Consider the following 132,091-nt stretch of genomic DNA (forward strand, 5'->3'; position numbering starts at 1 on the left):
ATTATTCCATTTCAACCAACAGAATTCTACAACACCAACAACTGAGCAACATAATTCTACAATGGGATCAACAAATGAAACAAGAAATTCTACAATACGACCAACAACTGACCAAATAAATTCTACAGTACGACCAACAACTGACCAAAAAAATTCTACAATACGACCAACAACTGACCCAAAAAATTCTACAATTGGACAAACAACTGACCTAAAGAATTCTACAATTGGACCAACAACTGCAGAAACAAAAGCCACATGGCCAACCACTCTCACCACACCAGCAGGGGGCAGCCGTGTCTTCAGTTACTCCCTGACTCTACTGTTTGGTTCGACAGCCACTCTGATCCTTCGTTCACTATGGCAATGATCGCCACCTAGACGGCAAGAGTCACATTGACCGCACCATCCTGAGAGCGTGTTGGAAACTGAATGAAGAGCACAGGAGAATGAGCTGTACAGCTTTCTCTTTTCTCTGACAATGTGTTTTTACAATGACCTTGCGGTTTGTGTGTCCTCTGTGTATTTCAAGATGCATAATTAACATACTCTGATTGACAGGGTATATTGCAATGCCTAAAATATATGAATGTTTTGTAATCATTCAAGCTGTGAGTTACTTTGAACAAAATAGCTTTCCAAATTGTGAATGATTTATTTTCTCATAGTACAAATGTTGACCAGTAACCAAATAAAAATCTAATTGCTATGTGACCCAGTTAAATATTTACATATTAATGTATCATGTATTTTATTAAAGGTATTATCTTTTATCACAGTAAATAGGTTTATCTGAATTGGTCTTGCTATTAATCTTAATATCAGTTCCATTGTTGAGCTTTGTAGGGCACTTTAAGGTCAATGTATAAAAAGTTCCTTCAAAGGAAAAATAAATATATTCTAATCTAATTTAAGATAAAGTGATGAATTAACCATGTAAGTATTATCAAAATCTATCACATACAGTGTGACTACACATATCAATTCAGATACAAAAAGGAGCTAAACTAACTATAAAAAGGTGTATCATCTTTAACTATGATAAGGCTTATCATCTTACCAGGCTTTATACCCCAGTGTACAAACATTAGGAACACCTGCTCTTTCCATGATCTACACTACCGGTCAAAAGTTTGAGAACACCTACTCAAGGGTTTTTCTTCATTTTTACAATTTTCTACATTGTGGAATAATAGTGAAGACATCAAAATGGTGAAATAACACATATGGAATCGTGTAGTAGCCAAAAAAGTGATAAACAAATCAAAATATATTTTATATTTGAGAATCTTCAAAGTAGCCAACCTTTCCTGGATGACATCCGTCCAACTTGACACAACTGTGGGCCAGCGTTCCTGTGGAAAGCTTAGGGGATCTTGTCCATGCCCTGACGAATTGTCTGTTCTGAAGGCAAAAGCAGATGCAACTCAATTTTGTACACACAGTGTATTTGTTAATCTACTTCTGCATGGTGTAATAAAGAAATAAGGAAATAGGGTGCATTGAGTTCCACATTGAGTTCTAAAGAGAGAAACAAAAGAGGGGGTAAGTGGGTGGTACGCTCCACATTGAGTTCTAAAGAGAGAAACAAAAGAGGGGGTAAGTGGGTGGTACGCTCCACATTGAGTTCTAAAGAGAGAAACAAAAGAGGGGGTAAGTGGGTGGTACGCTCCACATTGAGTTCTAAAGAGAGAAACAAAAGAGGGGGTAAGTGGGTGGTACGCTCCACATTGAGTTCTAAAGAGAGAAACAAAAGAGGGGGTAAGTGGGTGGTACTCTTCATTTCCACAGAAAATATACACTACAACGACAATGCTGTCTTGTTGTTGTGCATTGTCACGGAGTACACTTTCCAAAAGACAATTAGTAAACTGTATCTACTTCCCCATTACTGGTAAATGTCTTCTCACTTCAATATAACACATCAAACAATAGCATACTACAGCATACAGCCGTACTTATTCATTCCTCAAAAGAAAAACCTCAACCAATTTCTAAAGACTGTTGACATCTAGTGGACGCCATAGGAACTGCAACCAGGGACCAAATAAATCAGGATTCCCAATGAAACCTAGTGGAAAACACAATGAGCTCAAAAAAACGTTTCCCTGGATGGATTGTGCTTGGGGTTTCGTCTGCCAAATCAGTTCCGTTACACTCACAGACATTATTCTAACAGTTTTAGAAACTTCAGAGTGTTTTCTATCCACATCTACTAATTATATACATATCCTAGCTTCTGGGCCTGAGAAACAGGCAATTTACTTTGGGCACGCTTTTCATCCGGACGAGAAAATACCGCCCCCTATCCCAAAGAAGTTGTAACTTGGGTCAAACATTTCAGGTAGCCTTCCACAAGCTTCCCACAATATGTTGGGTCAATTTTGGCCCATTCCTCCTGACAGAGCTGGTGTAACTGAGTCAGGTTTGTAGACCTCCTAGCTCCAACATGCTGTTTCAGTTCTGCCCACACATATTCTATAGGTTTGAGGTCAGGGCTTTGTGATGGCCACTCCAATACTTTGACTTTGTTGTCCTTAAGCCATTTTGCCACAACTTTGGAAGTACGCTTGGGATCATTGCCCATTTGGAAGACACATTTACGACCAAGCTTTAACTTCCTGACTGATGTCTTGAGATGTTGCTTCAAAATATTCACATAATTTTCCTCCCTCATGATGCCATCTATTTTGTGAAGTCCCCCCGTCCCTCCTGCAGCAAAGCACCCCCACAACATGATGCTGCCACCCCCATGCTTCACAGGTTGGGATGGTGTTCTTTAGATTGCAAGCCTCCCAATTTTTCCTCCAAACATAACAATGATCATTTTGGACAAACAGTTCTATTTTTGTTTCATCAGACCAGAGGACATTTCTCCAAAATGTACGATCTTTGTTACCCATGTGCAGTTGCAAACCGTAGTCAGGCTTTTTTATGGCGGTTTTGGTAAAGTGGCTTCTTCCTTGCTGAGCGGCCTTTCAGGTTATGTCGATATTGGACTTGTTTTACTGTGGATATAGATAGTTTTGTACTTGTTTCCTCCAGCATCTTCACAAGGTCCTTTGCTGTTGTTCTGGGATTGAGTCGCATTTTTTGCTATAAGTACGTTCATCTCTAGGAGACAGAATGCGTCTCCTTCCTGAGCGGTATGATGGCTGCGTGGTCCCATGGTGTTTATACTTGCGTACTATTGTTTGTACAAATGAACGTGGTACCTTCAGGCTTTTGGAAATTGTTCCCAAGGATGAACCAGACTTTTGATTTTCCCATGATGTCAAGCAGAGGCACTGAGTTTGAAGGTAGGCCTTGAAATACATCCACAGGTACACCTCCATTTGACTCAAATTATGTCAATTAGCCTTCTAAAGCCATGACATCCTTTTCTGGAATTTTCCAAGCTGTTTAAAGGCACAGTCAACTTAGTGTATGTAAACTTCTGACCCACTGGAATTGTGATACAGTGAATTATAAGTGAAATAATCTGTCTGTAGGCAATTGTTGGAAAAATGACTTGTGTCATGCACAAAGTAGATGTCCTAACCGACTTGCCAAACTTATAGTTTGTGAACAAGAAATTTGTGGAGTGGTTGAAAAACAAATCTTAATGACTTCAACCTAAGTGTATGTAAACTTCTGACTTCAACTGGTATATGGGACTGCTTTAAAAAGTGATTTGGTATCTGGCAATTTCTGTAATAAAAATAGACCTTGTAATCAAAGAATGATTTCCCAAATTACAAGTAATTTGTGTGAAATGGTGCTAAGGAATTTGCTAAGCAACATCATTGCCCCTGGACTGTGTTTGTTATAGCAACTATCAGTATGATATTTATTTATACACTTACCCAAATTAAGATTTTCCATCAACAAAAACAGTAGAGTAAATAGTTATGGAAAGGTGGTGTAAAACACTCAAAGTGATAAGTGTTGAACCTTGACGCTGCTGTTTTGTACACTGACAGGATATGTCAGACTAAACTGCCAGGAAAAAAAACCCAATCACACGTGCACATACACACATACACACACACACACAATCTTCCTGGAACCAGAGGAACGTGGTGTGTTCAGGACATAAACTCTACAGCACTCGATACACTGAGGACCATCTCTGGATACATAGACAAATCAATTCAAATTTTATTGGTCTCACGCACATGGTTAGCAGATGTTAATGCGAGTGTAGCGAAATGCTTGTGCTTCTAGTTCCGCCCATGCAGTAATATCTAACAAGTAATCTAACAATTTCACAACTACCTTATACACACAAGTGTAAAGGAATGAATAAGAATATGTACATATGAATACATGGATGAGCGATGGCCGAAGGGCATAGGCAAGATGCAGTAGATGGTATAGAGTACAGTATATACATATGAGATGAGTAATGTAGGGTATGTAAACATAAAATAAAGTGGCATTGTTTATAGTGGCTGGTGATGAATTCATTACATCCAATTTTTAATTATTAAAGTGGCTAGAGATTAGTCAGTATGTTGGTAGCAGCCACTCAATGTTTGTGATGGCTGTTTAACAAGCAGTGGCTCAGGTGGTGGTTGTCCTTGATGATCTTTTTGGCCTTCCTGTGACATCGGGTGGTGTAGGTGTCCTGGAGGGCAGGTAGTTTGCCCCCGGTGATGCGTTATGCAGACCTCACTACCCTCTGGAGAGCCTTGCGGTTGTGGGCGGAGCAGTTGCCGGGGGCGCAATCTGTAACGCTTCAGCGATCCAGATTGAATAGAGCCCTAAACTCATGAGGCCTTTATAAGTTATTTTCTTCAAGAATCAATGGGTACATATCATCCATTAATAAGTCCAAAAATGGATCGAGCAGCTAAGGATTAAAGCCTTTAAGGGACATTGCACTTTATAATAAAAGTTTGTTAGACTTTTTCTGACCTCTAAAGGAGTCAAGACGAAACTATGTCCAATGACATTGGTTGTGTAGATCCAGCTCTGCGCCTACATTTCAAATGAATGGAAAAGATGAGCACCGAATAAAACCAGGAAATCTAGGAAATTAGACAGTGCTAATCCATTAATTTGGGATTGAGGCCTACAGCCAGATCCACACAATCAATGTTTCATCTTGACAAGAGTCTACTTTTGAGGTCTGAAAACATCTGACAAATCTTCATTTATGAGTGAAATGTCCCTTTAAGAATGCTTTGCAGTCCACATTGACTCAATTGTTTCTTCTATCACACACAATCTTCCTGGAACCAGAGGAACGTGGTGTGTTCAGGACATAGACTCTACATTCTCTATCATATTATATATATTCTCTTTCATTCTCTGTATTCAGGATACTAATGAACCGCTACTCCCGCAACGGCTGCTCCCACAATGGCTGCTCCCACAATGGCTGCTCTAACAACGGCTGCTACAACAACGGCTGCTCCAACAACGGCTGCTCCAACAACGGCTGCTCCAACAACGGCTGCTCCAACAACGGCTGCTCCAGCAACGGCTGCTCCAACAACGGCTGCTCCAACAACGGCTGCTCCAACAACGGCTGCTCCAGCAACGGCTGCTCCTGCAACGGCTGCTCCAACAACGGCTGCTCCAACAACGGCTGCTCCTACAACCGCAGCTCCTGCTCCTACAACCACTGCTCCTGCTCCTACTACAACTGCTGCTCCTGCTCCTACTGCAACTGCTGCTCCTGCTCCTACTACAACCACTGCTCCTGCTCCTACTACAACCACTGCTCCTGCTCCTACTACAACCACTGCTCCTGCTCCTACTACAGCCGCTGCTCCTGCTCCTACTACAACCACTGCTCCTACTATAACCGCTGCTTCTACTACAACCACTGCTCCTGCTCCTACTACAACTGCTGCTCCTGCTCCTACAACCGCGGCTCCTACTACAACCACTGCTCCTGCTCGTACTACAACCGCTGCTCCTGCTCCTACTACAACCGCTGCTCCTGCTCTTACTACAACGCTGCTCCTACTACAACCACTGCTCCTGCTCCTACTACAACCACTGCTCCTGCTCCTACTACAACCACTGCTCCTGCTCCTACTACAGCCACTGCTCCTGCTCCTACTACAACCACTGCTCCTACTACAACCGCTGCTCCTACTACAGCCACTGCTCCTGCTCTTACTACAACCACTGCTCCTGCTCCTACTACAACCGCTGCTCCTGCTCCTACTACAACCGCTGCTCCTGCTCCTACTACAACCGCTGCTCCTGCTCCTACTACAACCGCTGCTCCTGCTCCTACTACAACCGCTGCTCCTGCTCCTACTACAACGCTGCTCCTGCTCCTACTACAACCACTGCTCCTGCTCCTACTTCAACCACTGCTCCTGCTCCTACTACAACCACTGCTCCTACTACAACCGCTGCTCCTACTACAGCCACTGCTCCTGCTCCTACTACAACCACTGCTCCTGCTCCTACTACAACCGCTGCTCCTGCTCCTACTACAACCGCTGCTCCTGCTCCTACTACAACCGCTGCTCCTGCTCCTACTACAACGCTGCTCCTGCTCCTACTACAACCACTGCTCCTGCTCCTACTACAACCACTGCCCCTGCTCCTACTACAACCGCTGCTCCTGCTCCTACTACAGCCGCTGCTCCTGCTCCTACAACCACTGCTCCTGCTCCTACTACAACCTCTGCTCCTGCTCCTACTACAACTGCTGCTCCTGCTCCTACTACAATGCTGCTCCTGCTCCTACTACAACCGCTGCTCCTGCTCCTACTACAACCGCTGCTCCTGCTCCTACTACAACGCTGCTCCTGCTCCTACTACAACCACTGCTCCTGCTCCTACTATAACCGCTGCTCCTGCTCCTACTACAGCCGCTGCTCCTGCTCCTACAACCACTGCTCCTGCTCCTACTACAACCTCTGCTCCTGCTCCTACTACAACCGCTGCTCCTGCTCCTACTACAACCACTGCTCCTGCTCCTTCTACAACCGCTGCTCCTGCTCCTACTACTGCCGCTGCTCCTACAACCACTGCTCCTGCTCCTACTACAACCACTGCTCCTGCTCCTACTACAACCACTGCTCCTGCTCCTACTACAACCACTGCTCCTGCTCCTACTACAACCACTGCTCCTGCTCCTACTACAACCGCTGCTCCTGCTCCTACTACAGCCGCTGCTCCTGCTCCTACCGCTGCTCCTACTACAACCGCTGCTCCTACTACAACCACTGCTCCTACAACAGCAGCACATGTCCCACCCACCACACCAAGTGGCAGACGAGCAACCAGAGCATCTCTGTTGTGTTCTGTGGTGCCTCCTCTGCTCTATACCTCGGGGTTCTAAGCGGTGCAACCCCCCTGGCCTGGAGCTTGTATTGCTCAGGCTAAATAGACTGACTGGCTATGAATGAAACCAAAGCTAATGAGCAAAGCAAATATGTATCTGGAAGTGTGGATTTTTCTCTACTGGAACTCCAGTCATTGACATTTTATGTTAGAGGTTAAACTTTGCATATGGACATATTAGGAGAGAAGCAAGTTGTTCTTAAACTTGAATTTGTTGTAAACAGTCACCAAAGGGTCAAATTCTTTGCGCAGATATTTGTTGCCGGTTTTAGGAACTTGCCTCCACTGCCCTTTTAGACCATTTTTGTGTGCTTGTTTTTTAAATGCACTGGTTAGAAGGAATGAACGTTGTAGAAAATATGCTTCATTGTAATCCAATTTTTATTTTCATAAAAGTATGTATGGAAGTACACTTCAAATGAAAGTACACTTGAAGGTGTGACTTTACTGTGACATTAGGCATTATGAGCATTAGCAATAGGACAAAGTTAGATTTTCTTGCATTACCGTGCAGGAATGACACATAGAGCAATACAGATGTAGGATCTTAATTCGATCCCCGTGTTGAAGGAGAACTTTCCTGCAATTGCAGGGAATGTAATGTTTAAAAAGACTCCTGAAGTTTGTAATTTTCACTTGATTTCAGACTTGATTTTTCCTCACGAAAATGTATCAACCGCTACAATATTTGGTATTAATTATAATCCACATAACAATTCACATATCCAGTTGCTGCAGGATTATTTTCCTGCTGTAGCAAACTGGCTCAAATTAAGATCCTACATCTGTCTACTGTAAATACTCAAATGTGAATAGTAATGTGTAGGCTGAGCTAATGTGAAATTGTACACAAAACTCATTCCTTTAGTCTTCAGATCGACAGATAGCCAGCAGTGCTTGTAGGTGATCACCTTTGAATTGTTTCTGTTGAAAAACCATGGAACATAAAAAAAAAAAAAAAGTCATTATTTTTATTGAAAGACTGTGCTGCTTGGTTGAGATACTGTAAATAGGTACTTTCATTGACATGCCTTTCTACTGTATTTGTTACAGGAAATAAATACATAGATTTTGTTTTTCATTCCTCAAACAGGTGTGCTACTGGCATGCAGATAAGTGTGTGTACATGTGGGAGTCTAAATGTGCATTACATCTGGTGGGTACACACAGTGGTGTAGTGGTGCCTGGAGAAGTGGGCATACTCTATTTCTGCCCAAAATTTCCCAAATGGCCAGCCCGGTGAAGGAAAGGCACCCTGTGTGAGAAAAATATATACTTTGTCCTAAATTTCTTTCAGGTTTTCACTCTCACAAATTGGATGTTAAGAGACTGGTAGACCATCCTTGCACGGTCATCACTAGTTAACACAGCCACAAAGTCATGATTACTATTTTCAAACTATATATGCCCATATTGAACTTACTTTCTAATTATTCTAATTTCTAATTCTAATGCTTTTCTTTCAAAAACAAGGACATTTCTAAGTGACTCCAAACTTTTGAACGGTAGCGTATATCAGACATGATTTATGACAACAACATTTCTCTTGCCATTAAGCTGAACATATTTCAGATGGATCTTAAAGAAATAAAAATCAGTTCCAAATTACTTGACACACTTTCCATCTACACTTCACTGCCTGATGATTGCATTACAATCGACTGTGATTTTGTGGACTGATTTATCAGCCTCGTCCTGGAGAACAACACATGGTCCACAGAAGGCTCTGATGAACGACCAGGTGCAGCAATTAGTTGAGGAAGACATTAAAGAACACAAAAATGCATATACAACAAGAAATGAAGACAAGTATAAATAAACAGAAATGATCAAATATGTTATGAGGAAAACTAAATAAAAGACCTAGTTAATATAACCTATAATAAATGACAATGTCTGTTTAGATTTGCTCTGGGATGCAATAGGGATGCTAGGATGCTCTAGCGCAGGGCTGTCCATCCCTGTTCCTGGAGAGCTACCCTCCTGTAGGTTTTCACTCCAACCCCAGTTGTAACTAACCTGATTCAGCTTCTCAACCAGCTAATTATTAGAATCAGGTAATCTAGATGAGGGATGGAGTGAAAACCTACAGGATGGTAGCTCTCCAGGAACAGGGATGGACAGCCCTGCTCTAGCGTGATGACGTCATTGGAGAAGTTTGCGTCAGCAAAGGGAGTGCAACTGGGGAGGAAATTGAGGTGAAGCGTCGTTCTTCGGCTGGAGGCACAGCAGCCGTGTGGATCTGTGCCAAACTGCTACAGTAAGTGAATCTTTTTAAAATGTGAAATCACATTTCTCTCTGATATGAAAGATAAGAGGCATATCAGCATATGTTTTTAAAAAAATGGTTTGAAAGCAATGATTATTGACGTTTCTAAACGTAATACACAGCGTCGGGATTGTACAGATGTAGGATCTTAATTGGAGCTAGTTTACTTCAGCAGGAAAATAATCCTGCAGCAACAGGAAATGTGAATTATTATGTGGATTATAATTAATGGTTATTTTTGTAGGGGTCTGAATTTCCAAAATGGTATTTAAAAACTTTAGAAGCCTTTTTAAAACATCAAAATGAGTGATCAAATCAAATCACAAAGTAAGCTCCTACATCTGTAGTTCACATGAAGTCAATAGTGGGTGATGTAAGACGGAGAAGAAGGGTTTGAGAGCTGCATTTGTGTAGGCTTCTTTATGCATGATTTCTCTATTTGTTCTACATAATATTTTTTTGGATTGAACCTTTATTTTATCAGGGAGTCATATTGAGACCAAGATCTCTTTCGCAGATGAGTCCTGAACTACAGAAAATACACACATCAAAATACAGATACAAAATGCAAGCAGGAAGAAGAAGAACGTTCATTCATCAGTAATAACATCCTCAATCAGCTTTCTGAAATGCCCTCTAGGCACCAGAACCTCACATTTAAGAACATGTGAAGATTGTTCCACAAATAAGGTGCAAGAAAACTAAAAGCTGATTTAACTCAGTAGAGACCAAATAGATTTCCAGAGTTAACCATCCCCGAGACCGGGGGTGGTAACTCAGATGTCTAAAGTTTAGTATTGCTGTTAGGTACAGTGGGAAAACACAGCAATGTATTAACCTATGTGACATCAAAGAGGGCCAACCAATGTTCTGGTAGAGAATGCATTGATGAGCACTAAAATTGTCTCCCGTAATATAATATATGATACGGCGTATACCTCTACTACAATACTTTGATTCGTATCAGTGGGGATGAAGACGTGAGTATTGGCAATGACCATTTTTTTTAAAAGTGGGTATACCTGCCTGTAGACCCCACTACACCACTGGGTACACATACAGTGTACATATGATTGTATATGTGTGTGTGTGTCCATGCGTATGTGTGTGCCTGACCTGTAGGGCTGTATAGAGTGAGGTGCCCGTCTGTCTGAGATAAGCCACTCTCACACACAGCAGATCCTCCTCACTGTGGGACACCATCACCCCCTGGACTATGGCTGCCTGGAGGGTACAAACAGAGTTTAACCAACCAAACACCCCCAAAGACAAGACGGACGGACAGACGGACTCATGTGTTCGGAACACGTTTACCTTCATGGTCTCCAGTCTCTGAGCCAGGTAGAGGTTTGGGCTCTGTATGCAACGCACTGTTATCAGAGAGAAAGGTTAGTGATCCTTTGTGTGTGAGTCCCTGCCCATATTCACATACCTCTACTGTATGTACAGTGCACTCTGTGCTCTGCTGCTTGAGGGCACGTTTTCACCAGACATCCATTTCATTAGTAATGATGTAAGCATATGATGTAAGATAGATGTACACATGAAACACATGACACACACACACACACACACACACACGCACACACACATACACACACACACACACACACACACACACACACACACACACACACACACACACACACACACAGGGATGCATACCCACACACATGCACACACATTCCAGTGTTTTACCCAATGTTTTCAGCCCAAGTCTCACATCTCCACTGAATGCTTTCTCTATTGCTTTATCCACTGTCTCTTGCTTCTCACTCTCCAAATTGACGAACACTGCACGCACAACACAACAGTGTTACATAAAGTTCAATCTAAAAAAGGCCCACACACATGCATACACAGTAAAACCACACACACACACCTTTGTTAAGATGTTCAGAGTCTCTGGTAGTCAGAATGGTGATCCATGGTCCAGGATCTGCCTTCGCCTGATTGATAGCTTCAGCGAGAGCCTGCTCAGTCACAAGCACATACGATTAAACACACACACACACCACTCAAAAATACATGGTGTAGTACACTCGTGCTTTACACACTGTACGTACCTCTGTGTCTCTTTGCACCATTCCTACTACCTTTTTCTTCTATTGAGTGTGAAGCAGTAGAGGAATAGAGAGGAAGAGAGTGGGATCAAGATCAGTATTTCTAAACATTTTTAATTATATTATTTGCTTAATTAACCCTTGTGTTGTCTTAACTTCTTATGGCTGCAGGGGCAATATTGAGTAGCTTGGATGAAAGGTGCCCAGAGTAAACGGCCTGCTCCTCAGTCCCAGTTGCTAATACACCATATGCATAGTATTATTAGTATTGAATAGAAAACACTCTGACGTTTCTAAAACTGTTTGAATGATGTCTGCGAGTATAACAGAACTCATATGGCAGGCAAAAACCTGAGAAGAAATCCAAACAGGAAGTGGGAAATCTGAGGTTGGTCGATTTTCAACACAGTTTGCACAGTATCCCACTGTGAATACACAGTGGGATATGGATAAAGTTGCACTTCCTAGGGCTTCCATTAGATGTCCACCGTCTTTAGAAACTTGAATGAAGCTTATATTGTGTTGTAGAGCCCGGATGGAAGCTCTTTGAGTCAGTGGTCTGGCAGAGAGCCAGTTCCTGGTCACGCGCATTTCACATGATAGCGATGGCTTCTCTACAGACATAGGAATTCTCCGGTTGGAACTTTATTGAAGATTTAATATAACAACATCCTAAATATTGATTCTATGCTTAGTTTGACAAGTTTCTTTGACCTGTAATATAACTTTTCGTCCGACGTTCGTATGGACCTGCACGAGCGTTTGGATTTGTGTACTAAACGCCCTAACAAAAGTAGCTACTTGGACATAAATAATGGACATTATCGAACAAATCAAGCAATTGTTGTGGAACTGCGATTCCTGGGAGTGCATTCTGATGAAGATCGTCAAAGGTAAGGGAATATTTATAATGTGATTTCTGATTTCTGTTGACTCCAACATGGCGGATAATTTTATTTATTTTGTGAGTGCCGTCTCAGATTATTGCATGGTTTGCATTTTCCGTAAAGTTTTTTTGAAATCTGACACAGCAGTTGCATTAAGGAGAGGTATATCTATATGTCCATGTCTAACAATTGTATTTATCAACATTTATAATGAGTATTTCTGTAAAATGATGTGGCTCTCTGCAATATCACCGGATGTTTTTGGAACTCGTGAACGTAACGCGCCAATTTATACTTAAAAAAATATATAAATATGAACTTTATCAAACAAAACATACATGTGTTTTGTAACATGAAGTCCTTTGAGTGTCATCTGATGAAGATCATCAAAGGTTAGTGATTCATTTTATCTCTATGTGTGCTTTTTGTGACTGCTCTCTATGGCTGGAAAAATGGCAGGGTTTTTCTGAGGCTTGGCTCTGACCTAACAATCGTTTGTGGTGCTTTCGCTGTAAAGCCTGTTTGAAATCGGACACTGTAGTGGGATTAACAACAAGATTACCTTTAAAACGGTATAAGATACATGTATGTTTGAGGAATTTTAATTATGAGATTTCTGTTGTTTTGAATTTGGCGCCCTGCATTTTCACTGGCTGTTGTCATATCGATCCCGTTAACGGGATTGCAGCCCTAAGAAGATTTATGGGTCAAAAATGACCAGCCACTATGTTTAAAAGCAGAGAAAACCCCCTAAATGATATTTTTCAACTTGAAATTTGATTGCTTTTCCTTGAGTGACCCCAACATTAAAAAAATGTGAAACATTGCCTTTGTTCTTATTTCCATGAAAGCTGTACACCACCAGGGTACAAAGATTGTCTTAGGGTCATTTCTGTCCCGGCAGTTATAAAATCATTTGCACACCATAAAAACACACAAAAAACAAAATGCACACAACCAGCAGCTCCTGAAGAGGAAGATCACCATGGTTGGCACAGTACTAAAAAACAAACTTGAGCTCCCACCTGCACTCCTTGCAACAAGGGGGAGAGGCTTTCTCATCAAAGTTTGCCTTCACCCCCACCACCACTCTAGTATCTTAACGCCCTAAAAAGAAAAAGGAATGTGGTCGTCCACTGCACAAAACGGCTGAGATCAGTGATTGTGAGAAGAGGAAGCCAGACATCATCCTGGCCTACAACCACAACAAAGGAGGTGTGGACAACCTGGACAAGATGATTGGAACTTACAGCTGAAGGACTGCCCGCTGGCCCCTGGTGGTCATCTTCCATTATATCATTGATGTGTCCTCATGCAATGCCTTCATGATATGGAACAATATCAACCCTACCTGGATGCCTGATAAGTGGAACAAGTGGAGGGTGTTCCTGAAGCAGCTGGGACAGGTACTTATAACCCCACACATTCAAAGAAGGGAGCACCTCCCCCGCAGAGCATCCTCTGCAGCGCTTGTGAAAGCTGTTCAGGGGGCTGAATCTTGTCCTTATCCACCTGAGGCTGCAGCTGGGGCAGGCAAGAGGAGGAGATGCCAATTCTGTCCCCCAAAGAAGGACTGTAAAACAAATACTATGTGCTGCACATGTGAGAAATACATCTGCAAAGTCCATGCACACACACTTGCATATTGTCCTACATGTGCTAATTAGAGTTGATTGATTAATGTTCTTCACATTTTTGTTTTGTATCTATTATTTTATTCTTATTTATTGTTGTTGTTTATACACCTTGTGGGTGGGGGCAATGGTTAAAAAAATGGGAGTTGAATTCCTCATTGTACAGTATATAAGAATATATCACTATGTTGCCAAAAACGTTCAAGACTGTTATTGTTTCCCTTCAATAAAATGCATTCAAAACTACTTTCTGCACATTTCTGCTATTTTCTTAGGCTGAATATGTGCTATATCTTGCTAAAAATGTATGTTTACACCTATGCAGTACCTTTAGCAATAATAATAAACCTCTACTTTAGTAAAGAAAACAATTGTGACAGGTGTGTTGTAATAAAAAGTGGTGTCCACTGATTAAATTCAGTCTTTCTGCATTGTGAAGAGGTAAAACCCAGATATTCACAAAGTTTGTGATGAATGACCGGTTGTTTCTTCATGCAAAATAGATTTGGGGTTTAAAATTCAATTAAGCTGCTTTATTTTAGGGGTTTATTGAAGGCGGGTATTTATTTTTTACCCTTAGGACAAGGGGAGTATACAGAGTGCTAAGACTACACAAGGGTTAAATTGTACATGTACAATTTAGTCATTTATCAGACAATCTTTCAGAGGATCTTGTTGGTGTCTTATAACAATGCTTCAGTGAAGAGGATTTCTGTCTGGGAGAGGAGAGGGACAAAGGTTTACCTTGAGTAAGGCCAGGACGAGTTTGGCAAAGTCCCCACTGGTCTCACCCTTCAGGTCCGTCTCTAGATCCTTATCATACTCTAAACACACACAAGTTATGGGGACATTATTTGGCCTCTGAATACTTTGGTGATGATCTCATTAGAACATATCACAGTAGAACTGTATTGATGGAAGAGCAATTCTGCCATTGCGGTGTTATGAAGGGATTGCAGCGATATAGATAATGGTGTCTTTTATAATATCCTTGAAGTGTTGTAACTTACGCTCCTTGTAGGTGGAGGTGATGTTGGCAAGCGCCTTGGGTGACCTAGTGCACAGAATCTCTAGCAAACCCTCCTCATCTGTCCCAATGCCCTGGATATAATAAAAATACACTTTCTCATTTCAATTACTGTACATTGCTCATCTGCACATTTACAGTATGTCTGATCAATGTTCCATGCACCTGCCCTCCCTCACAGACTTCACTAGGATGTATGATCAGGATCTTGGACTCATTTCTATTGATGAAGATAAAACTTTTGAAAGTGTGGCATGCCTATCTGTTTAGGAACATGAAAGCATTTGGCCTGGGTAGTGGGTTTAGATCATTGTCCTCTGGGGCTTCAGTTATGGTAAATGTGGGGGGTGGGCTGAGCCGGCCATTCCCAGTTAGAAGAGGGATTATACAGGTGTGTCCACTCTCGAGTCAGCTCTCCTGTCTAGCTATATAACCACTGCTGTGTAGGCTGAGGGAGAGGCTGTAGGGGATGCCAGTTCCGGGGACAGTAGGTAGGGTTCAGTTAAGTGCTGGCTTATGCTGATGATGTGGCAGTGTTTGTCAAGAGGGAGGGAGATGTGGAGGAGGTTAGCATGGCTTTTCTATTGTTTGAGGTGAACTGGGAGAAGAGGGAAGGGTTGGTTATGAGGAGATGGGCCAGAGCAGGATGTCCTAGACTTACTTGGGGGCAACTGTGGGCCAGAGCAAGATGTCCTAGACTTACTGGGGGGCCACAGTGGGCCAGAGCAGGATGTCCTAGACTTACTGGGTGGCTACAGTGGGCCAGAGCAGGATGTACTAGACTTACTGGGTGGCTACAGTGGGGCAGAGCAGGATGTCCTAGACTTACTGGGGGGCTACAGTGGGGCAGAGCAGGATGTCCTAGACTTACTGGGTGGCTACAGTGGGGCAGAGCAGGATGTCCTAGACTTACTGGGTGGCTACAGTGGGGCAGAGCAGGATGTCCTAGACTTACTGGGGGGCTACAGTGGGCCAGAGCAGGATGTCCTAGACTTACTGGGGGGCTACAGTGGGGCAGAGCAGGATGTCCTAGACTTACTGGGTGGCTACAGTGGGCAAGAGCAGGATGTCCTAGACTTACTGGGGGGCTACAGTGGGCCAGTGCAGGATGTCCTAGACTTACTGGGGGGCTACAGTGGGCCAGAGCAAGATGTCCTAGACTTACTGGGGGGCAACAGTGGGCCAGTGCAGGATGTCCTAGACTTACTGGGGGGCAACAGTGGGCCAGTGCAGGATGTCCTAGACTTACTCGGGGGCTACAGTGGGCCAGTGCAGGATGTCCTAGACTTACTCGGGGGCTACAGTGGGCCAGTGGAAGATGTCCTAGACTTACTCGGGGGCTACAGTGGGCCAGAGCAGGATGTCCTAGACTTACTGGTGGGCTACAGTGGGCCAGAGCAGGATGTCCTAGACTTACTGGGTGGCTACAGTGGGCCAGAGCAGAATGACCTAGACTTACTGGGGGGCTACAGTGGGCCAGAGCAGGATGCCCTAGACTTACTGGGGGGCAACAGTGGCCCAGAGCAGGATGCCCTTTTTCCCACTGGGGGTCTACAGTGGGCCAGAGCAGGATGCCCTAGACTTACTGGGGGGGCTACAGTGGGCCAGAGCAGGATGTCCTAGACTTACTGGGTGGCTACAGTGGGCCAGAGCAGGATGCCCTAGACTTACTGGGGGGCTACAGTGGGCCAGAGCAGGATGTCCTAGACTTACTGGGGGGCTACAGTGGGGCAGATCAGGATGTCCTAGACTTACTGGGGGGCAACAGTGGGCCAGAGCAGGATGTCCTAGACGTACTGGGGGGCTACAGTGGGCCAGAGCAGGATGTCCTAGACTTACTGGGGGGCTACAGTGGGGCAGATCAGGATGTCCTAGACTTACTGGGGGGCAACAGTAGGCCATAGCAGGATGTCCTAGACTTACTGGGGGGCTACAGTGGGCCAGAGCAGGATGTCCTAGACTTACTGGGGGGCTTACAGTGGGCCAGAGCAGGATGTCCTAGACTTACTGGGTGGCAACAGTGGGGCAGAGCAGGATGTCCTAGACTTACTGGGTGGTACAGTGGGCCAGAGCAGGATGTCCTAGACTTACCGGGTGGCTACAGTGGGGCAAAGCAGGATGTCCTAGACTTACTGGGTGGCTACAGTGGGGCAGAGCAGGATGTCCTAGACTTACTGGGTGGCTACAGTGGGGCAGAGCAGGATGTCCTAGACTTACTGGGTGGCTACAGTGGGGCAGAGCAGGATGTCCTAGACTTACTGGGGGGCTACAGTAGGGCAGAGCAGGATGTCCTAGACTTACTGGGTGGCTACAGTGGGCCAGAGCAGGTTGTCCTAGACTTACTGGGGGGCTACAGTGGGCCAGTGCAGGATGTCCTAGACTTACTCGGGGGCTACAGTGGGCCAGTGCAGGATGTCCTAGAGTTACTCGGGGGCTACAGTGGGCCAGAGCAAGATGTCCTAGACTTACTGGGGGGCTACAGTGGGGCAGAGCAAGATATCCTCGACTTACTGGGGGGTTACAGTGGGCAAGAGCAGGATGTCCTAGACTTACTGTGTGGCTACAGTGGGCCAGAGCAGGATGTCCTAGACTTACTGGGTGGCTACAGTGGGCCAGAGCAGGATGCCCTAGACTTACTGGGGGGCTACAGTGGGCCAGAGCAGGATGTCCTAGACTTACTGGGGGGCTACAGTGGGGCAGAGTAGGATGTCCTATACTTACTGGGGGACAACAGTGGGGCAGAGCAGGATGTCCTATACTTACTGGTGGGGTTACAGTGGGGCAGAGCAGGATGTCCTAGACTTACTGGGGGGCAACAGTGGGCCAGAGCAGGATGTCCTTTTTCCCACTGGGGGGCTTCAGTGGGCCAGAGCAGGATGTCCTAGACTTACTGGGTGGCTACAGTGGGGCAGAGCAGGATGTCCTATACTTACTGGGGGGCAACAGTGGGCCAGAGCAGGATGTCCTTTTTCCCACTGGGGGGCTTCAGTGGGCCAGAGCAGGATGTCCTAGACTTACTGGGGGGCTACAGTGAGGCAGAGCAGGATGTCCTAGACTTACTGGGGGGATACAGTGGGGCAGAGCAGGATGTCCTAGACTTACTGGGGGGATACAGTGGGGCAGAGCAGGATGTCCTAGACTTACTGGGGGGATACAGTGGGGCAGAGCAGGGATGTCCTAGTTAAAAATGGCAGTGTTGAAGACCAGAAAGTATGATATGCAGCGGGTGGGATGTAAGGATCACAGAGTTCGGCTGACACTGGATAATGCTTACTGTGGTGAACCATCTGGGGGACCTTGTAGAGGTGTGGGGTTCTATGTACAGTGGACGACGAGGAGTGGCTTGGTTTGAACTGTTTATTACTGTTACAATGTAGTAAAGAGTGTACTAAAGTGATGTAAATTATTGGACCAATAAAGGTATTTGTTTTATTTAAAAAGTCTCTCTCTCTATCTATCTCTCCCTTCCACCCTCTTTCTCCTGTCTCCATCTGTCCAACCATCCCTCACCTCCATGGATTGTCTCAGACGATAGGCCTCAAACTGCAGTGGGGTCATCAGCAAGGCCAACAGCAAATTCTCCAACTCCCCAGACAGGGCCTTCTTCAGCCCAGAGGACAGCTCCTGGTTCAGGGGGACAACACATAGTCAGTGTGTCTGAACTATGGTCAGTTTGGAATTTTTAGCTGTAATGGCTGAGTTTAGGATTTGAAGTGGGTAACCATGTCCCAGTATTGTAGTTACTAGTTACCTTCTCGGTGATGGTTTTGAAGATCTGAGCGATGATTTGTCTTTGAGCATTGCTGCGGTTGGTCAGGATTTTTATCAGAGTAGGTGCATCTGTAATCAGACCGGAAAGGAGATCTTGTTAAGAATTTTTTAAATAAAATAATGCAAATAATTTCTAATACCCAAGGGTAGAACAAAACGAGCCTTGAAGCCCATATACTTTATAATCATTATGAGTTATGATGACTGAGGCTGTACCTTTCTGTTCCAGAGCAGCCTGAATGTTCAGAGCATCTCTCTTAGCATGGAAGTTAAGGAAGGGCCTTATAGTACCCAAGGTACCCCAGGACATCTCCTAGGAGAGGACCAGCGAAATAATGAGTGAGAGAGGAAGGGCAAGGCCAATGGAGGAGAGGATAGAGGGCGACGATAGGGGAAATAGACAGATAGAGGGGAAGGGGAAGACAGAGAAAAGGCATTGGAAAGGGGACAAAATGGAAGAGGGTGAAGAAAATAGTTAAGTGGAAGGACAAGGAGTCAGATGAGGAGGGGGGGTGAGAAAGGGGAGTGAGAAAGTGGAGTGAGAGAGAGCTCAGCCAAACAGTGACAAGATGAGGACTGTGAGGGAGAGAGAGGGGAGTGAAACCGGCAAATGTGCATTTTGCCTGGGCGGACATTATCCTGAAGGTTTCACACGCTTCCATTTCACAATGGAGGATAGTAAGAATTCTAAACCTACAATCGTCAACCATCGTGCAGGAAAAAGAGGCGGTAGGACAGGTAAGACGAATGAAAAAGTGACGAAACTAAGATGCAGAGATGTCGACAGATAAAGAAGAGATGAAAGATGGATAGACAAAGGGGACAGAGATTCCTAACACTCACGTAGGATGGCAAGTACTCCATGTCCATGTCTGAATTTCACCTACGAAAGAGGAAACGAGAGAGACCATTTAATACAACTACACCACTGTTTCACGCATGAATGCAGACATGTGAGGAATGAGGGAACGTGTCATTGCTGAAAACTCAGATTTGATCACCGAAGCAGTCATGAGCCATCATAAGTCAAATGAAATGCATTTGTTAAGTGTTGTTAAATGCATTGATAGCCTTTATAGAAGTGTGTTTTACACAATCACCACCTGTAATTAAGGTTTATTAAGTCTAAAAATTATTTATAGTGTAGAAGACACTATAAATGCATTAAATATGCCTTATATACAGATGGTTCATAGAAAGTGTAACCAATGTCCTCTTTCTTATTTCTTGGCTTTTCTTTATATATATTTGTATTTGTTATACTATTTTGATATTGATTACTGCACTGTTTGATAGAGCTTGCATTTCACTATACTTGTGTATGTGGCAATAAAACTTGAACTTAGCCCACATCATAAAAGTCTGAAATTCATAAAGGATGCCTGCCCAAAAAACAGAAACCACTCTAAAGTCACTCACATTTTTGTAATTTGGCAATATGGTCACTAATATACACACTCAGACAAATAATAATAGTACTAGTTCCTACCTGTGACAAAGACAACCAGTAGTCAGAACGAAAGGTGAGCAAGTAGCTAAACTGCCCTTACAACAACAAAACTGCCCTTACTGCACCCGCCTCCTTCTCTTCCACTCAAATTCCTCTTGCAAAAATCCTATTTTTGAACCAATGAGAGCTCAGGACCCACACGCAGGTCATTGCCATTGGTCCGTCAGATATCTATGGCAACTCGCGTAGATAACTAGGAAATGTCTAACATTCCTAGCTGAGGAGATATCTGGGCTATCTGGTTAAGGCCAAGAGACCCTTGAACATCTGCTGATGTCAAAAGGGCTTTAAAAATACATTTGACTTGACAAAGTTGACCATAAAAATGATAACTAATAACGGTCCATAATAGTAATAGTAATAGTAATAGGAGGGTATCTTTAAGCAGGGAATACTTTGATTGGGGTAAAGGAAGATGTCATGAATGGCATTATGAACAGCTGAGTTTAATCGAAGAATCTACAAGATAAGCCACAAGATAACTAACCTCACCATTCAACATACCAAACCAGCTCACAATCTAGGAGTCTATTCCAGAGTTTCCCAAACTCCATCCTCGGGACACACAGATGACCCAAGCTTGATGATGAGTTGACTATGTGAATCAGCTGTGTAGTGCCAGAGCTAAAACCAAAACGTGCACCAAGTATGGGAAACCCTGGCCTATTCAATCAGATCTGTTATCCGGGTGTCCGGGGTAAGTTCCTTCTTGCAAAGGTAAACGCCGCCTTTGAACGCTTATGAGGGTGAGGTTTTGTGCAGGGCAAGGAAGTTTTCCTCAACCTTTACCACAGAAACGAAATGTCCGGTTTTGACTGAATCGAATCAAAAGACTTTCCTTTGTGAGAGAATTGTAAAGAAGAAAGAACATGTATCAAATTCTGACCACAATCCAGGTAAAACAAAGCCCAAATACATTTCAGGTGAATTCAGGACAATACTAAAACAGAAAACATCTGATTTGACCCTTCTGTCCAATATGTTTATTAACTTAACTTGTAGCACCTGAATCTTGGCGTTTCCTCTTAATTTAAACAAGAGGGACTGAAACCTTCATGTTTAGAATGGACAGAGTCCAACAAAGAAGCCATGCAACACCCAGGACTGTGAAACCCCCTAAGATCAGATATCCATTCAACAGCCTTGTTCCTCCCGTTTAACATTACAGAGAGCGAGAGAGACAACATTCTACTTCTCTCTGTATTTCCACGTGACTCAGTCAAAGATTATTGGACTTGAAATGAGAGAGGGAGACAGAGGGAGAGAGCGACACAGAGGGGATGGTGTGTTGGCGGCGGCGCCAATGTAAAGAGACGCATATTTACAGCCACATGAAACAAGCTGGTGATTTACAATGACATTTACACATCATTACTGATAAGTACATTTACACATTATTACTGATAAGTACATTTACACATTATTACTGATACATACATTTACACATCATTACTGATACATACATTTACACATCATTACTGATAAGTACATTTACACATTATTACTGATACATACATTTACACATCATTACTGATACATACATTTACACATCATTACTGATAAGTACATTTACACATTATTACTGATAAGTACATTTACACATTATTACTGATACATACATTTACACATTATTACTGATAAGTACATTTACACATTATTACTGATAAGTACATTTACACATTATTACTGATAAGTACATTTACACATTATTACAGGGTAGCCTAGTGGTTAGAGCGTTGGACTAGTAACCGGAAGCTTGCGAGTTCAAACCCCCGAACTGACAAGGTACAAATCTGTCGTTCTGCCCCTGAACAGGCAGTTAACCCACTGTTCCCAGGCCGTCATTGAAAATAAGAATTTGTTCTTAACTGACTTGCCTGGTTAAATAAAGGTAAAAAATATATTTTTTTAAATTACTAATACATACATTTACACATTATTACTGATACGTACATTTACACATTATTAATGATAAGTACATTTACACATTATTACTGATAAGTACATTTACACATTATTACTGATAAGTACATTTACTAGACAAAGAGGCAGCTGGGTTTCCATTACAAATACAGTGCTTACCTGGTTTGGTGAGGAACTTGGAAAGTTCCACTCTCTTCCTTACTGTGTCCACCTAGTGCCTAGGATATTGTCTGTACTCTGTTCCTGGAGCAGAGTGAAATGAGATATGTGGGTTTTACTGTGTGTGTCCACTGTCAACAATGGGACGTATTCGGTGTGTATCGGTTGGACGGATATGATGCACGATTGTTCCACTTTAGCTTGCCGGATATGAAAGTCACCATTTTAAAATGTATCCAGTATCATTATGTCTTACCTTTATTGCCATTTAGTTCATTGTACTGTATGTATAAATGCAGGCTTGAGATGTGCCATTCTGTGAAGGATTAGACTACTAATAAATCCTTATGCATTTAACCTGGATCTACAAAGTATGTACTTATGCATAGTATGTTCTGTACAGAGTAGGGTCACATACTATACTATCAGTTGACTTGTCTCGCTCTTAACAGTCCTGTATCTTGTACGCACATCACCATGGTATTCAGGACAGCTTGCTCAGTCTTTCTAGATTATGTCTGTGTGGATCCTGATAGCCAATCTAGATGATGGTCAGACACAGTACCACTGCTCACCTCTGACCGGTCTGTATTATAATAACATGTGAAAGCATTGGATGACACAGAATACATGACAGCATCTATAATTGAAGATCTACGAAAGAACAAGACACATTTCAGGTGAACAGCACTTCAACAATTGATATGTTTTATTTCTTATTTAAACTTGATATTTTAAAAACACGTTTATTTCCATTCACATATTTTTGGTATAAAAGATTGCACAGAGAAGCAAGGCATTTGGTGTTATATAACAAATAGAGCAACCTGTATGTTGACAGTGAATGGCAATGTATGATTAATATCTATGCAAATACAGACGTAATACCATAGTGGAATAGAAACACCAACTTGATGAACATACTTGTAGCATTAGAGAAGAACTGCATAAAAGCCCACAGGGTCATTATACTGCATCATACATTATTATATGTATTGTGTATGTATTATACTGCATCACGAATACACTTCCCATCCAATGTTTTCCCAAAACGTAGTACACTGCATAGTCAAACAAAATACAAAAAAAAAATCTTAAGTCAATTCAGAAAATAATGTGCATAGATGTGGCTTCCTTTATGAATCCACCTTTAATATACTGCATATAGCCACAGATAATGTACCATCTGGTAGATGTAACTTGGACCTTCCCAATAATCATTGGTGAGTTCAAGTGAATGGTTAAGTCCACTACTGTGTGTGGGTAAGCCGGGTCATACCATCCAAGTCAAGGAAGAATCTGATAGGGTTGAATGTCTGTAAATAGAATAATCCAAATATACATATTTAAGGAGGAGGAGGGGGGGGGAGCATTATCCTTCCCATCCTCTCCAGTCGATTCAAAAGGCGCTGGTTGTTTATTGTCGAGTCGTTCGTATGCTGCGGCCCTCGCGTCGAGGCAAAAAATGATCATCCTCGTAGGATTTTTCACGGAATGAAAGAAAATCCCTTTAACTACAATGAAGACGTTCTCAGATCATCTTGAAGTTGCCTGGTGATGACAAGGCTAAACGTCTGTGGTGCTTCCTAATGTCCATCTCCACAGACTGAAGAGCAGGAGTTCTGAGGGCTTGGTGATATTGCAATGTATTGTATTGGAGGAGCGGGTGAAGGGTGTGGGTTGAGGGAAGGTTATTGGAAGGTTATAGCAGCTCCAACTCCCACTGTTGGCAAGGCCTCTCCTCACTCTCTGGTAAAATCACCACATGGTCTCTGTCGTACTGCTTGCCACCTGAGAGATACAATTATATCATTCATTTATAGCATGCTTATCAATAAGTGATGTGATTATTTCTTGAATCAACAATGCCTATTTAATACATCTATATCTTATCAGTAGCCTTTACGTCCTATATATGTGCCCATCACATCCCATAAATACGGGGGCAGCAATGTTCCCTCTAAGCTGCCGTCCACTTCCTCCAGAAGAAAGGCCAGGCCGTGCAGAGACGCAAGAGATTGAACTTTACTGAGTTCACCCCATTAGTTTACGCGATATAAATCAATGTTTTTTTCCGTGATTGAATCAACATTATATCAGTCCCTTTTCAATGCAACAAGAGTAGAATTCTATTGGCGTGGGGAGCCCACGAGCAGTCTTTCAATCACCTGCTAGTGAATGTGCTGTTCAGATCAGTGCGCGTGTACATTTGTTGATACTCTATGCTAGCTAGCGAGTTATTAGCCCAGTTATATACACTGAACTAAAAAAAATAAAAAAATAAAATATTGTGGACATTTCTGCCAATTGCACACTCCCTCAAAACTTGAGACATCTGTGGCATTGTGTTGTGTGACAATACTGCACCAGGTGCACCTGTGTAATGATCATGCTGTTTAATCAGCTGCTTGATAGCCCACAACTGTCAGGTGGATGGATTATCTTGGCAAAGTAGAAATGCTCACTAACAGGGATGTAAACAAATTTGTTCACAATATTTGAGAGAAATAAGCTTTTGAGCTTTTGGAAAAATTCTGGTATCTTTTATTTCAGCTCGTGAAACCAAAACTTTATATGTTGCATTTATATTTTTGTTCAGTGCAGTCGGGGAAGTATTCCCTTGACTATTTCCACATTTTGTTATATTACAGCCTTATTCTAAAATTGATTAAATCGTTTTTGTTTCCTCATGGTCTGAGAGGCCTTTAGGTGCCTTTTGGCAATCTCCAATCAGGCTGTCATGTGCCTTTTCCTGTGGACTGGCTTCTGTCTGGCCACTCTACCATAAAAGCCTGATTGGTGGAGTGCTGCAGAGATGGGAGCACCTTCCAGAAGGACAACCATCTCCACACAGGAACTCTGGAGCTCTGTCAGAGTGACCATCAGGTTCTTGGTCACCTTCCTGACTAAGGCCCTCCTCCCCGGTTTGCACAGTTTGGCCGGGCGGGCCAGCCCTAGGAAGAGTTTTGGTGGTTCGAAACCTCTTCCATTTAAGAATGATGGAGGCCACTGTGTTCTTGCAGACATTTATTTATTTTGGCTACCATGGCTATGTATAGGATGACAATGCCCCCATCCACAGGGCACAAGTGGTCAATGGTTGAATGGTTTGATGAGGATGAAAATGATGTAAACCATATGCCAAAGGGGCCGCGTTTGTGTTTTTCACGCAGAAAAGGCAACGCAGGTCTAAAATGCTTTTTATTGTAAATTCTGCTCAGCTTTAGTCAGGGTACTCTCTAAATCATGAATGGAAAAGGTCTAATTTTGTTCAGTATAGATAAGTATAGGTCAGCAATGGGGAGTTACTGCTTTCCTACAAGAGCACAAAATGTGTAGGCTACAGTTCAAGCTGTCTTTGAAAAGCTAGTCATGTAATGCATGTATTGCATGAAAGCACAAATCATGTGTGTAGTTCCTATCATTTCCCTCCTAAGAAGACAGTAGTGTCTCACCCTTGATGTCCAACACCATACCAGGGAAGGTAAGGCTGGGGATGGTGCCTCTCATCTGGGCTGACCAGGTCTGGACAGGCTGCCGGGCCTCTGACCACAGCACCACCTTCGCCCCCGCCTCCACATTCCCCATCACCTGCAGGCTCATAGTAGGAGCCAACTAGAGATAGACGGACATAAGAGAATGTAGAACTCTGGTCAACTCTCTTTGTTTTCAGTAGAAAGACACAATAAGCTTCCATATTTATTTGGATTACTATAGGACTAGCAGATTGTTCAACAGTCAATGTATAAGTGAATCTAAGACCAGGGCTGGGAAACTCCGGTCCTCAAGGGCTACAGTGTATGCCAGTGCTCATCTTTGCCTTTTAATCAAAGACGAATGTCTACCTGGACAAACAGGTGTGAGCCCTCTATGGTCAATCAATCAATAATTGTGATTGATAAATGTATCAATCAAGTGCCAGGATGGTATCAAATCACATTTATTAAAACATTTTAAACAGCAAAAATGCATTTCTTCAGAACTGTAATCCGGGAACCCATGGGGTTGCGCGAGGGAGTCCCAGGGGTTCCTCAGTAAAGGTGAAAGAAAATTAAATTTAAAAAAAGTTCAGGTACTTTATTCCTTGCAAAGTAATACCTTGTTCTTGATGAGGCCCTCCTGGTAGAACCAGATGTCGCTCATGCCCTCCACCTGCTCGATCACCACCACGCGTCCAGACTTCATTTCCTCCACGCCGCCCTGGATGGACAGGAAGTGACCTCGCTCTTTGCTCTTGATGCGGAAGAAGCGCCGCTTCTGCAGGGAATGGAAACAGTCACATGTCAAAGCAAATAGAAGTGGCGTAAAGGATTCATAACTTTGTATAAGAATGCATGAGATTTTATAATGTCTTATTATAAGGCTTATAATAAATTAGGTCCCTACGTAGAAAACGTTCAACTGACTCACAATGGCAGTGATTTAGTCAGGATCACTATTCTAAGCAAAACATTTTTTTTCTTACAGTGTATATTATAACCAGAATGAAGTAAAGAAGTAGAGTGAGATACGAACCTGTAGTACTGGGTACATTGAGCCAATGGTGAGGAGCTGACTGAACTTGGGCCAGTTGGTGATTTCAATGGGTTCTAATAGGAACTGGCGCCCCCTGTAGTTACTGTGCTCACACAGCACCCAGCTGCAAAGAGCGCAAGTGAGGTATAGGGTGAGAGAGTTAAACAAGATCACAGAATATCAACACTCAGAATAACACACACACACACACACACGCGCGCAACACTCACCAGCCTCGGTTGACTCTGACAGAGAGTAGATGGTTGTTGTAGCCCTCCTCCAGCATATTGACCACCTCTGTGTCCACTGTGATCTCCCTGCCCTCCAAACACTCCAGACCAAACAGAGAGATGGAGGGCACTGAGAATACCTGGGGAAACAAGGGGATTAAGATATACAGTGTTAAGATAGACTTTAGTAGTCCACACGGGATGTCTTCTGCTCCCCCCCCCCCAACCCCTCCGATATACATTAGGTTGAATAGCCTGGAGCAGTGTTACAGTGGGTCAGGCTATGGGGTTGAGAGGAGTAATGGTATGGGGAAGAGGAGGGGGAGAGAGAAGGCTGGGAGCATTAAGCCAAACATACCGAAATACTATAATGGACAAATTGATTCATTAAGTGATTGAAAATAAAATGGTGCGAGACAGACAGACAAAGTGAAATGTGATGGTGAGAGGGAGGTGAAAAGGCCAGTCTATATACGAGTGGGACGAGTATATGAGGATTGTTCTTACCAGTGGGACAGTCTTCAGCGAGCGTATGACACAGTTCGGAGGACAGCCCATGCTGGTGAAGTTGGGGTAGTCTCCTTCCGACAGGATGTACAGGTTCCCTGAATACTCACGGCCCTCGTACACCACCCAACTGGGACACAGAGGTGCACACAAAACCCATTCAAAACCCATTTACTAACCCCACATGCTCATCAGTACAGTTATGATAATGTGCTGGCTCATCTCTAGGCCCTTCATCACTCCATACCATCCTCTACATCTCCTCTAAGCCTGTGTATCCTCCCATCGCTCCTAATCCTACATTTGTCCCTCTCAGACCTTTGTCAACTACACTTGGTGTGTGTGTCTGCATGCATGCATGTGTTGGTTCTGTCCCACCTTCCTCCCACCAGTTTACTTGTTGATAAACTTGTCAGAGTCATAATTCCATGATGGCTCATCTCTTTTAAGTCCTCCATCCCACTGTTTCTCAACTCTGGTCATCGAGTACCCCCAAGAGTACACATTTTTGTTGTGACAGCCGACGAAGCACACCGGATTCTACTCGCCAACTAATCATCAAGCCCATGACAAGATGAATGAGGTGTTTATCCGGGGCAACAACAACAAGATGAATCTCCACACTCTTAGAAAAAAGGGTTACTAAAGGATTCTGCGGCTGTCCCCATTGGAGAACTCTTTAGTTCTAGGTGGAACCCTTTTTGCTTCCAGGTAGAACTCTTTTGGGATCCATGTATAACCCTCTGTGGAAAGGGTTCTTTATGGAACCCAAAAGGATTCTACCTGGAACCAAAAGGAGATCCTCAAAGGGTTATCCTATGGAGACAACCGAATAACCATTTTTGGTTCTAGATAGCACCTTTAATTCTAAGAGCGCACTAAGCCTGTGTAACCTCCTAAATTCTCCTTCATGCTTTCCTCTCTTTGGCTACTGCCAGAATGTTAGCTCTGTGTGTGTGTTGGTCTCGTCCCACCTTCCTCCCACCACTCTGAAGGACTTGGCGATGAGCTTGTCAGAGAGGGACTCCTCGTTCTTGTCACACAGATGGCATTCGCCCTGGAAATCTGGCTCCGTGTACAGCATCACCTGAGGAGGACAGAGACAGCGAAGGAAGAAAGAGTTAAACCATCAGTCACATTTACCGTAGACATAGTTCAAGTGAAAAGATATCGCGTGACTGCAGAAGGATATACGATTGCACAAGATGTCTCACCTCTCTTCTGACGTTGCCCTGGTTTTCACTCGGAGCCTGAAACAGACACACGACAACTGAGTGCACGGAGTAAACATCAAAATGTCAAACATCCTTTTCATATTCCCCTCAGGCTGACAAAGCGATCAAAACATTGCAACATTGAAGGAGCAGCGAAACAGCGCGGGTGTTCTCTCAGTTCATTTTCCTGTCTGTTTCCGTCTCTCCACTGTCATCTCCGGTAGAAAAGAGTCTCCAGGCTCCTACTCACCTGTAGGATGGGCTGGACAGAGCAGATGCGGTTGTCTGAAGAGCCCCAGTCAGCAGAGTTACTGTAGAAACCTTTCTCCAGGATATACTGGTCACCAGAGAAGTCCACGTGAGAGTAGGCGATCCATCTGAAGGAGAGAACAACGGAGTCAAACCTCCACTAATACTCTAACAGCCTTCAATCACTGTTGGAGGGACCTTGTGTTTAATTTATTATGCCTATAATGTAATAAAAAATCCAGGTATTATCAAATATGATCATATTCTTCTTAATTTATCAGCCAGGATCAAGTTATTACCAGAGCCATATCTATATTGGCTCTAGTGATGATCATATTCTTATTAACTTATCAGGCCTCTGACACACACGCATTATATCCGTCATTACTATGCTATTACTATATAAAGCAGGGGTGAAAGTAAGGCGGTGCGATCCGGTAGAACTTCCCCGCAAAATACGTAGCGGGGGTACACTGTACCGGTTAAACATGAGCCTAGATCATAATAATGAAAAGAAAACGACAAGAAAACTGCACGATCCAAAATGCAATGTGGTCGACGAGAGCGCGGACATTTTGCCACGGCAGAGATGAGCTAGTGACACAGAGACGCGTGTGGACGGCAGTGGACTTATACATCCTGGCCTAATGACAGTCACCAGTGGCATTGCCCCGTTGTGCTGTTTTGTGTAACAGGATGTCTCTTCACATTCACCACTGGTTGGAGGCTGGAAATATGTTGCCAGTGGAAGAAGGTGCGCGGGGTATCCTAGTTAAAGAAGCCCTTTGACGTGATTGTTTGACAAATCAGATGAAACATCATGACTGGCTGTGTTCACGACACAATAAAAAGGTGATGCATTCTAAAAGTTAAAGGACAAATCTTTAGGACTAGAACCCACAGAGATCCCATTGAATTAATAGGGGTTCTATATGGAATTCTTATGATTAGGCCCATAAGAAAATACAGGAGGTCCAATACCGGGAATAAATATATTATACGTTCACCCTTGTATATAACAATAGACTATACCCCGTGAGACTATACCCCGTGAGACTATAACGCTGCTCGTCACAAGCGTGTGTACTTACGCTCCACTGAGGACCTGTATGGAGCGCGTGGTGGTGTGGTAACCAAACAGCTCCACGTCAGGAATGGCCTTGGTCACCTCAAAGGTGTTCTCCTGCTCCACCACCTCCTCCTCCTCATCTGGCTGCTCATACATCACCAGCATGGGCTCCGTCAGGTCCTACAAGGGGACAGAGGGGTCAGAGGTCACATGCTGTGGCTCCAGGTAGGAGTTGTCTTTAGGCACAGTTGTCTCTAGGACCAGCTACATCCTGAACTTAACCAGCAGGGAAGGAATAGCTACAGTAAGCGCGCTGGCGCCCACAGACACAGTGAGGTCTTGATGTGGTGTGTTCCACTGTCCTTCTAGATGCCATCAGTTGTTCCGTTTCTGGTCAAAAGTATTTCACGCTGATTAGTTCAATGGAACTACATTTGTTTTTGAGTGAATGGCCACGCTGCTCTATGGCAACAGGGGACAAGTTAATTCTAGATATTAATCTTAACCCCAATCCAAAAGCCTAACCTGAGTATGTCCCTGTGCCTGGGTCATCTAGACATAATCACTGCCAAAATAATGGAAACCTGTGAAATTGTTGCGTTTATATTTTCTTTGTATCCCGCATTTACTCAACAATTTCACTGAGTTAGCTTCATTACAGACAGAAATACTCCTCAGTTTCATCAGCTGTCCAGGTGGCTGGTCTCAGATGATCCCGCAGGTGAAGAAGCCGGCTTTGGAGGTCCTGGACTAGTGTGGTTAGATGTGGTCTGCGGTTGTGAGGCCGGTTGGACGTACTGCTAAATTCTCTAGAATGACGTTGGAGGTGGCTTATGGTAGAGAAATGTACATGAAATTCTCTGGCAACAGCTCCGGTGGACATTCCTGCAATCAGCATGCCAACTGCACGCTCCCTCAACTCGAGACATCTGTGGCATTGTGTTGTGACAAGTTGCCTTTTTTTGTCCTCAGCACAAGGTGGTGCTTCTACACAGGTGTTGTTCCTGAGTTAATTAAGAAATTAACATCCCATCATGCTTTGGGTCATGTATAAAAAATGCTGGGTAGGGAAATGTTTTGGCTACCATGGCTATGCCTCCGTAGGATGACAATGCCCCCATCCACAGGGGAACACTGAACGCAAATGAAAGTGCATCAACTGTTAGGACAAGGGATAACAGCTAAACGAAATCCAACTGATGCCATTGCGTGAAGACGCACACAACGTAAGCACGGGCTGGCAATATTTGACTATTTATGACTGCAGTCATATCGACACTTCCATTCATTATAATGCCATTATTTATTTTGTGCCGAATTTCACTATTGATCAAGGCCACTTGGTGCTTATAATGTTTCGGCTACTGATGTTTTCGTCGTTTGACCACGCTTCTTGGTGGTTGGGGTATTTGATTTGATTTTGTCGTCATAGAAATAAGCTGCCTCCACGTTCAAACACATATGCGTTCTGTTTCATAGTTGTAACAAACGTGAATAAAATGAATAAAATGGATTGAACACGTTTCATTTTATTTTATTTTTGATAAACTAATGAAAATGCTATTGTGTTATTTGAAATAAAATACAAATTCTAAACGTTACAATGTTACACTGCAGTCAGAATGACTCATTAGCTTGAAGGGAGGGGTCCATCGACACCCAGCGGTTCCTGTGTCAACCCGTCTCATACCCTTCATCTATACGGATTGAAGTGGTTTTAACAAGTGACATCAATAAGGGAGCACAGCTTTCCCCAGTGTATGATAAAACATGCCATTTAGGACATGATCATTCTTGCAGCATCTGGATACAAGGTCCTGACAGAGATGGGGGTTGTAACGTGATGGTATGGCCCACTCACCGCTCGTATGACTCTGACGGAGCGCAGCTCGGAATCGCAGCCCCCCCACACCCTCCAGTCGTGGTAGTCTCCCTCCTCCAACAGATACTGGTGGCCTCGGAAACCCTCCTTCTCATAGCCAACCCAGCTACAAGTAGAGGGAGACAGAGGATGAGATGCAGGAAGTAAGACACGCACACACACACACACACACACACACACACACACACACACACACACACACACACACACACACACACACACACACACACACACACACACACACACACACACACACACACACACACACACACACACACACACACACACACACACACACACACACACACACACACACACACACACACACACACACACACACACACACACACACACAGTTTACTCACCAGCCTCCCTGCACTTGGATGGATCCAGGGCTGTACATGAAGGCAGTCTGCTGTCTATCCAGTCTGGTCATGAAGTCTCTCATGTTGGTGTAGATCGTCCTCTTCTTCCCAGTGAAGTAAGGCTTGTCATACAGCACCAGCTGGAAGCAACAGGGAAAAACACGCTTCATTTGCTTCGCGTTTGTGTAATTAAATTGAGTTGATTGTTTGATTGACTCGTTCTTTCATTTCCGTATCATGGCCATAGCATTGCCGTATCTCTTACCTTTGGCTCACCGGGTTTCTCCACTCTCGGTTCACCCTGTAAAATGTATTAAATGAAATCTTAACAAATGTCATTTGTACTGCAATGCATTTACCTTGTTCCCCTGTAAAATGACGTTGCATGGGAATGTGTATTCTACTAAATGTAAATCTAAACCGTGTACATTGCCCTGATTGTCCGTGCAATTCTTGAAAGGTGAAAGGTGTTCCGGAGGTGGAGGGGATACTTACGATTTTGAGCGGGTGCACTGAGCCCACGTAGGGTTGTTCCACGCCCCAGGCTGCAGGGTTGGGGAACCCCCCCACCTCCAGAACACGTGGTACGCCCTGGAAAAAAGGCTGCGGGTACACCAGCCATCTGAAGAGAAAACATCCAAATCAGAACAGGGATATCATAACAGAAGCTCGACCTCACAAAGCCATGTCATTATGTTCGACAAAACAAACCATATAAAAAAATATAATCATCTACTTTCATAAAAAGGTTGATCCTTTTCCTCCTAAAAAAGTAGTGGGCCGAGCCGACTCTGTTTACTCACAGTCCAGCGTTGATGATGATGGAGTTGGCTTTGATGGGGAAGCCGAATATCCTGGCGTCATCTGACGTGTCTCTGAAGGTCACCTTCTTCCCCTCGGCATTCTCCTCTGGGAACAGACTGATCTCTGGCACACTGTAGTCCTGCGGGGGCAGAGAGAAATGTCAAGTATGGTACTTTTGACACTAGAGGGTACTAGTTTCACAGAGAGAAGCGCATTTGTGATACAGGCTCTAACAAAGAGGACGGCATTTCGAGACAGCAATCCTTAAGAGTGCCAGAGTCTGTCAACACATCTACTGAACCACACCTAATCAGAGTGGCATAACTCTTGCCTTGTGGCATCCATCAACCCGTTTGAGACTATTTGGCTTGAGCCCATTTTAGTTGCATAATGAGTTCATTTATAATTGCATAATCCACTTATTAGTAGTAATTGTTATTGGCTATGATGTTGGAGCTGGAAAGTGTTAATGCAACGACAAGGGAAGTACAGAAAGTGTCGGTATGTCCAGATATGTTATTGTTTTATGTTAATATTTCTAAGGAGGTAAGTGAAGAGCCACAGTTGAGTCTCAGTTCCTGGTAAGGTCAGGCTAGTTCCTGTGGAACTAGGGCAGGGAGAGATGTGGAGTACAACATTGAGGGCGGGACAACAGTTGGAGAAGAAACCTCTGGGAAGGCGGGGCTAGAGGGGACCATCTCAACAATATTCCAACTGTAGAGGTATCTCTCTCACATACAGAGACAGGTTCTGGACTGGGCCATGATAATACCAATAGGAGGAACAGACTCAGTTCTTACCCAGCAACAAAGAATCCGTCAAATCGGAAGGTATAAATACATGCTTGTGTGAATTGTATGTGTGCTATGCAGCTGCAACATCCAGTTTGGGCGTAAAAAAATCTAGCCCGAGCTTCCTGTCTGACTGGATTCGTACAAGAATTTAGAATCTAACATGCCTAAAGCCTTTGGAATTAGCGGCTACTCAAAAAGGCCTGGTTTGAGAAACAATGCTCTATGGCTTATCATAATAGTAATCTGTAACTTCTTCTTCTTACCCTGACTGCTCTTCGTACTGATCCTATGATGAACCTCCTGGCCGGCTTGGCCTCCACAACTTCTTCTCCTCCCTCCTTCTGTCCGTCCACTCCATTTTGCTTCTGTTGTTGTTCCCCTTCCTCCTCAGGGGCGTCGAAGGGGTAGGTGAGCTCTATGTCCCCCTCGTCCAGAGCTATCTTCTCCCCTTTGAAGTTGGGCTTCTCATACAAGACCCAGCTGCAGAGAGGAATGGAAAGACAGGAAAATGAAAAGTAAGGGTCCATGGTCAGAACAAGATTCATTTGAACACAATGCATGACCTATATTGATTAATTCATAATCAATAATTCTACATGGAAGACATGAGGAGAGTTGAATAACCCTTTTAGGTTCTGGATAGTACCTTTTTTTGGGGCCCCTTTTCTCTCCAATTTCGTGAATTCCAATCTTGTCTCATCGCTGCAACTCCCCAACGGGCTCGGGAGAGACAAAGGTCGGGTCACGTGTCCTCCGAAACATGACCCGCCACATGACCCGCCAAACCATGCTTCTTTATTATTTCAAAAAAATATTTTTGTTTACTTTTACACCTTTTTCGTGATATCCAATTGGTAGTTACAGTCTTGTCCCATCGCTGCAACTCCCGTACGGACTCAGGAGAGGCAAAGTTCAAGAGCCATGTATCCTACAAAACACGACCCTGCCAAGTCGCACTGCTTCTTGACACACTGCTCGCTTAACCCAGAAGCCAGCCGCACCAATGTGTCGGAGGAAATACTGTACAGCTGGCAACCGAAATCAGCTTGCAGGTGCCCATCCCGCCACAAGGAGTTGCTAGAGCGCGATGGGACAAGGAAATCCCGGCCAGCCAAACCCTCCCCATAACCCAGATGACCCTGGGCCAATTGTGTGCCGCCTCATTGTTTTCCCAGTCACGGCCGGCTGTGACACAGCCTGGGAACAAACCCGGGGCTGTAGCGACGCCTCAAGCGGGGTGATGCAGTGCCTTAAGACCGCTGGAGGCTCCAAACCGCGCTTCTTAACACCCCGCCCGCTTAATCCGGAAGCCGGCCGCACCGATGTGTCAGAGGAAACACCATTCAACTGACGACCGAAGTCTGGATAGGACCTTTTATTCTAAGAGAGTGTACAGGTTGTGAGAGACTATTTTCATTTTTTTTTTTTTAGAGTAGGCAAATAATAACAAGAGGGAGAGACAGGTAGACAGATATGCAAATATTGCAATAGAGCATGCCAAGATCTTAGTCCCCTCTCCAGAGATCTCCTCAAAAAGTCACATCAGCACAGAGAAAGGGATGTGTGTGAGAGACGTAAAAGATTCCCGCTGCAGTGCTCGCACCCAGTGCAGGTGTTGGACTGCATGCCTTTGCTCCATTTCCTGGAATAAATTGTCCATTCCCTCTCTGGATTAATAAAATGACTATAGTGTGTATTACTACTAGGTATTTGGTTGAGATCATACTGCAATTATCTTGATCATAATTATATGGATTAGTGTGTGTGTGTGTGTGTGTGTGTGTGTGTGTGTGTGTGTGTGTGTGTGTGTGTGTGTGTGTGTGTGTGTGTGGATTACTGCTTAAAGCGTGTCCAATTTCAGACATTGGTGTTCAGTTCCGTGTATCTCAGCGGGTGATAGGGGGGCATTCAAGATCTACATGATTTGGCAGCATTGGAGATACTTTAATAACCTTGACAGGATAGTTTAAATATTGTTTCTTGCTTTGAGGTTGGGCCAAATATGTGGAAGTGACATGTGACATGAGGAAAAAGTGTGACCTTTGGTTTTGCTGCTGGAGGCAGTAAAATATAGGCACCAATGACACCATCTCTCTGTGGCTCTGTCTTTTTTCCAGGACACATAAGGTGCTTTGGAACAGGTGATTACATCCATTGTCGATCTGCTCACAACTGACTGTGTGTGTGTCCCTGCATGTCATATACACCTGTGTGTGGGTGTGTGCATCCCCCCTCAAGTCTAATGTCCATGAGCAGTTCTAACTACAACAGTGAGCGAGTGAGCGTGCGAGCGTGCATTTGAAAACTTACCCTCCCCTGACAACCCTGATCGAGATAGTTTCCTGTAGTTGCCAGGGTGTGGCATCAATGACATCACTCCGCACCTCAATCCGCTGGCCACACATTCCTGGCTGGTCAAAGATGAACATCTGGAAAAGACAGCACCATTTCATTACAGATGCTCAACTTCAAAGAGCACACGGATACTGTACCGTGCTCCATCCTCTATCCTAGCATGGATGCTAGATCTGTTTGTGCTTTAGCCAATATCTCTGACGCACATTAAAACGTTCTGATCAAGGCCGTTGTAAAAAAAATGGAATGTCAAGCTTTTGATAGGTCGCTCAAATAAAACAACATGCTTTTAATGGTGAGCGAGGTTTGCGTCCCCGTTTCTTTTCAACGATGATGTCATTTTTTTGGTTTGCACACCTGACTCACGTTTGTGGAGCGCCCGCCACTTCTTACTGTATATTAAAGGAACAAGCTAATCTCATGGCCAGGCTAACTCTAGCCAGCTCTTTCCTCCATCACTGGAGGCAGCAAACAGCAAAAAGAGTGTGACGCAACGTAGCTACAGCCGCTTTGTGTTGTTAGCCATGTGAACGTTCGGGTAAGGTACCGTATGCTAGTGTGTATCACAGCCAGGCTGTTTAAATCAGAACCTGTCGGAGCTAAATGTCAAGCAAGTCTGTAGGTGCCATGACAAATTCCATGTTGACGGCGAAAAGCTAATTGGAGCATGCAGGAGCAAGCTTGACATTTATCTAGTTTCATAATCTTAATGGCAAAAGGCAAATAGGGCAGGTATGTAGCTAGTGTTACTTAGTAACCCCACCACGGTAATTTAAATACCACAGTAATTGTTTGAGCACAGGATCGTTTGACTGGAGCGCAAAAGCATTGGCAAGGCATGGATGTAACTTCTGCCAAAGAGGAAGTAATTGTGAATGGCTACTAACGAGAGACTTGAAACCATAACCAACAATAAAACTAAAACATGCCGATCAAGTACGCCCAATGTTTTTGAAGAAAAGCGATCAAAGTTCATTCGAGTTGCCTCTTTGTTAAACAAGAAAGAGATAGGCTTTTGGCATAAACGCGTCGGCCATCACCAGTGAGTGAGCTGCTCATCATTGGGTAAATAAATCAGTGAAACTGGAAAGCATTTTTAGGACCATCATTTCCTGTTCATATTGTAGCCTACAATATGATTGCATACACCTAGGCCTAGGCTATTGATGGATTCACGGTCGTTTTTATTGATCTCAGATTGTCAGAGTACCCTGTCATTTCGATCATTTGTACAGTATTAAAAAAGATTCTGCCAAAGTCTCCAGTCATGAAATGAGTTTGGAAAAAGAGCACATTTTTCCCAGACCCTGGGCCACATGAAATGCCTCTCCTCTACAGCTCTATGCCACTACGAAAATGTGATGATATGCATGCAATGCTTTCTGCTTCCTGTACCTCAGAGCTGCCTAGGTCACCCCCCTCTTTTGTTCACTTTTTGTTCCGGAACCTTCCGATTTACAAATTATGCACTGATTATGATTGCATTTTCTCTCAAATCAAGCACTGCAAGCTTTGGCAACCCTATGCTGGGGTTGCGACCCTTAGGTTGGGAACCCCTACTCTTGCAGTATGTTAGGACTATAGTGAATGAACTGGGCTTTCAGTAATATTGTCCAAACCACTAAGTGTGCATTGGAAAAAAGACAATGGCTTTCTTTCCACTTCCACACAGATCTGATTGATTGATCCAAATGTTCAACAGCCTAAATAGAGAATGATGTTTGGATGAGTGAATCTGACTGGAATCATACTCATCTCATTTCCTCAGCTTTACCATGCTCTACATGAGATCCCTCTCCTCATCCTTAATTACTTGCCTTCGGCAACTAACTGTCACTTTGGGGTACGGTGAAGTGTGAAGCCATTAATTCACTTTGAATTATCCTCATTAATCCTAACGGCTAACCTGGTGAAAAACTGCTAACATGGTGGCTAACCTGGTGAAAAACGGCTAACATGGTGGCTAACCTGGTGGCTAACCTGGTGAAAAACTGCTAACATGGTGGCTAACCTGGTGAAAAACGGCTAACATGGTGGCTAACCTGGTGAAAAACGGCTAACATGGTGGCTAACCTGGTGAAAAACTGCTAACATGGTGGCTAACCTGGTGAAAAACTGCTAACATGGTGGCTAACCTGGTGAAAAACTGCTAACATGGTGGCTAACCTGGTGAAAAACTGCTAACATGGTGGCTAACCTGGTGAAAAACGGCTAACATGGTGGCTAACCTGGTGAAAAACTGCTAACATGGTGGCTAACCTGGTGAAAAACTGCTAACATGGTGGCTAACCTGGTGAAAAACTGCTAACATGGTGGCTAACCTGGTGAGCAGTCATCCTTCACTACATCTAAAAAAAGGTTGCAATGGGACATTGACCTTTACTTCAGGACACATTGTATACTGTAGGACAAAGACGATAGATGAGGGATAGAGGTGTAGTTGTTTGCAATGGGACATTGACCTTTACTTCAGGACACATTGTATACTGTAGGACAAAGACGATAGATGAGGGATAGAGGTGTAGTTGTTTGCAATGGGACATTGACCTTTACTTCAGGACACATTGTATACTGTAGGACAAAGACGATAGATGAGGGATAGAGGTGTAGTTGTTTGCAATGGGACATTGACCCTTACTTCAGGACACATTGTATACTGTAGGACAAAGACGATAGATGAGGGATAGAGGTGTAGTTGTTTCACAGTCAGACAGACACTCACCTTTCCTGGCCGAGGGTTGAGCTTTCCATGTTCTTTCTCCTTGGTGAGCTGCAGACACACAGAGAAAACAGCCATCTAGTAATTTCATACTTTTATCAAACCACTATAAATAGCACATAGTTATCTTACCTATCAATCTTTTAAGATGAATGCGGTAAGTTGCTCTGGATAAAAGCGTCTGCTAAATGACTAAGATTTTTTTGAAATGTAACAGTGCATCACTAGACTTTCTACAGTATGTCATGTTTAACTTGTCTTGGACAACACATTAGGGATTGGAATCTAAATAGTTAACATGCCAAACCTCAAAATATCTCAACTACTGCAGCAACAGTACCCAAACAACTACAGAAATGTTCAATCTAAAAACCCCAGCCACCCTGTCAACCTGTTTTGCAATTACTGATGAACACACACAAGGCCACCCATGTCCCATTACTCCCTGAGAGAATGCAAACATCACATTCTCATTGAGAGGCATGAGACAGACAACAACAAACTACTGTGTGTGTGTGTGTGTGTGTGTGTGTGTGTGTGTATTTTTGTCCACACAATTAACCATTCAAAAGTGTGAATACCCTTTGCAGTGATTTACTAATGATTATCTATTTCACGTTATTTCAGCCAGTAAGAGACACATGCCTAACAATTTCAGTATTCCTCCATCTAGGAGAACTGGTTCTGAGGAAGACGAGGAGAGGGGAGCGGCCATTTTGAAAGCACAACAACCTAGAAGGAAGTGAGAAAGACGCATTCTTGTGTCATTTGTTCTCGTCTCACCAGACCTTGACATTCCTTGGTTACACCTGTTTCTCAATGACATGTACTAGTGGCATGTAGCTGGAATGCAATAGAATGTGTCCACACTGCGGTCTGTAGTCCTTCACCTTTCTGGGTGGGCAGGTAGAGAGTTTGTGTTTGTTTTGTGTGCGTGTGTGTCTCTTTATGTGCAAGTCATTAGGGGATCAAATGTCTGCTTGACTCTTTGCAGTAGGAGCTCATAGGAAATAGGAACTTATCCTCTAGATCGCTTTACACTCCATAATCAAAGATCAAATATGGTATGAAAGTCCTTCCTACTACCTGGATCATATCTAATCCTGTTTTTGAATGGCCTTCAAAATCATATCATCAAATTCATGAAAACTCGGTCAATTAAGATATGTACAATTCGATTCGTATTAGTGGATTAATTTACTTCTACCCAATGCCATCTACGAAGGCTTTTGGTTACGAAAAGAAACTATCGAAAACCTTAATGAAAGGCATCAGGCAGAAGTGAATGAATCCCTGAATACAACTGGAATTTTACATATATCTTAAGTGACCGCATCTTCATAAATTTGAAGATAATCTTGAAGGCCATTCAAAAATAGCATGGGACATGATCCAGGAAGTAGGCGGGACTTTCAGATCATATTCAGGTCATGAACAGAATCTGTTGCTGCTCCAATCCACACATTGCTTATCCTGGCATGACTGTCTAGTAAGACTTGCTGCCTTAACACTGCACCCTGAAACGTTTGTGGCTAAATGAGTCTTGAACTATAACAAAGTGGCCCTCGACTTCATTCAGCTTGAGCATTCGAAACAGTAACAGGACACCGGTCGACTGTATCCCACCCGCTCACTTGAAAATGAGCCGAGGGGATGATTGAGCCACAGCTTAAAAGACCTCCGATACTACCTTGGCTTTTCCATTGTCATTTCACAGGGAAATAGAGGGGTTGGCGGGTGGGACACAATGGAGATTAGCCAATGTGCGAGGGCACTGGTTGGTCGGCCCAATTGAGGTAGTATGTTTTTAAAAAAAATAAAATATTTCACCTTTATTTAACCAGGTAGGCTAGTTGAGAACAAGTTCTCATTTGCAACTGCGACCTGGCCAAGATAAAGCATAGCAGTGTGAACAGACAACACAGAGTTACACATGGAGTAAACAATTAACAAGTCAATAACACAGTAGAAAAAAAGAGAGTCTATATACATTGTGTGCAAAAGGCATGAGGAGGTAGGGGAATAATTACAATTTTGCAGATTAACACTGGAGTGATAAATGATCAGATGGTCATGTACAGGTAGAGATATTGGTGTGCAAAAGAGCAGAAAAGTAAATAAATAAAAACAGTATGGGGATGAGGTAGGTAAAATTGGGTGGGCTATTTACCGATAGACTATTACAGCTGCAGCGATCGGTTAGCTGCTCAGATAGCAGATGTTTGAAGTTGGTGAGGGAGATAAAAGTCTCCAACTTCAGCGATTTTTGCAATTCGTTCCAGTCACAGGCAGCAGAGAACTGTAACGAAAGGTGGCCAAATGAGGTGTTGGCTTTAGGGATGATCAGTGAGATACACCTGCTGGAGTGCGTGCTACGGGTGGGTGTTGAATGATGAATGTATAGTTAAAGTGACTATGCATATGTGATAAACCGAGAGTAGCAGCCGCGTTAAAAGAGACGTGCCAACATGAATGAAATAATGTCATTAAGTGCAATTGAAGATTATAAGGCAAGAAAGGTTCATGCTCTTTTTTTTCATGCATCTTCGCTTGCTGAGGGAGATGCCATACCAGACTCAGTGAGCCATAGTCAAAACAGTCTGGTACGGAACGTATTCAAAATGCTGCAGGTGCGTTGTGTAAGCCGTAAGTCAACGTGTACAGTCATTAAACACACAGCGTGTATCTCTGTTGTCTTTGGGGGTAGGAAAAAACCGACTGAAACTGCTGAGAGACGAAGTGAGCACATCCCACAATAGAGGGATCATCATTTGATGACACAGCGCTGCCAAGGTCCTTTTGTCAAAGGTGATTGAGTACTGCGGTATTTATCCAGATTGTTTATGTGCGGAGTGTGCCTTTCCAGTTTGCGACAGGAAAATGGTTGTAAAGGACACTAGTCCATGCTAAAGACAATTGACTTGCATAATTCATAACGCATATGGCTCTTTCCATGACAGACTGTCCAGGTGAATCCAGGTGAACTCTATAATCCCTTATTGGTGTCACCTGTTAAATCCACTTCAATCAGTGTAGATGAAGGGGAGGAGGCAGGTTAAAGAAGGATTTGTAAGCCTTGAGATATGGCTTGTGTGTGTATGTGTGCCATTCAGAAGGTGAATGGGCAAGACAAAAGATCAGTGCCTTTGAACGGAGTATAATATATACAGCCAAAAGCAAACATGAAATCGCTCATCGAGAGGCAGCGCTCCGATTGGCTGGGGACTTTAATGCAGGGAAACTTAAATCCGTTTTACCTCATTTCTACCAGCATGTTAAATGTTCAAACCAGAGGGAAAAAAACTCTAGACCTCCTTAACTCCACACACAGAGATGCATACAAAGTTCTCTCTCTCCCTCCATTTGGCAAATCAAGACCATAATTCTATCCTCCTAATTCCTGTTTACAAGCAAAAACTAAAACAGGGAGCACCAGTGACCTGGTCAATAAAAAAGTGGTCAGATGAAGCTAACTTATTTGTTTTTTAAAACCCTATAAAGTAGTCCAGGATTTTGTGACATCGGTAAAATACGCTTGAATGGCACGTTAAACATGCATTGTGACAATTGTTCTGCCAATACCTCGGCATGACCTAACTTTTTAATGCCCACAACTGTAATAATTGTCATGATGATCATCATCATTAATCAAGTCAGGCATGTACTGGTTGGTACATGATGAAATCCAGGCACATTCACATCTGCTGTCTCAGCCACTGCCTGTCACCAAGGCAGTACCCCAAGGTTCGATCCTAGGCCCCACGCTCCTCTCAATATACATCAACAACATAGCTCAGGCAGTAGGAAGCTCTCTCATCCATTTATATGCAGATACAGTATAATACTCAGCTGGCATCTCCCTGGATTTTGTGTTAAATGCTCTACAACAAAGCTTTCTTAGTGTCCAACAAGCTTTCTCTGCCATTAATCTTGTCCTGAACACCTCCCAAACAAAGGTAATGTGGTTTGGTAAGAAGAATGCCCCTCTCCCCAAAGGTGTGATTACTACCTCTGAGGGTTTAGAGCTTGAGGTAGTCACCTCATACAAGTACTTGGGAGTATGGCTAGACGGTACACTGTCCTTCTCTCAGCACATATCAAAGCTGCAGGCTAAAATTCAATTTAGACTATCGTAATCGCTCCTCTTTCACCCCAGCTGCCAAACTAACTCTAATTCAGATGACCATCCTGCCCATGCTAGATTACAGAGACGTAATTTATTTTTAGATCGGAGGTTAGGGTGCTAGATGTCTCGAGCGGCTAGATGTTCTTTACCATTCGGCCATCAGATTTGCCACCAATGCTCCTTATAGGACACATCAGTGCACTCTATACTCCTCTGGAAATTGGTCATCTCTGTATACCTGTCGCAAGACCCACTGGTTGATGCTAATTTCTAAAACCCTCTTAGGCCTCACTCCCCCCTATCTGAGATATCTACTGCAGCCCTCATCCTCCACATACAACATCCGTTCTGCCAGTCACGTTCTGTTAAAAGGTCCCCAAAGCACACATCCCTGGATCACTCCTCTTTTCAGTTCGCTGCTGCTGATAGACTGGAACGAGCTGCAACAAGCACTCAAACTGGACAGTTTTAACTCAATCTATTTATTCAAAGACTCAATCATGGACACTCTTACTGACAGTTGACTGCTTTGCGTGATGTATTGTTGTCTCTACCTTCTTGCCCTTTGTGCTGTTGTCGGTGTGCACTCATTTTTGTACCATGTTTTGTGCTGCTACCATGTTGTTGTCATGTTGTGTTTCTCCCATGTTGTTGTCATGTTGTGTTGCTACCACGCTGTGATGTCATGTGTTGCTGCCTTGCTATGTTGTTGTCTTAAGCCTCTCTTTAGGTAGTGTTGTCTCTTGTCGTGAAGTGTGTTTAGTTCTATGTTTATTTTATGATTATTTTTTAATCCCATCCCCTGTCCCCGCAGGAGGCCTTTTGCCTTTTTGTAGGCCGTCATTGTAAATAAGAATTTGTTCTTAACTGACTTGCCTAGTAAAATAAAAGGTCCAGGACGATACCGTAGGTCCAGGACGATACCAGTGTGGCGATACTCTTTAGTATCGTGGCAAGGAAACAAAACACAAAGCAGATTTAACTTCTTTATGAAAACAACCCTAACGTTGGAAACAAACATCATTGTGTTGTCATCCAGCGTCACATGTATTTATTTTCCAAGCTATAGCTCACAATATTTTACACACAGCAGGTTTTTAAAGGACTAAAGAGTTTGGTCTGCTTGGTGTTTTGCGATACTGGCATTGTCACAGCCCATCATGTACCCACGCCTCTCCGCCTCCCAAGTGTCAACCTCCAGCCAAGCACCGCAGGCTGAAAATGTGCTTACAGATTACATCGCGCCGTGTCAGCACGATACGTTCAGACTGTGCACAGACTTGTGTAAGAGCGAGATGAACGGAACGGCGGGGGGAAAGACAGAGAAGACTTAAATCGCCCCCCCCCCCTTCCACCACCCTCCTCTCCTCTCCTGGGCTAGGCTGTCGATTCAGCTCTGTCAGATCCACCAGTAAGCAAAGGTCAAAGTTGAGGTAAACCAAAGATGAAAAGACGAGGAGTGTCAGCCCAAGCAGGATTCGATCGCTGGGTGGAGTGCTGCCGAGAACACTGTGCCAAGATGAATTATGCCCCTAACACTATCTGGGTGGGTAGCTTTCATTCATGTCATAGATGTACAGACATAGATGTACAGTGTGTCCAAGGCCTGTTGCCATAGATGCATCTTATTAAGATCATGTAAATTCCTGTATATTCAAATTCCCCCTCCTAAACTCCAACCGTTGTGTTCTGATAGATATGTCTCTGCGTGTGTTGGACTTTCTCTTTCACCCTTTCACGCTCCCCATCTCTATCTCTCCTTCTCTTGATGTCTCACTCTCCCTTTGCTTGTCTCTCTCTCTCTCTATCTATCTATCGCTCCCTCCCTTTTCCTCTCTGTTGGCAAAAGGAAAGCAGGATGAGGCTGTAAAAGCCAACAGTGGGCAGTGAAAGCAGTCTCCAAAACACATGCCTGGCAACACCCAGATGATAACAGGCCACTCATTGTACCTGTTCTGGTGACGTAGCATTAATGTAGGTCAGATAGCCACCAGCATTACAGGTTACTGAACTGCCCTTGTGACTTCTGTCCCGAATTCTTAGCTGAGATCTAGGCTATGCATGCCCAGAAACTCTTGCATAAATCATAGATTAATGTCAACTTGAGTCCCACACGTGGATCTCACATTCAGATGTATACAAGGATTCTACCGATATAACGGAGGTCAGAGAGCCAGTTCCATCGAGGAGACAAATCACATGGTGAAAGGGTCAATAATAGTCTCAGTGACAGAAACATGAGCTGCTCAGGTCTACCTGTGGCCTGAGGGGAGGCAGGGTTATTAGATATCCGGACCGGCACACAAACAGAACGCGCATGCACTGTGCCAACTTTGCAAAACACAGTTTGCATAGGATAAGTGTCAACATCTCAGTCGAATGGTGAAAGATAAAGCTCCCCACTGGACGAGCGGTGCTCAGTATCTCCTAATGTCAGTATGTACACGCACCTGTGTGGCTGATGTATATGCCTGACAATGTCATTAGAGGGAACATAAGGATGTGGCCTTGTGGGATGTTGTAACTCCTGCCATGTCCCGTCAGAGATGCGTCTTGTCCCGTTTTTATTTTGTTGCTCATCTGTATTGTTTGCTGTGACTGTATTTATTAGAGAGCTGAACATGTGTATTACAAATGCAGATGGGAGGAGCTAGTAGCTACATGAGACGGGAGCACGGATACTGTGGCTGATGTAATGCTTCTAGCCATGGATCCATTGCGTTTCATCAGCCTCCGGTACCATTTCACCTTTCATCCGGAAAGGGCATCGGCGTCACCGCGGTGGAACTCATTAAGTGAAAGGAACCTACAACGGTAATTTGCACTTCTTCTCCAATCAGATTGTCACGTAAATCTCTTCCTAAACTCATCTGTTCTTCAAAACGTCCATGTAAACGAATGACAAAAATGCTCGGTAGGCGTGTAAAACATGTACACCCTGGAAACTTAGGCTGAGTTCCATTTCTTCCTATCCTTCCTATCCTCTCACACTGTGTTCTCACAATCTCTCACTAAACATCAAAAAAAAAATGTGTCATGAGGCCAATGGTGAAATACGTGTCCAAGACAAATCCAATCCAATTGCAGTCCTATTAAATGCCCCTATTCCCCCTGTACTAGACCCCTTCCCATATGACTCTTTGTCATGAATTCTATCACACTCCTTTTACCATCCCCATGATCCCAGTATTCACACAATCGTCCTGAAACCTTTTCCAACTAAAAGTACTCACATAGGCGTCGGGGAAAGCTCTATACTTGGGCACCAGGTTCTTCTCTGGCTCTGGACTGAAGTGAGATCCTCCATGGACAGACCCCGTGTTGAACAGTGGTGAGTTCAGGCCTTCGTTACTGAAGCTCCTCTGCAGACCCAGACCAATAGAGCCCACAGAGCCCATACCACCCAGTCCCGGGCTGAGCTTGGACTGGGAGTCGTTAGAATTGGCGAACGACCTGTGGATGTCCAGAGATGAGCTTGTGGGACTGACGAGGCTTCCGAGGGTAGAGGTGAAGCTAGGGAGGGGAGGGGGCCTGCTCATTCGAGAGTTGGTGTCGGTGTTGTTTCCGGTTAAGGAGCCAGACATCAGGGAGGAGAAACGTTCGTAGCGGAAGGGGGTAGAAGGGTCAGTTCCGGTTCCAGCTCCAGATTCAAATCCAAGTCTGCTCCCAGGCCCACCGGCCATGCCCATACCAACCCCTGAGCTCATGCGGTCCTGGTTAGGCCCTATGTCCGGTAGGGAGCTCGTACGGAAAAGAGAGGGCCGCTGGCCTGGGCTATGGCCATTGCCATTCTCCTGTGGCTGATCAATCGATGCTGAACGATAGCTGGAGAAGAGGAACGAGTTGTCCAGGCGTGAGGGGCTTGGAGACTGGTTGTTGCTCCCTCCGTTTAGTATGGGGGACGGCGAGTGCTCTGAGGATGAGTCACTGCCCAAGGAGCTCTTCCTCACGATGATGCTGTTAAGAGCCGAGGCTCGGAGTGGGAGGTTGAGGCTTCCACGGTTCAAATGGTGGTCCCCAGCCTGCTGCTCCTGCTGCTGTTGGAGCTGCTGGAGCTTCATCAACTCCAGAGGGGAGCGCATCTCTTTGGGGGCACCGCGTTTGAGGCCCAGGTCTGCGGGAAGGATGTAACGGTTGTTAGGGACCTCCAGCGAAGACCCAGCGGGCACCTGGGGAGATTTGGTGTTGGTGGGGGTGGAGCAGGGGGCATCCTCCACGATAGGGGAAAGGGAGGAGAATATGGAGGGGGCAGTGGTCCCACGCAGGCTCCTCTGCCTCTGGACCGGGATAGGGTTCATGCTCTTCAGGGTGTCCACCAGGCATTCCATGTCACCGTGATAGGGGGAGCCTAGGTCAGGGGTCACGGGAGAGGAAGAGGGGGAAGGGTCTGAGGAGGAGGGGTCAGGGAGCAGCTCCACGAGTGTGGCCTTGTACACCCCAGAGAAGAAGTCACTGCTGTCTCTGCTGTAGTCCACGTCGTCAATGGACTGACCCGCCGAGGAGAAGTTTGAGACTGGGAGCGACTGTGGATCACAGCCTGATTTTATCTTCTTTGCCACGGACTCTCCCGCCCTACACTTTTGCTCTACCCCTCTCTCTCTCTGTCCTGCAGGTGCAGTGGCTAGCTCCTCCTCCTCTTCCCACTCCCTCCTCCTCCCCCTGCCTGTTTCTGGCTCGCTACTCTCATGGCTCAGCTGAACTTCGCTCCTGTCGCTCAGCCAGTGACCGTTGCCAGGGGAACCGGGCATGTTCGAGGAGTGGGAGGACAGGCCAGGTTCCTGGAATGGCGGCCCGGGGGAGGTGAGGTGTTGTCTGTACACAGGGAGGGAGGGGGACAGGGAGGAGTACAATCCATTGTACGTGGACACTCTTGACTCATTCGACTGAGAGTCAGAGCGCCAGGACACCCCTGTGGGGTCGAAAGTGGTTTGCGCCCCCTCATCCTGGTTTCTCCATTTGTATTCTGGTACGACTGGACCTAGGTCACTTTCAGTTCTATTGGGGTCAGTGATAGCGCTTGTACTGTAGTCCACACTGTATTCAGTGTGGTCTGTGGTGTCATTGTCGGTGACCTGGGAGACTTTGCGGAAGTCCTGTTTTGATTCCTCCATGCCCTCGTGGGTGGGAGAGGGTCTTATAATGAGAGTGGAACGGAATAATTTCATCTCGCTGTCTGACTCCAGATAAGCCACTATCTGCTGAATTTCTGAATCAGAGCCCTCAGAGTCTTTTAAAGCAGTACTGAGAACAGCTGAAGCATCCAGAGACCTAACAGGTAGGAGACAAACAGAATGGCACAAGTTAATAATAGTCATTGACCAATCATGGCAGTGTGTTAAGGACTGTTTAGTCAAGAGGTGGTGATTATCTAGGCGAGCTATGAAAATCATAGAGGTGAACTTTAGGTATGCAGAATTGGGTGTACTGTAAAAAAAAAAAAAAGTTAACAGAAGCTAGGCTACATGCTTCACCAGCAGTGTGGTTTTGTGTCATTGATTGGGAAATGTAACAATGATGGCCCAAAAACTGTATACATCTTCTTGTGTATAGTTAGTACATTACTATTAAGACCAATATATATTATACGTTGTGTGGTGGGCCAATTTTCTTTCAGACTGTCCAACCTAAAATGTATACTGGGACGAAAAAAAAAGAAAAAAAACTCACACACATTGCAACAATGTTTAACCAGAGATTAGTTTGTGTTTACAATGTGTACGAAGAGTTGCTGAAAGCTAAAGGTTACTTTAAGTCAACAGGTTTCAAATGATGCCAGGCCAAAACCTACTGTGATACTACTGTGGATGTAACCATTTGTTAAGTCCCCTTTGAGCTTGAATGTCACAGGTTTACGTGACAAATTCATTTGAAATGAATCACTATTTCGCCATCGCCTTCAACAAAATGCCTTCAAAATGAACTCCAAACAAAGCATTACAGGTACAGTCACTTTTTAAATCGCAGTACTACTCCACACATGACTCAAATAAGCGTTAACAGCTATAGTGATTACTGTTCTGTTACAGCTCTCTGTGTTGGGAGGTGGCATGAACTAAAGTGCCCTACCTACTCTTCGCGGAATGAATGGGGGGAGGGGAGTTTCAAGAAGCACTAGAGGTCAAAAGATCAGAAAATAGCACTGTGTTGTGATAACCTTTCCACAAACCTGTTGGTGTACAACCTGAGCTCTCTCATACAGTGCCAGTCAAACGTTTGGACACACCTAGTCATTCAAGGGTTTTTCTTTATTTTTCAAAATGTTCTACATTGTAGAATAATACTGAAGACATCAAAACTATGAAATAACACATATGAAATCATTTAGTAACCAAAAAAAGTGTTAAATCAAAATATATTTCAGATTCTAGCCACCCTTGATGACATCTTTGCACACTCTTGGTATTCTCTCAACCAGCATCACATGGAATGCTTTTCCAACTTTCCACCGGTCTAAGTCCACTGCGCGTGTTTTTTGGCCCAAACAAGTATCTTCTTATTATTGGTGTCCTTTATTAGTGGTTTCTTTGCAGCAATTTGACCATGAAGGGCTGATTCACAGAGTCTCCTCTGAACAGTTGATGTTGAGATGTGTCTGTTACTTGAACTCTGTGAAGCATTTATTTGGGCTGCAATTTCTGAGGCTGGTAACTCTAATGGACGTATCCTCTGCAGCAGAGGTAACTCTGGATTTTAATTTCCTGTGGCGGTGCTCATGAGAGCCAGTTCCATCATAGCGCTTGATGGTTTTTGCGGCTGCAGTTGAAGAAACGTTCAAAGTTCTTGACATTTTCCGGATTGACTGACCATCATATCTTAAAGTAATGATTGACTGTCGTTTCTCTTGGCTTATTTGAGCTGTTCTTGCCATAATAACTTTTAACAAGACACACCTGTTGTTAACTGAAATGCATTCCAGGTGACTACCTCATGAAGCTGGTTGAGAGAATTCCAAGAGTGTGCAAAGCTGTCATCAAGGCAAAGGGTGGCTCCTTTGAAGAATCTCAGATATAAAATATATTTTGATTTGTTTAACACTTTTCTGGTTACTACACGATTCCATATTTCACAGTTTTGACGTCTTCACTATTATTCTACAATGTAGAAAATTGTAAAAAATAAAGAAAACCCCTGGAATGAGTGGGTGTGTCTGAACCTTTGACTGGTACTGTACGTCAGATCAAAACAGATGCCAGACATGCATTCCTCATAGGTCACTGTTGCATAATTACTATGTTTTGAAGTATGACTAATATGCTTTCAGCAGAAGCGGTAACACTTTAATTGGATAGTCCATCTGTAGATGCTCTACAGACAGACAATCTACAGACTAGTCATGTGGGAATCCAAATCAAACCTGGTCCTGGGGACTCAAAGGGTTGCACCCCCCCCCCCCCCTCCCCCTTCCTAATGCTCACACACTTCATTCTTCATTTGAAAAATGAAAATGAAAAAACGAAAAACACCCATTTGAACCAGCTCACCTGATTCATGTAGTCAAGGGGCTTGATAATTAGTTGACAAGTTAGCTCTGGTATAGTTAGAAAAACCACCTGCTCTAACCCACTGAACCATGAGAACCACTCACTTACGATCAGACGAAGCGTTTGATTTCGTGTCCATAACAAAAATGTGTTGGGTCTGTTCAAACATGTAGGGTCTCTCTCCAGGGACAGGTACGAATAGACAGATTCAACATAAAGTGTACAATATGCAAACTACTAGAGACAAGTGGGGTGCCAAGTCAGACGTAAGTGTCCTATCTATGTGTTCCAGACTAAACAGCAGTCCTTTTATGAGTTGACAACAAATGTTTACCTACGTTAAATGGAGTTGATCTATCCTCACAACTCCTCCCTGATTTCATACTACCATTTTGGGAAGATTTGACAGCACATCACTACAACAGCGTAGCAGCCAATTTCTTTTTCTAAACTATTTCTTTATCCAATTTCTTTCCAGTGTTTTTCTTGGTAGTGTGCTATGGCACTTCTCCATCTGTCCGTTTCAGCAGGAAGATCCACTCATCACAACACCTGGCCCCGGGGAAGACAGAAGGGCTTAGCTACCACATACCACCGCACCTCTGCTGGAACATGCAGCTTTAAAGAGCGACTGCCCCTAAAAAGCAACTTCTCGTTTTTTTTTATATATATATATTCTTAAACGGCCTGTGTCAAATATTTATTCCAGTGTCAATGTTTAGTCTCATGTGTAAATACGATCATTTTGGTCATAAAGTCAGTCTTGTCCAAAACTAAGATTTGTGAGATGATAGGAAAAGATTGTATGTCATGGAATGAAGGGGAACATAACAGTTTCCTATGGGTTGGGTTTATTTCAATCCTGCCCACATGCCCTCAGCCGGCAGCACCCAAGTAATCATCAGTTCGGAGCGCAGCTGCACGCGACCTGATCGTAATACCCATGATCAATTTGGTTTGACATCCCTATGGGGCTAGTTAGGGACCATCAGGAAATTACACAATGTACATGTGACTACATTTTAAAAGGCCAATAGGTCAACTTCGCCACAGTCGCACACCAGCCGGCTGAGGCTAACTTGGCTAATCATTTGGTTAACTCTTCACACCTCTTCACACCACACTCTTCCCGTTTGAATTCAATCATGGCTGCTAGCATTTCTTACAGAACCAAATCTAAAATAAGGCAGAATCAAGAAGTGCAGTCGCCCTTTAAAACGTCAAATCAACACAAACTCACAATAATCTGCTCCAACGTGAGAAATTGGGAATTCACACACACACATGCTGACACACCTGTGCTGGCGGAGTGATCCCAGGAAAATAACCTGTCCCTCAACGTCAATAAAAAGGAAGGATCTTATTGTGGACTACAGGAGACAGAAGAGGGAGCATGCCCGCATCGTCATCGACGGGGACGCAGTAGATAGGATCAAAAGGTTGAAGTTCCTTGGTGTACATATCACTGATGACCTGAAATGGTCTCACCACACCGGCACTGTGGTGAAGAAGTGCAACAGTGCCTCTACAACCTCCTGTGGCTGAAGAAATTTGGCATGGCCCCTAAGACACTCATGAACTTCTACAGATGCACCATTGAGAGCATCCTGTCGGGTATATATCACCACCTAAGATTTTACTGAGTTACAGTTCATTTAAGGATATCAGTCATTGAAATAAATAAATTAGGCCCTAATCTCTGGATTTCACATGACTGGGAATACAGATATGCATCTGTTGGTCACATATATCATATATATATTTTTTTAAGTAGGGACGTGGATCAGAACCAGAACCATCTGTTGTGACCATCATTTGCTTCATGCAGCACGACATTTCTTTCGCATAGAGTTAATCAGGTTGTTGACTGTGGCCAGGGAAATGTTATCCCACTCCTCTTCAATGGCTGTGTGAAGTTGCTGAATATTGACGGGAACTAGAACATGCCGTCATTCACATCCCAAACATGCTCAATGGGCCATGGAAGAACTGGGACATTTTCAGCTTCCCTGAATTGTGTACAGATCCTTGCGACATGGGGTTGTGCATTATCATGCTGGAACATCAGTAGATGGCGGCGGATGAATGACATGACAATGGGCCTCAGGATATCATCACAGTATCTCTGTGCATTCAAATTGCTAATCGACAAAATGTAATTGTGTTTGTTGTCCGTAAGCCTGCCCATACCATAACCCCAACCTTACCATAACCCCACCGCAACCATGGGGCTCTCTGTTCATGCCGTTGGCAAACCGCTCACCCACACAACTCCTTACATGTGGTCTGCGGTTGTGAGGCCGGTTGGACGTACTGCCAAATTCTCTAAAATGATGTTGGAGGCTGCTTATGGTAGAGAAATTAACATTAAATTCTCTGGCAACAGCTCTGGTGGACATTCCTGCAGTCAGCATGCCTACTGCACACTCCCTCAAAACTTTAGACATTTATGGCATTGTGTTGTGTGACAAACTGCACATTTTAGAGTGGCCTTTTACTGTCCCCAGCACATGGTGAACCTGTGTAATGATCATTCTGTTTAAATCAGCTTTTTGATATGCCACACCTGTCAGGTAGGTCTATTATTTTGGCAAAGGAAAAATGCTCATGTAAACAAATGTGTGCACAAAATGTAAGAGAAATAAGCTTTTTGAGTGGATGGAACATTTCTGGAAACTTTTATTTTAGCTCATGAAATATGGGACCAACACTTTACACTTGAGGTTTATATTTTTGTTCAGTGTAGTTTCTCTTGTGTAAATTCCCCTTGTGTACATATGTATAGATGGCATTTTGATACTGCTACAGTGCTATTTGGGTTGTTCATTGGATTTGTCCATCAGTTCTTTTCTCCTCTTTTCTTTTTTTCACATTAGAATTGTTTGACATTAGACTGCATTGTTAGGAGCCAGTAACAGAAGAATTTCATTGCACTGCTAAAACGCCATCTAAAATGTGTACACGACTAATCAACTTATTTTTTGTCACTTTTTCCCCCCCTCTATGCTGTCTGAAGGGTAAGGTGGAGGAAGGCTTTGCGGTCTAAGGAAGAACACGAATATCCACACACACTCTTTGCTTGTTCTTACATTTTAATAGCAATGCATCAATCACTAAGAGATGTTAAAATCAGGCTACTCCTGTAGCTAAACACACTGGGATGTATAGTTCCCATAAGATAATTCATTTTGCCGGCATTACTGATGTACAATCTCCGGTATTTTGGCGATTAAAAATGTATTTTTTAAACATCCTGCTTTGGGCTGATGTGTCAATGTGTAGTTTACACATGCATAATCTATGAGCGGAATTACCATTTTACCTCAATTAGCCACGAAATCCTTAATTTGAAAGAAACTGTTTTCTTAAAGCTGTGCCGTGCAATGTTCTCTAAATTTCCCCCCAAGTGGGCCAGCCCCCTAGAAATTAGTGTTCTAGCCAATGAGTTGCCGCCCTGCGCATTTGAGTGACAGCTAGCAAGTGGCCTGCCCAGCGTTATCCAATGAGATTACAGGGCGGGCCCAATGGCTCAGTGGACGCAGCAGAGAGAAAGCAATGACATGGGGCACATATCATCTATTTCGGGGACCACTTGTGGCACGTGATTGCTACATTCACATCTACTGGCTAATAAGTATACCAAAGTACCGGAGAATCTCTTTCACTTGTCACTCACGGCTGACTGTTGTTCTAACATGTTTTAGTGGCGAGGCCTGCGGGAGTGTGCCTCCTATAACGGAGGTATTCATCACAGGCCAAAATGGTATTTTTTAATTACAGGTAAAGAAATGTTGGTTTGACATATCTCTTTTGAAAGTGTTGCCCTCATGTGGTGAACACCAATCATTGCCCATGGGTAAAACTATAATGTATGGGGCGCAGTATGCTAATCAAGCTATGTCCTTAAAATGTGCATTTGTTGTCAATTGTTGACTTGAAAGTCTACCTTTGGCATGTTTCTGATTATTGCTTCCATCCTGGTATTCATGAAAGAAAATTGAATGTCATAGAAAATCTAAGTAGGTTCGTAGACAAAGAATGGATGGCGCCAATGACAGCACCAGATGACACAGTGTCAGCAGACATTTGGCCCTCCCGAATCCCTGTAGCAAGGTGGCCTCCGAGTCCAAAACACTTTACACATTGAAGGTTATTCCCTTTAGCTTAGCTTCCACCTAGTGTTAACATGTCTGTCCATCAGAGCTCCAATCACATACAAGAGGTGGAAGTTTTGTCTTATTGGCAGATTGTGACAGGACTTCCTGGTTCATAAAAGAGATGTTGGACAGAGTGCAACATACTCTACCATCCAGGACCTATGTACTAGGTGGTGTCAGAGGAATGCCCCCAAAAATTGTTTAGACTCCAGTCACCAAAGTCATTGACTGTTCTCTCTGCTACCGCACGGCAAGCGGTACCGGAGCGCCAAGTCTAGGTCCAAGAGGCTCAACAGCTTCTACCTCCTTTTGTTTGTACACTGCTGCTACTCGCTGTTTATTATCTATGCATAGTCACTTCACCCTACCTACATGTACAAATTACCTCGACTAACCTGTACCCCTGCACACTGACTCGGTACCGGTACCCCCTGTATATAGTCTCATTATTGTTATTTTAATGTGTTACTTTTTTATTTGTATATTTTCTTCACTGTATTTCGTTAACTGCATTGTCGGTTAAGGGTTTGTAAGTAAGCATTTCACGGTATTCGGTGCATTTGACATTTAATTTTTTGTTGTTGATTTGATTAAAGCAGAGGCTAGCAAACCATTTTGTGTCCTGTGTGACTTTCTAGATACTGCCTACATTCACACAAGCTGATATTTTCCCCCCCTTATATACAGTATAGAGATATCTCTTAGTGATATTGTAATAAGTAAGTGGACCACTGCATTCTTAACTCAACCATATGTATATGCCACCATCTTGTGGGGCAGCAGGAAACAGCAGCAGATATGTTTATTTTTTTTATTTAACTAGGTAAGTCAGTTAAGAACGTTTATTTTTACAATGACTCCCTACCCGGGCCAAACCCTCCCCTAACCCGGCCAATTGTGCGCCGCCCTATGGGACTCCCGATGACGGCCGGTTGTGATACAGCCCGGGATCAAACCAGGGTCTGTAATGACGCCTCTAGCACTGAGATGCAGTGCCTTAGACCGCTGCACAGCTGGGAAAGACAATGGGAAAGACAACAACAAAAAGACAACACTGCCTACAGAAGGGCTATTCAACTGGTGGCCTGCGGGCCAGACCCGCGTGCACCTGGTCACCCAAAATGGATGTCGTGCACCTGGTCACCTAAAAAGGCCCCTTTCTTAATTTCATACGGGCCCTTTGATAAATTCTGAACAATAATACAAGATCTGCTAAAAAACACTATGGTCCTGGTCTACACTGAGTGTACTAAACATCAGCTCTCTCCATGACATAGACTGACCAGGTGAGTCCAGGTGAAAGCTATGATCCCTTATTGATGTCACCTGTTAAATCCACTTCAATCAGTGTAGATGAAGGGCATTAGACAGGTTAAAGGATTGTTAAACCTACGAGACAACTGAGACATATGTTGTATATGTGTGCCATTCAGAGGATGAATGGGCAAGAAAAAATATTTAATGCATTTGAATGGAAATAGGTAGTAGGTGCCAGGGGCACTGGTTTGAGTGTGTCAAGAACTGCAATGCTGAAGGGTTTTTCACCCTTAACAGTTTCCCATGTGGTTTTTAGAGGCTTCAAGAGCCTATGTGGCATGTTTGACTAACTTTTGATTTGGTTTTGACATTTTTCTATTCAGAGGGGGGGTTACATTTATATTTTTAAGAAATGCATATACAGTGCCTTGCGAAAGTATTCGGCCCCCTTGAACTTTGCGACCTTTTGCCACATTTCAGGCTTCAAACATAAAGATATAAAACTGTATTTTTTTGTGAAGAATCAACAACAAGTGGGACACAATCATGAAGTGGAACGACATTTATTGGATATTTCAAACTTTTTTAACAAATCAAAAACTGAAAAATTGGGCGTTCAAAATTATTCAGCCCCCTTAAGTTAATACTTTGTAGCGCCACCTTTTGCTGCGATTACAGCTGTAAGTCGCTTGGGGTATGTCTCTATCAGTTTTGCACATCGAGAGACTGACATTTTTTCCCATTCCTCCTTGCAAAACAGCTCGAGCTCAGTGAGGTTGGATGGAGAGCATTTGTGAACAGCACTTTTCAGTTCTTTCCACAGATTCTCGATTGGTTTCAGGTCTGGACTTTGACTTGGCCATTCTAACACCTGGATATGTTTATTTTTGAACCATTCCATTGTAGATTTTGCTTTATGTTTTGGATCATTGTCTTGTTGGAAGACAAATCTCCGTCCCAGTCTCAGGTCTTTCGCAGACTCCATCAGGTTTTCTTCCAGAATGGTCCTGTATTTGGCTCCATCCATCTTCCCATCAATTTTAACCATCTTCCCTGTCCCTGCTGAAGAAAAGCAGGCCCAAACCATGATGCTGCCACCACCATGTTTGACAGTGGGGATGGTGTGTTCAGCTGTGTTGCTTTTACGCCAAATATAACGTTTTGCATTGTTGCCAAAAAGTTCAATTTTGGTTTCATCTGACCAGAGCACCTTCTTCCACATGTTTGGTGTGTCTCCCAGGTGGCTTGTGGCAAACTTTAAAGGACACTTTTTATGGATATCTTTAAGAAATGGCTTTCTTCTTGCCACTCTTCCATAAAGGCCAGATTTGTGCAATATACGACTGATTGTTGTCCTATGGACAGAGTCTCCCACCTCAGCTGTAGATCTCTGCAGTTCATCCAGAGTGATCATGGGCTTCTTGGCTGCATCTCTGATCAGTCTTCTCCTTGTATGAGCTGAAAGTTTAGAGGGACGGCCAGGTCTTGGTAGATTTGCAGTGGTCTGATACTCCTTCCATTTCAATATTATCGCTTGCACAGTGCTCCTTGGGATGTTTAAAGCTTGGGAAATCTTTTTGTATCCAAATCCGGCTTTAAACTTCTTCACAACAGTATCTCGGACCTGCCTGGTGTGTTCCTTGTTCTTCATGATGCTCTCTGCGCTTTTAACGGACCTCTGAGACTATCACAGTGCAGGTGCATTTATACGGAGACTTGATTACACACAGGTGGATTGTATTTATCATCATTAGTCATTTAGGTCAACATTGGATCATTCAGAGATCCTCACTGAACTTCTGGAGAGAGTTTGCTGCACTGAAAGTGAAGGGGCTGAATAATTTTGCACGCCCAATTTTTCCGTTTTTGATTTGTTAAAAAAGTTTGAAATATCCAATAAATGTCGTTCCACTTCATGATTGTGTCCCACTTGTTGTTGATTCTTCACAAAAAAATACAGTTTTATATCTTTATGTTTGAAGCCTGAAATGTGGCAAAAGGTCGCAAAGTTCAAGGGGGCCGAATACTTCCGCAAGGCACTGTAAAAAAAATAACCCTGACGCATTCCCCATCCCTTCCCATCCTACACAGCAACCAAAGTTGCTTTTCAGTCCCCCTCCCACCCCTCCATCTCCCCCCATACCACCCCTCGACCTTGAAAGAAACAAATGTATGACATGTAAAAAACTGAAATAAAACATTGACATAATTATTCAGACCCTTTGTTGAAGCACCTTTGGATGCGATTGCAGCTTAGTCTTCCTGGATATGACGCTACAAGCTTGGCACACCTGTATTTGGGGAGTTTCTCCCAGTCTTCTCTGCATATCCTCTCAAGTGCAGTCAGGCATTTTCAGGTCTCTCCAGAGATGTTCAATCAGGTTCAAGTCCAGAATCTGGCTGAGCCACTCAAGGACATTCAGAGACTTGTCCTGAAGCCACTCCTGTGTTGTCTTGGTTGTGCGCTTAGGGTTGTTGTCCTGTTGGAAGGTGAACCTTCACGCCAGTCTGAGGTCCTGAGCGCTCTGGAACAGGTTTTCTTCAAGGATCTCTGTACTTTGCTCTGTTCATATTTCCCTCAATCCTGACTAATCTCCCAGTTCCTGCTGGTGAAAAACATCCCCACAGCATGATGCGGCCACCACCATGCTTCACCATAGGAGTAGTGCCAGGTTTCCTCCAGACGTGACGCTTGGCATTCATTCCAAAGAGTTCAATCTTGGTTTCATCAGACCAGAGAATCTTGTTTCTCATGGTCTGAGAGTCTTTAGGGGCCTTTTGGCAAACACCAAGCGGGCTGTCATGTGCCTTTTACTGAGCAGTGGCTTCTGTCTGGCCATAAAGGTGCTGTAGAGATGGGAGAACCTTCCAGAAGGACAGAGGAACTCTGGAGCTCTGTTCTTGGTCACCTCCCTGACAGTTAATTATTATTATTTGCAAACATTTTCTAAAAAAACTGTTTTCACTGTCATTTTGGAGTGTAGATTGATGAGAAAATAAGGCTGTAACTTAACAAAACGTAACAAAATGTGGTCTGAATACTTTCTGAACGAACTGTGTATGTACGCACGCGCGCGCACGCACACACACACACACACAGTTGAAATCGGAAGTTTACATACACCAAATACATTTAAACTCAGTTTTTCACAACTGCTGAGATTTAATCCTAGTAAAAATCCCCTGTCTTAGGTCAGTTAGGATCACCACTTTATTTTAAGAATGTGAAATGTCAGAAAAATAGTACAGAGAATGATTTATTTCAACTTATATTTCTTTCATCACATTCCCAGTGGGTCAGAAATGTACATACACTCAATTATTATTTGGTAGCATTGCCTTTAAATTGTTTAACTTGGGTCAAATGTTTTAGGTAGCATTCCACAAGCTTGGGTGAATTTTGGCCCATTACTCCTGACAGAGCTGGTGTAACTGAGTCAGTTTTGTAGGCATCCATGCTCGCACATGCTTTTTCAGTTCTGCACACACATTTTCTATAGGGTTGAGGTCAGGGCTGTGTGATGGCCACGCCAAATACCTTGACTTTGTTGTCCTTAAGCCATTTTTGCCACAACTTTGGAAGTATGCTTGGGGTCATTGTTCATTTGGAAGACCCATTTGCAACCAAGCTTTAACTTCCTGACTGATGTCTTGAGATGTTGCTTCAATATATCCACATCTTCTCGTGATGCCATCTATTTTGTGAAGTGCACCAGTCCCTCCTGCATTGAAGCACCCCGTGCAACATGATGCTGCCACCCCGTGCTTCACGGTTGGGATGGTGTTCTTTGGCTTGCAGTGTCCCCCTTTTTTCCTCCAAACATAACAATGGTATTTATGGCTAAACAGTTCTATTTTTGTTTCATCAGACCAGAGGACATTTTTCCAAAAAGTACCATCTTTGTCCCCATGAGCAGTTGCAAACCGTAGTCTGGCTTTTTATTGGTAGTTCTGGAGCAGTGCTTGCAAGTTCCTTGTTGAGCGGCCTTTCAGGTTTTGTTGATATAGGACTCGTTTTACTGTGGATAAAGATACTTTTGTACCTGTTTCCTCCAGCATCTTCACAAGGTCCTTTGCTGTTGTTCTGGGATTGATTTGCACTTTTCGCACCAAAGTACGTTCATCTCTAGGAGACAAAACGTGCCGACTTCCTGAGCGGTATGATGGCAATGTAGTGTAATGGTGTTTATACTTGCATACTATTGTTTGTACAGATGAACATGGTACCTTCAGGCATTTGGAAATTGCTCCCAAGGATGAACCAGATGCGTGGAGGTCTAAAATAATTTTTCTGAGGTCTTGGCTGATTTCTTTTGATTTTCCCATGATGTCAAGCAAAGAGGCACTGAGTTTGAAGGTAGGCTTTGAAATACATCCACAGGTACATCTCCAATTGACTCAAATGATGTCAATTAGCCTATTAGAAGCTTCTAAAGCCATGACATACAGTGGGGCAAAAAAGTATTTAGTCAGCCACCAATTGTGCAAGTTCTCCCACTTAAAAAGATGAGAGGCCTGTAATTTTCATCATAGGTACACTTCAACTATGACAGACAAAATGAGAAAAACAATCCAGAAAATCACATTGTAGGATGAATTTTTAATGAATTTATTTGAAAATGATGGTGGAAAATAAGTATTTGGTGAATAACAAAAGTCTATCTCAATTCTTTGTTATATACCCTTTGTTGGCAATGACAGGTCAAACATTTTCTGTAAGTCTTCACAAGGTTACACGCTGGGCTACACAGACTTTCAACTCCCTTCAAAGATTTTCTATGGGGTTGAGATCTGGAGAGTGGCTAGGCCACTCCAGGACCATGAAATGCTTCTTACGAAGCCACTCCTTCATTGCCCGGGTGGTGTGTTTGGGATTATTGTCATGCTGAAAGACCCAGCCACGTTTCCTCTTCAATGCCCTTGCTGATGGAACAAGGTTTTCACTCAAAATCTCACGATACATGGCCCCATTCATTCTTTCCTTTACACGGATCAGTCGTCCTGGTCCCTTTGCAGAAAAACAGCCCCAAAGCATGATGTTTCCACCCCCATGCTTCACAGTAGGTATGGTGTTCTTTGGATGCAACTCAGTATTCTTTGTCCTCCAAACACGACAAGTTGAGTTTTTACCAAAAAGTTATATTTTGGTTTCATCTGACCATATGACATTCTCCCAATCTTCTTCTGGATCATCCAAATGCTCTCTATAGCAAACTTCAGACGGGCCTGGACATGTACTGGTTTAAGTAGGGGGACACGTCTGGCACTGCAGGATTTAAGTCCCTGGCGGCGTAGTGTGCTACTGAAGGTAGGCTTTGTTACTTTGGTCCCAGCTCTCTGCAGGTCATTCACTAGGTCCCCCCGTGTGGTTCTGGGATTTTTGCTCACCGTTCTTGTGATCATTTTGACCCCACGGGGTGAGATCTTGCGTGGAGCCCCAGATCGAGGGAGATTATCAGTGGTCTTGTATGTCTTCCATCTCCTAATAATTGCTCCCACAGTTGATTTCTTCAAACCAAGCTGCTTACCTGTTGCAGATTCAGTCTTCCCAGCCTGGTGCAGGTCTACAATTTTGTTTCTGGTGTCCTTTGACAGTTCTTTGGTCTTGGCCATAGTGGAGTTTGGAGTGTGACTGTTTGAGGTTGTGGACAGGTGTCTTTTATACTGATAACAAGTTCAAACAGGTGCCATTAATACAGGTAACGAGTGGAGGACAGAGGAGCCTCTTAAAGAAGAAGTTACAGGTCTGTGAGAGCCAGAAATCTTGCTTGTTTGAAGGTGACCAAATACTTATTTTCCACCATAATTTGCAAATAAATTCATAAAAAATCCTACAATGTGATTTCCTGGATTTTTTTTCTCATTTTGTCTGTCATAGTTGAAGTGTACATATGATGGAAAATTACAGGCCTCTCTCATCTTTTTAAGTGGGAGAACTTGCACAATTGGTGGCTGACTAAATACTTTTTTCCCCCACTGTAATTTCCTGGAATTTTCCAAGCTGTTTAAAAGGTACAGTCAACTTAGTGTATGTAAACTTCTGACCCACTGGAATTGTGATACAGTGAAATATAAGTGAAATAGTCTGCCTGTAAACAATTATTGGAAAAATGACTTGTGTCATGCATAAAGTAGATGTTCTAAACAACTTGCCAAAACTATGGTTTGTTAACAAGAAAATTGGGGAGTGGTTGAAAAACGAGTTTAATGACTCCAACCTAAGTGTATGTAAACTTGCGACTTCAACTGTACATACAGTGGGGAGAAGCTGCCTGCCTATTTTATCCCTGATGTCCTTACACAGCTCTCTGGTCTTGGCCATTGTGGAGAGGTTGGAGTCTGTTTGATTGAGTGTGTGGACAGGTGTCTTTTACACAGGTAACAAGTTCAAACAGGTGCAGTTAATACAGGTAATGAGTGGAGAACAGGAGGGCTTCTTAAAGAAAAACTAACAGGTCTGTGAGAGCCGGAATTCTTACTGGTTGGTAGGTGATCAAATACTTATGTCATGCAATAAGCATTCTGCAGCGATACGCCAACCCATCTGGTTTGGACTATAATTTGTTTTTCAACAGGACAATGACCCAACACACCTCCAGGCTGTGTAAGGGCTATTTAACCAAGAAGGAGAGTGATGGAGTGCTGCATCAGATGACCTGGCCTCCACAATCTCCCGACCTCAACCCAATTGAGATGGTTTGGGATGAGTTGGACCACAGAGTGAAGGAAAAGCAGTCAACAAGTGCTCAGCATACACTACCGTTCAAAAGTTTGAGGTCACTTATGTAGTCTCTTCTTCGCCTCGCCTCCCTCTTCATCCTCTTCCTTCTCCTCCACCCCCTCTTCCCCCTTTTCCACTTCCTCAAACAAGAAGTGTCCTTGTATTTGCAAGAAAAGCTACTTTTTTGTCCATTAAAATAACATCTAATTGATCCAGTGTAGACATTATTAATGTTGCAAATGACTGTTGTAGCTGGAAACTGCAGATTTTTTATGGAATATCTACATAGGCATACAGAGGCCCATTATCAGCAACCATCACTCCTGTGTTCCAATGGCACGTTGTGTTAGCTAATCCAAGTTTATCATTTTAAAAGGCTAATCTAGTTTGAGACACAGACGCCTGACAAGTCCTCAACTGGCAGCTTCATTAAATAGTACCCCAACACCCTTCTCAACGTCAATAGTGAAGAGGCGACTCCGGGATGCTGGCCTTCAAGGCAGAGTTCCTCTGTCCAGTGTCTGTGTTCTTCTGCCCATCTTAATCTTTTATTGGCCAGTCTGTGATATGGATTTTTCTTTACAACTCTGCCTAGAAGAATATAAAATATCAAATGTATTCTGATTTGTTTTAACACTTTTTTGGTTACTACATGATTCCATTTGTGTAATTTCATAGTTTTGACATCTTCACTATTATTCTGCAATGTAGAAAATAGTAAAAATTAAGAAATATCCTTGAATGTGTGTGGCCAAACTTTTGACTGGTACTGTATCTTTTTGTTATTTGTTGAGATCCTTAGTTTTCAGATGATTTTAAAATGAAAAAAAAAAAAAGGTTTTCATAGTTAAAAATGGTGAGCAAGCCTTGCGCCGTATCCATTTCAATGACGATAAAATGTTTTGGTTGCACCTTGACTCACGTAGTTGAGGGCCCTCCACTTCTTTCCTAATAACTTTTAGCAACATTTCATTTTAAGAAAAGTACATTATGGGTGGTTGTAAGTTGCTCTTAAAAAAAAAAAAAATGTATATATACATACAGTACTTCCGAAGAATAATGCCATGTGGAAAATGTCCCTGCTGTACTGTATGTTTTCAGATTAACTGATAACAGTGTGGCTTGGCTATATAAACTTTCCTGTGTGGGTCTACTGGGTACTTTACGGTGTTCCAAGAAAAAAGGCATAGGTCCAAGATTCCATGATCGTGCAAAAGGCCTGACAATCAGGTAGACCATGTAAGGCTGCGCCTGAGTTAGGCGGAAACAATAAACATAGTGTACCTATCTTAAAGAATGAAAACCATAGGCTACGTTCTTATGTCCTTCATGCTTGGCTACACAAAGAGTGTTCAGACAGACAGACACACACACACACACACACACACACACACACACACACACACACACGTCAATGACGTTTTAAAGCCACCAGAAGTTATTTTACTATGACTCCTCACAGCCCATCCCACTGAGAGGGTGCAGAGAGCAGTCACCACAAATACGTGGTCGGACAGGTGAGGCTAATCACCACTTCCACAATCTGGCTTGGAGACGTTCACATTTTTGTGATCCACCCAGAAACTGGCCAATTCAACAACAACAAAAGGATGCTATTGTCAATTAAGAAATGTCCACAAATAAGAAATATTCCAAAAGGTGACAGAAAGAAAATGAACAGGTAAATAAATACCTGGTAAATATTGTAGTTGTTTCACCTGAGAAACGATTACGTAATGTTTATGGTTCAGATGGCCAAGTTACTTAGTTACTTAGAGCCACATGTCATGTATCAGGACGCTAAAATAGACCTGTCATGCCTGTCTGTCTGTACAAAGGTAGGAAAGTTCTGTATACAGTTGAAGTCGGAAGTTTACATACACTTAGATTGGAGTCATTAAAACTCGATTTTCAACCACTCCACTAATTTCTTGTTAACAAACTATAGTTTTGGCAAGTCAGTTAGGACATCTACTTTGTGCATGACACAAGTACTTTTTCCAACAATTGTTTACAGACAGATTATTTCACTGTATCACAATTCCAGTGGGTCAGAAGTTTAAAAACACTAAGTTGACTGTGCCTTTAAATAGCTTGGAAAATTCCAGAAAATTATGTCATGGCTTTAGAAGCTTCTGATAGGCTAATTGACATCATTTGAGTCAATTGGAGGTGTACCTGTGGATGTATTTCAAGGCCTACCTTCAAACTCAGTGCCTCTTTGCTGGACAACATTGGAAAATCAAAAGAAATCAGCCAAGACCTCAGAAAAGCAAATGTCTGGTTCATCCTTGGGAGCAATTTCCAAACACCTGAAAGTATCCCATTCTTCTGTACAAACAATAGTACGCAAATATAAACACCATGGGACCACGCAGCCGTCATACCGCTCAGGAAGGAGACGCGTTCTGTCAATCCCAGAACAATCCCAGAACAACAGCAAAGGACCTTGTGAAGATGCTGGAGGAAACAGGTACAAAGGTATCTATATCCACAGTAAAACGAGTTCTATATCAACATAACCTGAAAGGCCGCTCAACAAGGAAGAAGCCACTGCTCCAAACCACCGTAAAAAAAAGCCAGGTTTGCAACTGCACATGGGGACAAAGATCGTACTTTTTAGAGAAATGTTCTCTGGTCTGATGAAACAAAAATAGAACAGTTTGGCCATAATGACCAACGTTCTGTTTGGAGGAAAAAGGGGGAAGCTTGCAAGCCAAAGAACACCAACCCAAACGTGCTTTGCTGCAGGAGGGACTGGTACACTTCACAAAATAGATGGCATCATGAGGAAGTAAAATTATGTGGATATATTGAAGAAACATCTCAAGACATCAGTCAAGAAGTTAAAACTTGGTCGCAAATGGGTCTTCCAAATTAACAATGACCCCAAGCATACTTCCAAAGTTGTGGCAAAATGGCCAACAAAGTCAAGGTATTGGAGTGGCCATCACAAAGCCCTGACCTCAATCCCATAGAAAATGTGTGGGCAGAACTGAAAAAGCATGTGCGAGCAAGGAGGCCTACAAACCTGATTCAGTTACACCAGCTCTGTCAGGAGGAATGGGCCAAAATTCGCCCAACTTATTGTGGGAATCTTGTGGAATGCTACCCAAAATGTTTGACCCAAGTTAAACAACTTAAAGGCAATGCTACCAAATACTAATTGAGTGCATGTAAACTTCTGACCCACTGGGAATGTGATGAAAGAAATCAAAGCTGAAATAAATCATTCTCTCTACTATTATTCTGCCATTTCACATTCTTAAAGTAAAGTGGTGATTCTAACTGACCTAAGACAGGGAACTTTTACTCCATAAAATGTCAGGAATTGTGAAAAACTGAGTTTAAATGTATTTGGCTCGGGTGTATGTAAACTTCTCACTTCAACTGTAAATTCAATTCGTTATTATAGCTTGTTACCATAAATCACAACAGTATAAGATAAGTGTTTGCATTTCCAATAAACAACATTCCAGACACATTGCAGAGAAAACGGACATCACCATCTTGTCCTCTATTCCACCTACTACCATACCATACACACACAATTTACTGCACAGCAGACATGACAGATCAATTAGTCTTATTGTTGTCGAGTCTCCACGTTCCCTCACACTCAGACACACGTGTCCAATCTGGCACACACTCACTCATTTAGTATAGAATGATCACATGAAACTGCCTCCATTTCAAAACACACACATCAAGAAAAGTTAGAAATCAGAGTAAGGACATCAGATCAAATGGAATCACTTACCCTTCTGTCTGGCTGAGGCAGTTGACTCTGTTCTTCTGTGAGTTGAGGAATGTGTCTGAAGTGACTGACAACTTCACTTCCACCTGCTCTGGCTCTGCACCGGGTCTCTCTGTGTCCTCAGTGACAAGACCGCTGGCTCTCTTCCGAAGTCTCTCGAGGATTGGGTCTCCTGTGACTGGAGGATTCACTGCCACCTGCTCTGACACTGGCTCTCCACTGGCTCCGTCTGTGTCCTGAGTAAAAATGCTGTCTATCCACTCAGTACTGTGTGTCCCTTTGTGTTCTCCCTTTGCAGTGTATGTGTTGGACTCGGACTCAGCGCTTTGTGCGAATGTGTCTGTCGATGTCTCTTCTCTGTCTGTGTCAAGTGGGAGTCTGTTCTCACCATCTGCACTGTGTGCGACAGTGTCTACGTTTGTTTTCTGGTCAGTGAAAGAGGGTGTGCTCGGTGCACCCGTGTCCTCGACAGTACGAGTGACTAAGTCCACTATCTCTGTTGTATGTGTGTCTAAAATCCTCTCCTCTCCGTCGGCAATGTGTGTGAGTGTGTTGTTTGTTTTGAGTGTGTCCTCTCGCCCTCTGTTGTTAGAGTGTTTCCCCTCCTGTGGCTCTTCCTGGCATGGGGTCTGTGCATTTGTACAAGTGCAGGCCTCTGTTCCCGGGCAAGCATGCGTAACCACACTCCGGTTACTCCCTGACCCCTCCTCCTCTCCATGCTGCTCTGTGGTGAAAGGTAGGGCTGGCGACTCACATTCCAAGAGCGTGTGCATCTGCTGAACCGGCAGGGCTGGTTCCACCCCCTCTTCCCTATTTTCCTTCACCAGTGGCCAGACTTCTCTCGCTTTTCTCTCCTCCACCTGCACTAGGCTCGCCGGGTCACTCTCGTCTTGGCACTCAATGTTTCTCTTCTCTTTGTGGACTTCACTCTCTTGACCTCTATCCCTCGTTTCGAACATTTCTTCAGTTTCTTTCTGCGACGCCACACTCCATCCCATTTCGGTGGTTTCATTACCATTCCTCCACTGTCTGCCCGTGCCTTTCTCTTCCTCCGCTTTTACCTTTTCGTCTCCACTCTCCTCCATGTCATCGTCCAGGATGCTGTAATGGACCACTGATATAGTGACCTCCATGGCACTACTGTTCTCTGGTATGGTCACATAATGTGAGCTTGCCCTGACAACGTCTGCATCACAGGGCATATGTTCCTCAATCTGTCTATTAGAATCTATGATCTTGGCCTCTTCCATCATCTCTGCTTCTTGAACTTCCTCAGTAGCAATTGTGGACACGTCATTTGATTTTTCCCTGACGATGTCAGGGTCACAGTTCAGAATATTTTCCTCTTCCATAATCTCTACTTCTGCTTCTTGACCGGTCGCAGCTGCCATCGTTTCAGAGATTGTAGAGGAGCCGGAAGCGTCAATGGTGACTGGTTTTGTGACAAAGGATTCCCCCTGTGTGGACTCAAGAGAACTGGAATTCTCAGGCTCAGTGAGGGAGATATCTGTGTTAGGGTCGGGGGTGTCTATTTGAAGAACAGCGGGATCCTTTCTTTCAAGAGAAGTGTCCATATTATGAGGTGGAGAGTCCATCGCAATGTCAGATGTCTCCATGTCTGGGTCAGACGTGTAACTAGTGACGGCAGATCTGTCAGATATGTGATGTGAGGGAAAACTTTCAGGAAAAAGAGAGTCATAAAGATCTTCAAATACTGGTTTTGAGTCACTAACAGTGAGGTTAGTTTTAGGGGAAGCAGTGGTGTCTGTGTCAGGATGGCTGGCATCCATTTTGGAGACTACAGTGGCAGGTATGTCCATGTCGGCGACAGGGGCGTCAGTGGCAAACCGTAATGGAGTTGATTGGGTGGTGCCACTGACACTAGCTTCTGTGTGATCAATGGCAGTGTCAGACTCCTGTTTAACTGGTTCAGGTATAAATAAGTCAAAGGGGTTATCCAAGGACAGGTGTGGGTCAGTGTCATAACTCATGTTTAGGTTGGTGTCAAGACCTCCCTCAGTAGAGTGAGGGTCTGATATGGTAGATTTGTGTTCCGATGTGAAACTTTGAGGAAATAGCGATTCATACAGAGTTCCATATGCCTCTTTGTTGGCAGAGGACGTGTCAGTGTTGGGGACAGTGCCGGTAATGGAGTAGACCGTGCTTGCAATGGAGGCTAGCATTTCAGCTGTAGATTTGTCAGTGCTTGGAACGGGGATGACCATTTCAGCGGGAGAGGGGCCAAGATGAGGAATAGCGGTGCTGACCTCTTCAGAGGTGACGGAGGTGACAGTTTCAGGCATAGATGTACCCGTGGTAGAGACAGAGGTGTCATTGATGGAGGTGGTGCCAATGGTAGTAACAGTGTCAGCAAGGGTGTCCACATCAGTAACAGAGTTGATCGTGACAAGAGAAGAGCTGACAGTGATGAGAATAGGCGTGTCAGTGTCGTCCGCCAAAGTATCAGGGTTGAGCGCAAAGGTCACGGTTTTAACCACAGGGACAGGTGTGTCTGTTTCAGTCACAGAGGTTTCTCTATTGGGGTCCAAGGCAATGGGAGAGGGATCAGTATTAGGGGTAACAGTGCTGATATTTTCAGCAACAACAGGTTGGCCATTGGAGAAGGTAACACAGGACTCAGCTTTGGTAAGTGAGAATTCAGTAACATGAAAGACAGAATCAGTAAGACCACTACTTACAGGGTCAGAGCTGGGTAATGGGGAGTGGGAAATGTCATCTCCCTGGTTTGTGGTGTAAACTGTAGTAGGAGGAGAGCAAAAGGGTGTAGGTGGGCGAGATGGATAGCAGGGTGGTGGGATAGATGGGAAGGAGGGAAGAGTTGGGTTAAAGCGATCAACATCCATATAAGTTGTGTCAGTATGGTCTGTTGAGGCATAAGGGTTGTCACACTGAACATCCGGGCTCTCCTCTTCCTCTGAGGTCTCGTCCCACACCATCTCAGGCATAGCTAAAGGGGCTTTTCCTGTAGCCTGACCCACTTCAAAAGGAATAATCTTATCCATCAGGGATTCCTGGGATTTTGATTGGTTGGTGACAGTCTTAGGACTGTCCATCAGGGGCTCCTGGGCCTGTGATACGTTGGGGACAGTGGCAGGAGGATAAGAGGTGACTCGTGTCGTAGTGTTTGTGTCAGGCTGAGACATAGCGAACCTTACGCTCTTGTTCAGAGTGCCGCCCTGGCCGATGTCCCAGAGGCTGAGGTCCAAAGGCTCCTCCTCCTCTTGCCCTTTGACCTCTGGATTGGGGCTGTGGAGGACCACGACACTCTGGGATAGATCCCCGTCCCTCTTCTTCTTACTCCTCTTCAAGCCGAAGGTGAAAGTGCCGAACCTCTTGGGCTTGGCACGGAGGTCCATCTCTGAGTAGCTGAGGTCCTTGGCCTGTTTGCGAGCGATAGACGGAAAGGCAAATGGAGGGATAGTGAGTGAGACAGGGGGGGGGAGAGGGGGGACAACATGCTAAAAGAGAAAGAAAGAGGCAGAAAAAGATGGGAGGGAGAAAGAGATTGGGGAGAGAAAAGAGAGACCGAACATTACTTAGAGTATGAAATGTTTATTCCGAAGCTATCAACTGTTTCGTAGAGAGCCAATAGGATCACTGTATAATTTGCATGCGAATAATCTCTCGATTTCATAAGAACCAAACCCCAATTACTCAGAGCTTGCAACGCTCCACTGACAACAAAAAGGCAAGAATCACTGGTATGTATAGAACAAAGGTTATAGCATCCTGCCAGTGTTTGTTCATCGGAGTTCATCTGTCTACACTTCAGTGAAAAAGGGAGCACGGAGCCACCCTTCCAAGGCATACTTCAAAGACTCCACCCTTAGTTTGAACAACATCAATTCCAGAGATACTTAAACCTGATTGTGGTAATAGGAGAATGATTTATATCTTTATATCTTATATGTCAGATAGTGGGGATGAGGTGTGAATGATTGGGAGGAGAGCCACAAAGTGTTTGGTAGCTACTAATACAAACCATTTCCTATCTGTCTGGACACCGTTTTCCTATGATTATGTTTGATAAGACATAGTTGCAATGTTATTCGGGTGAGTGTGCCTTTGTTGAACCTTGATGACAATGGAGAATGGACTGCAAAGCTTTCCATTAGGCAGTCTGTCAGACTTGAATCTGGGCAGAGTTGAAAATAATTCCTCTGAGCGAAACGCAGAAGATAACAATAGTAGTGAAACTACAGAGTCAATCTACAGTATATGGATGGAGCAACTATGTGTTATGACACAAAGACACACACACACACACACACACACACACACACACTCAAATGTGGAAAAAAAAAGTTTGTTTATTTTCCTTGCATACAAAATCTTACACAACTTTTGATGCTGCTCATTATCTTTCTTGATATGCATTTCTCAGATTTGTTCCCCCCCCCCTTTTTTTGTGGTATAAGAAAATGTGAAATGCAAATATGATAACTGAATATATCTGAATAAATATGATGTTGAATGTTATGGGCTTGGGAGGTATACCGGGGTATTTGGAAATAGCCACAGGATGGTTTTTCAATACCATTAATATCATTGAAAGTATTTCTTTGAAGTTGTTCAATACAGTTTAATATTTGTAGCTCATGTTTATGTAAATACATACAGTCAACTTGTGCAATACGAGATAAAGCAGATCGCTAAGCTTGATAATGTAAAATAAAGAACGCGTAGTTCCCCAGAACAGTTGAGCCAGTCACACAGCCAGCTACATTTCCTAATGTTTTGCTTAAAGTTAATCTTGTATTTTACAGAGAAAAGTAGGTTGTTTACACCAAGAAAAGTACCGGAGAAAAGTAGCTACACAGTCAGAGTGCGGTCTGCTGATAGAATGCCGTTTGTGAATTCTCATCTGGGTGGAGAAGCGCAACTGAAGCACAAAATGTGTAATGCAGAGCAGAAATTACAATAAGAAGCATTTTACATCTGCGTTTACAAAACGCAGCAAGATATTAACCGTTTTATTTATTTTTCTGCGTGAAAAATGCTGAATTCTGCATTAACTAGCAAGTTAAACTTTTGGGTCGCGTTATCTAAGTAAGTGGCTGAAAAATATTGTGTTAGCTTTCTGCCATGTTAGAGAAGTCAAAGGTGGATTGGATTCATTATTTGTAATTAATGCCACTATCTTGATTTCCTTGTGTTTTTCTCCCGTCTGTTCTTGGCCCATCTTCTTCTCCCCCCTTTTCTTCAAGAAGAGCAGGCAGGCCCATTGCCCGAGCGACCCCAGACTCCACACAGGCACAGCGTGTACACATGCTGCTTCAGAGCCAGTACTGTTCTTCCTTCAGACAAGGATGCATCCAAAACGTAGTTAATTTGCACAATGTCTCGTTCACATTCGCTTGTAAATGTCCAAACTCACCAAAAATGACATTCGGTATCTCATCCCTGCATTCGGAAAGTATTCAGACCTTTTAACTTTTTCGCACATTGTTATGTTAAACTTTGCAAAAATATACAATAAAAAAAACTAAAGTATTTACGTAAGTATTCAGACCCTTTACTCGGTACTTTGTTGAAGCACCTTTGGCAGGGATTACAGCCTTGAGTTTTCTTGGGTATGACACTACAAGCTTGGCACACCTGTATTTGGGGAGTTTCTCCCATTATTCTCTACAGATCCACTCAAGCTCTGTCAAGTTGGATGAGTAGCGTCGTTGCACAGCTATTTTCAAGTCTCTCCAGAGATGTTCGATTGGGTTCAAATCTGGGTCACTCAAGGACATTCGGGGACTTGTCCCGAAGGCACTGCTGTGTTGTCTTGGCTGTGTGCTAAAAGGTCGTTGTCCTGTTGGAAGGTGAATCTTCACCCCAGTCTGGCGGTCCTGAGCAAGTTTTCATCAAGGATCTCGCTGTACTTTGCGCCGTTCATCTTTACCTTGATCCTGAATAGTCTCCCAGTCCCTGCTGCTGAAAAACATCCCCACACCATGATTCTGCCACCACAGGTATAGTTCCAGGTTTCCTCCAGATGTGACTCTTGGCATTCAGGCCAAAGAGTTCAATCTTGGATTCATCAGACCAGAGAATCTTGTTTCTCATGGTCTGAGAATCGTAAGGTACTTTTTGGTAAACTTCAAGCGGGCTGTCATGTGATTTTTATTGAGGAGTGGCTTCCGTCATGGCCACTCTACCATGAAGGCATGATTGATGGAGTGAGATGGTTCTCCCATTTCCACAGTTGCATGATTTGTTATTGTTTTGAATGTTCTCTTGAGGACAGATGCCCGAATGAACGTTCTACTAGCTACTCAATGACATTCTCTGAGCTGCAATGTTCTGATGAAGATTTAGTCTAAAGTGCATTATAGTTATTTGGAAAAAACAATAAAATTTCTAAAAGGAGGCAAATCATTTTGTCATCACTGTAATAGAGTCAGATTGACTTTAGATGGAGCATAACTTTAGCTATCTAAGATTGAGTGACAGGACCGGCTTTTAACTAGCTAATGTTAGCATTTTTTACAACTGTTTCTAGATATGGCAATTGCCATCTCTAAGTACATTTGACAACATGATAACGATGGCAAAGTTGTTTTCTACTAATTACTTGCCTACTTTAGCAATGTCATTGTATTTCTAGGCCACTATTGTGTCTCCTCAGATAATGTTAGTTAAATTGATAGCTACCAAAGTCTGTGAGCTAACTAATGGTAGCTAGCCTGTTGACTATTGTTCAAGCTGCAGTCAGTCAGTCACCCAAAAAGGACTTGATTTAGATTGTCGTCTTTTTTGTGTTCGTGTTTTCTTTGATGACTGTACAAAATAAAATGGTCTAATTTACAATTTGAAGAGTATTTGTTATTAGGTACTAAAATGATTGGATTTGTAGCTTCTATCCTGACAGCCAGAAGAAAGAGAGAGGGTAGCTATTATTATTAGTTAGCTAGATAACTCATTAGGTGTATGTTTATCTGTGATATGATTCCTACAAAAAATTGTGAGCCTTCTGGCTGTTGAATGGACGAATGAATGTATAACTCCTTTGATAAATCATATGACTTATGAAGGCTCTGGTTGGAGGTATAACTGGTTCCATTTTGCTACAGGCATACATAATCATATTATTTTAGTTATGGACTATCAGATATCAAATTGTTACGTCTTCTCAAAATGTGAGAGTGAAAGGGATTAAAAATATAACTTTGCCAACAGGTTGACAACAATTCCCTTTCATTCATGATCCCCTTTTTTATGTGCTAAAGGGTCATCACTGAAGAAGGCCTGCAGGATAAGGAGGACCATGAAGTCATGGCCTTCTTGGAGGAAGATTATTTTGATGAGGAGCTACTTGGTGAAGACCATTACAAAGAGTATGACCATATACTATGGTTTAAATGCTGTAGTCCTACTATATTTATATGCTATAGTATTTACTATAGACGTTACTGTAGTATTCATTGTAGTGTACTGAATATAGAAGTAGAGTCTTTCTCCTTGAGGAAATCTACTGGAGAAATACTAAAAGAGCAAATTTTCCATAAGCTTTAGATAGATAGGACTGGGATATGAACAGAAATCAGAGCTCTTGTTACAACCTGTATGGAACACAATATGGTCAATACTAGGCATGTAGGTTTCTCTCTTATGGGTGGCATAAATTGGGAAATGGGGGAGGGGAATGGGCAGGGTATTTGCTAATGAAATACTATAGTATTTAATACAGTAAAAAAAAGTACAGTTTTTGCAGACATACATTACTGTAGTAATTACTAGTGTTTTTTTGCAGATAATACTGTAGTATTTACTATAGTATTCTACCGTATACTGCAATATAGTAAGTAATACACATGATCGAGGGATACTACAATGTGTAGTATATTATTCTACAATATACTACAGAAATCTATAGTAAACTGTAGTATTTTTACATGTGGGCAAACAAGTGAACATCGAGTGGCAGAGAAGCAGCTTAACTTGTGTGCCCCTCCCCTCCGAGGTTGATGCTGCTGGTGGGTGCTGGTGGTACAAATGTTATAGCCCGGTCCCAGATCTGTTTATGCTGTCTTGATAACTACTAATGTATGATAGTTGTTATGCCATGTTACCATAGCAGCTGGCTTGGCTATACATAGGAGTTGCCTTCAGAAAGTATTCAAACCCGTTGCCTTTTTCCAGATTTTGTTGTATTAAAGTGAAATCAAAGTGGGGTTTGTCTTTTGTTGTGTCAACAATCTACACAAAATACTCTAATGTCAAAGTGGATTTTAAAAAAACAAACATTTTGTATAAAAAAATAATAATGAACACTAAAATATCTTGATTAAATAAGTATCCAACCCCCTGAGTCAATACATCAACTTTGGTATTGTTTACAGCTGTGAGTCTTTCTGGGTAAGTCTCAGTCTAATGCAATACACACACACCCACACGCTTTCAGACATGCACACAAACACTAGCAGAAAACAGTGTTTACACCAAATATAAAAAGTGCCCATGTCTCCAGACTATCTAGAACACTTTGGAGAAGTGTTCACTAATGTGCTAGAAATATAATACGTTTTTCATTTTCAGAAATTAATTGAGGTTTAACATCTCTTCTGAGGAACAATGAATCACTGATGATGACTGACAACAAAACCGATTGTATGCTTGGTGCCTGCAAACCTCATGCATGGTAACACTGGCTCCCTCTATTGGGCAAGGGAAGGACTAACCTATTATACACTATATGGCCAAAATATGTAGACACCTGCTCGTCAAACATCTCATTCCAAAATCATGGGCATTAATATGGAGCTGGTCCCCCCTTTGCTGCTATAAACAACCTCCACTCTTTTGGGAAGGCTTTCCACTAGATGGTGGAACATTACTGTTGGGACTTGCTTCCATTCAGCCACAAGAGCATTAGTGAGGTCGGGAACTGATGTTGGGCAATTAGGCTTGGCTCGCAGTCGCCAGATGGTGAAGCGTGATTCATTGCTCCAGAGTCCAAAGGCAGCGAGCTTTACACCACTCCAGCCAATGCTTGGCATTGCACATGGTGATCTTAGGCTTGTGTGTGGCTGCTAGACCATGGAAACCCATTTCATAAAGCTCCTGAAGAACTGTTATTGTGCTGATGTTGTGTCCAGAGGCCGTTTGGAACTTGGTAGTGACAGACGATTTTTATGCGCTACGCATTTCAGCACTTGCCAGTCACATTCTGTGAGCTTGTGTGGCCTACCACTTTGCGGCTGAGCTGTTGTCGCTCTGAGATGTTTCCACTTCACAATAACAGCACTTACAGTTGATCAGGGCAGCTTTAACAGAGCAGAAATTTGACTAACTGACTTGTTGGAAAGGTGGCATCATGTGACGGTGCCACGTTGAATTGAGCTCTTCAGTAAGGCCATTCTACTGACAATTCTTGTCTATGGAGATTGCATGGCTGTGTGCTCTATATTTTTAATATACCTGTCAGCAACAGGTGTGGCTGAACTAGTCAAATCCACTAATCCATATACTTTTGTATATATAGTGTGTCACTAGGCAGGTTTCCATTGACCAAGGTTTATTCGACAAAAGTAATGTCGCAATGGAAACAGCAGATATGAGACATTGTCTAAAGATTGAAAAAAAAAATGGTGTTCGAATGGGTGGATTTTTATTTTGTCAAACGTTCTTTATTGAGAAAAATTATCATGGAAACTGTGTTTTTCTAATAAATGATGATTGACAAATACTTTTGAAGGTAAGCGGGGCACCTGATGTCAAGTATACTCCCTTTCCGGCCTCTAGGTCATCAGGCTGCTGATTATCCCGCACACCTGTCACCATCGTCTGGCGCACCTGCGCCTCATGACACTCCCCCGGACTCCATCGCCTCCTTAATTATCATCCCTATATCTGTCACTCCCATTGGTTCTTTCCTAAGGTGTTATTGACTCTGTTTTCATGTTGGCGCGTTGTTTGTGTTTCGTGTTCATTGTCTTTTATTTATTAAAACACTCACTCCCTAAACTTGCTTCCCGATTCTCAGCGCACTCGTTATAGAATAACACCTCACCTAAGGGAAGCATCAGGGAGTGTTTTTTTTTTTAAATAAAAATGTTTGTGTCAGAGTCATGACTTCGGGTCCGGGAACTGCTACAGGCTCTCATGCCTCAACCAGATCGTCAGGCTTCCCTGCCTCAGCCGGATCGTCGGGCTTTCATGCCTCAAACGATTTGTTTGGTTCCCGCGCACCAGCTGACTAGACAGGTTCTCGAGTATCAGCTGTCGTGACCGGTCACCTCCTGATCCACGGGTTCGCCCCCTTTGAATGCGTCTTGCGGTGGGAGCCGCGCGTCAGAGAGGGGTTACTGTCACGTATACTCCCTCTCCGGCCTCTAGGTCATCAGGCTGCTGATTATCCCCGCACCTGCGCCTCATGACACTCACCTGGACTCCATCACCTCCTTAATTATCTTCCCTATATCTGTCACTCCCCTTGGTTCTTTCCTCAGGTGTTATTGACTGTTTTCATATCGGTGCGTTGTTTGTGTTACGTGTCCATTGTTTCATTTAAAAAAAACTAAAACACTCACTCCCTGAACTTGCTGCCCGACTCTCAACTCACTTGTTACACCTGATGTCACTGCATAACTATAAAGCACCACTCCACACTTAATTCTAAATGCATCCTGCTTGCAAAATAAATAAGAAAATAGATTGTCCAGACTTTCAAGAATACATGAATTGCTTCACCTTGCTTTTCTTGTTGCCTGGCAAGTTTAACAATCCAATTACTTCAGATCTACATGAGAACAATTATGACCATGGCGATAAGTTGGCACATGAGAATTATTCAAATGTGGTAAATATTAGTAAATTATTACCCATTTAGGAAAATTGAGTGTTCATAAATTGGCAATGTAAACACTTCAACATTTATATTGAACACTGTATTCAATGGAAGCTCACCCTAGCAGACCATTGTCTCATCTATTTTATATGCAGACTTTATACATTTTACCCCCCCCCCCCCCCAAAAAAAAGCACTGGACAGGTTTATGGAAACATAACTGTCACCACCATCCCTGAAATGTTGGCAGTAGAAGTTGTCCCTAACCACAGATCTAGGAACAGATCACCCTACTCTCAAATCCTATCATTAACCTTAAGGTAGATAAAATAACATCTGGATCTGTATCAGCAGTTTGCATGGCAACTTTCCCTAGGAAATAGCCTACTGTACATTCAACCAAAATCCATCAGAGGATTAAGCTGCAATGCTACACCAGACCTGAGTTCAAATACTATTTAGGATATTTGAATTATTTTCAAAGACATTTCAAAGTAAGTGTTTGGATATTTCTTTTTAGACGATTGGAATATATTTGGAAATACATGTAGAGAGTATTGCGATGTTTGAACAAAAAAAATGAAATACACATTGTATTTTCAAATACAAATATTTAAATACTCCATGTATTTACACTGTTGGGTCCTAGGGGAATTTGAAATACTGTATTTGGAAACGAGTATGAAAATAGTTTCAAAAAGTAGGCTATTTATAGGAAATTATTTGAAAATAACCTCCCTCTAGTGTGGAATAGCAGAACCTGATAACGTCATAGTTTACCCAAGTTACTTAAGCCTTTTTAAATAAGTGCTACATGAATTGTGTGATTCTACTACTGTGTGATTCTTTGAGCACTGTGGACAATGACTAGAGACCAAATGTCCACTTTAATAATGGAACACTAGTCACCTTAATAATGTTTACATAATACTTTAATCATCTCATATGTATATACACTGTAGTCTATTCTACTGTATTTTAGTCAATACCACTCCGACATTGCTCACCCTAATATGTATATTTTTCTTAATTACATTATTTTACTTTTAGATGTGCGTATTGTTGTGAATTGTTAGATATTACTGCACTGTTGGAGCTAGAAACAAGCATTTCACTACACCCGCAATAACATCTTCTAAATATGTGTGTAACCAATCAAATTTGATTTAGAAGTTAGGTTCGGGTTTGATAATTAAAAACAATCACGGTTTTCAGTTTGAACATTTTTTTAAACATGAAATACATTATGAAATAATTACATGACAATGATTTTAGAGCTTTTAATTGAAATTCCAAAGCCAAAAATGTTGAACATTCCATTGCTAAAACACATACCATTGTCTCGGTCAGGTACACATTGGGTAGACGTCAATAGAAAAAAAAGTAGGAAGTGACTATGAAATAATAAAATATTTCAATTGTGTATATTACTTTGTTTTTATTTGATGACTATTTTGTATTCCTTAAAGTAATCATCTCTGTCCAGGCAGTAGCAGCCAGCCAGCCCACCTAACATTTTGTGCTCTCCATTTTTTACCCTTTTTTACCCCCCACCAGGTAGGCAAATTGAGAACATGTTCTCATTTACAATTGCGACCTGGCCAAGATAAAGCAAAGCAGTTCGACACATACAACAACACAGAGTTACACATGGAGTAAAACAAACATACAGTCAATAATACAGTAGAAAAATAAGTCTATATACAATGTGAGCAAATGATGTGAGATAAGGGGGGGGGGGGGGGGGGGGGGGTGTAAAGGCAACAAAAAGGCCATGGTGGCAAAGTAAATACAATATAGAAAGTAAAACACTGGAATGGTAGATTTGCAGTGGAAGAATGTGCAAAGTAGAGATATAAATAACGGGGTGCAAAGGAGCAAAATAAATAAATAAATAAATACAGTAGGGGAAGAGGTAGTTGTTTGGGCTAAATTATAGATGGGCTATGTACAGGTGCAGTAATCTGTGAGCTGCTCTGACAGCTGGTGCTTAAAGCTAGTGAGGGAGATAAGTTTTTCCAGTTTCAGAGATTTTTGTAGTTCGTTCCAGTCATTGACAGCAGAGAACTGGAAGGAGAGGCAGCCAAAGGAATAATTGTTTTTTGTGACCAGAGAGATATACCTGCTGGAGCGCGTGCTACAGGTGGGTGCTGCTATGGTGAACAACGAGCTGAGATAAGGGGGGACTTTACCTAGCAGGGTCTTGTAGATGACCTGGAGCCAGTGGGTTTGGCGACGAGTATGAAGTGTGGGCCAGCCAACGAGAGTCTACAGGTCGCAGTGGTGGGTAGTATATGGGTCTTTGGTGACAAAATGGATGGCACTGTGATAGACTGCATCCAATTTATTGAGTAGGGTATTGGAGGCTATTTTGTAAATGACATCGCCGATGTCGAGGATCGATAGGATGGTCAGTTTTACGAGGGTATGTTTGGCAGCATGAGTGAAGGATACTTTGTTGTGAAATAGGAAGCCAATTCTAGATTTAACTTTGGATTGGAGATGTTTGATGTGAGTCTGGAAGGAGAGTTTACAGTCTAACCAGACACCTAGGTATTTGTAGTTGTCCACATATTCTAAGTCAGAACCGTCCAGAGTAGTGATGTTGGATGGGCGGGCAGGTGCGGGCAGCGATCGGTTGAAGAGCATGCATTTAGTTTTACTTATATTTAAGAGCAATTGGAGGCCACGGAAGGAGAGTTGTATGGCATTGAAGCTCCTCTGGAGGTTAGTTAACAGTGTCCAAAGAAGGGCCAGAAGTATACAGAATGGTGTCGTCTGCATAAAGGTGGATCAGAGACTCACCAGCAGAAAGAGCGACATCATTGATGTATACAGAGAAGAGAGTCGGCCCAAGAATTGAACCCTGCGGCACCCCCATAGAGACTGCCAGAGGCCCATACTGTACTGTTTTGAGTCATCCCATTTAGCTAGCCTGCCTAAGTATGCTGCAGAGCTGTCTGACAAAATCATTTTACTAAATCTCAAAGTAGATAAGGCATACTTGTTTTTGGAATGATCTTGGTGAGAGCGAAACCTCTCGCTTCGCCTTATCCTCTGATCCGTCTCTGTCTGAGCTGGAAAAATCCACAAAGGATTATGGACATTGTAGTTAATTACCAAGTTTCTGCGCTGAACTAGCTTGAATATTTGCTCAATGAAAACTACAACTCCCATCAGCCCAGCATCCCACATAGTTCTTGACTTGATTTCTCTTGTGAATTATTTGATTTCCCTCTAGATAAAAAGGGCACAGGGCATTGGCTCACAAAAAAACCCTGAACTAAATGGAATTCAAGCAATTGAGCTGACGTCTGTCAATTAGTTGTTTAATAACTGATAAAAAAAAACTAAATGTCAGTTAATCGCTCAGCACTGGAAAGTTATTTTCGTAAAATATTTTATGTAGCCTACTATTTGAAACTGTTTCCAAATACATACCACCAAGACCAAACAGATGTTTTTGTTGTACTGTATGTGTGTTTATAGTTTTGTTTAATGTTGTGTTAGTGTATGTAAGTTGTTTGGTCTGAAACTTTGTTCCCCCTGCAGCTATTGGACCAGGTCTCTTTTGGAAAAGAGATGTTATCTCAATGAGAAAAACCTGTATAAATAAAAGGTAGAAAAAAAGAAAATAAATTGACCTGGGTTCAAATGCATTGATATTTTAAATATTTGTATTTCCAAATGCATGCTAATACTTTCAAAGTGTATTTCTAAATAAAGTATATTCCAACACTTCCTATGAAATGCATGTGAAAGCTATTGAACGAGTATTTGAACCCAGGTCTGGAGCACGCCACGTTCCCAGTTATCTCCAAAAGGACTGACGGGGGTCAAGGAGTCCAACTGACCTTTGACCTGGGAGCAGTCAGAGATCTGGTCTTCTTGGTGTGATTAACATCAGGCCAGTCTTCAGCATCCCTCCCCTGGGCATCACCGCCAGATCCATTGGTCTCAGCAGCACTGGTGAACACACAAACACATCCTGATTTGTTGTGCTTGCTGAAGGCAAAGCACGATTCTAGATTTCTTACAGACTTCTTATTACAATTATTCCACTCGCTCTAGCACTTAAACCACTTGAGCTATTTAACACTAAATCAACTTTAAAAATGTGCAGACTGACCGTATTCAGGTTGCTTGAGAAAATGTTTGAGAAGTATTTATACTTTCTGTACTTCAACCATATTTGCATAAAACTAAATGCAAGTCAATAGACTTGAATGGGGGAAAAAAAAGTGTAAATAAATGGATCCTCTTTCACCATTTAAGGCATGCTATCAACACCATCCAACGTTGGGGTGTTTAGAATGCTTGTCAAAGACTGATATTATAACAAATGAAAATATGCAATATTTACATCAGTCAATGGCGACCATGAGAGGTAGGTATTCACAGTCTCACTGCTTTCTAACCATTCCAGCTAGAAACTCTAGTCTAAACCCAACTGCAGGATGATGGAAACACTTCATATATTCTTTCATTCCTCCATCCTTTAATCAGTTAACAATGGGCAGACATTTTCATATTGGAGCAAACGCAACAGCACTGTAACCGTATAAGCTAGAAACACAAAACAAAACGTTTAAATTGTGCAGACCGTCCCAACTTAGAATGCTTGAGAAAATGTTTTGGATAGCATCTATACTTTTTGTACTACAACCATATTTTTAAAACGAGCCACCATTGCCATGCATCTCAATGACAATAAAAGGGCCATAGACTTGCATTGGGGGATCATTTGGCCGTGCTACTCCTCTTGAAGCGTTTAGGTGATCAACTCTAAACCGATGCCGAAATGTGCACACTGACTCAACATATATTGCTTGCATACAGCCTTTCGGTACTATTTATACTTTTGGAACTATAACCATTTTAAATTAGCATAAATTAACATAGGTTTGAATGAGAACCAAAGGAATACAGTGGTAGCAATGTAAAAAAATAAAATAAAAAAAAAGTAAATGTAAAAATGTTCTGACTTAAAAACCTATCAAAATATTATTAACTATTCAAATTTGCATAAATGAGCCCACTAACAGTAATTATCAGTCTTGATTCGTTCAAGCTAGAGACACCAAGCCAACTTTCACATGTTCAGGCGATCCTATCAACCAACCATCCCATCCATCCATATACCTACTTTTCAAACTATAACCAGTCACTACCACTACTTATTTCAAAACCATACATACTTTAAATCAAGCTAGCAAGCGCACCACAATTCTTTCAGGAAATGTACTTCTCTACTTACTATTTGTTTTGTATGCGTTGCCGAAAGTACCAAGGGTAGCATGGTTCTAGGTCTGTTTGCGCTGTCTTGCCAGAAACATATCTAGGACCAGGCTATACCAAAGGCACTTCTCTGTATGAAAGAGGAGTGAATAAATAAACCTGACATGTTTTTTAATCAGCAGCATAGTTCTGGCTCATAAATTGGAAGTACAGTTGGAGAGCATCGTTCATATCCACTAGAGCACATGGTTACATACTTTTGAGTAAATAGCGTCTACACATTCCAACTGAAGTATACGTCAATGCACAAACTAAACATTTTAAATGCTGTACATAAATCAATTCATCCGACAAGTAGGGAATGCAGAATATTTCCAATGCACAGCAGGCTTAACAGCACTGCATGTTCTCCTTGGAAAAGCTGAATGTAAAAGAGAACTTTTGCACAGGCAGAGGATCTCATCAACAAGGGTGTCCCTGCAGTTCTGCACTGTCTTTGAAACCGTGCATGGTGAATGATTTGGATCATAAGGTTGAAGCGATAACCTTGTTATCGTGCGATTGTAGGATCCAACCAAAATCTAAACCCTGACAATCGCTATAAAGTGGAGTTGGAGTTTGTACGGAAAGGTTTCAGAAGTTTGAATACACCGATACAAAATCAAATACACCGAAGTCGGACAAAATCTCCCTTTAGCATGCAAAAAGAAAAATCAACACAATCTCTCTGAATCGGGTTTCATTTTTTTTCATTTTCTACTGACATAATTATTACAGTGAATGACAAATGGCCCCTTCCTCAATAACGCTGCCAGTGGGTCCAGTGGGTCCAGTGTGTGGCTGTAAACAGAGTGGCTTCCTCCATAAGCAGCTGTCATCACAGCAGAGCTCTCCAAAGAAGGAGCTCCACAAAAGCCTATTTCAACACCGGTAGAATGTCTTTACTTTGCTGAATGAAAAAGGGTTGAGGTAAGCGGCAAGCAAATGAAGCTACAGAAAAACGTCTCTCTTTGTTACAATAGACGGACATCGACAATGTCACGGCGAAGCAATGCATGTGAAGGGAGTGAGGTTGAATGATCGTGAGGTGGATGATCCAATGGAATGGTCAAATTCCATATTTTTACCTCAGGGGAACAGCATTACTCCCTAAAATACAGTACCAGTTTGCTGTTTAGGAGAGACTGTCAGGTGCTATTAAAAAAAAAAAGAGAATCAGACCGGTCCAGTGGCTTCTACACACACAAACAAACCCCAGCAACTCACTTCCAGGTTCCTACTCTGTCATCTAAAGTGCTTGGCCTGTCAATCATTCTGTCCATCCATCATCACACAGAAGACAAACATGGTGTCCCTCTAGCCCAGAGGGAGGAGTGCTGATGCATTGTGAATGGGTCACGTCCTCTTCCGTGATGCTTCACTAGCGACATGTGTACACACGGACAGAAGCACAACGTCTTGCTTGTGTCAGGCTTCAAAGACTTCATAGAAAAAGGCTCATAGACTTACGCAGCTTCTTATCTAAGACATGATTTGGATGCAGTTCAACCGGGCATTCCTAAAGAGCAGGTGACAGGTGCCTCCTTCAGATTCACAAGCAGAAATAGATAGAGGGAGGGAGGGAGAAAGTGAGGAGCGCCTCAGTGCAACTAGACAGGGTGCTTTAACAGAGCCGGATTTGCATAGAGATGTTGGCTGTCATTCACAGCTAGCCAAGCCACCTGGTTTTTCCTATTCAAATGATTTAATATACTGTAAGGCTCACTTTAGGGACTCAGACTCTTCGTCACAAGTTCAATTTGAGATTGTCAAAGTGCTGCGCCGAATGGTGAGTTATGCCAAGTGGAAATGTTAATACAAGCACACGCATATAGTGCATTCGGAAAGTATTCAGACCCCTTTGATTTTTCCAAATTGTGTTATGTTACAGCCTTATTCTAAAATTGATGAAATACATTTTTTTCCCTCAATCTACATACAATACCCCAAAAATGACAAAAGGAAAACAGTTTTTTAGATTTATAAAAAATTTAAAACAAATACCCGACTCACATAAATATTCAGACCCTTTGCTATGAGACTCAAAATTGAGCTCAGGTGCATCCCGTTTCCATTGATCATCCTCGAGATGTTTCTACAACTTGATTGGACATGCATTTATTGGACATGACTTGGAAAGGATCACACCTGTCCACAATTGGCCAGTGCATGTTAGAGAGAGAAAAAAAACAAGCCATGAGCTCGAAGGAATTGTTCATAGAGCTCCGAGACAGGATTACATCGAGGCACAGATCTGGGGAAGGGTAACACAAAAAAATGACTGCAGCATTGAAGGTCCCCAAGAACACTGCGGCCTCCATAATTGTTAAAGAAAGTTTGGTACCTCCAAGACGCTTCTTTCATGAAAAAAAAAAAAACGTTTCACTTCGTCACAATTTAAGCCATTTTAGAATTAGGCTGTATTGTAAAATCAAATGTGGGAAAAGTCAAAGGGTCTGAATAATTTCCGAATGTACCGTATATTGCCTAATGAAGGTTGACAACTGAAACTAGTACTAGGGGGGAGATTGGTATTGACCCACATGTGCAAGCATGCATGTATATTATGGAGTGCTGTTAGAGTCTAAGGAGTTTTAACCAGAGCCTGAGGGGTGAAGCATACCTGTGTAGCTCCTAGTTATTGTGTACAGTATGTGAGAGACCTGGGCCACACCTTGGTAAAGGTGCTGTAGACCTTATTGCACCACGTTTGAGTTGTTTTTCAATAAATAGTGTTATAAAACATGCACATTTTATAGAGTAAACTACTATTGACAATAGGCTAAACATAAACAATAGACGGTAACGCAACATGCAGAGATGGGAGAAGGTAGGACGCTGTTATTGGGTAAAAAATAAAAAATTGTGACGCGTTGTTGTTTACACTATTGATTTAGCTATGAAGCTAAATCATTACTAAATGAAGAGGGGAGCGTAGAGGAAGTTGCACGTGGAGAAAACTGTACGCTAAAGTAGGATGACCGTTCTCATATTGGGTTTCAGTTGATGTATCATGAAAGCAACAGAATAAAAAGTATATACTGCCTAATGTATGGAGGGGACACCTGTGCTGAGTAATAACGCTCAACAATCCAGGCCCAAACTCACATCTAAGAGAGAAGAATCATATCGCACTGAATTTGTAATCTGGCAGATATTAGAATAATAATTGAAGATAAGATTAAATTGTTTTTGTATGTCTCGATATGACAGCACATTCTTAATATGCAGACAAATTTTTTTCTAAAAACGGTAAATGTTTCAAATAAACTACACTAGCTACATATTTGTCAGATACATAATTTGCTTCACTTCAACTGAATGCTACAATAACTTTTACTAAGACGATGCCAACAGTGACATCAAGCATAGATGCCCCCGGGAACAATAACATGTAGAGGAAATGCAGAGGAAAGACATCTGGAATGACAGGTTCCTCTTCGTGTCCCTTCGCTTAGCTAAGACACAAATAAGTCCTAAGTCCTCCTCGGATACAGATACTGTAGCTCAAATTCTGGCAAGAAGAAGGATGGCTGTGAATGAGCTACGCTAATGCACAAGGACTGAACGGAGTGGGACGTGTCTCGAGTTGTGTCAAGGCCGATTTGATCTTTAAAAATTGGCAAAAATGGTTATGCTGGGGCCAGGTTGCCTCGTCACACAACGCCTCTGAGCACCACGCAATAAGTTCAGTTCACACTCCCATGAAATATGTGGAAGTATTTTAACCTGTTTGGTTTTGGCAATGCTGACTGGGTATTGTAAAGGTCTTTCATGTAGTTCTATGAGTCGGATTCTCATGCCAAACCACACTGACATATGGGATTAATGTCAGTTTTATTTATGTATTTTTTTACAACGATTATCTACCATTGAAGAGATTCAGACAGTGAGTTTACATTTTCAAGGAGACTTAAACCTTTTCCTTCACCACTCCCTATTGAAGAAATAAAGGTGATTTAACTAGAATGCCCTATAGGGTGTCCAATCAAAAACACCCATTTTGACCAATGGATAAAATAATGTTAATTGTGACGATAATCCTCTAAGAAAACCAATGGTCCAATGGCCAGAAATAGGGTGAATAAATCAAAAAAGGCCAGAGAAAAAAAAATGTGGTCAAAAAAAAAATAATAAATCGGGAAAATTGCATCACATCAGCAAATAATCCCTTGTTTCAAATAAAACGCTGGGTCTAAATGAATTGTTTACTAGGTTTAATTCTTGATTTGTTAAGTTAAATTATTCAGTAATGACTCGAAAGTATTATGGGAACAATTATTTTTTTATTTCCAGTAAGAAAAATGCTAGCCATTGGCTGCTAACAGCGGAGAACTGCTAGCTAACCAGCAACCACAAAAACATCCAACAACTTCGGGATTACAGACCCCTAATAAATCGTCCGATCGCCATCTAGTGGCAAAAGTAAGAACCGCCGAAAAAGCACAGGTCTCCAAAGTGGCACGGTGATCTAAGGTACTGCATCTCTGTGCAAGATGCTTCACTACACTCCCTGGTTCAAAACCAGGCTGAATCCCAGCGTCATCTGGGTTTGGCGTCATTGTAAATAAGGATTTGTTCCTAACGCACTTGCCTCGTTAAATATATATATATATATTTGTTAAAAGGAGAATAATTATTCTGTCAAGGATTTTTTGTTAAAAAATGTATTATGGCATACTAAGACAAAATAATCATGACAGTGTGTAAATGATAACACTGTGAAGGAAATTAAGAAATGTATTAAAATGCTGGAAGTGAATGCTGGAATTAAATTATTAACTATGCAAATGAGCTAAAGCTGTGTGCATTAAGGAATTAAGACACCTGACTCAATTAGATGCCTTGGGCAGATACAACCATGAATAAGTGCATGTTGTGTTCAGTGATTTAAACAGTAATCATATTTGTCTTGGTAAATTGTATTTTATAACTTCAGGAAGTTACATATCACCAAAGCACATTTTCACCCACGCTGGGCAGGGTGGGTGGACACCCTACCCTATACTAAGTAGTCACAAACATGCCAACTACCCTTGATAGCCTGGAATAAGTGAACACAAAAACAAACATTGAATTAGCCTCTAACTCGTGTTTTACTGGTTTGAGGAGACGTTTACTCTTGCTGTTGATCCAACCATTGAGGTGTATAGTTGGCACGCTTCAATTAAGGCGAACTGGTGTATTGGAGCCTATAAAATCAGATGTCAACAGCTGCTTTCCAAAAGGACAAACCACATGATTGTTATGTCATGTGCTATGCTACTCATTCACCGGTTTGCTCATGTTCAACCAGTAAATTAGGGTCAAAGTATCTGCTGCTCATTCATACGTGCATACTCTAGTATACCTTGAATGTCAAGGAATTTCATCACCATATTGTATAACTAAATAAAGCCATTGGGAATGTTGTAGAATCGACAGAAACATAGATGTGTGTAAATATTGAATGTTCGGGCTACCCTCAGACGAGCATACAATGTGCATAGTTTGAAGCAGTGGCTCTTGCATCCTGTCTAGCGTGTAACACCCTGCAGTGTGTGTATGGTTTCAATCAGATCCTCGATGCATGCTTAATACAGGTTGCTACTTCCATCCAGTGTGGTGTAAATCATCTTGTCGTTTTTGCAACGGTATCTTCTGAATCAGAGAGCCTATTTGTTGCCTAATTGTTAGACTAGCTTAACTGTTCCCACTGTTAAGAGATGCATGCACAAATAGAACAAAAGTGTGTGAATTAATTTCAAGTCACGCAGAACATAAATAAAGTACCCTATGCAAAGTCTGTGGACTACAGTAGAACATTCTAATGGTATCACGACCATCAGTTCAAATAGAAAACTATTTAAAAACTGCAACAAGAAGCCTGGAACTTTTCCAGTATTTGGCATATAGTTGCCTACCTGAAGTCCACTTGCTTCTCTTCATCTTTGCCGTGTTTCGTATTTTTCTTGAATTTGAAGAGTTGGAACTTTTTTCCTCCACGGTCATCTTTCTCCTTCTCCACGGTCAATTTGGCTTCGCTTTTAGAAAACAAGCTTTTGAATGCCTTATTGGAACTACTCTTTTTCGCCATCTTTACGTCTATTCCAAACATAAATGGCAAGTCACCAAATTCAAAGTTTCACTTGTCACGAATCTTCACATGAAAAACACTGCAAAGTCCTCAGAACCTGCAGACATCAACCGGACAGCTGATCCTCGCCCTTCACTTTCTCTCCTGCATGCGCAGTCGCACACAGGTGAGTGACACGCCCTAGAGTAGCTTTGGGACACATCAGGAGTCTGTGCATTGATTGGACTCTCTAATTTGTGCATCGTTATGGTGGGTATTCACAGAAAATAACCCTACCACAATATAGCCGGCTTCACCAAAAAACAAAACGTTTCCAGTCAACGAAGGTATATGTGCTGTAATTGTCAAACAATAACTTCAAAGGGCTCTTTTACTAGGCTACCCGCGCACGTTCTTCCACTGGCAACATATTTCCAGCCTCCAAACAGTGGTGAATGTGAAGAGACATCCTGTTACACAAAACACAAAAAGCCTAATGACATTGGTGAATATTTATTAGGCCAGAATGTAGGCCTGTATATCCGCGCGCGTCGGCCACCCATCTCTGCCTTGGCAACGTTTCAGTGTTTTTATCAAACCACATCAGATTTTGGAGTTCAGGCTATGCCACCCGTTTTCAAATCCATTCACTCATTTTCATTATCATTGCCGCTGTCATACGGTAGGGATAAAAAGTGGTGTAATAGCCTACAGTTTTTACCTTTGTATTTAATTATTGTGAGGTTCATGTTTTACCTGTATGGTTTACCCCCACTATTTATTTGGCTGGGAAGCTGAACAGGACCTTACCTCCTTACTTTCATCCCTGCTCACTATGAAATAAACGTCTGTAACTCAGTAAAATTGTTGCGTTTACACATTTTTATGACTAGGCCCACATAGTATTGAATTAACAGGGATTCTATGTGTAATTATATGATTAGGCCCATAACTCAAACCAATACACAGACTCCCGATTTTGTGTCCCAAAGCTCACACTTGCGATGAGTTAGCCAAGCATTTTAAGGAAATCCACATACATGCAGATGCACATGTCGCTAAAATAGACACAAGCAAAGCCAAACGACTGATAGCCAGATTTTCTGACAAATATAACATGCTTTTTGGCTAGATAGCCTAATCTCATATCCGTGCGTTGGAGACAACTGACAGCTAAAAAAATATTTTTAAAACTCCGACTGGGAAAAATCTGGGGATCCCGATGCATTCAAGACAACTGGGAACTCGGATATCTCCGACCTCTGACTTCAGCACTCTCAAGAAAACTGGGAACTCGGAAATAAACTAGCTCCGACTGGGAAAATCGGTTTGAAATGTCATCCAAGTCGGAAACTCAAGCATCTTTCTAGCTTCCGAGTGGTGCAGCGGTCTCAGGCAATACATCTCAGTGCTAGAGGCGTGACTACAGACCCAGGTTCGATCCCAGGCTGTGATTGGGAGTCCCATAGGGCGGTGCACAATTGGCCTAGCGTCATCCGGGTTAGGGGAGGGTTTGGCGACTTTCCAACCTGAAGGTCACTGATGGTAGTGGGAAGCAGGGGTCCGTTGGCGGTCCGCTTGTTGTCGATACCTGGAGGTGGTCTTGAGAAGAGTGGCCCGGACTCTCTTCCAGGTACTGAAAACATCTGGGAAGATGGTACCTCTTGCTCTGGGAAGAGCAGGGCTGTACAGATGTGAGAGTGTGTCAGGTTTCACATTCTTGGACCCCGGGCGGTAGGACATAGTGAAATGGAAACGAGTGAATAACAGGGCCCATCTCGCCTGCCTGGAGTTGAGGTGCTGGGTGCTGTGGAGATATTCCAGGTTCTTATGGTCAGCCCACACCAAGAATTGATGTTCTGCCCCTTCTAACCAGTGCCTCCACTCCACCAACGCCATCTTAACTGCAAGTAATTCTCGATTTCCCACGTCACATTTCCTCTCAGTGGGGTTAAGACGATGTGAAAGGAAGGCACAGGGATGCAGCTACTGGTCCGGTGCAGAATGCTGGAACAGGACAGCCCCCACTCTGACGTCTGAGGCGTCGACCTCCACCAAGAACTGACGGTACGGGTCCGGATAGATTAAGATGGGAGCTGTAGTCAATCGCTGCTTGAGGTCTGAGAACGCCAATCAGCTGCTGGAGACCATATGAATGGAACCTTGGGAGAGGTGAGTGCAGAAAGGGGAAAGCAAGGTTGCTGTAACCCCGGATGAAACAACGGTAGAAATGAGCAAACCCCAGGAAACGTTGCAGCTAAACTCTGGATGTGAGTTGAGGTCAATCCACCACTGCTCACACCTTGTCAGGGTCCATCTGAATATTCCTTGCAGCGATGATGTATCCTAGGAAGGAGATGGTGGAGCGATGGAACTCAAATTTTGCCGCTTTCACGAAAAGCTGGTTCTCCAGGAGATGCTGGAGGACCTGTCGGACATGGATGACGTTCTCTTGAGCTGGCAGGGAATAAATGAGCATGTAGTCGAGGTAGACAAACACAAATTGGTTCAACATGTCACAGAGCACATCATTGACCAGGGCCTGGAACACTGCAGGAGCTTTGGTCAGTCCAAACGGCATCAACAAGTACTCGTAGTACCCGCTAGCCACCACTCGCCTCCTTCCCGTATCTGAACCAGATGGTATGTATTCTGAAGGTCCAAGAAGATAACGGCCCGCTGGAGAAGCTCGAACGCCAAGCTGATGAGTGGTAGCGGGTAACGGTTTTGAACCGTAATGTCATTAAGGCCCCGGTAGTTGATACACGGACACAGGGTCTTGTCTTTCATCTCCACAAAGAATAACCCTTTACCGGTGGGGGTGGCAGTTGGACGTATAATCCCTGCAGCGAGGGAGTCCTCAATGTACCCCTCCATCGCTTTGGTCTCCGGACCCGATAGGGAATAATGTCACCCCCCGAGGCGGTGTTGTGCCGGTGAGAAAGTTGATTGCACAGTTGTAGGGCCAATGCGGAGGAAAATATGTGGTGCGGGCAGAGTTGAAAACCTCCTGTAAGTCCTAGTACTCCGCGGGAACAGCGGAGAGATCCGAGGCTTTACCCAAGCCCGCCAGGAGACGTCCCGGGACAGGTTGTGCCGACTTCAGACTATGTGCATGGCAAAATGGACTCCAACCCATGATGGAACCCGTAACCCAGTTGGTTAGGGGGTTGTGCCTCTAGAGCCATGAAAACCCCAAAACCATGGGTACATAGGAAACTCGAGGAGCAGAAACTGCATAGCCTTACTGTGGTTGCCTGACACTCTCAGGTTGATAGGAACCGTATTGTGGGTGACTCTGCCAATAGTTTGCCCATCCAGTGCTCTGACGTCCATTGGGATGGAAAGGGGTTGAGTGGAGATACCCAGCTCCCAAACCAGGGTAGTGTCCATAAAGCTCTCGTCGGCCCCAGAGTCAATGAGCACAAGGATGGATTTGGACTGGTCTCCCCACAACAGGGTAGCATAGAGGGGGTTACGAGTAATGAGAGATTGGAAACTCCCCATACAACTCAACAGTGTACTCATATCTACTGATGAGCTTGGTCTTTTAATGGGCAGGTAGATAGGAAATGTCCTGGAGCTCCACAATACAGACTGCTATTCAGTCTGCGTAAGCAATCAGCAGGAGACAATATAGCTCTGCCAAGTTGCATGGGCTCCGTAGGAGGCGAGTCGACAGTCCTCAGTGATTTCCGAGGATGACACCGAATTCTCTCAGAAATGAAGACTTTGGGGATTTCCAGGATTCCTCGGAGGCGAGGTGGAATTTGAGTACGAGCGAGGGCGACAGGGATCAGACCCCCTCTCCTTCTTACGTTCTCGTAGCCGCCCATCTATCTGGATGGTGAAGGCTGTGAGTGAGGTCCATGGGCAGCTCCCAGGCTGCGAGCTCCGATAATCCGTGAAGGAACGTGTCAAACAGGGCTTCCGGATTCCAGACACTCTCAGTCGCCAACATGTGAAAATCCACTGGAGGCTTGACATAGTTGGAGCAGCTTACGAGCAGCCTCTCTCCCGGACAACGGAGAATCTAACACATTTTATACCTACGCCACAATCTTCTCCAGATTGAGGCAAACAGTGGACTGTTGCACCCACATCGGCATAGCCCAGACGAGGGGCCCCCAGGACATCAGCGTTATCAAGTACGCTATCTTCAAGCGGTCCAAGAGGAACGAAGAAGGCTGCAGCTCGAAGATGAGGGAGCACTGGGAGAGAAACGCCCGGCAGGTTCCAGAATCTCCAGCGTAGCGCTCCGGAGGAGGTAAGCGAGGTTCTGGGGACACCGGGGTTGGTGGCGGGTTGCTGAGAGTCTGGGGGGGATTACTGTTGTGGCTTGCTGCCTAGTTGGGAATCCGCGGAATTGCTCCAGTAATGTAGTGAACACATGGTCATGGCATTCTGCCAGGGTATGGAGTCCATCCATAAGGCTTTGCAGTAACTCCTCATGTCTTCCAAAGGTGGCTCCTTGAGGCTAAGATGGGAGGCTAAGATCCAGGTGCAGACACAGGTGGCAGATAGTAAGAGTCTCAGAGTTTGTTACAATACAAGGGGCAGGTAATCTATAGGTCAAGGCAGGCAAAGAGTCGTAATCCAAATCAGAATCATGCAGGTACAGGACGACAGGGTCAGGACAGGCAGAAAGGTCAGACCTGGGAAGACTAGAAAATGCAAAAACTAGAGCACAGGAAACACGGGAACATGCTGGTAGGATTAGACGGGACAAGACGAACTGGCAACAGACAAACAGAAAATGCAGGTATAAATACACAAGGTAATGGGAAACATCTGGTGGGGGTTGGAGACAATTGGAGACAAGGGTGGAGAGGATCATACTTTGGTGCGAAAAGTGCAAATCAATCCCAGAAAAACAGCAAAGGACCGATGTTGGAGGAAACATGTACAAAAGTATCTATAGCCACAGTAAAACGAGTCCTATATCAACATAACTTGAAAGTCCACTCAGCAAGGAAGAAGCCACTGCTCCAAAACCGCCATAAAAAGCCAGACTACGGTTTGCAACTGCACATGGGGACAAAGATTGTACCTTTTGGAAAAATGTCCTCTGGTCTGATGAAACAAAAATAGAACTGTTTGGCCATAATGACCGTCGTTATGTTTGGAGGTAAAAAGGGGAGGCTTGCAAGCTGAAGAAAACCATCCCAACCGTGAAGCACGGAAGTGGCAGTATCATGTTGTGGGGGTGCTTTGCTGCAGGAGGGTCTGGTGCACTTCACAAAATAGATGGCATCAAATTATGTAGATATATTGAAGTAGCATCTCAAGACATCAGTTAAAGCTTGGTCGCAAATTAATCTTCCAAATGGACAATGACCCCAAGCATACTTCCAAAGTTGTGGCAAAATGGCTTAAGGACAACAAAGTCAAGGTATTGGAGTGGCCATCACAAAGCCCTGACCTGAATCCTATAGATAATTTGTGGGCAGAACTGAAAAAGCGTGTGTGAGCAAAGAGGCCTACAAACCTGACTCAGATACACCAGCTCTGTCAAGAGGAATGGGCCAAAATTCACCCAACTTATTGTGGGAAGCTTGTGGAAGGCTACCCAAAACGTTTGACCCAAGTTAAACAATTTAAAAGCAATGCTACCAAATACTAATTGAGTGTATGTAACCTTCTGACCCACTGGGAATGTGGTGAAAGAAATGAAAGCTGAAATAAATCATTCTCTGTTCTATTATTCTGACATTTCAAATTCTTAAAATAAATTGATGATCCTTACTGACCTAAAACAGGGAATTTTTACTGGGATTAAATGTCAGGAATTGTGAAACAGAGTTTAAATGTACTGGCTAAGGTGTATGTAAACTTCAGACATCAACTGTAGGTCTTGGATGGCAGGAAGCTTGGCCCCAGTGATGTACTGGGCCGTACGCACTACACTCTGTAGCGCCTTACTGTCAGATGCCGAGCAGTTACCATACCAGGCTGTGATGCAACCAGTTAGGATGCTCTCGATGGTGCAACTGTAGAAGTTTTTGAGGATCTGGGGACCCATGCCAAATCTTTTCTGTCTCCTGAGGGGATAAATATGTTGTTGTGCCCTCTTCACGACTGTCTTGGTGTGTTTGGACCATGATAGTTTGTTGGTGATGTGGAGACCAAGGAACTTGAAACTCTAGACCCGCTCCATTACAGCCCGTCAATGCTAATGGGGGCCTGTTTGGCCCACCTTTTCCTGTAGTCCACGATCATCTCCTTTGTCTTGCTTACATTGAGGGAGAGTTTGTTTGTCGTCTCTGCACCATTGCAAAATGTGTTGAAATACAGGAAGTTAGTAGTTCTCCGTCCAGCCTGTGCAGCACAGCTGGTAGGGGAAACCACTTAAGTCACACAAAATGGAATATAGCTTTGCGGATAAAGACGGAATTACACAATTTCACATGTACAACATCTATAGACTTACATCACTATACTGCGAGCTTAAGGCCCCCCAAAGGCTAGAACGGGCCCTGCCCATAATGCATAATGAGCCGTGAGGAAGTCTATTGCAGCCGTGTAGACACTGGGGAGCCCACCCAATCAGATTTGTATTTTTTATGCGTTCTACTTGTCAGCGTTCCAACCGGGACATTATTTGTATGTTTACCTAAACATACAAATACCATATCAGATATAATTCATAGCAAGCAGTGCACTGGAATGACATTTCAGGTGAACTGGAATGACATTAACTCTCATGGGATGGGTGGCCAAAAATAATTAACAGAACAAAGAACCATCTAAAAGCACAGCCAAATTACAATGGAAAAACAATGTTTCGTTTTTGGTTTCGTTGTCATCTAGATGTGTTATCCCTGCGCTTGCAAACATTTAAAAGCACAACAAAGTTCAAATGGGAATACAAAATATCTGATATTGTATGTAAGGGAAAGGGTAAGGGACATCAACCCTTTCGGTTACTGGCCCAACACTCAACCACTAGTATGCAACAACTTAATGTGTTATCGCAGTGCTTCATTTAATAGCACAGCCTAGTAATCTGGATTGCAGTTAAGATTACATAAAAATTACATCGTGCAAATTGATCAATGCTGTTCAAGATTCTGTGCAGAATATTATAGCAATTATGAAACACTTTCCATGATTACATAAGAGGAGATTTAGGGAGTGAATCTTATTTATATTGAGGGCTACTGGATTTAATTGGATTTATTTGAAATGGAAATGGGTGGAAAATGTATTTTTAACTGGCCCTCCCCGTGTGTTTGAAACAAAAACATGTAACCCTCCCCCTCCAACATGATCATTAAAACAAAATAGCAGGAAATATTACATCACTTTTTATTAGGCTATCAATGTTGCAGTCGTGATTTCTATCAAATCAATCCGTGGTGAGAACCACTGCTGTATTCATACCATATTCATGTTGTCCACTAGAGGGAGGCATTTACCAATTTAAGCTTTAAGGGCTGTCCACACCAAGGACGATAACTATACCGATACATTATACATAACTATAAAACGTTGGTGAGCATCCACACCAGAGAAACGTTTACCGTTCTACAGTAGCCTACACCTGTCAATCAACTGATCAATGCATCCTGCTGTAGGCCTATTGATAATGTAGTAACACAGACCATTCAGTGCTCCAGGGTGTGTTCGTTGTCATAGTGACAACTGCAAATAACACTTCAATGTAGACTACATGTAGCCTAATGAAAAATAATATAGACACTCGTAGGCCTATTTCAATTAAATGTAAAAATTCAACAACAAAAGCTGTTGAGCATGTGCATCTTTTACATCATGTAATCGCTTGCCTAGTTGCTAGGACAAAAATACTTCTCAACAGTTTTTACCCCCAAGCCATAAGAGTCCTGAACAGGTAATCAAATGGCTACCCCCAATGGCTTTGATTTGATTGGAAGTGGTTTGCTTTCAATTTCCATTTTTCTAATGGATGTCAATTCGTTTGGATTTTCTTTATCACTGTGCTCATCACTGTCTGTCCTCTGCAACCATTTAATACCTGGTTATCTAGGGCTCAATTGAAAGAAACAGCAGAAAGCTGCAGACACTAGGCCCTCCACGGAATGAGTTCGACACCCTGCTATAGCATATTGCGCACGGGAATAGCTGAAAAAGAGGTTAGAGTTGTGTAGCCAAAGAAGATAAATATTAGCTCAAAATTAGGCCACTCATTAGCTAAATAGTAGGGCTATAAATATTTGCCTGTCAAAGTGCATTCGGGCACGCAAAGTCGGGCACGCAAAGCTCCACTATTGATTCGGGTCTACGTTTTTAGAGAATAACATTATTATGCCTAAACTACAACAACACAGTGCAATGAGGAATGTATTGTTGATTATTGTTATCAAGTGACGCAATTATTGGATTAGGGCTGTAAACTGCAGTGATGTAGGTTAATTATATATACATATATTGTGTGTGTATTTTATTAGGATTCCCTTTATGGACTGAACACTATTTATAATTTTAATGAGGGATACCAGGAGAAAATCGTACCTTTTCTAAGATGAAAAAGGATGTCCCTCGTTTAAAAAAAATATGAGAGCATGCAGTAGAACCGATAAATTTCGATTTCTATACGGGCTATTGTTAAAGGAAGAGGATAGTCTAAGTTTGGAACCGTGCGAAAGTTCAACTGTTAAAAAGGTGTTGTTTAACACAGCATCTGCATATCATCAGTATAAACCCTATAGGCACTTGTAACTTTTGTCATTTGGGAAACTATTATTTTCTAATTGATTATATTTTATTACATGATATTGTTGTTGCAAAATAGATTTGTGTGGACTGTGATTACGGCATGGGAATAACAGATCATCTGCTAGGCTAAATGAACAAACTAAGCATGTATAGCGCACAGCGTGATCCTCAGACCAAAGACTGGCCAAACTCGTGTTTCTGAAAGTGAATTCAAATTTAGCTTAATTGCTAAATTTATAGGCATGCTGTTGAAGTGCTGTTGTTTATGTGTTGGTGAAATGCTGAGCGCTTCTGCCAGTCTGTATGTTTCAACGTGTATTTCTTAAATGGCAGACTATAGCCTTGAACTAATAATAGTAAAGCCTAAATAATTCATTTTCGTTCATTTTCTATAGGGTTTTTCTATTTATTACAGAAGGGTATCATATCACTCTATCTTGCCTTTTGAAAGTCACCAGAAACAATTGTCTAGTTCAGTTGCAGGTAGAAAATATTTTTGTTGTTGTTGCTAAATAACCTAGAATAATAGTGAACAGAGCATGAGGTAAACGCCCCGCATACAGTCTGGTATGACTCTCCCAGATCAGTTGAATATGGATGCAGCGCTATGACATCCTAAGAATGAGCACTTCACAAGCGCTATATAAATGAATAAGCAGGCTTTATCTGTACCTTTAGACCCAGGTTACTGTAGCTGAGCGCCTGTATCTCTCATTCAGTTTATCACTGTCCGTTTATCACCGTCTGCACTCTGCCCTACCTATGTCGTCAGAGATGGTGTGTAATGGAAAGACAAACAGCCAAGGACAGTGACGAATGGACCAGGGTTGAACACCAAGATAAAATTTCTCTGTGTTTAATTTTTGATCCAAGTCCATAGTGTCCCCCCCCCCCCATCTTTTAAAAAAAGTTATATTTGTGGTCTTTTTTCATGCCTTATTGGCTAGAGAAGAGACAGTGGGAAAGATGGGAACCCATGCTGCAGCAATATATGTGGTTGAGTTTAGACTGCTACACTAGTCTAGGCCATCAATCAATCAATCAAATGTATTTATAAAGCCCTTTTTTTTACATCAGCCGATGTCACAAAGTGCTGTACAGAAACCCAGCCTAAAACCCCAAACAGCAAGCAATACAGATGTAGAAGCACGGTGGCTAGGAAAAACTCCCTCGGAAGGCCAGAACCTAGGAAGAAACCTAGAGAGGAACCAGGCTCTGAGGGGTGGCCTTTCCTCTTCTGGCTGTGCCAGGTGGAGATTATAAATAATAATAATCACAGTGGTAGTAGAGGGTGCAGCAGGTCAGCACCTTAGGAGTTCATCTAATTTGGCTTTTCATAGCTTTTTCAGTCTTAATACATCTTTTCAATTGAAGGACAGATTGTGAAATAATGTAAGGTTATGTTTCTGTGCGGGTAGCCAAAATCCATATGTACCATCAATTGGTGTTTGTGAAGGTACATTATACCTGTAATAAATCATTTGAATCGGTCCTGGACCTGTTCTGATATTTATTGTCAGTTAGGCTTAGGTAGAAGTAGGGGAAACAGATCTTGAATCAGCTGTTACGTAAAAGTAATAAACTCAAAGAGTAATCCCTATTAGACTGAGAGTTTGTGGGGCCAGTCTTGTGACCTCTTGGAACATCCAGGAAAATACGTTTTTAAAGGTCGTCCAACTCGGAATTGTAAGTCGGGAACTCGGGCCTCTTTCTAGCGCTACAACCTGAAGATCACTGACGTCATCTTGATTTGACCTTGTTTTTTTCCCGAGTTCCCAGTTGTCTTGAAAGAACCATCGATCCAGAGATTTGATGACAAAGACTTTGATGACAAAGTTGGATGACAAAATTTGCCCACGAAGGACCGCCGCGCCACCTTCCTTTTCAAGTGAACACAGCACAACAAGGTGAGTCCAAAGATGTCTTGCATGCTGCTGCATAAATGATGTAATATGCCAGGGGGATGTGTATACTGTAGCTTAGAAAGTAATACTAAGTGTATGTTTTGTATGAGGCCCATGTGCCTCACCCTAATAATTTGGCATATTTTCCCCTCTTAATTCTGCCTACTGTTCTGACTGCACATGTAGCCATTTTGTCATTTGTTTATATTAGGATCCCCATTAGCTAACTCCGTAACGCTAGCTAATCTTCCTGGGGTCCAACACCAATTAACAAGAAATTACAAACAACCACAAATCAAGACTTCACAAACATTCAACTAGTAGATAATACAGACAATTAAAATACCTATTTCTCTTTCTACTTGATGAAATTCTAACATGCATTGCCCCTCCTTCATGATACAATATTCTATAAGGGTATATGACATGGAGCCATCACTTGGAATCATAGCATTCCTCAAATTTGTCCACTTTGTCTGTAAAATATTAATTAAAGTAGTTTGCGATGTCATATGGTTTTGAAATAAATATACCCTCTGGATTCAACAAAAGAGGTGGACATGTTCGAATTCCTACCCATAATAGTGTTCAACGTTCTCCACAGTTTTTTCCCATCAACCTTTACTTCATCAATGTTGTGCTGATAGAATCCCTCCTTCTTTCCTTCAGCTTGGTCACAAGATTTCTTCATTTACAATAACTTTGCTTATCAAAGTGTGCCAGATTTATCTGCTACTTTTTTGCCATTGTAATGTTGAATCATTCAAATTCTCAGCTCATCATCTCACCTCAAAGTGCATTTTCTTAAAGGGGCCTGCTTATCAGCTATACTCATAAACAAACTTAGTGACATTTCAGGATCATCCTTACTACACACTTCTAACCATTGCACATTCTTAATCTCATCCACAAATGAGTCCTGATTGAACCCTCTGTAGGACCTTCGATAGATTACCTTAGCCTTTGGTATTTTACGTTTCCTAATGAGTGCAACCAAGTTATGATCACAATAGTGAACCTAGTGCCACTGATACAGCTTTAGAACAATGTTCAGCCATGTTAGTAAAAATTGGATCGATACAAGTTGATGATGTGATACCGGACCTATTAGTGAACGTTCTGGTTGGTAATGTCACAACTTGGGTCAGGTTACATACATTGGCAACATAAATATGTTTCTTTCTCATTGGACAGTTGGTGTAAAAAAAAAAATCTATATTCATATCTCCCCAAAAATAAATTTCCCAATTTTCATCAGACACCTTATCCAACATTTTGCAAATTATATCAAAATATTTCACATCAGCATTTAGTGGCCTATAGCAGCAACCAACTAGTATAGGTTTCAAATGTGGTCAATGCACCTGTACCCATAGTGTCTCTAATCCATTCAACATTAAGTCCATACGTTGTATTGCTGGAATATGACTCTGGATGTAAACTGCAACTCCACCCCCATATCTATTTCTGTCCCTCCTGAACAAATTGTATCCAGAGACCTCAGCATCCTCAAAAGGAGAGTCCAAGTGAGTCTCTGATATTGCCAATACATGAATATTGTTTGACTGCACTAGACAGCATATTTCATTAATGTTGTTCCTTAAACTGCATATATTCAAGTGAGCAATTAACAAACCTTTCTTTGGTCTGGTAAATGGGGGGGGAGGGGACTGGAATGACTTGTTTCTGTCGCTCCTCCGAACTCCTTGAGAGGGAGGGTGAACAATCAGTTTGTCATACCTCAAATATGCTACATGTCACCTTGTTCCCTTGCAGCCTTCATAGCTGGTATTAGTTCCTTCCTTCTTTGACGGACTGCATCTGAGAAATCCTCATTGATGAAGATGAAGGACCCTTTAAGGCATTTGCCTTTTTCAAGGACTGCAAGCTTATCCTTGAACCGGAGGAATTTCACTACCATTGGCCTGGTTCTGGTTCCATTGGCATCACCATTGGCAGCACCTGTGACCCCTGGTTTCCCAGACCGGTGAACACGTTCCAGCTCAACCTGTTGATCCAATTGTAGCTCCTCAGAAAACAGCTTTCGAACTTTGTCCTCTGATTCAGCCCATGTCTCACTTTGGCTCTCCTGGATACCATCTATTACAAGATTATTTCTCCTCGATTGTCCATCCGGGTAATCAGCTTTCCCAGACATGTTCTGGAGGCCCTCCCTGACGGTGGTGATTTCATTCTGCCTTCCCAGACATGTTCTGGAGGCCCTCCCTGACGGTGGTGATTTCATTCTGCCTTCCCAGACATGTTCTGGAGGCCCTCCCTGACGGTGGTGATTTCATTCTGCCTTCCCAGACATGTTCTGGAGGCCCTCCCTGACGGTGGTGATTTCATTCTGCCTTCCCAGACATGTTCTGGAGGCCCTCCCCGACGGTGGTGATTTCATTCTGCCTTCCCAGACATGTTCTGGAGGCCCTCCCCGACGGTGGTGATTTCATTCTGCCTTCCCAGACATGTTCTGGAGCCCCTCCCTGACGGTGGTGATTTCATTCTGCCTTCCCAGACATGTTCTGGAGGCCCTCCCTGACGGTGGTGATTTCATTCTGCCTTCCCAGACATGTTCTGGAGGCCCTCCCCGACGGTGGTGATTTCATTCTGCCTTCCCAGACATGTTCTGGAGGCCCTCTCTGACGGTGGTGATTTCATTCTGCCTTCCCAGACATGTTCTGGAGGCCCTCCCCGACGGTGGTGATTTCATTCCACATAGAAGAACAGTTTCTGGAAAGTGTATCCTGTGTGGTCTTCAATACATCCACATCCTTCTGTGTGAACTGAAGGCTTGTTTTAATGTCTTGTACATCTTTAGTCAGGTCGTCCAGCCGTTTGTTGGTCGACTCCATGATCATCTATATGAAGCTTTTAAAGTTATTTTCCGAAGTATAATTTCCTTATAGAAAACTTTCTGCTTCTCCAAGAATTCATGTACTTGCCCAGCAGATATGTGGGCAAGTACGTAAATTATTTTTTTGTCTTTTTTCGGAGGCATGACAGTACTAATAGTAGGATGAGCCTGCTATTCACTCCGTGAAATGAGAAACTATGGAAATCGGTAGTCCTAAAACTGAGACAAATAGAAGTGCTGCCCTAGCTACAAGGGCTAACTGCTTAGCGTTTCTGGCAATAGTAGACCAGGTTGCCTAGCTTGATAGGCTAGCTTCTTTGCCAACGTAGTACCACCTTGTTTGAGCACGGATCCCGGGACATATATCAGTGGCCCCAGCGTTAACGCTAACTGCGTCCCAGGATCCAGATATGAATAGGAAAACTATTGTAAACTTTTATTATCTAACTAGGTAGTTAGGTTTTAAACTGTTTAAGAGAAATGTAATCATTGAATATTGTAAGAGCTTTCAATGTCTGCTTATATGCCCTCTTTATTTATCCTATGGTTCTGACTTGATGTACAGGGAGAATTCTGTAAGAATGGCCCATGTTCTGAATTCTGTCGCTGTAATTTCTAAAAGTGCTGAACAAGTAGTTATATTGACTACGTCCGTATTAGCTCGCTCATCAATGTCTTAATCTAAATTACGGATTGCCTCTCATCCGCTCGCCGTCCCCTTATGCCATAGTTTGTACATCTCAATTGTCAGTTGAAACGACAGTTGTTTAAGCAAGTCAGCCGTATCAGATATGTTTTTTTAAAAGGCAGTAAATGAGGCTGAATGAACTCTTTTGCTGCCAAACAAGGCTCCGCTGATAGCCAGGTGTAGCAGTGATAAGGCGTTGGGACTGCTTTTGGGACTCTGCTGTTAGGACAGCTTTATGTGGGCACCGTTTGTCACCATTATAGTGCAATTCATGTTTTGTTTAGTGTTGTGTAGTGGCTTTGCTGGCATGAGTCACACATTTTTAGTGGGGTTTGCCCCGCCAAGATTTACATGCTAAAATCGCCACTGATTACCCGTGCTTGCTCTCAAAGGCCAAGGCAAACAGGACAGGCTCATCAGCAGTGGTGGAAAAAGTACTCAATTGTCATACTTGAGTAAAAGTAAAGATATCTTAATAGAAAATGACTCAACTCAATGACCAAGTAAAATACTCCTTGAGTAAAAGTCTAAAAGTATTTGGTTTTAAATGTACTTAACTATCAAAAGTAAAAGTATAAACCATTTCAAATTCCGTATATTAAGCAAACCAGACTGAACCATTTTTGATTTTTTTTATTGACAGATAGCCAGGGGCAAACTCCAACACTCAGACATAATTAACAAATGAAGCATTTGTGTTTAGTGAGTCTGCCAAATCAGAGGTGTTAGGGATGACCAGGGAAATTATCTTGACTGAATTGGACCATTTTCCTGTCAAAATGTAATGAGTACTTTTGGGTGTCAGGGAAAATGTATGGAGTAAAAATTATATTATTTTCTTTAGGAATGTACAGTAGGGAAGTAAAAGTAAAAATTGGTAAAAAATATAAATCGTAAAGTACAGATACCCCCAAAAAACTACTGAAGGGGTATTTACAATTATTTTTACTTAAGTACTTTACACCACTGCTTATCAGTGTAGTGTATTACCTGTGCTTGCTCTCAGAGGCCAAGGCAAACAGGACAGGCTCATCAGGGAAATTTGATGACATCATGTGGCGCCTCAAACTACAAAATAAAGCCCTCCTTCTAAGAAGCCAGTTGTTAACTCAATTCCAATATATGGCAGGACTGTGGTGTCAACCTAATGACTATTATTCTATGAATCAATCAAAGTAGGAAACATATAAGGTGCCATGGATTTCCCTTTATCTAAAAAAGGAAGTCTGTTGGCATAGAGCTCACACACGCACACACACACACACACACACGACCCGGGCTAGGATATAGAGGTCTATGGCTGATTTTATTAGTGTGCCTTTCCTTTTAACATCTCTAATGAAATGGTCTTTTGAGGTGAGGAGTGATGTCGTTGATGCCACACCCTGGCATTTACAGGAGACGATCTCGATCAGGGTTGTCAGAGAAGGGTAAGTGTTCACACACCCACACACATTTATGAACACACACACACACTTCTACGGAACACATCCAGAAGAGTTTCTTCTGAGGAAAAGTAAAGAACTAGTTGTACTTTTACTTTCTCAGCACGCAGAGTTATGAGTGACGGGTTATGGTGCCGGAGTAATGTTGTTGACATTTTTTTTTTTCAACCGCTTTGGTGCTATTTTCACAAGAATGTGGTGAATTTTCAAAACTCTTAGTACAAAACTCCAAACTGGTAGCACTTATAACGCAGAAAGTAATTTTTCACCACAGACCCATTGATTCAAATTGTACATTTATTGTGAAATAGCTTGAGAACATTGATCTAATCCAACAGCAAAAAATGCAATAAACATGTTTAAAAAATGCCCTATGAATGTAATATTATACAGTACATTACACTTTTATCACATTAGGCAATACACTTGCACTAGCAATCAAACTTAACCCATCAAAACTTTCTAGCCCATGTGTGATCAATGGTGTGACCATTGAAGACATCTTTCACAATCATTGATAAAGAAATATATTGTTCAGATATAACTACAACATAGGTGTACTGTAATCAAATGAAAGTCATGTGGGTAACACGTCTAACACACAAACACATCTAACATCCAACACATCTAACATCTCACACACCAAGACATCTAACATCCAACACATCTAATATCTAACAAACCAAGACATCTAACATCCAACACATCTAACATCTAACACATCAGTGGCTTGTGAAAGTATTCACCCCCCTTTGACATTTTTCCTGTTTTGTTGCCTTACAACCTGGAATTAAAATAGATTTTTTGGGGGGGTTGTATCATTTGATTTACACAACATGCCTACCACTTTGAAGATGCAAAATATGTTTTATTGTGAAACAAACAAGAAATAAGACCAAAAAACAGAAAACTTGAGCGTGCATAACTATTCACCCCCCCCCCCCCCCAAGCTTTGTAGAGCCACCTTTTGCAGCAATCACAGCTGCAAGTCTCTTGGGGTATGTCTCCATAAGCTTGGCACATCTAGCCACTGGGATTTTTGCCCATTCTTCAAGGCAAAACTGCTCCAGCTCCTTCAAGTTGGATGGGTTCCGCTGGTGTACAGCAATTTTTAAGTCATACCACAGATTCTTAATTGGATTGAGGTCTGGGCTTTGACTAGACCATTCCAAGACATTTAAATGTTTCCCCTTAAAACACTCAAGTGCTGTTTTAGCAGTATGCGTAAGGTCATTGTCCTGCTGGAAGTTGAACCTCCGTCCCAGTCTCAATTCTCTGTAAGACTGAAACAGGTTTCCCTCAAGAATTTCCCTGTATTAAGCACCAACCATCATTCCTTCAGTTCTGACCAGTTTCCCAGTCCCTGCCGATGATGTTCTCTGTGTGATGAGAGGTGTTGGGTTTTCACCAGACATAGCATTTTCTTTGATGGCCAAATAGTTCAATTCCAGTCTCATCTGACCAGAGTATCTTCTTCCATATGTTTGGGGAGTCTCCCACATGCCTTTTGGCGAACACCAAACGGGTAAGTTTATTTTTTTCTTTAAGCAATGGCATTTTTCTGCCCACTCTTCAGTAAAGCCCAGCTCTGTGGATTGTACGGCTTAAAGGGGTCCTATGGACAGATACTCCAATCTCCACTGTGGAGCTTTGCAGCTCCTTCAGGGTTATCTTTGGTCTCTTTGCCTCTCTGATTAATGCCCTCCTTGCCTGGTCCATGAGTTTTGGTGGGAGGCCCTCTCTTGGCAGGTTTGTTGTGGTGCCATATTCTTTCAATTTTTTAATATTGGATTTAATGGCGCTCCGTGGGATGTTCAAAGTTTCAGATTTTTTTTTATAACCCAACCCTGATTTGTACTTCTCTAGAACTTTGTCCCTGACCTGTTTGGAGAGCTTCTTGGTCTTCATGGTGCCGCTTGCTTGGTGATGCCCTTGCTTAGTGGTGTTGCAGACTCTGGGGCCTTTCAGAACAGGTGTATATATACTGAGATCATGTGACATATCATGTGACACTTGGATCCCACAAAGGTAGACTTTATATAACTAATTATGTGACTTCTGAAGGTAATTGATTGCACCAGATCTTATTTAGGGGCTTCATATGCACACGACACTTTTCCATATTTGTTTTTGTTGAATTTTTTGAAACAAGTTATTTTTTCAATTTCACTTCACCAATTTGGACTATTTTGTGTATGTCCATTACATGAAATCCAAATAAAAATCAAATTAAATTACAGTTTGTAATGCAACAAAATAAGAAAAAAGCCAAGGGGGGTGAATACTTTTGCAAGCCACTGTAACACACCAACACATCCAACACACCAGCACATCTAACATCGAACACACCAACACATCTAACACACCAACACACCAACACATTTAACATCTAAGACATCTAACATCCAACACATCTAACATCTAACATACCAACACATCTAACACACCAACACATCTAACACACCAACACAACTAACATACCAACACATCTAACACACCAACACATCTAAAGCACTAACACATCTAACACACCAACACATCTAACATCCAACACATCCAACACATCCAACACATCTAACACATCTAACACATCTAACACATCCAACACATCTAACACATCTAACACACCAACACATCTAACGCACCAACACATCTAACATCCAACACATCTAACACACCAATACATATAACATCCAACACATCTAACATCCAACACATCTAACACACCAATACATATAACATCCAACACATCTAACATCCAACACATCTAACGGACCAACACATCTAACGCACCAACACATCTAACATCCAACACATCTAACACATCTAACACACCAACACATCTAACACACCAACACATCTAACACACCAACACATATAACATCCAACACATCTAACACACCAACACATCTAACGCACCAACACATCTAACACACCAACACATCTAACGCACCAACACATCTAACGCACCAACACATTTAACGCACCAACACATTTAACGCACCAACACATCTAACATCCAACACATCCAACATCCAACACATCCAACACACCAACACATCTAACACACCAACACATCTAACACACCAACACATCTAACACACCAACACATCTAACACACCAACACATCTAACGCACCAGCACATCTAACGCACCAACACATCTAATGCACCAACACATCTAACGCACCAGCACATCTAACGGACCAACACATCTAACACACCAACACATCTAACACACCAACACATCTAACACACCAACACATCTAACACACCAACACATATAACATCCAACACATCTAACACACCAACACATCTAACATCCAACACATCTAACATCCAACACATTTAACGCACCAACACATTTAACGCACCAACACATCTAACATCCAACATCCAACACATCTAACACACCAACACATCTCTGATGTCATATCAGATTGTTTTCATAATCACATAATCACATTACAGTATATCATACTTTATATGTTTCTACTTTACAAACATATATTTTCATTCTGTAGTTCTTAAAATCTGTAGGAGACAAACCAGTAGCACATCCTGTCAAATCTATAAATTTAACTAAGAGCAGTCAGAATAATATCTTTTAACAGATTAGAAGAAGAAGAATTTGAGCATTTATTTGTGAGAGGCAATTACTTTATATGAATATGTATTGCAATGTGAAACATTTATTTTTTTAGATGAAACTGGTTAATTTTGTACTTAGTCAATTGAAATGTGCTTACAATGTTGAAACAACTGCCTTTTTCATGATCTCTTTTGTACTAAGAGTTGTGAAAATGTACCACATTCTTGTGAAAAGTGCACCAAAGCGATTGAAAAACAAACTGTAACTAGCGATTTCCAATTCACCAGTATATACCATCACCAGTAGATTCCATCTGGTCATAAAACCAAATGAACTCTTGAATGAATCTGGTTTAATGGCCTGTTGAATCCCACTCCAATACGGAGTCAACAGAAAGACATCCATGGGGTGTCAAAGTAACTGTTTGGTTTCTTGCTAGACTAACAATGAATATGATTAACTCAGAATAACAGGTTTCTTGCCGCACACCTCATGCCAGTCTTTTCTCTTTCACTCCCTTTACTCTGTCATAGTTGTTCTGTTCAGTGAAGAAGGTCCTGGTGGTATAGGCCCCAGCTACCGACAGGAACTAAGGTGCAGGGTGTTGAAGAAATTAAAGAGTAAACAGGAACTCAACTCGTCGTGTTTGGAGGACAAAGAATGCTGAGTTGCATCCAAAGAACACCATACCTACTGTGAAGCATGGGGGTGGAAACATCATGCTTTGGGGCTGTTTTTCTGCAAAGGGACCAGGACGACTGATCCGTGTAAAGGAAAGAATGAATGGGGCCATGTATCGTGAGATTTTGAGTGAAAACCTCCTTCCATCAGCAAGGGCATTGAAGATGAAACGTGGCTGCGTCTTTCAGCATGACAATGATCCCAAACACACCGCCCGGGCAACAAAGGAGTGGCTTCGTAAGAAGCATTTCAAGGTCATGGAGTGGCCTAGCCAGTCTCCAGATCTCAACCCCATAGAAAATCTTTGGAAGGAGTTGAAAGTCCGTGTTGCCCAGCAACAGCCCCAAAACATCACTGCTCTAGAGGAGATCTGCATGGAGGAATGGGCCAAAATACCAGCAACAGTGTGTGAAAACCTTGTGGAGACAGAAAGCGTTTGACCTCTGTCATTGCCAACAAAGGGTATTTAACAAAGTATTGAGATAAACTTTTGTTATTGACTACTTATTTTCCATCATAATTTGCAAATAAATTCATAAAAAATCCTAGAATGTGATTTTCTGGATTTTTTTTTCTCATTTTGTCTGTCATAGTTGAAGTGTACCTATGATGAAAATTACAGGCCTCTCATCTTTTTAAGTGGGAGAACTTGCACAATTAATGTCTGACTAAATACTTTTTTGCCCCACTGTATGTATGTGTGTGTGGGGGGGGCACCACCAGAGAAAGAATGGGAGGGAGGGAAAAAATAAAGAGATTTTACTGTAATAGTAGTGGCTCAGCTTACTGTAACTATGGTGTAGTTTTGTTGACTGAAAGTGTGGTTTAATGTCGGGAGGTTCATCATCACATTGTGTTTCACCTTCATCAGGTGTGCCAGTACTCAGTCAGTCATCAACACACGTAAATCTAAAAATGTATTTGCAGCAGCGTGGTATTTGATCAACATTTCAAATTACGTTCTGGTATGATGTATTCATAGAAATCCTATTGAATTCAAATATGATTAGATATTGTATGCGTATGTTAAAAGGTGATAACAACAGCTTGTCAGATTTTCAAAAGAGCTGAATATCCCAAAAGGGGACATCTTCTCAGAAGACATAATCCACATTCAATGTTACAATCATTATTAGTACATTAGTATCGTCTGATGGTAAGTGTTGCTGATTCTAGATAAACATCAGTGTGTACTCTCAGTTCCTCTATTGTAGAAGAAAGTGAACTCAAAGAAGAGTATTGAGTGAGAGGTTGTGTGGGACTTTCTAGAGTTGGGTTATGAGTAAGAGAGGGCGGGAGTATGTGGGGGATTTGTGAGGGGGTGTCTGTGTGTGCGTTCATGTAAGCATGGATATACAATTATGGAATTTATGAAGAGAGAAAAGAGAATCCAAAACACATCCAATTTTGAGAAACAATATGTTTAATGTGAGACATTTACTATGAAAGTATCATCAAAATGCTGTACAAAAACTACAAATATGTATATATAAAAAAAATCTATTCACGACTCACTCAGAGTAGTAACAATGTTAAAACTATTCCACCATTTTTGTTTTAGGATAAGAAACCTTGGTGCACATGGATCTACTTCCGGGCTTTTTCCAGTGCTACTTGTGTCGATAGTTTTGGTAAAATAACAAGAGATTAGAGCCATTCACCTGAGCATATATACAGTAATACTAGGAGCAGACTGAGTTAAGGGGTATGTGCAATACAGACTACAGTACATTTGGTTCTGGCTCACATCTACCACCAGTATAGAGGACGAATGAAATAAAGCTTTATCGACAGTCGGTAGATAACAACTGAGAAAGAGCTAGAAACACAATGCTATATCAGTATATATTCAGGAACACAATGAAAAAAAAACAGCACTGTTAAAAATGTCTTACAAATATAAATGCAATATAAATGTTTTAACATACAAAAATACAAAGAAAAAAATGGATAAAACAAAAGTTTTTTCTTTTTTTTTTTGCAAGTTTCTTTGCAGAAGTATGCACCTCCAATACATCGCTAGATGACTCACAGGAAGTCCTTAGAAGCTATTTGCATCGAACCGGAACGTTATAACATTCTGACTACATTTAGTTTGCTTTTTTTCCTCCATTTTGCTACATTACATTAGAATACACTATTTAAGTAAACAAAAATTGTTATGCTACATAAGCCCCGTTTATCCTCATATTTTCTTTGATTCTTGTTGTTTTTTGGCAAATACATTCACATAGTTTCAAGCTCCCTGGTCTGCCCTTTGAGCAAAAATAAATAAATACACACAAAGACTTGTTCACTAATAAAACATGAAATATCCCAGTAATAGTTCCTGGCAATGGTCCAGTGGTTTTCCAAGGAATAAGCCTCCTTGGAAGTATCAAGACATGTAACATTACGCAAACAATTAAAATAATCACTCAACTGAACAAATATAGCTGACAGCACTCAGCACTCAGAAAAAAAGGAGGGTACAGCAAACTCTTTCACACATCCCATGTAAATTACACCTGTAAACCTGAGTGAAAACAGTTGCGAGCACATCACTGCTAATAAGAAGACACCATGTCTTTGGAATGATCTTTGTTTTGGTGCTGCTCTCTCATTGGCTTTTAATAGTCTCACTTCCCCTTGGGGAAATACTTTTTTTTTGGCGACAACTTTATCGATTGTTCTCTGGCTTAGCAACATTAAATTGCCTTCGTTCAGGAGGTAGACCCTAAAAATGTCTCTCTTATTCCCTCCCCACAAGGGTCCGTCCACTTTGCCCTACTGCCCTTGCATCTTCACCATTGGCCGGTTGTAGAAGCGTACCACGCTAGCCCTCTCCTGATAGGCTGAAGTAGGGCTTTGAGATGAGGTGGTGGGAGGAGCTGGGGTGTTAATGGCCGCCGTGAGGGCCTTGAGCAGCAGGGTGGCTTCACTCTGGTCCTCCTTGCCGTCTCGCCCTTCCAAGCTCCGGGCCACCCAGCGCTCCACTGCAGCTTCCACCTGGGCCGGCCCTGCCCCTTCAGGCAGCGTGTCGGCCTCGGGACTGGTGTCAAAGCGCTCAACCAGATCACAGATGTGGGCGTGGGCATGGGGTTTAGCGTGGGCCTGGGAAGCAGGACAGCAGCTGCGCTGGTGGATGCGCAGCGAGAAGCGGTGGAGGAAGGCGTGGGCGCAGAGCGGGCAGTGGTAGGGGCGGTCGCGGGCGCTATGCAGGCGTCGGTGCAGCTTCAGGTGAATGTACTGGGTGAACTTTGTGCTACACAGCTTGCACTCGTAGGGCTTCTCACCTGAGTGGAGCCGCAGGTGGGTCTTGAGGTTGCTGGTGCTGCTGAAGCGCTTGTCACACACCTATATGAATAGGAACAGATAGATAGGAGAGTTCAGGATAGGATGATGCTGTGATAGTAATATCATTAGAACAACTGGGTGAGACCAGGCTCCTGGTTTCTATATTATCAGACAGGGCCTTCCATGGTTGTGTGCCAGCAGGGTATGACCCTAGACTGGTTATTTTTTTAGTGGGAGAACCCTACTAGGAAAATAAACATAGGACTGACACCTTGATCACACCCACATAAACTCAGCAAAAAAAGAAACGTCCCTTTTTCAGGACCCCTGTCTTTCAAAGATAATGCGTAAAAATCTAAATAACTTTGCAGATCTTCAATTTAAAGGGTTTAAACACTGCTTCCCATGCTTGTTCAATGAACCATACACAATTAATGAGCATCCATCTGTGGAACGGTCGTTAAGACACTAACAGCTTACAGAGGCCTTTCTATTGACTCTGAAAAACACCAAAAGAAAGATGCCCAGGATCCCTGCTCATCTGCGTGAACATGCCTTAGGCATGCTGCAAAGAGGCATGAGGACTACAGATGTGGCCAGGGCAATAAATTGCAATGTCCGTACTGTGAGACGCCTAAGACAGTGCTACAAGGAGACGGGACTGACAGCTGATTGTCCTCGCATTAGCAGACCACGTGTAACAACACCTGCACAGGATCGGTACATCCGAACATCACTCCTGCGGGACAGGTACAGGATGGCAACAACAACTGCCAGAGTTACACCAGGAACGCACAATCCCTCCATCAGTGCTCAGACTGTCCGCAATAGGCTGAGAGAGGCTGGACTGAGGGCTTGTAGGCCTGTTGTAAGGCAGGCATCACCAGCAACAACGTCGCCTATGGGCACAAACCCACCGTCGCTGGACCAGACAGGACTGGCAAAAAGTGCTCTTCACTGACGAGTCGCGGTTTTGTCTCAGCAGGGGTGATGGTCGGATTCGCATTTATTGTCGAAGGAATCAGTGTTACACCGAGGCCTGTACTCTGGATTGATTTGAAGTTGGAGGGTCCGTCATGGTCTGGGGCGGTGTGTCACTGCATCATGGGACTGAGCTTGTTGTCATTGCTGGCAATATCAGTGCTGTGCGTTACATCCTCCTCCCTCATGTGGTACCCTTCCTGCAGGCTCATTCTGACATGACCCTCCAGCATGACAATGCCACCAGCCATACTGCTCGTTCTGTACGTGATTTCCTGCAAGACATGAATGTCAGTGTTCTGCCATGGGCAGCGAAGAGCCCGGATCTCAATCCCATTGAGCACGTCTGGGACCTGTTGGATCGGAGGGTGAGGGCTAAGGCCATTCCCCCCAGAAATGTCTGGGAACTTGCAGGTGCCTTGGTGGAAGAGTGGGGTAACATCTCACAGCAAGAACTGGCAAATCTGGTGCAGTCCATGAGGAGGAGATGCACTGCATTATTTAGTGCAGCTGGTGGCCACACCAGATACTGACTGTTACTTTTGATTTTGACCACCCCTTTGTTCAGGGACACATTATTCCATATCTGTTAGTCACATGTCTGTGGAACTTGTTCAGTTTATGTCTCAGTTGTTGAATCTTGTTATGTTCATACAAATATTTACACATGTTAAATTTGCTTAAAATAAACGCAGTTGACAGTGAGATGACGTTTCTTTTTTTGCTGAGTTTAGTTACAATATAGTGTTCAACAAAAGCCTAGGGATTCCTTATATCACAGGGGCAAGGCAGGGGTTTGTGTGTGTGTGTGTGTGTGTGTGTGTGTGTGTGTGTGTGTGCGTGCGTGCGTGTGTTTTGTCTTGTGTGTGTGTGTGTGATTGTGTCTTTTGTGTGTGATTGTGTCATTTGTGTGTGTCCTAGAGCTCAAGTAGACTGGAGAAAGCGGATCAAAACACAGACATACCGTGCACTCGTGTGGTTTCTCTCCTGTGTGGACCAGGTGGTGCTTCTGCAGGTGGGCTAGCTGGGTGAAGCTCTTCTGACAGAGGTGACACTGGAAGGGCCTCTCTCCACTGTGAACTCTCAGATGCACCTAAAAGAAAAATGCCTAGATTAGATAGGAACCCACAAGGATAGACAATAATAGATTTGGCCACCCAAAAACCACCTATGTCTTCTGAAATCCTCACCTTGAGGTTGGACAGTTGTCCGAAAGTCTTGAGGCAGACGTTGCACTCGTACTTGATCTTGCCGTCCTGTTTCTTCAGGGGGTAGGGTTGGGATTTGTACCGAGGGGCAGCGGGTGGCGAGGGGCTGCTCTTTGGCATGGCCAGGCTGAGGTTCATGGCCTCCTCACAGCCAGAGGGTGACTGCAGGGGCATCTGGCGCTCTTGCTTGGGCAGGGGGGAGAGCTCTGGGGTGGCTGGGGCTCCATGAGGAGGTGACATATTTGGGGTCCTCTCTTTCAGCCCTCCCTGAATAGCTCCGGGGTAGGGCAGAGGCACTGGGAGCAGACCAGGCTGGTAAGTCATGGAGGGGTATGGAAGTCCATCGCTACCCAGGTAGCTACTGTGCTGCAGGGGGCCTCTGGAGGGGAGCATCCCAGGGAAAGGTGGGGAGTACTGGGGGAGGAGGTGGGGGTAGTGGGGCCTGCTGTATGTGGGGAGAAGCTGATGGGTGGATTGAAGGGGTCTGGAGGGGTAGTAGAGGGGGTAGGAGGACACTAGGCCCTCTCTGTGGCTGTAGAGCCCGTGGAGGTGGAGGGGGAGGTCACGGTGCGGGGAGGGGGCAATAGGGTGGTGCTCAGGGAAACCGTAGTTGTGAGATGCCAGGTTGGGCTCTCTCTGGTCGGGTTGAGGAGAGGGTATGGCTCCCTGGTGGTCCTGGGTTACCTCCTCCTTCTCCATCTTCTGGCTGAAATCCATGATTTGGTCGTCTGGCGTGTCGGGTGGAGTGTCTCTCTCCAGCACCTCTACGTCGATTCTCTCCTCTCCTTCATCTTCTCTCTCGTCCTTCATATCGTCCTTCTTTTTCAGGAGCCGGGTCGGCTGAGGTAGGTGTTGTTTGGTGAACTCAGATTCTCTGACATCTCCGCATATGTGTTCTATGGATGAAAAGAAGACACTAGGTCAGACGTAGTGTCAATCTATTCAACCCACACAATAAAACAACTTCAATCCTTCCTTCAATAGGCGAGTACTGATTGACAAACTCAAAAGTTCACAGTCTTAATGAGGTAAGAAGTGACTAATGACACACCGCACTCGCACACTCACATCCTCCCTGGCACTCCCTCTTATGGTAAATGAAGATGATGTTTTCAGTTTTTAGATGACACTTCAAAGATAGTATTTTTTCATTTTGAGAAACGTGTGTGTGTTTAATGTGTGGGTGTATGTGGGTATGTGTCATGTAGGCTTGATAGTAAAACCAAGAGCTTTCATTTTTGGGACGTTTCTGTCGCAAGGTGTGAATTACCCTACAAGTGTATTTTTCTCCGAACAGCAGGAAGAAAGACATTTGGAAATGCAGCTTCAGACTACTGACATTTAATTGGAAACCTTGCGGTAAAAAACAGGAATTGCCTGTGCGCATGGAACGCGAGGTACACACCGTAGGCACAGGGCAAAGAAAAAATGTTGTTTACTGGCTTGTGGTCATAGAAAAACGGTTGCTGATTTATGTGAGTAGCTGTGTACCTTAACTGACACATGACGTATTGTTTAACAGGAATTGCCTTACAACCTGGATTAAAGTTAAAGTCAAACCACTGTAGGCTACAGTAGTGAATTAAACCATGCATTCGAGTGACAATACAGAGCTTAGGCATGAAGTTTCCATTTTCACCTGTTCAGTGCCAACCTGTTCAGTGAAAAAAGAATCAGCCATTTATTAGGCCTAGAAATTGGCCATTGGATAGACAATTGAGGCTACTTTTATCCTATATTTCTATGTTTAATCTTAGAAGCCTAGCCTATTTGCTCTAGTCTTTATCAGGGGTTGCCAAGTGTGTGGAGTACATAGTAAAAAGGACTGTATAAATGCGGTTGTCATTGTAGCCTAGTCAACATTAGTCAACAGGTTGAATGACTGTGCAATGTAATTGTAGTGTAATAGGGTATGCCTCCTTGCAGAGTTTCTGGCAACAAAACTATTTATCATGTAATGCATGGACACCTTGCCATACCTGAAAATACAGCTGACTATGACTCATGGACTTTACCAGGCATTGTTGAGAAGACTTTCCTACTTCCTTTGAGATTTCCCCTGTGTTGCGTCAAAAAGAGTGAGTGTGTGTGGGTGGGTGAGGTGTCTTCTACATTAAGTCAGGTGAGGTCGTCTATTGTGTTTTGACAGTAAATGACCCAACCATGACAATAACAATGCCACCCGCTCCAGAAAGTAAATTATACAGGAAACAGTTTGCGTCACACTCAGTCCCATTGTCTACCATCTGATAAACTCTTGAGATCTTTTCAATATGAGAAAGATACTTCATGTTTGCTTTGAAGACGACAATCATGAAAGTCTGATCAGACCCCCCCAAAAAATGTGCTCACTTTTGTGTCATTTTATCAAGCAGACAGATTTTAATCCCATTTGTATCTGCTCTAGGTATGAAAAGAAAACAGTCTCAGTGTACGTCACACCTGACTGTCTTTTACTACATTGTCCTCTCTCCCGCTGACAGATTGTCATTGAGTTCAAGTGCCACAACAAAGGAGAGTGCTGCATTGTAGTCACAGAAAAAAAGAGAGAATTAGAGAGTAGATGGAAGGAGCAATTCAATGAGAGCACAGAGAGAAAGATGAGTGGAGAAAAGAGTAGAGGGTGGGGAATAAAGAAGGGGAGGACTCGAGGAGAGTGAACAGGTGAGAGGAAGGCAAAATAATCAAAGACGGCACTCACTTTGTTTGAGCTCGTCTCCCGGTTGGCTGCACAGTCTCCCGGCGAACTCTTGGCTGTACCACACCAGCAGCTCCTGATTGGCCTCCACGGGCCGGATGGTGTAGAAGTAGACGTCTCGTCCGTTCTGACACGCCACCAGGTTCTGTTCGGACAGCGAGCGCGCCGGGTTGACGTAGCGCATCCAGTTGCTGCTCCGCACGTCATAGCCGTCGATGAAGTGGTGTAGCCGCCCCCTGTTATAGATCTGAGAGGGAAAAGAGAGGAGAGGGATGATAATACAATATAATAATAATACAATCAAGTAATAGAATAGAACACACACACTCACACACACACACACACACACACACACACTCACAAGCACAATTGTATTTAAACGCAGTGTAACATCAGACAACACCACATTAGATGAGTTAGTACACAACTTTGTAACTGACTGATTTCTACTTTGTTGCATTCACTCATGACTGAAACAGTCATTGTAGTTGCGGAGTTGCTAAGCTGACAGCTATTGACACCAGTTATCAAAGTATATATATATATATATATATATATATATATATATATATATATATATATGAGAGAGAAAGAATAGTTCACCTCTGCCATGGGCAGAATAGACTCCTATATCCTCTTCCAATGAGCTGGTTATTGTTCCACTTGTGTTGTGTCCTGAGTGTGTCTTCCTGAGCTACTGTCACTGTCTGGTGTGAAATCAGCGCTGTCACTGCTTTTATCAGCTGCTACATTATACTGACAGAGAGGGGGGGTGGGGCAAAGGGCTTTTTTTCTCTCTCACTCTGGTTGGGGGTTTCTCTCAATATGCTCAGACCTGAATGGCTGCTTCCCACCAGGAGATACATCACAATACTGTCAACCCTCCACGTCAGAATACTTTCAACCCTCCACATTTCCATTACATTTCAACTTCTCAGTAATGTATTAAATATTGGGAGCACTGTAATTGTTTTTACTGGTACCTCCTGAGGAAATGTACAGTGGCTGTCTTGGCAGACACTCAAACACACACATACTGTACTGTAGATAGTGGCATGTGCTCACAGGCACACAGACACACGTCACGCACGTCTACACCTGCCCGGCGAGAGAGTGTTGACATACTCTCAAGGCAAGTCCGACTTTCAGTATTGCAGTAGTAGGACGGGACGGGTCTGGCTTACCGGAGGAAATGCCAGAAGAAAGGTGAAAACGTAGGACAAGAAAGCCTTAATGGGGAAACGACACAGAGAAAACTCCTGAATGACATAAGTCACTGCCGTGAGACAGAGGGGACGAGGGCGTGTGGGAATGAGAAGAAAGTGTGTGTGAGAGAGATAGAACGGGATACTAACAATCACTTCCTGTATGTCAAACTTGTTGAAAGGGACTTGAGCTCTGGGAAAGCAGTTAGTGTTACTGTGAAGGACGCTAGACTTGCGTATGTGAAAAGATCCACAACTTCCTCAAAAATCTGTTCAAAAGCCCTGAATACCTCTGGGCTTCTGTGCAATGCATTTTGGTTTCCTTTTAGATGGGAACTGACTGACTTGGTGTGAAACTGTTTAACCACTTTTGCTTCTTCTTCTAAGAATAATTGGAGAAGAAAACTAGGACCAAATTCTAGTCAAACCTCTTTGCCCGTCTCTTTCGAGAAACAGTTCCCATCGATTGTTGTTCGATAAGGCATTGAGATTTCCCCCCTAGAAACCACAGTGTCATTTTATTCACGTGGTTTCATGGCTGTATTTACAGTATGTCTTTATATACAACTCCAGCTGACTGAGAGCAAGTTACAACTACTTTTTGTTAATCCTGTTTCCTTTGAGTATGCCAACTCTTGTTTGTTGCTGCCAGAATCCTGTTAGGATAAGATAGGAAGAACTATGAACTTTAATGAGGAGGCCAATTGAACCATGATTAATATACAAACCGTGTGTGTGTGTGTGTGAACTTGAACGGTTATTCTGCCTGCTCACCCTCCAGAAGTATTTCCTGTTGGCCTGTTTGGGGACGTTGTCTTTGTTGTAGATGTCACCTTGCAGGGGCCCGAAGCGAGTTCCTTGGGGAATGTACTCTTTGCTGAAAACGCCTGTCACCTAGAACACAAGACAATACATCATCAATCACTAATCCATGCTACTAATTATGCTGGCGAGGTAGAGTACAACAGTGAGAATGACCTTCACCAGTCTCTCTGTAGTGCCTGGACTTTTTCGGTACATGTTCAATGTCTACACTCTGAGTCAGAGTTTACCAGACGAAAGTTACACCCATGAAGTAACGAAAAAAATATGCATCCACAGTTATCTTGAGAGCTGGGACAAGGAAACAGGGAAATAGCTATCGTAGAACTCTCTGCCCTGAGCCCTGACGGCCAGGAATAGCAGCCTGACTCACACTTCAATAGGAATTATTTAGGATGTACTGGAAGTTTGAATAAGGCACAAGTCGTCTCCAAATCAAGTATGAGGACACCCAAGCTTGGCATGGGAGCATCTGTGGGACGCACACATAGCGTGGGGGTCTTACGGGGTTTTGTCTTGAATCCCCCTTTTCCAAGAAGGAGCTACAGGGCAACCCGTCCCTCGAAATTGAATTTAAAATGAGGAAATGTACTTTTTTTTGTTGCCATAAGTTACTTCCTTGTGCTCCAAAGTCTACCTACTTGGCCATTACATGTAAACACAATGAGAGAAGCAATAATACTTCTCAGATCATCTTTCAGTTACAAAACTTCCAGTTACAATGAATGGATATGTGATAAGTGGGTACAAAAGGACAAGACAAGGAGCAGACAAGGAGAAGAGAGTGAAGGAAGGAGGGGGGATGAAGGGAGGGAGGGGAAGGAGAAGATCTGTTGCGTCCTGGCCAGGGGGTGACGGAGGGTGAGACGAGAGCGGGTGTGACAGGGATGTTGTGCAGGGGCCCCGGTGTAGCGGGACTAATGAATGAGTTGCAACATGGCTGCTGGTTAATGACCGCTCAGCCAGGTTAATAAGAAGACCAGGAAGAAGGGGGGGGGGGGGGGGGGTGACGCTCGCTTCTTGACTGGACCACGCCACCACTCTCCCTCCCACTTTCCCCTTAGCTGTCCCTGCTCAGAATAGGTCCTCTCACAGCCAGGAAATGCGGCCCGTGACGATGCCTGCCCTGCACTCCAAACGAAAGTTAATCGTTGGAGCTTAACCTACTTACACCCCCCCCCCCACACACACACACACACACACACACTGCTCAACTCTTGGCACACCCCACGCCCCATCTGCCACGTGTACCCTCGCACCCCCAGCACGCTTCAGGGTTACGAAGGAATGGTACAACCAATCCAAATCAGCTTACTTTATATTCTCCTGAAATAACTACATCATAACTAAAAAAAGGAACCCCCCCCCCCCCCAAAAAAAAACAGTATCATGAAAATTAACTTGAATTTCTCTTGCTCAATAATAACTTTGTGAACAACCTGAGAGTGTCCCAGTCAATCACCATGACTAAACAATAACTGGTAACAAACAATGTCTGGCAAGGACTATTAAGTACATGTCCCTATAGGTAGTGCATAGGTTTTTATTTTTATTTCAATTGTTATGTGTCCGTTTCCTGCTGACTCACACAACCTCTGGCATTGTGACATTTGCTGGGAAACACACACACACACACACACACACAAACACACACACACACACACACACACACACACACACACACACACACACACACACACACACACACACACACACACACACACACACACACACACACACACACACACAAGCATGAAAACGCTGCAGGTCATATGGATTGCCAAAGCAATTTCCAACTAATCAGGGGAGAAATCACCATGATGCAGTTATAGAAAGGGGAGCTACTCTGAGAAAAAAGACAACCTTACCAAAAGACAAGCTGTGACATTGAAAGACACTCACATAAAAAAGTTGTGCTTGGAAGTGCAAGTACTGCATCTGTCTTTCTTGCAATGACGCAGTAGAGTTGAGGGTCACTTTGCCTCTGGTGAAACAGGAACAGACTTCTCACAACCCCTTGGTGTGAAAGGGAAGTCTTGCACTGTGCAACATGCTGCATCTGGCTTGGCTGATGTCTGTGTTTGTGAGGGTGGAAGGCGACTAACAAAGTCATATAAAGCCTCAACATGAGTTCATAACCACAGTTTTCACACCTCGCAGGCCCAAGCAGAAAAAGCAGCAGAGAGGATGAAAAGACTGAGACAAAGAGGAACGAAGAGTATGCCTACTCAACCACAGGAAAAGTGAAGAATGACCAAGTGAGAAGTGTGCTAGAGAGAACGGTGGCCTTTGTTTTTCAAGAAGAAAGAGGTGGCTTTTCGACCACAATTTCAAGGTCACTTTTCATTACAGCAAATATTGCCGAAAACGTCTAGTATGGTGTCCACTTTAGGATACCCTCAGTTTCAAACTTCATGCTCTGGCAGATACCTTCTCAGGTGAGTCATAGGGTTATAAAGCAAGCCAGTAAGCGGATTTCCTGACACACATAGCCTTGGGATTTTGTGTGTGTGTGTGTGTGTGTGTGTGTGTGTGTGTGTGTGTGTGTGTGTGTGTGTGTGTGTGTGTGTGTGTGTGTGTGTGTGTGTGTGTGTGTGTGTGTGTGTGTGTGTGTGTACCCAGAGACATGACTGTCACACTGACCTAGAGACATGATAACAGCAAAAGAGGTTTAGGCCTTTTACCCGAGCTCCCACGAGTTGGCCATTGTGACAAGCTAAACGGACCAGACATAGGAATGGAATGGAGCAACTTTTTCTTGCACCTAACACAATCCTTGCCTTCTGGCTGTCCCAGATGAATTTAGACTTAATGAATTCACTCAGACTGATAGAGTATGCAAGACATTCATTATTCTCTACAAACTACACAAGCATATAGACAGACCAACCAGAAATGATTGTGTATCACAGAATATGTCAATGCACAGACATGTCACTCGTACTGTATTCCCATCAGACTTTCTAAATCTGGCACATAGAAATGCTACTGACTGGGGTTTGTATTACGTCAAGTTCCTACCTCATTCTCTGTGTTGTACTCAAAAGTGAGGTTGCGGGGTATGGACATCATGGCTTTAGGCAGGCCAATGCTGGGGTCTGACATCTGGTCAGGGACAATGTAGGTGCAGTTGAGGGCAAAGTCGTCCTCTTGCCACTCACTCATATCTGGGGCTGTCTCCAGCTTCATCTTGATACTCTTTGTTGTTGATTCGCTCTCCCTCACTGGACTTGGTTTGGTAAGGTGTTACCTTGGTGATAATTTGGTTCACTTTAAGGGCCGGACCCTTTCTTTAGGTATGTTGGTTAAAACTAGAGTTCTGAAAGAGGGAGAGAGGGAGAGAGGGAGAGAGGGGTGTTATGCTGCTTTACCCTTGCATGAATTCACTGGTGGCATCCATTTGCCTTGCGTGTTGTTGTCACTAGTAGTTGTCTCTTGATAAGCACTTGTGTTTTGAATTGACTGAAACTGTCTTAATACCACTGCATGATGAGGTGTGGACAATGTTTGCAGTTGTCAATATAATCAATGGAGCAGAAATGGATGACAAAATTATAAGCAATATAATTCATCCAAAACAACCCCAAGTTCTCGTTCAATACCGGAACTGTGAATCAAGTCAATGTGTCATTTCACCAAAAAATCTATCCAGATTTTCCATTCAACCCAGCAAAAATATTTAACATATTCCAAGCCAAAATGTTATTCTGAATGTCGCCACGGATCATCAAATCCAAATCCAAATCCCAGTCCATCAAGTAAGTGTAAATGAGTCATCTCCATTTCTCAACCACTGTTGTTGACCATGAGCTATTATCCCAATCCAAACTCAATTAGACCCAAGGGGTCAAGTCTATTCAGTGCTGTTCATTCACTCAGCATTGATTCAAATAGAACATTTCACAATTTACTTTACTTGATACATTGCATCAACAACTTCCTTCTAAAACAGTGGATGTCATACGTGTTGAAAATAGGAAGCAGTTGACTTACTGTTAGTAATTTAGTTGTGGGATCATCATCTCTTTGCTTGGGTCATCACTTCCTCTCTTTTACTTCTCTTCCACTATTTCCCGTGTCACTCTCTCTTTGTTTTTTTTTTGGTTTTTTTTACAGGGAATTCCTCCCTGTAACATCCTTTGGGTATCCGTGCTGTGCCCACTTTGCCTCTGCCACCAAAACTCCCGAGACACCGTTGGGCCAGGATTTTTTACCCCATCCTCTCATCCAATGAGAAGCTGCCGTTGGCCATGTGACTGAGAAGATTAGTTTGGACGTGCGCCAACTGGCTTTGGACAATGGCATGAATGTACACTTTTAACCGCAAGTGACCATGCACACACGCGTACACATGCGCACACCCAAATGAACACCCTCAGCCCATGGAAGACATCTGAATGAATGAATGAATACAAGAAGAGCAGATGGCTGGCTTGTGGCCACTGAAAAACACACAGATAGACTTTTGCTTGGTTTGGCCCTTAACGAGCAATCTGGTCTGGTGGTACAACCTCCTCAGCCCCTCTCCTTGACCTACATCTTGGCCTGCAACATCTTGCTCTCCTTAATCTCCCACATCACACACACATACCATTTTTGTTGTATTCATAATTAAACATTTAGGTGCAAAGGTCCCTAAACAGTCATGGTCAAACACACATGTACACACAGACACAGATACACACACACTTGAGATGTTTTATTTGGATTCACAATAAAACACAGAGGTGCAAAGCATGCTCAATAGTCTTATATACTTTCGGAGGGTGAGTGTCAGAAGAACCATCCAAGTTCAGCCATGCGTGCACAAACACAAAACCTGCCCATGGCATGAGAGAGAGAGAGAGAGAGAACGACAAAGAGGAAGAGACAGAGAGAGAGAGAGAGACTTGGCCAGTGCCTTAGACACCTGTCGGATGAGCTTCCCTTTCGTCTCAGTCTACTTTCAACTACTTTGCACAAATTTCCCCTGTTTAGAGAGTTAGGTCACTTAAGTTCCACACTAGCCAGGACAGGAAAATAACATAAGGAAGCTGAAAAGAAAGGGGAATCGGAATTTTCCAAGTCGGTCAATTGAATCGACACAAATGTGGTAAAAAAAAGTTAGCGTGCCTGTGACATCACATTGCTGTTAACCAACATCCATCGCATGGTGAAATGACTGTATATCATTGTACGATATTACTGGATAATTGGAAGGGGAGAGTTCATGACAAATGAAATGCCTCTAGTTTGATTAATCTGAATTTTTATAGGGAAAACCTGGAAAGTAAACAAAGATAAAATAAGCTACAAAAGTAAACTTTTTTACACACTTTTTTGGGGGAGTGGGGAACTAAGTAGTTAGTACATCTTGTGCTGAAATATTTATTTATAGTTAATAAATAGTTTATTCATGTTTATTTATATACTAATTACATTCCGTATTTCATGAATCTTTTGCGTAAATGTGTTGTGTTTGGGTATTGGGCGTGTGTGCATATATTTCAAAAGCATTTATCTGCTTGCAGAACATTTGACTTCACTATAAATATATAAACAGATTTGTGTTTCTTTGTCCTGCATGTCACTGTCTGTCTGTCTGTCTGTCTAGCACCCCCACCCCCCTGTCCTGTCCTGTCCTTAACTTGCCCAGTGAAACGGTAGCTAAATTGACTGCCATCTGGCACAACTTCTATTCCAGGAGTGCTGGGCGCTTCACTGGTGTGTGTGTGTGTGTGTGTGTGTGTGTGTGTGTGTATGTGTGTGAATGTGTGTGTGTGTGTGTGTGGCGAGGGGGGGCCTAAAGCTCTCTGTGCTTCTTTCACTCTGCAGCTAATTTCTCTAATAAGCAGAATGTCTGGGATGAGGCTCAGAACTGGGAGGCTCAGCGGGCTGCTTGGCTGATCTCGCTCTCTTTCGCCCTCCTTCCTTCCCTCCCTCTCCTGTCTGGGGTGATGCTCCAGTGTTGCACTTTTCCAAGAGTAGGAGAGTTGCCTACCTCCTAGGGAACTGGGCTGGGGGAGGAAGGGAGGAAGCTGTGGCAGGCAACACTAAAAGGATAAGTAGAGAAGATCTGAGGTCGGATTTAGAAGGTCACTGTCTGAGACATGCTGGAAAATAAGTTACGGTAATGTGGCCTGAAATGTAGAACGGCCACGGCCCACACAACAGTTTGAAACAGGTGAAAGGCAACAGTTTGAAACAGGTGAAAGGCAACAGTTTGAAACAGGTGAAAGGCAACAGTTTGAAACAGGCGAAAGGCAACAGTTTGAGAACCATACGGTACCACTTAAAACTGGAGGGATGTTTCACTTATTAATAATTAGCACCTGACTAACAGTTGGGGATAATGAAAATAACGTGCTGGACTTAACAAGGTTGTTGAACAGAGACAGTTGCACACTGGAGAGTACCCTCTTTATCTGCTTTGGTAAAACATTTCAATGGAATTCATCACAACTGAACCTTTTGTACAGTAAAGTTTAGGGGACTATAGGGTAGGCTTGGGGTGCCGCTGCCCCCAGCCCAGACGTTACAACTGAAGGCAATTAACGTGTATATCGGAAATGAATCACCTTTTGTTATCCATCTAACCACTAACCCTCTCCAAAACTATCCCCCACCAACCTAACCCATGCCCCCCGTTCTCCCCCCGTCACCATCTCGACTCTAACCGTATAGGTCGTCCAGAAGGTCCACAGCGGGGGGGGGGGAGTTCAGCCACGGGTCACTAAAGTGCCTCACCCCGACGCCCACTTCCAAAAGTACAAGCATGTATACACACTCAACGAAGCACACACTGTTGCGTAAAGCACACAAAGACTCTCACAGATGCAGAACAGTGAACAGCGGTTCTTGCCAAAAATAAACCCACAGATATTGCTTCAGCTGAACTGGAGGCAACATGTCAGAACAGCTAACATGAATGTAGGATGACTTGGAAAATGTGAAAAATATTCCATTGTCTCCTCTCATCTCTCCCTTTGTGATTTAGGTTGTTCACTTTTCGCTCATTCTCTCCATCTGTTGGTTTTATCAGATCACTGAATCAGTGTGGGGAACAATGGGATGAACGCGCCTCCTGCCAAACCACCAGTATGACAACATAGTCTTAAAATACACTATATCTTTCCAATATGCTTCACGAGTCAATATTTTATTTAATCCTTATTTTACCAGGTAAGTTGACTGAGAACACATTCTCATTTACAGCTACAACCTGGGAAATAGTTACAGGGGAGAGGAGGGGGGGATGATTAGGTGACCATAATGGTATGAGGGACAGATTGGGAATTTAGCCAGGACACCAGGGTTAACACCCCTACTCTTACAATAAGTGCCATGGGATCTTTAGTGACCACAGAGAGTCAGGGCATCCATTTAACGTCCTATTCAAAAGACAGCACCCTACACAGGGCAATGTCCCCAATCGTTGCTGTGGGGCATCAAATCAAATCAAATCAAATGTATTTATATAGCCCTTCGTACATCAGCTGATATCTCAAAGTGCTGTACAGAAACCCAGCCTAAAACCCCAAACAGCAAGCAATGCAGGTGTAGAAGCACGGTGGCTAGGAAAAACTCCCTAGAAAGGCCAAAACCTAGGAAGAAACCTAGAGAGGAACCAGGCTATGTGGGTGGCCAGTCCTCTTCTGGCTGTGCCGGGTGGAGATTATAACAGAACATGGCCAAGATGTTCAAATGTTCATAAATGACCAGCATGGTCGAATAATAATAAGGCAGAACAGTTGAAACTGGAGCAGCAGCATGGCCAGGTGGACTGGGGACAGCAAGGAGTCATCATGTCAGGTAGTCCTGAGGCATGGTCCTAAGGCTCAGGTCCTCCGAGAGAGAGAAAGAGAGAAAGAGAGAATTAGAGAGAGCACACTTAAATTCACACAGGACACCGAATAGGACAGGAGAAGTACTCCAGATATAACAAACTGACCCTAGCCCCCCGACACCCTAAACTACTGCAGCATAAATACTGGAGGCTGAGACACTGGGGGGGTCAGGAGACACTGTGGCCCCATCCGAGGACACCCCCGGACAGGGCCAAACATGAAGGATATAACCCCACCCACTTTGCCAAAGCACAGCCCCCATACCACTAGAGGGATATCTTCAACCACCAACTTACCATCCTGAGACAAGGCTGAGTATAGCCCACAAAGATCTCCGCCACGGCACAACCCTAAGGGGGGGGGGGGGGGGGCGCCAACCCAGACAGGATGACCACATCAGTGAATCAACCCACTCAGGGCATTGGGATATTTCTTTAGACCAGAGGAAAGGGTGCCTCCTACTGGCCCTCCAACACCACTTCCAGCAGCATCTCCCATCCAGGACCGACAAGGACCAACCCTGCTTAGCTTCAGAAGCAAGCTAGCAGTGGGGATGCAGGGTGGTATGCTGCTGGCAGTAGTAATGGAATAAAAAAACCTACGGGACTTTTACTATGCAAAGGGGAATTACAGTACCAGTCAAAAGTTTGGACACGCCTTCTCATTCAAGGGTTTTCCTTTATTTTTACCATTTTCGACATTGTAGAATAATAGTGAAAACATCAAAACTATGAAAAAGTGTTAAATCAATCAAAATATATTTTATAGTTGAGATTCTTCAAAGTAGCCACCCTTTGCCTTGATGACAGATTTGCACACTCTTGGCACTTCATGAGGTAGTCACCTGGAATGCATTTCAATTAATACAAGTTCATTTGTGAAATGTCTTTCCATCTTAATGCTTTGGAGCCAATCAGTTGTGTTTTGACAAGGTAGGGGTGGTATACAGACGATAGACCAAGTCCATATTATGGCAAGAACAGCTCAAATAAGCAAAGAGAAATGACAGTCCATCATTGCTTTAAGACATGAAGATCAGTCAATACGGGAAATGTCAAGTGCAGTCGCAAAAACCATCAAGCGCTATGATGAAACTGGCTCTCATGAGGACCGCCACAGGAAAGGAAGACCCAGAGTTACCTATGCTACAGAGGATAAGTTCATTAGAGTTACCAGTCTCAGAAATTGCTACCCAAATAAATGCTTCACAGAGTTCAATTAACAGACACATCTCAACATCAACTGTTCAGAGGAGCCTGTGTGAATCAGGCCTTCATGGTCGAATTGCTGCAAAGAAGGCACTACTAAAGGACACCATTAAGAAGAAGAGACTTGCTTGGGCCAAGAAACAAGAGCAATGGACATTTGTCTTTTGGCCTGATGAGTGCAAATTTGAGATTTTTGGTTCCAAGCACTGTGTCTTTGTGAGATGCAGAGTAGGTTAACGGATGATCTCTGCATGTGTGGTTCCCACTGTCAAGCATGGAGGAGGAGGTGTGATCGTGTGGGTGTGCTTTGCTGATGACACTGTCAGTGATTTATTTTGAATTCGAGTCACATTTTAACTAGCATGGCTACCACAGCATTCTGCCCGATATGGCATCCCATCTGGTTTGGACTATCATTTGTTTTTCAACAGGACAATGACCCAACACACCTCCAGGCTGTGTAAGGGCTATTTGACCAAGAAGGAGAGTGATGAGTGCTGCATCAGATGGCCTGGCCTCCACAATCACCTGACCTCAATCCAATTGAGATGGTTTGGGATGAGTTGGACCGCAGAGTGAAGGAAAAGCAGCCAACAAGTTCTCAGCATATGTGGGAACTCCTTCAAGACTGTTGGAAAAGCATCCCAGGTGAAGCTGGTTGAGAGAATGCCAAGAGTGTGCAAAGTTGTCATCAAGGCAAAGGGTGGCTACTTTGAAGATTCAAAAATATTAAATATGTTTTGATTGAACACTTTTTTGGTTATTACATGATTCCATATGTGTTATTTCATAGTTGTGATGTCTTCACTATTATTCTACAATTTAGAAAATAGTAAAATTAAAGAAAAACATTTGAATGAGTAGTTGTGTCCAAACGTTTGACTGGTTACTGTATGTCATTTTTAAATCAGGTGAACAATCAACAAACACTTTCACAAAAGTTTCAGTTGAATTTGCTTGTTGGTACACTGTGTATAACACTCGACTTGATTCATCAGATGACCTTAGATGGGCGATACTTGTGCTATGGCAAAGACTCATGGGATTGTCGCGTCGCTACAACAAACAATTGGGTAGTTCCTAACAACGAGTAGGTGGTTTTCTTTTGCTGTAAAAATTAAAGTGAAGTGAACTAGTGATGACATGAGTGGCTGTGACTGTCGCCAGCTTTTGGGAAGGCCATGGGCTTCGTCATGAGTCTGTATTGTCTTTCTATTACCAAAACAAACCAAATGGGCTATCATCATAAGTCTCTATGCAAGCTTGCTCACTGCACCAACCAGTCATGAGTACATTGGTAAACGGGTAAATGGGCAAATGAGAATCCTGTCTAAGATATAGCCCTCTTCAATGCCTCCTCCTGTCCCCCTACTTCCATCCCTAAAACCCAACTCCTCTATTTATTCATTTTTTTCCCCCAGGAAAATGGACTATGTCATTTCCCATACTGTACACGCCTATACTAAGGGAACAGAACATTAAGGACACCTGCTCTCTCCATCACACATACTGACCAGTTGAATGCAGGCGAAAGCTATGATCCCTTATTGATGTCACTTGTCACATCCACTTCAGTCAGTGTAGATGAAGGTGAGGAGACAGGTTGAAGAAGAATTTGTATTGAAATTGAGACAATTTAGACATGGATTGTGTATGTGTGCCATTCAGAGGGTGAATGGGGTACTGGTTTGTGTCAAGATCTGCAGCGCGGCAGAGTTTTTCACGCTCAACAGTTTCCCATGTGTATCAAGAATGGTCCTCCACACAAAGGACATTCAGGCAACTTGACACAACTGTGGGAAGCATTGGAGTCAACATGAGCCAGCATCCCTGTGGAACGGTTTTGACACCTTGTAGAGTCCATGCCCTGACGAATTGAGGCTCTTCTGAAGGCCAAAGCGGATGGAACTCAATATTAGGAAGGCGTTCCTAATGTTTGGTGTACTCAGTGTATACCTGTGTAGGAAATGATGCATTATCAACACATTCTAACAGCAAGGCATATAAAGAAAAGGCAATAAACATGTTTGGATGTTGGGCAAAAGGAGAGAACATAATGTGTCTTCTCTTGTCTTTCACTTCTGTTAAGAGTGATGGAAAACAAAATGGTAGATTATGCGCATTAACACAACATCAATCCACTATATCCAATGAGGTGTCTAAGGTTGTAAAAAAATATATGGAATTGAGGATCAACTCCCCCTTTTCTTCCTGCTCCAGATGTTCTTTCAAGCATTGCACCAATCACAAGACTCCAATCCTCCAACAACAGAGTCTCCCATTGGCTTACGCCAATACCACATCCTTCAGAGAGGGTTACTGAGACTTAAGAAAATGGAGGGGGATTTGCGTAGAAGAAAACAATTCTTAGCACATGATTCCAATCTTATGCCAGATGGATAACTAATGACTGTTGTTTTGTTTGCTAGCCCCTTATGCAACTGGACAACACGTCTTGCGCTGGTTGTTTGCCTGTTTTAAGGGTTGACAGGGATTAAATGTAAAGTCTAAGATTGTTTTAGTTTGCTTCTGAAGTTATATCTAGTATAGATTATGTGTGAGATGACCCAATGACCTTCATGGTTGACATAATAAGAGGTAAACATCAGCGACAGTTCTATTTTCTCAGAGAGGGTGTACTGTTCATTGCTGTTTTCCATTTCAAATGAGCATGCCAAGTTGACAAGTTGTGGATAACTAGCATGCTACATTAAAAGTGTTTTTTTTGTTTGTTTTCTGAGATAAGGTGTGTAATGTTTATCTGCTTGACTATATGAGGAACTGAAGTTGTTAAGAAGCAATAAGCTTGATATAATTCATTCATTAAGAAATCACCCAAAGGAAGAAAAAAAAAAGGATAGAGAATAATTGAATTATACTTCAAGCTACACTGGCCCTCATTTGAGTGATACACCTTATGTAGGCCCCTGCTTAGGCGATGGACCCAAATAGGCCTATTCTGTATCATCAAGAATGCCATACTAATACAAACCTTCCATGGAGGGTGCAAGATGAGAGGGGGGAAACACCATCAACCAGAAAAACAGCAGGCCTCACAAACAAAGAACGTCATAAAAGATATCCCAGGGAAAACAATCCCATTGCACTTTAGTGATGAAAAAGGGAATAATGCAATCATATATATTTAAGGTTAGATGGGGGGGATAATCTCCTCGGTAAAAGGGATCTGAGGGCGCACTAAACCGGCCAGAGACGGTAAACAAAGTAGTACCCCCAAAAATGTTGTCACGACAGCAATCTCCATTGTGACCTCCTACAGCTCAACCCCATTCCAATACTCTGACAGGATGGTCTGAAGGCCCGTAACACAGTAGGCGGGGCTGTTGCCGGGTTATCTCTGAGGAACAATGCATAAACAGATAAATTAATCCTCTTTCCCAGTAAAACCAGTATGTGGAGCCCAGCTTAGCTATTTACTGTTTACTACGGTGAAACGCACAGCAAAAGGGAGAAAACAAGATAAGAGAAGGGAAGGGAAGGGAAGGGAAGGGAGGGAGAGTCAATGAGGGAGATGGAGGAGGAATGAAGAGAAATAGAGTGAATGAAAGTGGTGGAAATACACATAATATACAAAATCTTAAGAACACCTGCTCTTTCCATAACATTGACTGACCAGGTGAATCCAGGTGAAAACTACGATGCATTATTGATGTCACCTGCTAAATCCACTTCAATGCAACTAGTGTAGATGAAGGGGAACCTTAAGACAACTGAGACATGGATTGTGAATGTATGCCATTCAGAAGGTGAACGGGAAAGACAAATGATTTAAGGTCCTTTGGACAGGGCAAGGTAGTAGATTCCAGGCGCACCCGTTTGTGTCAGGTCCACAGACTCCAATGGTTTAAACGAAGGCTCACTAAATGTGGAACCGTACCATAAGAGGATGAGACCCCAGGGTATAGCCGTCAATCCCTACATGAAACGCAGAGATCCCTACATGACACACAAGGCCCTGCTCAAAAAAAATCTTGCAAGAACATCAAAATGCTCACCAAAGAGCTCTGAAAAGAAGGAACCCCTTAAATAAATCCCTCTAGAGTCTAAGCCCTTTCTAAGTCGGAGGGGGGGGGGGGGGGGGGGGGGGGGGTTGTGTTAAGATGGTCATC

General features: G+C 43.1%; 3 protein-coding genes and 2 long non-coding RNA genes across 8 annotated transcripts in view; 2 read left to right on the forward strand and 3 right to left on the reverse strand.

Annotated features, from left to right (window-relative positions):
* The window catches only part of LOC110496123 (uncharacterized), a 1,633-nt gene extending 919 nt beyond the window's left edge, over positions 1-714 (forward strand). Inside the window, exon 2 of the long non-coding RNA XR_002469518.3 lies at positions 23-714. This is a non-coding gene — a long non-coding RNA (uncharacterized LOC110496123). The remainder of the gene's footprint in view (positions 1-22) is intronic.
* A 6,945-nt stretch (positions 715-7,659) lies between these two features.
* On the reverse strand, positions 7,660-22,652 carry anxa14 (annexin A14). Of its 2 annotated transcripts, none has more exons than XM_090208512.1 (13): positions 22,540-22,652; positions 19,791-19,830; positions 19,164-19,260; positions 18,928-19,016; positions 18,687-18,800; positions 15,160-15,250; positions 14,894-14,973; positions 11,632-11,670; positions 11,448-11,538; positions 11,264-11,359; positions 10,880-10,935; positions 10,682-10,789; positions 7,660-8,220 (listed from the first exon to the last, which is right to left on the reverse strand). In XM_090208512.1, the coding sequence occupies exons 2-13, from the start codon at positions 19,815-19,817 to the stop codon at positions 8,161-8,163; spliced, it is 948 nt and encodes a 315-aa protein (XP_090064638.1). In that variant the 5' UTR covers positions 19,818-19,830; positions 22,540-22,652; the 3' UTR covers positions 7,660-8,160. The 2 variants fall into 2 exon arrangements, with proteins under 2 accessions (XP_090064638.1, XP_021427502.2); XM_021571827.3 differs by lacking the exon at positions 22,540-22,652 and adding an exon at positions 20,437-20,642.
* Positions 22,653-23,213: 561 nt separating this feature from the next.
* On the reverse strand, positions 23,214-89,067 carry LOC110496124 (uncharacterized). Its single transcript, XM_021571826.3, has 22 exons — positions 88,723-89,067; positions 81,397-81,508; positions 66,745-70,220; positions 46,602-48,636; positions 39,246-39,293; positions 36,479-36,597; positions 34,432-34,648; positions 33,374-33,513; positions 33,066-33,192; positions 32,836-32,871; positions 32,571-32,710; positions 32,185-32,311; positions 30,346-30,503; positions 29,256-29,382; positions 29,006-29,041; positions 28,766-28,878; positions 27,792-27,921; positions 27,285-27,424; positions 27,055-27,178; positions 26,638-26,796; positions 25,995-26,154; positions 23,214-24,330 (listed from the first exon to the last, which is right to left on the reverse strand). The coding sequence occupies exons 1-22, from the start codon at positions 88,914-88,916 to the stop codon at positions 24,242-24,244; spliced, it is 8,007 nt and encodes a 2,668-aa protein (XP_021427501.3). The 5' UTR covers positions 88,917-89,067; the 3' UTR covers positions 23,214-24,241.
* A 21,075-nt stretch (positions 89,068-110,142) lies between these two features.
* prdm1b (PR domain containing 1b, with ZNF domain) lies at positions 110,143-123,113 on the reverse strand. 3 transcript variants are annotated; one of them, XM_021571829.3, is made up of 7 exons: positions 122,921-123,113; positions 121,949-122,246; positions 118,880-118,999; positions 116,904-117,147; positions 114,185-115,098; positions 113,959-114,087; positions 110,143-112,073 (listed from the first exon to the last, which is right to left on the reverse strand). In XM_021571829.3, exons 2-7 carry the CDS (start codon positions 122,114-122,116, stop codon positions 111,504-111,506), a joined length of 2,145 nt encoding a protein of 714 aa, XP_021427504.3. In that variant the 5' UTR covers positions 122,117-122,246; positions 122,921-123,113; the 3' UTR covers positions 110,143-111,503. The 3 variants fall into 3 exon arrangements, with proteins under 3 accessions (XP_021427504.3, XP_036808547.2, XP_021427505.3); XM_036952652.2 differs by lacking the exon at positions 121,949-122,246; XM_021571830.3 differs by lacking the exons at positions 118,880-118,999; positions 121,949-122,246; positions 122,921-123,113 and adding an exon at positions 117,504-117,653.
* LOC149975519 (uncharacterized) lies at positions 120,726-124,229 on the forward strand. The gene is made up of 2 exons (XR_016488489.1): positions 120,726-121,365; positions 123,044-124,229. It is a non-coding gene; the product is annotated as an uncharacterized LOC149975519 (long non-coding RNA).
* The last annotated feature ends 7,862 nt before the right edge of the window (positions 124,230-132,091 follow it).

Source organism: Oncorhynchus mykiss, chromosome 18 (assembly GCF_057628025.1).
Source record: "Oncorhynchus mykiss isolate SJ-2025 chromosome 18, ASM5762802v1, whole genome shotgun sequence".
In the NCBI taxonomy this organism is placed as follows: Eukaryota; Metazoa; Chordata; class Actinopteri; order Salmoniformes; family Salmonidae; genus Oncorhynchus; species Oncorhynchus mykiss.

Bases quoted from the DNA above. Each gene is read 5' to 3' on its own strand.
- anxa14 (XM_090208512.1), bottom strand. From the start codon at position 19,817: ATGGACATGGAGTACTTGCCATCCTAC. The intron at 15,251-18,686 runs GTGAGGGATGGT...TATTATATCCAG, and splicing joins GTCTGAGACAATCCATGGAG to GGCATTGGGACAGATGAGGA. The intron at 11,671-14,893 runs GTAAACCTTTGT...CACACTCAATAG, and splicing joins TCGTCCTGGCCTTACTCAAG to AAGAAAAAGGTAGTAGGAAT.
- LOC110496124 (XM_021571826.3), bottom strand. From the start codon at position 88,916: ATGTTTGGAATAGACGTAAAGATGGCGAAAAAGAGTAGTTCCAATAAG. The intron at 27,922-28,765 runs GTGGGACGAGAC...TCTGTGTCCCAG, and splicing joins TTCAGAGTGGTGGGAGGAAG to TTGGGTGGTGTACGAGGGCC. The intron at 26,797-27,054 runs GTTCGTATCTCA...CATTCCCTGCAG, and splicing joins CAATGTACCCAGTACTACAG to AAGCGGCGCTTCTTCCGCAT.
- prdm1b (XM_021571829.3), bottom strand. From the start codon at position 122,116: ATGAAGCTGGAGACAGCCCCAGATATGAGTGAGTGGCAAGAGGACGAC. The intron at 115,099-116,903 runs GTGAGTGCCGTC...TTTCATCCATAG, and splicing joins GGGAGACGAGCTCAAACAAA to AACACATATGCGGAGATGTC. The intron at 112,074-113,958 runs GTATGTCTGTGT...CTATTCATATAG, and splicing joins AGAAACCACACGAGTGCACG to GTGTGTGACAAGCGCTTCAG.